The 144,179-nt window shown below is 34.0% G+C and overlaps 6 protein-coding genes across 6 annotated transcripts in view; 4 read left to right on the top strand and 2 right to left on the bottom strand.

The window, feature by feature from the left end:
- Positions 1 to 14,204: 14,204 nt before the first annotated feature.
- On the bottom strand, positions 14,205 to 14,732 carry LOC107073526 (uncharacterized). Its single transcript, XM_015334214.2, has one exon. The coding sequence runs from the start codon at positions 14,730 to 14,732 to the stop codon at positions 14,205 to 14,207; it is 528 nt and encodes a 175-aa protein (XP_015189700.2).
- Positions 14,733 to 56,732: 42,000 nt separating this feature from the next.
- LOC149030523 (uncharacterized) lies at positions 56,733 to 58,640 on the top strand. The gene is made up of 2 exons (XM_089178770.1): positions 56,733 to 57,017; positions 57,174 to 58,640. Exon 2 carries the CDS (start codon positions 57,370 to 57,372, stop codon positions 58,618 to 58,620), a length of 1,251 nt encoding a protein of 416 aa, XP_089034896.1. The 5' UTR covers positions 56,733 to 57,017; positions 57,174 to 57,369; the 3' UTR covers positions 58,621 to 58,640.
- A 4,852-nt stretch (positions 58,641 to 63,492) lies between these two features.
- LOC149030522 (uncharacterized) lies at positions 63,493 to 64,773 on the bottom strand. The gene is made up of 2 exons (XM_089178969.1): positions 64,688 to 64,773; positions 63,493 to 64,290 (listed from the first exon to the last, which is right to left on the bottom strand). Exons 1-2 carry the CDS (start codon positions 64,697 to 64,699, stop codon positions 63,493 to 63,495), a joined length of 810 nt encoding a protein of 269 aa, XP_089035095.1. The 5' UTR covers positions 64,700 to 64,773.
- Positions 64,774 to 72,027: 7,254 nt separating this feature from the next.
- On the top strand, positions 72,028 to 74,939 carry LOC149030521 (protein ZBED11-like). Its single transcript, XM_089178968.1, has 3 exons — positions 72,028 to 72,073; positions 72,115 to 72,150; positions 72,862 to 74,939. The coding sequence occupies exons 1-3, from the start codon at positions 72,028 to 72,030 to the stop codon at positions 74,937 to 74,939; spliced, it is 2,160 nt and encodes a 719-aa protein (XP_089035094.1).
- Positions 74,940 to 94,707: 19,768 nt separating this feature from the next.
- Positions 94,708 to 97,340, top strand: LOC149030520 (uncharacterized). The gene is made up of 2 exons (XM_089178782.1): positions 94,708 to 96,426; positions 96,492 to 97,340. Exons 1-2 carry the CDS (start codon positions 95,634 to 95,636, stop codon positions 96,680 to 96,682), a joined length of 984 nt encoding a protein of 327 aa, XP_089034908.1. The 5' UTR covers positions 94,708 to 95,633; the 3' UTR covers positions 96,683 to 97,340.
- Positions 97,341 to 142,134: 44,794 nt separating this feature from the next.
- LOC107071314 (odorant receptor 13a-like) overlaps positions 142,135 to 144,179 on the top strand; it is a 42,953-nt gene continuing 40,908 nt past the window's right edge. The window contains exons 1-2 of the mRNA XM_089178967.1: positions 142,135 to 142,351; positions 143,126 to 143,411. Coding sequence (XP_089035093.1) covers positions 142,135 to 142,351; positions 143,126 to 143,411 — 503 coding nt within the window. The remainder of the gene's footprint in view (positions 142,352 to 143,125; positions 143,412 to 144,179) is intronic.

The following is a 144,179-nucleotide window of genomic DNA, read 5'->3' as shown; positions in this document are numbered from 1 at the left end:
TTGATTGTTGTAGCTCCGTACAGAATTGTTTTATTTATTTCTTCGTCTTGAATGCCGTCGATAATATATTGTATCGTAGATGTTTTATCGACACCTGCTTGAGCGGCAATTTCACACATCTCATAAATGTACTCTTGATAGGTTTCATCTGCTTTTTTTTGTCGTCTTCTAAGTGTCTCATGTACCTTATATGTGTTTGTTACTTCCATGAATTCCTTTACTAATGCCCTCTTCAGTTGTTTCCACGACTTACAACACTTTTCATACCGCACGAAAGATTTCGCCGGTCCTCGTAATAATCGCTTACAATAGATAATCTTTTGTAAATTACCCCACTGGCATATTTCAGCCATCTCTTCAAATTCTCTTAACCAGCATTTAATGCTAGTTGTTCCGTCTCCACTGAATGTGTTGACCGACTCTTCAACGTCTTTAAAAGACAACATCTGCATTGCCCTTGCAGAAGTTTCTTTTTCGTCGATGATAGATTCTTCGTCTTCGGTATCATCATCCTCTGAATCCTCTTCATCATCATCGTCATCTTGTTTTTTATTGTTAGCTGCTCGTAAGCGTTCCGCTAACTCCTTCTTTCTACCCTTTGAGCTTAAGCCCATTCTCTTCAAGCTGGCTTTCAGCTCCAGGTACTTCATCTGATCGACGTCTGGCTCTGCTGCCACAACAGTCGTGTTAGATACATCTTCTTGTGATGTCCCCCTTGATTCCATGATGCACTAGACACTTTAACACTTCCAACTAATAATTACTTACACGCTCGTGAAATCGATTCTATCCCGGCTGAGCCCCCAAAAATGTAAGATTTATTTAAATTTAAAAAATACAAGTATTTATTATAATAGAATAAATGTTTAATATAATAATAAAGAGATAGAAAAGATAAGAAAAGCAAGTAATAATAGTTGACACACTCGAATTACACTTCTTTCACTCACAGATAGTAGCACCGAATCAAGAAGGCGAAGACCGCATTCTTCGCCGCGCTTATATACACATTCACCCCACCAATGGTCCCAATCACTTCCGTCAATCATTCTCGAAATCTCCAGACTATTCCCGACCGATTAAACAAAAGACCTTTTCCCGATTTCCGGTTCGGGAATATTCGAGAGACTTCGGGGTGCACGCTCGCTTTTCTTTCTTACTGGACACACTCATATTCATACTGCTGCATGCACTCACACTTATACCCATATCGCTGCGCGCACTCACACTCATATCCATATCGCTGCGCGCACACACACTCATACCGATATCGCTGCATACTCTCACACATCTTTCACATTCATCAATTGTTTTCACGCATACCATACACTCGCACTCTTCGTCTTTCTCTCACTCTCACATAATTAATGTAGAAAAATCGATTTTGTATATTAGGATATATGTGTATACCTAAAAAAACGAAAATTCTTCGATATTCTTACATCGTATTTTTGTAGACTGAGTAATTTTTCTATAATGCAGTTAATATGCAAATATCATTAGATTGCTGAATAATGTACAATGTAATTCCAACATTTTTCTTGTAATTTTATCGAGTTTAAATGACAAAATTTCTTTTAATTAAAGATATAGGAATCATCTAATGTATAAACATATCATTTTTGTAATCCTTTAGTTTTTCTCTAACGCAGTAAAGAAACATACTAACGCTAACTTTATGCGAAAATTACATAAATTTTTCAATATAATAAATGTAGAAAAATCGATTTTGTATATTAGGATATATGTGTATACTTAAAAAAACGAAAATTCTTCGATATTCTTACATCGTATTTTTGTAGACTGAGTAATTTTTCTATAATGCAGTTAATATGCAAATATCATTAGATTGCTGAATAATGTACAATGTAATTCCAACATTTTTCTTGTAATTTTATCAAGTTTAAATGATAAAATTTTTTACATTAAAAGATATTAGAATCATATAATGTATATACATATCATTTTTGTAATCCTTTAGTTTTTCTCTAACGCAGTAAAGAAACTTACAAACGCTAATTGTATGCGAAAATTACATACATTCTTCAACATAATAACAGTTATATAATCGATTTTGTATCATAGGAAAAATATGTATATTTTTTAGTGGGGGGTCGAGTGGGGAACGCAAATTTAAGTTTTCACGATAAATGTCCGGTATTATTGCCCTCACATCACCACGTCACCGATCTCTTCCGAAAGCTCCATGAACAAAACTTTCACGCCGGTATACAGACTACCCTCTATGCCCTTCGACAACGTTTTTGACTCCTCGACGGTAAGAATCAAGTGTGAAGAATCGTGCGTCATTGCGTACATGGCATTCGATTCCGTGCATCCGGCATCCAGTATAAAATGGGGAATTCATCAAGCTCGCGAGTGCAGGAAGCCACTGCATTCTCCCACGTCCGAGTATATTTCTTCGGTCCAATCTACGCGAAAGAAAAGTAGTACCATAATAAAGGTCGCGTTAAAACATACTGGTGCATCTTCCTCTGCATGACTATCAAGACTGTACACATCGAATTAGTCAGCGATCTGACTACAGATGCCTTTTTGGCCGCTTTCCGGCGGTTTGTAAGTTGAAAACTATTCCCACTCACGTTTATTCTGATAATGGAGCCACGATTTCTCTGTAGAATGTAAAATCTCATGATCTTTCAATCATCCCCTGTTACCTTATTTTAGAGGTCTGGGGGGAAATTGCAGTCAAATCTTTCAAACATCATTTTAAACGAAACAAATTCCCTCCTTTTTTTACATATTTAAAAATATCTCCAAAAGTGAGCGAGATAGAGCTATTTTACATATATAATGTTTTGTAGACAATTTTGTTTTCTTAAAAAATGTTTATATACAAAGATATTGTATTTCCCCTACATTTCGAGACATATTAAAAAAATGAGAAACAATTCCCACCTTCTTTTACATTTTTTTTAAATATTTTAAGAAGAAAGCAAGATAGAGCAATTTTCTATATTTTATATTTTGTAGACAATTTTATCTCCTAAAAAAAAAGGATATTTACAAAGATATTGTATTTCCCTTGCTTTTCGAGATATATTAAAAAAAAAAAAAAAAAATTCCCACCTTCTTTAACATTTTTTTAAATATCTCAAAAACTAAGCTATATGGAGTGATTTTACAAAAATTATGTTTTGTAGACAATTTTATTTATTACAAAACAGGTTTTTTACAAAGATATTGAATTTCCCTTACTTTTCGAGATATATTAACAAAATAAATATAAATTCCCTCCTTTTTTTCGTTTTTTTAAATATCTCAAAAAGTAAGCAGTATAGAGCAATTTTTTATATATTATGTACTCTAGACAATTTTATTTCCTACGAAAAAGGTTATTTACAAAGATATTGAATTTCCCTTACTTTTCGAGATATATTAAAATAATAAAAAACAAATTCCTAACTTTTTTTACATTTTTTAAAATATCTCAAAAAGTAAGCGAGATAGAGCTATATTTCATATATTATGTTTTGTAGACAATTTTATTTCCTACAAAAAATTTTATATACAAAGATATTGTATTTCTCTAACTTTTCGAGATATATTAAAAAAATAAAAGACATATTTCCACCTTTTTTTACATATTTTTTATTTTTACAAAAAGTTAGCAAGATAGAGCAATTTTTTATATATTATGTTTTGTAGACAGTTTTAATTCCTACAAAACAGGTTTTTTACAAAGATATTGAATTTCCCTTACTTTTCGAGATATATTAAAAAAATAAAAAACAAATTCCCACCATTTTTTACATTTTTTAAACTACCTCAAAAACTAAGCAAGATAGAGCAATTTTACAAATATTATGTTTTGTAGACAATTTTATCTCCTAAAAAAAGGGTATTTTCAAAGATATTGTATTTTCCTTACTTTTCAAGATATATTAAAAAATAAAAAACAAATTTCCATCTTTTTTTACATTTTTTAAAATATCTCAAAAACTAAGCAAAATAGAACAATTTTTGAAATTATGTTTTTTTTTAGACAATTTTATTTTCTACAAAAAATATTATTTACAAAGATATTGTATTTCCCCTACTTTTCGAGATATACGAAAAAAATTAAAAAAAAATTCAAATCTTTTTGTACATATTTTAAAATATCTCAAAAAGTAGGCAAGATAGAGCTATTTTACATATATTATGTTTTGTAGACAATTATATTTCCTACAAAAAAGGTTGTTTTAAAAATATTGTATTTCTCTTACTTTTCAAAATATATTAAAATAATAAAAACCAAATTCCCACCATATATTACATTTTTTAAAATATCTCAAAACTAAGCAAGATAGAGCAATTTCACAAATACTATGTTTTGTAGACAGTTTTGTTTTCTAAAAAAAAAGGGTATTTACAAAGATATTGTATTTCTCTTACTTTTCGAGATATTTTAATAAAATAAAAAACAAATTCCTACATTCTTTTACATTTTTTTAAATATCTCAAAAAGTAAGAAAGATAGAGCGATTTTACATATTTTATTTTTTGTAGACAATTTTATTTGCTACATAAAAGGTTTTTACAAAAATATTGTTTTTTCCTTAAATTTCGAGATATTTTTAAAAAGTTAAGAAACCATTCTAACCTTTTCATACATTTTTAAAATATCTCCAAAAGTAAGCAAGATAAAGCGATTTTACAAATATTATGTATTGTAGACAATTTTATTTACTACAAAAAAGGTTATATACAAAGATATTGTATTTCCCTTACTTTTCGAGATGTATTAAAAAAATTAAAAAACAATTCCCACTTTTTTTAAATTTTTGAAAATATCAAAAAATGAGCAAGATAAAGCAATTTTTTTTAATTATGTTTTGTAGACAATTTTATTTTCTACAAAAAAGGTTTTGTACAATGATTTTGTATTACCATTACTTTTCGAGATATATTAAAAAAATTAAAAAACAATTCCCACCTTTTCTTATATTTTTGAATATATCTTAAAAAGTCAGCAAGATAAAGCAATTCCTTTATTTCAATGTTTTGTAGACAATTTAATTTGCTACAAAAAAGGTTTTGTACTAAGATATTTTAACTCCCTTACTTTTCGAGATATATTAAAAATAATATGATTACTCTCATACCTGATACTTTTTATTAATCTTCACCACTGAGACTTTTTTTTACTTTTTTGATGACTTTTTAAGGTTTGAAGCTTGTAACTTAAAGAGGGCTGAGTTGAATATAGACAGGAATGAAAAGAAATTTTCAAAATACATTGTTTTTGACATTTTTTGTTTATTTTTAATAATTACATAAGTAACTGTACAATTTCCACCGAGATATTTGTTAAATTAATAATAGGGGAAATCCATATCTTTTTTTCGTAATAGTCATTAAAGCCGACTTCTTCTCCGTCATCGTCTGGAATGTCATTTGCTTTTTCAGGTTTAAGTTGGTGATAAATACGATTGATTTTCTACATTCATTTCTTGAGTTTCGGTCCGAATCATCTCTTTAGCAATGTTAATAATAATGAATTTCTGTTGTTCTTTGACAACATTTTTTTCACAGAACCAATCACTACATATCTTGGGGATTTCAAATTGCTTGTAATATACTTTTGTTTCTCTTCCACGATGTCGATCAATGTATATATCATCGCCATACTTCTCTCCTTCAATCTTTTAAAAAACATTTCTTCCGTCATGTAATCACCTCCCATTTTTTCTCGCAAATCTTTAATGCCAAAGCGATAAGTGTGTGAAGTTTCAACGAAATTTGTTACATTATTGAATGCTTCTTCTAATCGCTGCTTTGTAGCAGATATTTTAGGTGCTGTTTGAACTGACGAAACAAATCGAGCATGGCATAATTTGTGATAGGAGGCTTTACTCTCGACAAGACAATTAATGCTCATTAATCATTGCATCATTTCTCTCCCACAATCATCATTCCGCTTTTCAGCAATATCTAGCAGTTTGCACCTAAGGTAAGCGTTTCTAGCCTGGATTAATTTGCTGTTGCTTTGAATCTGGAGGCTTGTTACAAAAAAAAGCATTTATTTTTGAAGTCGAACTCACTATTAGTCGGCAATCGTGTATACCAAACATTGAGAAGATGATGGTACCAGAGATTCCATCGTTTCTTCTTCATTTAGCTTTCTTTTTTTCACTGGTGTCTGAACAAGTCTGGCAGATTATCGCTCTCTGCAAGCGCTGTATGTAGTAACCTCATTAAGTTACACAGTAGTGTAGTAACCACACAAAAATTGACGATAAAGAACAATCAAAGTGTCAATATTGTAGACTATTAGATTAATATGTAGTTCTTATTGTATTTTATTTCTTGTTAACCTAAAAAACATCAATATAATACTAATCTTTAAATAAAAATTTGATATTGTGATAAAATACTAACATATAAAATTTTAATTCTTTACCTGCTTTTCATGTCTCTTGCTCTTTAACAAACTCGTATATATCTATATATTTAATCGGAAATTTTTTTCCTTGCTCAGATGATGATGAAGTTTTAATCCTTATCACATCACTCGAAATGGCGATAGCGGCATGACAACTTCGGATTCCTTACACAGACAGAGCATTTTTGAGTCTTTTGTTCAGTTTTTTTTAGTATACTGAATCTGCTCATTTGAAATGTAGTGAAAATAGTTTCCGGAAGCATTCTTTTTTGCCTCTGCGGGCATATCTCTGCGGGTTTTTGAATTTGGTCTTCAACTGTTGATAGAAGATTCGCACGATAAACCATTTGCTTCAAAATTCTGCCTAAACCATTACTTGGACCTTTCCCATGGCTTCGTTTATACGTTCATATGTTGATCCACAGATGTCACTACTTTTAATTACTACTTTTAACATCTGATGATAATACAGGTGTCACAGTCATCTTCTTTAAAAGTTTAATTTTGAAATTTTCCCCAAATAATGTCATCAATGATCTTATTGTTTTTATCATTATGTAACCAAATAAAATTTTAATTGTTCAAAATAAGAAAATAACACGGTTTCTTAAACACAATTAAGATAGAAATAAAAAAAAAAAGATTTTTTTGAAAAGAAACTTTTTTAATAAAATTCAAAAGTTTATATTTTGAAAAAACAAAAAACACAGAGATTTTCATAAATTTTAGGAGTATTTTAGATTAGTACAATGTAATGTAGAAGAAAATTTGAGCCAAAAATTTGTTGTCTATCGTTAGTTTTGAAAACTTAAAAAATTCAAAAATCCGAAATTTCTCAAAATTTTTTTTCAAAAATTTTTATTTTATAGCCCCAAGTATCCTCTAAAACAAGCTGTAAGTTTTTTTTTTTTAATTACAATAGTCCTTGAGATATTTAGAACATAAGTTTAAAAAACAAGAAAAAAGTAAAATGTTGAATTCTGCATAATTTTTAGAAAAATTTTATTTTTTTTTTATCCTTTGGCAGAACTTCGTTATAAGATGAAAGAAAACTTCGTTCGACCAAATTTCGTCCAAATGAAATAAGTCAATTCCAACTATTGGTAGATTTGATGTGAAATGACCGATATAAATATAATACTCGGGTCGCATTGTTGATATTTCTACTAATCGCTTCTTAACGTTACGGAGCGCCAACGGTCTAATTTTGGGCCTGGCGAGAAACTCAAACGAACGAGCAAGGCGACGAATGTGTAAAAATTAGAGTAAAAAATCAATTTCATCAAGAACAAAATGATAATAAAAAAATTTTCTACTACAAACAAACAATTTTTGTATTTTACAAATTTTTATATTTTAATCATAGAAACCTTTAATCACTTAATGTATTAAAACATTGTTTTTCGCGATAAAAAATAATTTATTTCTGTAAATTAGCATATTTCGATATGCGAAAGCAGTCATAAGACGGACTTAACACGTAATAAACAATATAAATTAACAACAATAGAAGTCATAATGCATTATACACATTTTCAATAATAAATTTATTATTAAAAATTTTTTAAAATCACAAGTCTTAAGTCTTTTAATTTATAAAAGTTTTTTCTTTTTTTACTGTATGATTAATGAGAGACAATTGCTAGTTGACAGTAATTTATCAGCGACTGCGTGGAAATAAAGTAGAATTGTACATTTCTTAACTTAGGTTAGATAGAAAAATATATAAAATCGGAATTCTCGATACAATTAACTTATAACAATTATTTAAATTGTAACATACTTATACGGCTCAGAAAAACTGCAGTAGTAATATTAAATAATATAAGATATTCTGTGAGAACGGCATAGCTCAGTCGGCAGAGCGCTCGACTGATTCGATGAGTGAACATCGCGAACATCGCGTACCGCTAATAACGATAGAAAGTGAAATTCATCCCAGGCAATCGCTACTGTGTAGTAATTAATTAAGTAGGTGCTTAAGTGACATGGCCATTTTTACTTCACATTTCTTTTATATATATTCATATATATATATATATATATGTGGGGTGCGAGAATGTGAGTGAGAACACTTAAGCATGAGTGGGCCAGAGAGTACTTATCGGATATAGTTAGGCAAAGGATAAGCTATGTAATATAAACAGCCGAATAACGATAGAAAGAGCGTCACCCAAGGAAGTAAATTAAAGAAAAGAAACCAAGAGGCAGTCATCGTTTAGTAGCCGAGCAAAGAAGGCATTTTACCATCACTGTATTTTTACTTCTTTATATTAAATATATTGCATATCCGTGAAGAGAGGTTTTTCTTTCTACATAAACCTATTAATAACACCGCGAAATTCTTTCCTTTTTACTCGTTAGATATCCTTTAGGAAAACTAACAGAAGAAGGGGAATCCCACATATATATAAGACAAATTCCTTTGTCTTACGAAAATTGGAAACAACGTCACACATAAATTGTACTGCGGTTGATGCTAGTAATAACTGAAATATATTTAAACTATATACATATTCAAAAAGCGATTAGAATAATTATAGTACAAGATCGTACGCAGGGTTACCTGAATCAACAACAAGTACAGCTTTACTTGATTATAATTATTAATACATAATTATTAACTAATTATTAAATTTACAATTACTATAAATAAAAATTGATAATATTGCTTGGCGACAGACACCATGAATCTCCCACGTATCTCAACGTGGTTACTGCTGTTATCACGCAGTTACGACTGACGAGTGCGAACGGCCGCGTATCTCGCTTGGCATGAGTGTCGAGCAGGAACGACCTCTGACGTGTCGCGCTATAGTTTGGACTAGCCCAAACTTACATATATATTCATCTATAGTCGGAGAATAAAAACCTTGTTGGCAGACCGGCATCCTAATAGCGTCGGCCGACAACAATGGCGTGAACGCGCCAATGAAAAAATATAATAAGCCACGTGCTCAGTATAAACATACTAGTGGAACCCGAGACTCACTACAGCTAGCTAAAATTTTTAAAGAAATAATGGCAAAGATGGAGCTAAAGCGCGAAGAAATTAAACCAAATTTTGTAACGCGAAAAAGAATGGGATCAGATGCGTCCACGCCGTCCATAGAAATAGAAAATGGTTGATCTGGAGATTTATGCGATAGTCGTCAATTTAAGTAGCAAAAATATATAAATTTATTAACAAGATACAACTAAACTCTTGGACGCCATATACATATAGGACTAACTTACATTTCGACCGATACGTTCAACTTGGGTTTAGTTAGTCTAGTACCCGCATAGGGAGGAAGGGCGCCAGTGTACCGTATCGATACACTAGGCACGTATCGCCACAACCACTCCCTCCCTAACATTTAACCTATCTTATACTTAACAATATGTACAGTCTTTGAGGTTAATAATCTTTGGTACCTAATAAGTTTTAAATTGCACAGTTTTCTTTTCTTGTAGGTTTTCAAAAAATGCTGGTTTTAAACGTTCTGTAGACATATTTGTTGCTATTCCTTTGTTATATATTTTAAAAACATGATCTGTCAGTCTTTCTATTATTGGAAATGGTCCTTCGTATAGCGCGTCTGACTTTTTCATTGCGTCTACTCTTAAAAAAACATGGGTGCAGCTGTACAAGGTTTTATGTACGAAAGGTTTGCCTTTTATATGATGTGCTGTTGGTACAGGACGTATTCTTCTCATATGTTCTCTGAATTTTTCTATATACATCTGTGGATTATCTGGTAGCTCTTCGTTTAGAAAAAATTCTCCGGGAAGTCTTAGCGTTACTCCATATAGCATTTCTGCTGCGCTTGCTTTTAAATCTTCCTTATAGCTAGTACGTTAACCTAATAAAACTGTTGGTAAAATATCAACCCATTCTGTTGAACCGCTACAAGTTATAGCTGTTTTGAGAGATCGATGCCATCGCTCTATTATTCTATTTGAAGCTGGGTGATAAGCTGTTGTGCGAGTTCTCGTGCAACCTAAAAGTTTAGTCAGTGCATTAAATAACTGAGATTCGAATTGTGTACCTTGGTCTGTAGTAATTGTAACCGAAGCTCAAAATCTAGCGATCCATGTGCTATATAATGCGGTTGCCACTGTGTCAGCTGTTATATCTTTTATTGGAGTGGCTTCAGGCCATCTTGTAAAACGATCTATCATTATAAGACAATATGTATATCCTTTTGATGGTTGTAATGGTCCTACGATATCTATATGTATGTGTTCGAATCGTCCCTTGGGTACCTCTATTTTTTTCGGAGTGATTTTATTATGGCGTTGTATTTTGCTTTTCTGGCACTTAATGCATGTTCTACTCCATTCTCTGATGTCTGCGTTCATTTTTGGCCATACGAAACTTTTCGCGATGATTCTCTTGGTGTTTCTACCACTGGGTTGCGATAAGTTATGGGTGGCATTGAAAATTCTTTTACGTAGACTGTTCGGTATGTATGGACGTATATCATCTTTCTCTATGTCACAATACAGGTGGGAATTTGAATCGTTTAATCTAATTTTGTACAGCTTTCACATGGGCATGCTTCCCTTTAAAATCTGTTGAAGTTCTTCATCTGTAGTTTGTTCTCTGATGAGTTCTTCAGTGGAAATTATGGTTCGCATGACAATTTGTTCGATTCTTGATAGCGTGTCTGCTATTTGGTTATTTTGGCCTGTTATATGTACTATTTTTGTTGTAAATTGGCCGATATAATCTAGGTGTCTTAATTGTCTTGGAGTGGCTTTGTCGGATTTCTGGTGAAAAGCTTGAGTCAATGGTTTATGATCGGTTCGTATAGTTATGTCTTGGCCTTCTAGGAGATGTTTGAAAAATTTTATACTTTTGTAGATGGCTAAAAGTTCTCAATCATAAGTGCTATATTTGAGTTGAGCTTTTTCGAGTTTTCTAGAGAAAAATCCGAGAGGTTTCCATTCGTCATTTTCCAATTGTTCCAAGACAGCTCCAATCGCTTTGTCTGAAGCGTCAGTTGATAATCGTAGTTTTGCGTTTTCCTTAGGATAGTGATGTATCTGATATTTGTTTTTTACATAACTCAAATGCTTCTTCTGCGAGTGGAGTCCATTTTATCGGACGTTTGTCTCTTTTTTTTGTTCCAGTTAGTAAGGAGTTTAGCAATATATGAGTTTCTGCTGCTTTAGGTATAAACCTCCTATAGAAATTTAGTATACCTAGAAAACGTCTTAGGTCTGCTATCGTTTTAGGTTTGGGGTAATCCTGGATTGCCTGAACTCGTTCTGTCAACGGTGCAATACCAGCAGAGCTTATTTCAAAACCTAAATACCTGACTTTTTCTTTTGCCAATATGCATTTGTCTATATTTATAGATAAACCGTACTCCTCTAATCTTTTAAATACTGTTTGTAGATGTTGATAATGTTCTTCTACTGATTTAGAAGCTATTAATATGTCATCTATATAGCAATAACAGTATTGGAGGTCACGTAATACCGTGTCTATAAATCTCTGGAAAGATTGTGCTGCATTGCATAACCCAAAAGGCATTACCAGATATTCAAATAAACCAAATGGTGTAATTAATGCTGTTTTTTCTCTGTCTTCAGGAGCTATGGGAATTTGATGATAAGCACGAGCGAGATCTAAAACTGAGTATATTTTTGAGCCTTCTAACTGATGTGTAAAGTCGTGTATATGAGGAAGAGGATACCTATCTGGTTGAGTTATACTATTGAGCCTACGGTAGTCACCGCATGGTCTCCATTCTCCAGTTTTCTTCTTTACCATATGTAAAGGACTAGCCCATTGACTTTTTGACGGTTGACAGATACCTTGTTTTAGCATTAATTCGAATTCTGTTTTTGCAGCTTTAAGGTTTTCGGGTGGAAGACGTCTCGCTTTTTCTGTAATTGGAGGGCCTTTAGTTATTATGTAATGTTGAACTCGATGCTTTGTACTATTGGTGAAGTTTGGCTTGGTGATCGCCACGAATTTCCTTAGCAGCTCGTGACATCCATTATTGCTATTGATCGTAGTAATTGTCGGGTGACTGGAATTGCTAATTTCACCTCTGCTAGAAAGTTGCGTTTTGCCATCAATCAATTTTTTATTTTTTATGTCCACCAGTAAATTATAATATCCTAGGAAATCTACTCCCAAAATTGCTCTTGTTGTTTTTGCAACTGTGAACTTCCATATAAATTGTCTACGTAAGCCTAGGTTTATGGAAAGTACTTTTTTACCATATGTATGAATGGTTGAACCGTTTGCAGCATATAGGTTATATTCGCTGTCTAATGTTCTCCTGTCACCAGATGTTTTTGGGATAACAGATATATCAGCGCCTGTGTCTATCAAAAATCTTATTCCGGATATTCTGTCTGGAATTATGAGGCGGCTTTGTCTCTGTGCACCATCTCCAATCGCCTCAATATTAGATGGTGTATCTAGTTTCCCTGTTTTCGCTGATCTGGACCGGTCCAGTTACAAGGTCTACGACATCCCCATGACTTTTCGCCAAATTTTGCAGGGAAATAGCATGGTCTATTCCTATCACGACTCCTAGATCTTGATTTATTCCTGGAATGATAAACTGGTCGATTATATCGTCTACCATGATATTTACCTCTTACTAAGGTTTCCAGGTGGGCCATTTTTTCTGTGAGCTGTGCCATTTCGTCGTGTAGTTTTCTATTTTGTGTTTCGTCTCCCGAGCTTTTGTCAACTATGGTTGCTACCTCATAATGCCCTGTTCTTTCTATTGTTTTATCGGCTAGGGTTGCTAGACGTTCGAGACCAACGTCTTCTACGACTGCTAGTACTTCCTGTATTCTCGTTGGCAATCTCTGTAACCATAGGGTTTGTAGGACTTGGGTACTTACATTGTCTCCTGCTAATAATTTCATTTCTCTTAGCAGAACTGAAGGTTTTTTGTTCTGTAGCTCCAAGCCTGTAAGGAGTTGTCGAAATTTTGATTCTTCCGACGCTGTTAAGCATGTGATCAGTGCCTCCTTTATTTCAGTATATGAATCGTTAGACGTGGTAGCAATTATGTCCGCCACAATTTTCAAGGTCGCAACGTCCAAATATCGGACAACTGCTGCGCTTTTTACGGCATCAGAGCGTACATTATAAGCTGCGAATTCACGCTCTAGCATCATGAACCATAGCATTGGTTCGTCTCTCATGAAAGGATCTAATTTAACGCTACGAAATTCGCTTGCCTGTATCTCGGGTCCTATGTTCTCTGTTCGACTATCTGCGCCATTTCGTCCTTGAGAAAATTAGAGAGACCTTGGCGCCAGTGGACGGCGAGTTGACAACGAGATACACAACAGCTGCGATTGCGAATTGCGATGCATCAGAGAAGCCATGCAGTTCAACAGCTGAATCAGAGAGCGTGTTGAACCAACGTGGGATGGAGAGTCTGGCCAGACTGATGAGATCTTGTCTGATGCTGAGCCATTGTGAAATGAGCTGTTCTGAGAGGTTCGTCCCAGTCGAGATTATGCAACCAGAGAGCCTGAAGAAAGATCTTAGCTTTAATTATGACTGGAGATGCGAAGCCTAATGGATCAAATATTTGTGCTACTTCTGAGAGGACGAGACGTTTTGAGAATCGTTTGGAGGGAGAAGACGAGATTGTTGAGAAGTCGAACATATCCTGTTGAGGTGACCATCGAATACCAAGAATTTTGGTATCACAGTCATCGAATGAGATGCCTGAGGTCTCGCCAAGTTCAGACGAGACCTCTCTCAACAGTTGCTGAGAAGTAGAGTGCCACTTGGCCAACGGGAATCCGCCCGCATGGCAGAGCCGTATGAGATGTTGAGCAGTCTTCACGAGCTGTTCCACTGTATCGGATCCTCCGAAGACGTCGTCAACATAACGCCCGTGAGTTTCACAGCAAGAGGATGCTGAGAGCCTTCATCTTCAGCGAGCTGAAGCAACGTTCTTACAGCTAGGAACGGTGCGGACTTAGTTCCATACGTGACTGTGGTGAGCTGAAAATGAGATTCAACCTGCTGCTCATTTACCCACACGATGCGTTGAAGATCCTGTTCATCTGGGTGTATCTTGATTTGCCGGTACATCTTGGTGATGTCAGTCGCAAAGAGATACTTGAGTTGACGTATCCAAATGAGCAAGTCGAAGATGTTGAGCATCAGATTAGGACCAGCTTGCATGATGTCGTTGAGCGAGTGACCAGTGGAGCTGGCACTTGAACCGTTGAAAACAACCCTGAGCTTCGTGGTGGAGCTGTCTGGCTTGAGTACCCCATGATGAGGCAGATAGTAATGTGGCCTTCTACCAACTGAGCTGTCATCGAGCTTGAGCATGTGCTGAGCTTGTTCATACTCTCGCATGAACTGAGTGTACAATCGGTCGTACTGAGTGTCTCTGCCAAGTCGCCTGAGAATTCGTTAGAGCGATCGATGAGCTGCCTGATAAGAATCTCCCAGGACTGTTGGGGGCGACTTGAGCGGCATCCTGACGATGTAGCGCCCTGTTGAGTCCCTTGAATGAGTGGTCTTAAAGTGGAGCTCACACTCCTGCTCCTCAGGAGTGAGCGATGAGTTGTCCGATGATGGAGGTTCTTCTTGGACCCAAAACCGTGTCAACAACTCTTGCAAGGATGAGTTTGATGCCTGAGAGCTGCCATGATGAGTTGTCCTTGCAAGTGTGACCGGTGCCTGAATTGGGCCTATGACCAGCCACCCAAAGATTGACAATTGAGCAATGGGAGTTCTTTCTGAGTGCCTAATGATATTAGGTCTGATGAGTTGGCCGTAGAGGTCTGCTCCAACTATAACCTCTACGGCCCTTGGAACGAGAAACTCTGGATCAGCGAGATTTAAACCCTTTAGGGGTGGCCATTCGGGTTCCTGTTGAGTCTTTATGGCCGGCAGGATGGTGGTAACTGTCTTTAACACGTGAGCTGAAATTGTCACTGTGGGTGGTCTATACCTTGATTGAAGGTTGAGCGTGACAACTCCTCTTGTTTGATAAGTCCGTTTTCCGCCGACACCATAAACGTCCAGCCTTGAGTGCCTTCGTTGTAACTTGAGCTGCTGGGTAAGCTTTTCTGAGACGAATGAGATTTCTGATCCAGGGTCGATGAGCAGACGAACTTGAGTTGATGTAGCTGCTGAGACGACTATCGCTGTCGCTGTGGCCAGCAATGTGAGATGACTGAGATGGGCTAAGCTAGACAAAAGATAATCGCAACTCTCAACGAGCTGCCCTGAGCTTCATGCTTGAGAGGACATAGTTGAGGGAGAGGGTGTGTCCGACACCTCCTGAGCGGTCTAAGCCCCATCTCGTGGTGGTTCGAAGATGGTTGAGAGGTCGGCACCATGCAACAAGGTGTGATGAAAATCGTTGCATGACTTGCAATGCCGTCGGCTGTTGCACCTCCTCAGGTTATGCCTGCCTAGGCAATTGCAGCACAAGCTTCTGTCCTTGATCAACCTCACCCTTTGGTTGACCGAGTAGCCTCGCATTTTTGGGCAGATCGCGATATAATGATCTAGCCCACAACAGTCACACGGATATGTCGTTCGTGACTGAGCTGGACGAGAAGTCTGATGAGTGACCGACCTTGATGAGCTGGCTGGAGGCTGTTGAGATGCCTGATGTCAGCTTGTCCGAGTAGTCGTCGCCCATTTTTGCACATTGGGTTGAGCAGGCGTGGACGAGGCTTCCATAGTCTCCAATGTGCGAGCACGAGCGACCAGAAATTCCGTGAGCTGGCTGAGAGTTGGAAATTCATCGGTGGAGGCAAGAGATGTCTCCCATCTCTCACGAGTGTCACGATCGAGTAGGCCAGTAAGAAGGGTTACCATGAGGCAATCATTGTTGCTCTCCACCGTGAGCGTTCTGAGTGCCTGAGTAGTCTCGTTAATAATATTGACCATTTTAGTCAGCGATGTGGCTTGGCGCCTTTGCATCGGTTTGAGATTGAGAAGCCTTTCTAGATGAGATTTGATTATCAAACGTTTGCTCTCAAACCTTGATATGAGCTATGTCCAAGCCGAGTCATATGATGAGTTGTCTGGAGTTATGTTGGCCATGATCTCATAAGCCTCTCCCTGCATCGCTGACTTGAGGTACTAGAACTTCTCCAGGTCACTAAGGTCAAAGCGGTCTCCTATTACTGAGCTGAACATGGCCTTGAAATCAGGCCATTTCCGGCAATCTCCACTGAACGTCGGCACTGTCAGTTCAGGAAGCCGGGAGCGGGCACGAGCACCAGCCTCAGGTGGAGGAGCTGGTTGAGTTGTCTGTGTGAGCTGTTCCTTGAGTCGACCAAGCAATCTTTTTGTCTTCAGCATCAACTTCGACTCGTTGATGCTGACCATCTCAGTAAGATATGAATGTCCCATTTGGCTGGGAGTCCAATTGCAGACGAGCTGAGCGTGCTCTAGGCGAAATGTCTTATGCAGCTCCTCCAGCTGCTCGAGCATCATATTCACCTCTGTCAGGGTGATCGCTTCGGAGGGCTTACCAACCTGACTGAGTATATCTTCCATTGTAACAATGATCTTATTTTGAGCTTGCACACGCAATGTTAGTTCAGTACTGAGTGGCACTGGCGATTGGCTCCTGGTCCGGGGACCTTGGCCATGAGTAGACGTTGATGGTACCGCCAGGCTGGTCGGTTGAGCTGTCTGAGGGGTTGCTTGGTCATCACCACTGCTTGTGGTCTTGGCTTTTTGGTCTTGATCACGCACAAGCACCATCGTGATGATTAATCGAGAAATCTATATTGAAAGTCACTGCTTAATGAGATCACACTGAGAGTCACTGATAATAAGAAGTGCCAATGAGAAGACAATGTCGCGATAGATAACGGCACTATTTAGTAAACACCGGGAACGAGATGACGATACCCCGCTACTCGGGAGTGAGAGTGGGGGAAGTGTTCGCGGGTCGCGCGAAGCGAGGGAGACGACACGTACTCGCAAGAGAGATGGCTAAATCCCACCCTACTCGAGAGTGAGAGAAGGGGGGCGGCTCACGCGTCACACTAACGCGAGCGATATGGTACTATTTCTCGCGACGCAAGAGCGGGCGTGAGACGGCACTACGTCACGCGTAGTCGCACGACTTGAGATGGCACTATTTCGCGCGAACAAAGCGACTGAGATGGCACTACTTTTCGAGCAACAAGAGAAGGCGTGACACGGCACTACGTCACGCGTAAGAGCACTACTTGAGTTGGCACTACTTTCCCGAACAAAGAAATTGAGATGACGAAATACACCGCACACAATGAACTTTACCAATTTTTACAAATCGGAACTGCAAATGCTCGATCCGGCTCGAAGGACCAAATGTTGAGGAATTGAGTGGTCTAAATGAGGAGAACGCCGAGCATTTGCTGTAAGTGGTCAGATTTATTAAAATTCGTACGAGTACACCGCGTGTCGGTTGAGATTCAAAATGAGTAGCCGTTGAGCGGACCACGTTCCGAACTTTACACAGAGAATATCACAATGAGTGGACTAGAGACGGCCTGATTATATTAATCAGTTATGAACCGGACGATGAGGATTATATTAATCCCATCGAACTTGTACTTTGTGAGAAGACGTATAACAAAGTTGAGAAGACGCGTGCGGTTGGAACGAGTTGTTGAGAACAATGATGAGAAGACACGTGTGGTATATGCGATGACAAAGAGATGACTGACTGACAAGCCGGCGTCAAGATGATTCTTCAACCGCCGTGATGAGTTATGACGAGTCTGCATTGAGCGACAACTGTTGCGAGTTCTCATTGGGCAGATTAAATCCCAAACACACACTATATCTAATTTGCGCTTTTTCTAGTTTTCTTGAGAAATATCCTAGTGGCTCCCATTTGTTATCGCAGAATTGTTCTAACACTGCTCCAATTGCGTTATCGGAAGCATCAGTCTTCAACTTTAATACTGCTTTTTCTTTTGGATATGCCAATAACGTTGCTGTGGCAATTGCTTCTTTGGCTTTTTTGAAAGCTTCTTCCGCTGCTTGATTCCATTCTATCAGTCTTTTGTCGTGCTTCTTGGCACCTATCATATATTTGTTAAGTGGGTCAAGCCATTCTGCAGCCTTTGGTAAGAACCTCCTATAAAAATTCACTACCCCAAGGAAACGTCGCATATCTGAAACAGTCTTTGGTTTGGTATAGTTTTGTATAGCGTGGACTCGCTCATCCAACAGCGCTATACCCTTATTATCTATCTTATAACCTAAGTAGTTTACGCTATTTTGAAAAAAATTGCACTTTAAATATTTATTGTTAGTCCATATTGCCTAAGTCTATCAAATATTGCAGGCAGATGTTTTTCATGGGATTCCTTATTTTTAGACGCTATAATTATATCATCTATGTAACAGGCACAGAAATCTAATTTGCTTAATACTATATTCATAAACCTTTGGTATGTTTGCGCCGCGTTACATAAACCGAAAGGCATTACTGTGTATTTGAACAAACCAAAAGGTGTAATTACCGCTGTTTTTTCTATATCTTCCTCAGCCAACGGAATTTGGTGATATGCTCTAGACAAATCTATTGTGGAAAATATATTACAGTCACGGAATTGTTGCGTGACGTCGTGTACATGTGGAATGGGGTACCTGTCTGGTACCGTAACGCTATTAAATCGCCTATAATCTCCACAGGGCCTCCATTTTTCTTTGGTACCATATGCAGAGGGCTCACCCATTGACTCTTGGACGGGCGACAGATTCCTTCGTTGTCTAGTTGCTGAAATGCGGCTTGTGCAATTCGCAGTTTTTCCGGATTTAGTCTTCTTGCTCTCTCTGCTATTGGAGGACCTTTTGTGATAATATAATGTTTCACCGTGTGTCTGATGGGTTTCCTTGAAGTTGGTTTAGTTAAATCTGCGTACTTCCTAAAAAAGTCTAAATACGGACTATTACAATTAATGGTCAAAATGGTTGGAACGTCAATATTTACTAATTCTGCTTTCCTAGAAAGCAATGTATTGCCGTCCAACAATTTTTTGTTTCTTAAATCTGGTAGTAAATTATAAAAATGTAAGAAATCGGCGCCTATTATTGCTTTAGAAACATTCGCTATAATAAATCTTCATGAAAAATCTCGGCGAAATCCAAGATTTAAGTTTAAAAGTTTTTTTCCGAATGTGTCTATTTCTGGACCGTTTGCCGCATATAACTTACACGTATTGTCTTTGGTTTCATTTAACGAAGTACGTGGAATCACTGAGACGTCTGCACCAGTGTCTATTAGAAAACATGCTCCTGTTTTCCTATCGTTTACCATGAGGCGCAGGTTTTTCGTCGCGTCGTCAACCGCCTCTATTTGAGACGCTTGCACTAGTTTTCCGAAGGCTTTCTTTTATCCGGGCCTGTCCACTTGCACGGGGATCTGCACTTCCACGATCGTTCCGTGAATTTCCAGTGGTAATAACATAGGCCGTCATTGTTTCGGTGAGTGCTTGACGATCGGCTTCGACTTCGGGATCTTCCGCGGAAACTTCGGTATTTTCTTCTGGCGCGCATCAATTTTTTTATCTCCTCTGTTAGTTGCGCGATTTCCCGCCTGAATTCTGCTACCTCGCGATTGGTTGTTGCTTGAGCGGCACTTCCTACTGGCGCTTCTTCCGAAATCGCGGCCGTTTCCGGCAGACGCTCTCTCTCTAGGATCTTGTCACCCATTTCCGCTAACTTTGCGGGTGACGTATTTTCGTCTGCAATGGCCAGGATCTCTTTTGCCCTGGTTGGCATCCTTTGCATTCATAAAGTTACGAGCATTTTTTTCACTCACACTATCACCTGCTAAGCGTTTCATTTCTCTCCAGAGTTCGGATGGTTTTTTGTCTCCTAATTCAATTCCCATTAATAATCGCCTTAGCCGCTGTTCGTCGGATTTAGTTAGTCTGTGTAATTATTCATCTTTTAAATGTGTGTACGTACATTGCTGGGGGGGGGGGTGCTAAGATGTCGTATACCTCTCCTATCAGCGTGGTATCCAAATTCCTTACCACCGCTGAAACCTTTACGGCATCCGATTTAACGTTGTACGCCGCGAATTCCTTTTCCAACTTTACGAACCATAAATTTGGTTCCTCTTTCCAAAAAGCTGGAAGCGTTATATTTCTAAACTCACTGGCGTTGATTTCCGTTTTGTTTAAATCGGCACGGGCCACGTCGGCTTCGCTGATTGGTTGCGCCATTGTTTTTCTTTTTATTATTTTTTCTATTTTAGTTGTTGTATTATATTTTTATTTTTTTTTACGCGGATGTTCCCGGGTTTCGGCACCAATTTACTGTAGAGGGTTTCTCTAGAGTAAAGGTAATATTAGACAGAATTTTATTTTATGATTTTTATTTAAAGGATGCGACATGCTTTTCTTTCTTGTACACTTCTCAACAGCTACGTACAGACTGTTCTAGTCTAGTGACCACTACTTGTTAGCGTGGTTCCCTAGCCTTCTAGTAACTTCAGAGGGCGCGACCTTCGGTCGTACCGCTAAGTTTGTAGCTTCTGAGCATTTTTCTTATTACATAAGATGTAATACTACCAACAGTAATAGTACCAACAGTGCTTCTTGGTCTACGTACAAGCCTAAAGGAAGATATAAAAGCTTCAGCTGCGGAATTGGTATATGGTGAAAACATCAGACTACCAGGAGAATTTTTCCTCAGCGAAGAACTATTACAAGATCCACACATATTCTTAGAAAAATTAAGACAACATATAAGGCAAATCAGACCGATACCCACAGCACACTATACCAAAAAGAAACATTTTATTCAGGATAGGTTGTATACATGTACGCACATATTTTTAAGGGTCGACGCTGTAAAAAAACCATTAGAAGCGCCTTACGAAGGTCCATACAAAATTATACAAAGAATTACAGATAATACTTTCAAAATTAACTATAAAGGAAAACATATAAATGTATCTATAGAAAGACTAAAACCAGCGTTCGTCGAAAAAGATTGCAATACCGATTCGTATGTACCAATTAAAACTTATTAAGTAGGATAGAGATAGTTCAATATTTTTATATATCTTTATATATTTTTATATACTTGTAAACATCTATAATTTTAAGTTTCGCATTTTATGTAATAAGAAAAATGCTCCGAAGCTACAAACTTAGCGGTACGACCGAAGGTCGCGCCCTCTGAAGTTACTAGAAGGCTAGGGAACCACGCTAACAAGTAGTGGTCACTAAACTAGAACAGTCTGTACGTAGCCGTTGAGAAGTGTACAAGAAAGAAAAGCATGTCGCATCCTTTAAATAAAAATCATAAAATAAAATTCAGTCTAATATTACCTTTACTCTAGAGAAACCCTCTACAAACTAGTAACTCGCAGCGCCGACTGGCGACGGAGCGCGAAACCACAAAGGAAGATGAAGCGAACGAGTCGTGTAATGCGACTATCAGAGAGCAGCACAGACGCTCAAAGCCTCAGCCCATCTTCATAATGGGTGATGACGTCAAAGTAACCACTGACGCACTAACAGAGAAAGGGATAAACTCTCAAAATTTTACAATCAGACAAAACAACGGTAGCCACCTAATAAGAGCGAAGGACAACGAAACCTACAACCTAATAAAAGAAAAGCTAAAAGAAAGCAACGCACAATATTACACATACACCCCAAAAGAGCTAAAACCACAACCAACAGTATTAAAAAACTTCTACGGCGGCTATAGCAGCGAAGACATAAAAAGAGCACTAGAAGACCTCAAACTCCGCAATGTCGAAATAACGAAGGTAATTGCAATGCCATGCAAAAGAAGCAACTACATGAAACAACATTTCATCATTCAAATTAAACCTGACAGCAACAAAAAGGATTTGCTTAAGGTGGGTCAATTGCTCAGCCAAAACACGCGGTGGGAACAGCTGATCAAAAAAGGCATCACACAATACAAAAACTGCCAAATAGTGGGGCACACTTCCTCACAGTGCCAAATGAAGTACCGATGTGTAAAATGCGGGGGAAGTCACGAAAGGGGCAAGTGCAGAATCACGGCAAACGACACCAAAGAAATGCTACTATGCGTGAACTGTGGGAGACACGGACACCCAGCATCTTACGAGGGTTGCCCGTAAATAAAGTTCGCAACAGAACAATCGAAGATATACAAAAAAGAAGCAATAGAGAGGATAGAAAGAAGAGCCATAATCAACGAAAGTCTTCAACGGAGGGCAACCGAAAAAATAATAAACGACGTTAACGCCTGGCCACTGTTACCAAAAACAAGGCCTACCTATCAAACCGAACCAACACAAAACGCATGGTTTAAACCAGGACCAAAACCAAAACTGATTAATCAACAAGACATAAATAACAATAATAATGAAGTGCCAAACTGGGCAAACGAACTAATGAGAGGAATGCAAAAAATTGATAGAACAGTTGAAAAACTCAACAGTCAAATTAACAGAATCGAAGATATAGAAAATAAAGTCAATTTTCTATTCGATCAGCTAGGATATAAAAATGACTAATACAGCGCGCAGAAATGAAAACATGAGATTAAGACACACGTCTAACAACCAAATAATAAAAATAATAGCAATCAATGTGAACTCAATACAACACAACGTCAGAAGATTAGAACTACTAGCTCTACTGGAAGACGCCTCTCCGGATATCGCCCTAATATCAGGGAGACAAAACTCAATGCTAATCACAGAATTAAATATAAAAACTATGAAATAGTAAGAACCGACCGCCCGAATTCCAAACAGGGAGGAGGAACGGCAATCTTAATAAAAAAGGAAATTAACTATGAGGTCGTAAACTACCTAACTTCAGCAGGTAACGAAATAATAGAATATACAATAATAAAAATCAAAACGAACAATAATCTGCCTAAAAATTTATTTGTAGTGAGCCTATACGCAACAAACTCCAACAAATCTATATTCATCAATGAGCTCAACCATTTAATGACAAAAATTCAAGCCGAATATTGGGACTGCGCCTTTGTAATAGCTGGAGACTGTAATGCGAGAAGAACTGAATGGGGCGACCACGCCGACAATGAAAGAGGCAAGTACATGAGAAAGTGGGAATATTCCGATGCCAGTAAATTCGGAGTAAAAATATACACAACCACCACCCCAACCCGCTTGGACAGTTCAACGTACCTAGATATCTGCCTAACAAACCTCCAAATAATAGACCTGGTAAATGGTAAAATCAAAACCCGCTCTTATGATAGCGACCACCAAGCGCTACAGTTTTCAGTGAAATTACCTAATCATACAGAATATGACAATAGTAGAAACGAAAATCACAGGTACAACTACAAAGCAACAAAATGGCCCGAATTCAAAAAAAAAAAAACTGCAAAAGAACTATACCAAAAAAATCCCAGACAACAGAAACCTAGATCTTGACGAAATAGATAATAGCATTACTGACTTAAACGACGCAATACTGACAACCATTGAACAAACAGTACCAAAATTCAAGCCTCATAACAATATACACAAATACCTCAATATCAAAATAAAAAAACTGAAGAAGAACAAAACAAAGTACATCCAAACACTTCACAAAATGCAAAGGAACAACCCAAACAGATGGAGAAGCGAAATAATAATAACCAAAGTAATCATGAAATGCATTAAAAATGCAATTAAGACATTAATTTGCTAGGGCGACGGCCAGCTATTACGAAGGGCAGCTAAAACAGATAAACCATTGAGATGCGTCTACCTTCTTCCCTAAGATTAACAAACTGTTAAGAAGCAAAGAATGGGTTAAGATTGGCGATCAGGTGGTTGATCCCAACGATCCAATAATTGGTAAACTAAACATTAACACCGATAACATAAACACAGAAGGCAAAATAATTATCACTGATCCAACAACTAAACTAAATGTGATTGGAAACTACCTAGAATCCATCAATTCCACAAGACACCTTAACAACGGCACAAGGCTAAAAGAAATTGTAAAAACTAAGGCAGAAAAAATCAGACAAGAACTTGAACAAAACAGAAGAATAAAATGCAAACACCTAAACTTCAACGATACCAACAGAGCAACTCGTCCGAATTATGAAGCAGCCAACGCCTACTACTGCAACTATAACAGCTTAGACAAAATACTAAAGCACCTACCTAACAAAACCTCCAGCGGTCTAGACGAGATACCCACCATAGTGCTAAAACATCTGCTAACAAATGTAGTGAGCAACCTTGTAATCATTTTCAATAACGCACTAAACAACTCTTACTATCCAAAAATATGGAAAAAAGCCGAAGTATTACCAATACTAAAAAAAGATAAGAACCCAGGAGAACCATCGAGCTACAGACCGATAATCTTAACGCCAGCACTCAGCAAGGTCTATGAGTCGATCATTACAGCACAGATAAACAAATTCTGATACAATAATTCTCTAATCCCAAACAATTCATGCTATCCACTACCTACTGGACTTCCTTACAGAAGAACTTCATTATAACCGAATGATAGGGGTTGTACTGATCGATCTGGAAAAGGCCTTTGATTTGGTGTGGCTAGATGGACTAATATACAAACTAATAAGACTGGGGTTCCCGTCGTGGCTAACTCTTATCACATTGGATATGGTGTATAACAAAAAATTTATAACCTGGGACGGTAACAATACCTCGAGCAGAATTTTTAACATCGAGGAGGGGCTGCAACAGGGCACGGTTTCATCCCCAATACTTTTTGTCATCTTCACAGTATCACTACTAAAAATGTTCAGCCTTAACAAAGAGAACAAGCGAGCTATTGCATTCGCTAATGATGTGATTGCTTGTGTGTCTGAAAAAACACCAGACAAGATTAAGGAACAGCTTCAAGACCTACTTGATAAAATCAATTGGTTCTACAGAATGTGGAATCTGAGGGTAAACCACCAAAAATTCGAGACTATCCTGTTCAGAAGAACTTGTGAACACATGGGCAGACACCAAAAAAGAAACAAAAATGAATTCGGAATAAGGGCGACGGATCCAAATACAGGAGAACTAGTACAAATACCAAGAAAAACTACAGTGAAATATCTCGGGATGCACATTGAACATCTCGCTAAGCTCAACGGACATCTTGAGACGCCACTGAATAAAGCACGAATGGCTTTCAAGGCAAACAACAGACTATTCCACGCAAGAGAGCTAAATGGAAAGGCCAAATTTATATGCTACCAACTGCTAATAAGACCGATTCTGACCTACGCGGCGCCCATATGGTGGAACGCCAGCGCATCTCAAATGGAAAAACTCAGAATCTTCGAAAGGAAATGTTTAAAGGTATGCCTTGGAGTATACCGATCATGAGAGTCGAATTATAAAAAAATCATCAGTAATAGGATACTCTACAAGCTGGCGGGGATCCCACGAATAGACAACTTCATCATAAAACTAACGAGAGATTACTTAAACAAAATGCCAGCCAGTACTAATAATGAAATAAAAAAGACTGGCGTTAATCGACGACGCAAAGGCTAAGACAAGGAACCAAAACTCGGCGTGTATCCCACCGCAGGCGTTCACGTATTTTGATAAAATTGGAGTGATCCAAGACGCCAATAGCAGGCCGATCATATACCATTTGCGCCGCCACCAAGCAAACAAGAAAATTGAACTAAGGCCAGAAGACGTCTTGTCGCCGAACACGGACTGGGTCTACTCAATGACAATCCCAGATTGCGACAAAATGGACTTCAGAAGGCTAAGTAACAGGTACTGGTGGCTAATTGGAGAATTATCACATAGAAAGGAACTCATAGACAGAAGAAAGAGGGGCTGGTCTGAAATAAAAGACTGAAGAGACTATACAACGAAACATAGCAGTATTACATAGGCTAATATGGAGAAGATACGACATAACACATAATATACTTTTATACGACATAATACATAATATACTTTATTGAATCTGTAATTATACTTGCATACGTATGAAAGGTGAAATATTTTTTAATAATTAAAAAAGAAATAAATTATGATGGTAATTTATTTCAGTCAAAAATGATGAATGTATCTTGAAGTTTTGTTAGTACATTAAGCTATCTTTTATTTCTCAATAATAATTTGCTAAATATTTGCAAAGCAAATAAATTTAATAAACACATAATGTACATGAAAACTTAATTAAAGTGTACCTTATCGAATATTATACTTGCTGCTTTAATTTTTCATTAGTAATCAGAGGGATGATGTACGATCCGAAATGATCGTAGGGTAATTAAATGTAGGTAGATCGCGCGCGCCCAATTCTATTGATTAGAACTATAGATCGATACTCATTGCGAGCATCGATACTAGTAACTATCGAAGCATTCTTATAGTTACCCCAATCTCTCGCACCTCTAGCGCATACGCCCTGCTGGGCCAGTACAAAAGGACCTTCTTTCATTCCATCACTGGACACCTGTGAATACATATCGAAATCAAAGGAGTTAAATTAAATTAGTTAAAAACAATTTTTAAATATTTAATATAAGTTCATCTTGTCATCTAAAAACGCATTATATACAATTTATGTAGGTTCCTCTTTGATATTCACCTTCAAAATGGCCATTGTCCATTATGCATGTTTCATTTATTCAATGTTGTAGTTATGACTGGTTTTTTTATAGCATCTGTGTAATAAAAACATCCAACTTTACATTTTGCTTGAATAATATAAGAGTGTAGTGAAATGTAAAGATAATTGTAAATATTTATTATAGGTTTATATTGTTTTCTAAAAACTAATTACATACAACCTATGTAGCTTCCTCTTCTAGATTCACTTTTAGAACTGCCGTTGTACATTACGCTTGTAGCTTTTATTCAATGTTGTATTTATAACTTTTTAGATTGGATGGATGTAGAAGATGGAATATTATTCCTCAAATGAAGATAATTTTTAATTAAAGCTCTGCACTGTATCAATTTTTTATTCTATTTGCAATAATTTCATAGCCCCTGTATAATTATGAAATTTAGTTTTACATTTAGCTAGAATAAAAGAATACTGTAGTAGAATGTTAAGATAAATTGTAAATATTTATTATAAGCTCAAATTGTATTCTAAAAACTAGGTAAATACAACCTATGTAGCTTCTTCTTTGAGATTCGCCTACAGAATAAACGCTGACTATTACGCTTCTTGCTTTTGTTCAATGTTGTGTTTAAAACTGCTTGGATGGTATTGATGTTGGGAATATAGTAATATTCCTGAAATAATGATAACTTTTAATCAAAGTTATGCAACTGTATCAACTTTTTCTTCTATTTGCAATTATTTCATGGCCCCTGTATAATTATGACATTGAGTTTTACGTTAAGCTAGAATAAAGGAATAGTGTAGTAGAATGTTAAGATAAATAGTAAATACTTAATATAAGTTCATATTGTTTAAAAAACTAATTAAATTAAAACTATGTAGCTTTTTCTTCGAGATTCGCCTTCAGAATAAGCGTTGTCCATTACGCTTGTTGCTATTATTTAATGGTGTAATTATAACTTATTAGATTATATAGATGTAAGGGATGCAATATTATTCCTTAAATGAAGATAACTTTCAATTAAAGCTTTGCAATAGTATCAATTTCTTTAGTCCATTATTATTTCATGGCCCTTGAATAATAATGACATCTTGTTTTACATTTAGCAAGAATAAAGGAAGAGCGTAGTAAATTGTTAAAATATTTCTTTAATTTTAATAAAAGTTTATATTGTTTTCTAATAACTCATAATATACAACCTATGTAACTTCCTCTTTACGATTCACCTTTAAAATTGCTATTGCTCATTACGATTGCTTCGGTATAAAATGTTTTATTTATTACTGTTTATTTTATAGCTTCTGTGCAATAATAACATGCAGTTTTACATTTAGCTAGAATAAAAGAAATTGAAGTAGAATATTAGGATAATTAGTAAATATTTAATATAAGCTCATATTTTTTTCTAAAAACTTATTAAATACAACCTATGTAGCTTCTTCTTCGAGATTAACCTTTAGAATAGCCGCTGTCCACTACGCTTGTTGCATTTATTCAATGTTGTGTTTAAGACTGTTTAGATAGTTTTGATGTTGGAAATGGAATAATATTTCTTAAATAAAGATAACTTTTAATTAAAGCATTGCAACAGAATTAAGGTTTCCTTTTATTGTAATTATTCATGGCCCTTGTGTAATCATGGCATCCAGTTTTAGATTTATCTAGAATAAAAGAAATTGAAGTAGAATGTTAATATCTTTTTAATATTTAATAAAATTTCATATTGTTTTCTAAAAACTCATTACACACAATCTATGTAGCTTCTTCTTCGAGATTTACCTTTAGAATAGCCGCTGACCACTACGCTTGTTGCATTTATGCAATGTTGTGTTTAAGACTGTTTAGATAGTTTTGATGTTGGAAATGGAATAATATTCCTCAAATGAAGATAACTTTCATCTAAAGAATTGCAATAGTATTAATTTTTTTCTTCGTTTGCAATTATTTCATGGCCCCTGAGTAACCATGAAATCTAGTTTTATATTTAGTTAGAGTAAAAGAAGAATTTAGTTAAATGTTAATATTTTTTAAATATTTAATAAAAATTTCATGTTGTTTACTAAAAACTCATTACACACAATCTATGAAGCTTCTTCTTCGAGATTTACCTTTAGAATAGCCGCTGTACACGACGCTTGTTGCATTTATGCAATGTTATGTTTAAGACTGTTTAGATAGTTTTGATGTTGGAAATGGAATAATATTCCTTAAATGAAGATAACTTTTAATTAAAGCATTGCAACAGAATTAGAGTTTCCTTTTATTGTAATTATTCATGGCCCTTGTGTAATCATGGCATCCAGTTTTACATTTATCTAAAATAAAAGAAATTGAAGTAGAATGTTAGAATAATTTATAAATGATTAATAAAACTTTATATTGTTTTCTAAAAACTCATTAAATAAAAACTATGTAAGCTTCGTTTCCGAGATTCACCTTCATAATGGCGGTTTTTATTACGCTTCTTGCTTGTATTCAATGTTGTATTTATGACTGTTTAGATGATATGAATTTAGGAGATAAAATAATAATCCTCAAATAAACATACCTTTCAATTAAAGCTTTGCAATAGTATCAATTTTTTTCTCCATTGCAATTATTTCATGGCCCTTGAGTAATCATGACATTTTGTTTTACATTTAGTTAGAATAAAAGAAGAGTGTAGTAAAATGGTAAAATAAATTTTTAATTTTAATAAAATTCATATTGTTTTCTATTAACTCATTATATACAACCTATGTAGCTTCCTCTTAAAGATTCACCTTTAAAATTGCTATTGGTTATTACGGTTGCTTCTGTATTAAATGTTTTATTTATTACTGTTTATTTTATAGCTTCTGTGCAATAATAACATGCAGTTTTACATTTAGCTAGAATAAAAGAAATTGAAGTAGAATATTAGGATAATTAGTAAATATTTAATATAAGCTCATATTTTTTTCTAAAAACTTATTAAATACAACCTATGTAGCTTCTCCTTCGAGATTAACCTTTAGAATAGCCGCTGTCCACTACGCTTGTTGCATTTATTCAATGTTGTGTTTAAGACTGTTTAGATAGTTTTGATGTTGGAAATGGAATAATATTTCTTAAATAAAGATAACTTTTAATTAAAGCATTGCAACAGAATTAAGGTTTCCTTTTATTGTAATTATTCATGGCCCTTGTGTAATCATGGCATCCAGTTTTAGATTTATCTAGAATAAAAGAAATTGAAGTAGAATGTTAATATCTTTTTAATATTTAATAAAATTTCATATTGTTTTCTAAAAACTCATTACACACAATCTATGTAGCTTCTTCTTCGAGATTTACCTTTAGAATAGCCGCTGACCACTACGCTTGTTGCATTTATGCAATGTTGTGTTTAAGACTGTTTAGATAGTTTTGATGTTGGAAATGGAATAATATTCCTCAAATGAAGATAACTTTCATCTAAAGAATTGCAATAGTATTAATTTTTTTCTTCGTTTGCAATTATTTCATGGCCCCTGAGTAACCATGAAATCTAGTTTTATATTTAGTTAGAGTAAAAGAAGAATTTAGTTAAATGTTAATATTTTTTAAATATTTAATAAAAATTTCATGTTGTTTTCTAAAAACTCATTACACACAATCTATGAAGCTTCTTCTTCGAGATTTACCTTTAGAATAGCCGCTGTCCACGACGCTTGTTGCATTTATGCAATGTTATGTTTAAGACTGTTTGGATAGTTTTGATGTTGGAAATGGAATAATATTTCTTAAATAAAGATAACTTTTAATTAAAGCATTGCAACAGAATTAAGGTTTCCTTTTATTGCAATTATTCATGGCCCTTGTGTAATCATGGCATCCAGTTTTACATTTATCTAGAATAAAAGAAATTGAAGTAGAATGTTAATATCTTTTTATTATTTAATAAAATTTCATATTGTTTTCTAAAAACTCATTACACACAACCTATGTAGCTTCTTCTTCGAGATTTACCTTTAGAATAGCCGCTGTCCATGACGCTTGTTGCATTTATGCAATGTTGTGTTTAAGACTGTTTAGATAGTTTTTTTGTTGGAAATGGAATAATATTCCTCAAATGAAGATAACTTTCATCTAAAGAATTGCAATAGTATTAATTTTTTTCTTCGTTTGCAATTATTTCATGGCCCCTGAGTAACCATGAAATCTAGTTTTATATTTAGTTAGAGTAAAAGAAGAATTTAGTAAAGTGTTAATATTTTTTAAATATATAATGAAATTTCATATTGTTTTCTAAGAACTCATTACACACAATCTATGTAGCTTCTTCTTCGAAATTTACCTTTAGCATAGCCGCTGTCCGCGACGCTTGTTGCATTTATGCAATGTTGTGTTTAAGACTGTTTAGATAGTTTTTTTGTTGGAAATGGAATAATATTCCTCAAATGAAGATAACTTTCATCTAAAGAATTGCAATAGTATTAATTTTTTTCTTCGTTTGCAATTATTTCATGGCCCCTGAGTAACCATGAAATCTAGTTTTATATTTAGTTAGAGTAAAAGAAGAATTTAGTTAAATGTTAATATTTTTTAAATATTTAATAAAAATTTCATGTTGTTTACTAAAAACTCATTACACACAATCTATGAAGCTTCTTCTTCGAGATTTACCTTTAGAATAGCCGCTGTCCACGACGCTTGTTGCATTTATGCAATGTTATGTTTAAGACTGTTTAGATAATTTTGATGTTGGAAATGGAATAATATTTCTTAAATAAAGATAACTTTTAATTAAAGCATTGCAACAGAATTAAGGTTTCCTTTTATTGTAATTATTCATGGCCCTTGTGTAATCATGGCATCCAGTTTTACATTTATCTAGAATAAAAGAAATTGAAGTAGAATGTTAATATCTTTTTAATATTTAATAAAATTTCATATTGTTTTCTAAAAACTCATTACACACAACCTATGTAGCTTCTTCTTCGAGATTTACCTTTAGAATAGCCGCTGTCCATGACGCTTGTTGCATTTATGCAATGTTGTGTTTAAGACTGTTTAGATAGTTTTTTTGTTGGAAATGGAATAATATTCCTCAAATGAAGATAACTTTCATCTAAAGAATTGCAATAGTATTAATTTTTTACTTCGTTTGCAATTATTTCATGGCCCCTGAGTAACCATGAAATCTAGTTTTATATTTAGTTAGAGTAAAAGAAGAATTTAGTTAAATGTTAATATTTTTTAAATATTTAATAAAAATTTCATGTTGTTTTCTAAAAACTCATTACACACAATCTATGAAGCTTCTTCTTCGAGATTTACCTTTAGAATAGCCGCTGTCCACGACGCTTGTTGCATTTATGCAATGTTATGTTTAAGACTGTTTAGATAGTTTTGATGTTGGAAATGGAATAATATTCCTCAAATGAAGATAACTTTCATCTAAAGAATTGCAATAGTATTAATTTTTTTCTTCGTTTGCAATTATTTCATGGCCCCTGAGTAACCATGAAATCTAGTTTTATATTTAGTTAGAGTAAAAGAAGAATTTAGTTAAATGTTAATATTTTTTAAATATTTAATAAAAATTTCATGTTGTTTTCTAAAAACTCATTACACACAATCTATGAAGCTTCTTCTTCGAGATTTACCTTTAGAATAGCCGCTGTCCACGACGCTTGTTGCATTTATGCAATGTTATGTTTAAGACTGTTTGGATAGTTTTGATGTTGGAAATGTAATAATATTTCTTAAATAAAGATAACTTTTAATTAAAGCATTGCAACAGAATTAAGGTTTCCTTTTATTGCAATTATTCATGGCCCTTGTGTAATCATGGCATCCAGTTTTACATTTATCTAGAATAAAAGAAATTAAAGTAGAATGTTAATATCTTTTTATTATTTAATAAAATTTCATATTGTTTTCTAAAAACTCATTACACACAATCTATGTAGCTTCTTCTTCGAAATTTACCTTTAGCATAGCCGCTGTCCGCGACGCTTGTTGCATTTATGCAATGTTGTGTTTAAGACTGTTTAGATAGTTTTGATGTTGGAAATGGAATAATATTCCTTAAATGAAGATAACTTTCATCTAAAGAATTGCAATAGTATTAATTTTTTTCTTCGTTTGCAATTATTTCATGGCCCCTGAGTAACCATGAAATCTAGTTTTATATTTAGTTGGAGTAAAAGAAGAATTTAGTTAAATGTTAATATTTTTTAAATATTTAATAAAAATTTCATGTTGTTTTCTAAAAACTCATTACACACAATCTATGAAGCTTCTTCTTCGAGATTTACCTTTAGAATAGCCGCTGTCCACGACGCTTGTTGCATTTATGCAATGTTATGTTTAAGACTGTTTAGATAGTTTTGATGTTGGAAATGGAATAATATTTCTTTAATAAAGATAACTTTTAATTAAAGCATTGCAACAGAATTAAGGTTTCCTTTTATTGTAATTATTCATGGCCCTTGTGTAATCATGGCATCCAGTTTTACATTTATCTAGAATAAAAGAAATTGAAGTAGAATGTTAATATCTTTCTAATATTTAATAAAATTTCATATTGTTTTCTAAAAACTCATTACACACAACCTATGTAGCTTCTTCTTCGAGATTTACCTTTAGAATAGCCGCTGTCCATGACGCTTGTTGCATTTATGCAATGTTGTGTTTAAGACTGTTTAGATAGTTTTTTTGTTGGAAATGGAATAATATTCCTCAAATGAAGATAACTTTCATCTAAAGAATTGCAATAGTATTAATTTTTTTCTTCGTTTGCAATTATTTCATGGCCCCTGAGTAACCATGAAATCTAGTTTTATATTTAGTTAGAGTAAAAGAAGAATTTAGTTAAATGTTAATATTTTTTAAATATTTAATAAAAATTTCATGTTGTTTTCTAAAAACTCATTACACACAATCTATGAAGCTTCTTCTTCGAGATTTACCTTTAGAATAGCCGCTGTCCACGACGCTTGTTGCATTTATGCAATGTTATGTTTAAGACTGTTTGGATAGTTTTGATGTTGGAAATGGAATAATATTTCTTAAATAAAGATAACTTTTAATTAAAGCATTGCAACAGAATTAAGGTTTCCTTTTATTGCAATTATTCATGGCCCTTGTGTAATCATGGCATCCAGTTTTACATTTATCTAGAATAAAAGAAATTGAAGTAGAATGTTAATATCTTTTTATTATTTAATAAAATTTCATATTGTTTTCTAAAAACTCATTACACACAACCTATGTAGCTTCTTCTTCGAGATTTACCTTTAGAATAGCCGCTGTCCATGACGCTTGTTGCATTTATGCAATGTTGTGTTTAAGACTGTTTAGATAGTTTTTTTGTTGGAAATGGAATAATATTCCTCAAATGAAGATAACTTTCATCTAAAGAATTGCAATAGTATTAATTTTTTTCTTCGTTTGCAATTATTTCATGGCCCCTGAGTAACCATGAAATCTAGTTTTATATTTAGTTAGAGTAAAAGAAGAATTTAGTAAAGTGTTAATATTTTTTAAATATATAATGAAATTTCATATTGTTTTCTAAGAACTCATTACACACAATCTATGTAGCTTCTTCTTCGAAATTTACCTTTAGCATAGCCGCTGTCCGCGACGCTTGTTGCATTTATGCAATGTTGTGTTTAAGACTGTTTAGATAGTTTTTTTGTTGGAAATGGAATAATATTCCTCAAATGAAGATAACTTTCATCTAAAGAATTGCAATAGTATTAATTTTTTTCTTCGTTTGCAATTATTTCATGGCCCCTGAGTAACCATGAAATCTAGTTTTATATTTAGTTAGAGTAAAAGAAGAATTTAGTTAAATGTTAATATTTTTTAAATATTTAATAAAAATTTCATGTTGTTTACTAAAAACTCATTACACACAATCTATGAAGCTTCTTCTTCGAGATTTACCTTTAGAATAGCCGCTGTCCACGACGCTTGTTGCATTTATGCAATGTTATGTTTAAGACTGTTTAGATAATTTTGATGTTGGAAATGGAATAATATTTCTTAAATAAAGATAACTTTTAATTAAAGCATTGCAACAGAATTAAGGTTTCCTTTTATTGTAATTATTCATGGCCCTTGTGTAATCATGGCATCCAGTTTTACATTTATCTAGAATAAAAGAAATTGAAGTAGAATGTTAATATCTTTTTAATATTTAATAAAATTTCATATTGTTTTCTAAAAACTCATTACACACAACCTATGTAGCTTCTTCTTCGAGATTTACCTTTAGAATAGCCGCTGTCCATGACGCTTGTTGCATTTATGCAATGTTGTGTTTAAGACTGTTTAGATAGTTTTTTTGTTGGAAATGGAATAATATTCCTCAAATGAAGATAACTTTCATCTAAAGAATTGCAATAGTATTAATTTTTTACTTCGTTTGCAATTATTTCATGGCCCCTGAGTAACCATGAAATCTAGTTTTATATTTAGTTAGAGTAAAAGAAGAATTTAGTTAAATGTTAATATTTTTTAAATATTTAATAAAAATTTCATGTTGTTTTCTAAAAACTCATTACACACAATCTATGAAGCTTCTTCTTCGAGATTTACCTTTAGAATAGCCGCTGTCCACGACGCTTGTTGCATTTATGCAATGTTATGTTTAAGACTGTTTGGATAGTTTTGATGTTGGAAATGGAATAATATTTCTTAAATAAAGATAACTTTTAATTAAAGCATTGCAACAGAATTAAGGTTTCCTTTTATTGCAATTATTCATGGCCCTTGTGTAATCATGGCATCCAGTTTTACATTTATCTAGAATAAAAGAAATTGAAGTAGAATGTTAATATCTTTTTATTATTTAATAAAATTTCATATTGTTTTCTAAAAACTCATTACACACAACCTATGTAGCTTCTTCTTCGAGATTTACCTTTAGAATAGCCGCTGTCCATGACGCTTGTTGCATTTATGCAATGTTGTGTTTAAGACTGTTTAGATAGTTTTTTTGTTGGAAATGGAATAATATTCCTCAAATGAAGATAACTTTCATCTAAAGAATTGCAATAGTATTAATTTTTTTCTTCGTTTGCAATTATTTCATGGCCCCTGAGTAACCATGAAATCTAGTTTTATATTTAGTTGGAGTAAAAGAAGAATTTAGTTAAATGTTAATATTTTTTAAATATTTAATAAAAATTTCATGTTGTTTTCTAAAAACTCATTACACACAATCTATGAAGCTTCTTCTTCGAGATTTACCTTTAGAATAGCCGCTGTCCACGACGCTTGTTGCATTTATGCAATGTTATGTTTAAGACTGTTTAGATAGTTTTGATGTTGGAAATGGAATAATATTCCTCAAATGAAGATAACTTTCATCTAAAGAATTGCAATAGTATTAATTTTTTTCTTCGTTTGCAATTATTTCTTGGCCCCTGAGTAACCATGAAATCTAGTTTTATATTTAGTTAGAGTAAAAGAAGAATTTAGTTAAATGTTAATATTTTTTAAATATTTAATAAAAATTTCATGTTGTTTACTAAAAACTCATTACACACAATCTATGAAGCTTCTTCTTCGAGATTTACCTTTAGAATAGCCGCTGTCCACGACGCTTGTTGCATTTATGCAATGTTATGTTTAAGACTGTTTAGATAATTTTGATGTTGGAAATGGAATAATATTTCTTAAATAAAGATAACTTTTAATTAAAGCATTGCAACAGAATTAAGGTTTCCTTTTATTGTAATTATTCATGGCCCTTGTGTAATCATGGCATCCAGTTTTACATTTATCTAGAATAAAAGAAATTGAAGTTGAATGCTAATATCTTTTTAATATTTAATAAAATTTCATATTGTTTTCTAAAAACTCATTACACACAACCTATGTAGCTTCTTCTTCGAGATTTACCTTTAGAATAGCCGCTGTCCATGACGCTTGTTGCATTTATGCAATGTTGTGTTTAAGACTGTTTAGATAGTTTTTTTGTTGGAAATGGAATAATATTCCTCAAATGAAGATAACTTTCATCTAAAGAATTGCAATAGTATTAATTTTTTTCTTCGTTTGCAATTATTTCATGGCCCCTGAGTAACCATGAAATCTAGTTTTATATTTAGTTAGAGTAAAAGAAGAATTTAGTAAAATGTTAATATTTTTTAAATATTTAATAAAAATTTCATGTTGTTTTCTAAAAACTCATTACACACAATCTATGAAGCTTCTTCTTCGAGATTTACCTTTAGAATAGCCGCTGTCCACGACGCTTGTTGCATTTATGCAATGTTATGTTTAAGACTGTTTAGATAGTTTTGATGTTGGAAATGGAATAATATTTCTTAAATAAAGATAACTTTTAATTAAAGCATTGCAACAGAATTAAGGTTTCCTTTTATTGTAATTATTCATGGCCCTTGTGTAATCATGGCATTCAGTTTTACATTTATCTAGAATAAAAGAAATTGAAGTAGAATGTTAATATCTTTTTAATATTTAATAAAATTTCATATTGTTTTCTAAAAACTCATTACACACAACCTATGTAGCTTCTTCTTCGAGATTTACCTTTAGAATAGCCGCTGTCCACGACGCTTGTTGCATTTATGCAATGTTGTGTTTAAGACTGTTTAGATAGTTTTGATGTTGGAAATGGAATAATATTCCTTAAATGAAGATAACTTTCATCTAAAGAATTGCAATAGTATTAATTTTTTTCTTCGTTTGCAATTATTTCATGGCCCCTGAGTAACCATGAAATCTAGTTTTATATTTAGTTGGAGTAAAAGAAGAATTTAGTTAAATGTTAATAATTTTAAATATTTAATAAAAATTTCATGTTGTTTTCTAAAAACTCATTACACACAATCTATGAAGCTTCTTCTTCGAGATTTACCTTTAGAATAGCCGCTGTCCACGACGCTTGTTGCATTTATGCAATGTTATGTTTAAGACTGTTTAGATAGTTTTGATGTTGGAAATGGAATAATATTTCTTAAATAAAGATAACTTTTAATTAAAGCATTGCAACAGAATTAAGGTTTCCTTTTATTGTAATTATTCATGGCCCTTGTGTAATCATGGCATTCAGTTTTACATTTATCTAGAATAAAAGAAATTGAAGTAGAATGTTAATATCTTTTTAATATTTAATAAAATTTCATATTGTTTTCTAAAAACTCATTACACACAACCTATGTAGCTTCTTCTTCGAGATTTACCTTTAGAATAGCCGCTGTCCACGACGCTTGTTGCATTTATGCAATGTTGTGTTTAAGACTGTTTAGATAGTTTTTTTGTTGGAAATGGAATAATATTCCTCAAATGAAGATAACTTTCATCTAAAGAATTGCAATAGTATTAATTTTTTTCTTCGTTTGCAATTATTTCATGGCCCCTGAGTAACCATGAAATCTAGTTTTATATTTAGTTAGAGTAAAAGAAGAATTTAGTTAAATGTTAATATTTTTTAAATATATAATGAAATTTCATATTGTTTTCTAAAAACTCATTACACACAATCTATTAAGCTTCTTCTTCGAGATTTACCTTTAGAATAGCCGCTGTCCACGACGCTTGTTGCATTTATGCAATGTTATGTTTAAGACTGTTTAGATAGTTTTGATGTTGGAAATGGAATAATATTTCTTAAATAAAGATAACTTTTAATTAAAGCATTGCAACAGAATTAAGGTTTCCTTTTATTGTAATTATTCATGGCCCTTGTGTAATCATGGCATTCAGTTTTACATTTATCTAGAATAAAAGAAATTGAAGTAGAATGTTAATATCTTTTTAATATTTAATAAAATTTCATATTGTTTTCTAAAAACTCATTACACACAACCTATGTAGCTTCTTCTTCGAGATTTACCTTTAGAATAGCCGCTGTCCACGACGCTTGTTGCATTTATGCAATGTTGTGTTTAAGACTGTTTAGATAGTTTTGATGTTGGAAATGGAATAATATTCCTTAAATGAAGATAACTTTCATCTAAAGAATTGCAATAGTATTAATTTTTTTCTTCGTTTGCAATTATTTCATGGCCCCTGAGTAACCATGAAATCTAGTTTTATATTTAGTTGGAGTAAAAGAAGAATTTAGTTAAATGTTAATATTTTTTAAATATTTAATAAAAATTTCATGTTGTTTTCTAAAAACTCATTACACACAATCTATGAAGCTTCTTCTTCGAGATTTACCTTTAGAATAGCCGCTGTCCACGACGCTTGTTGCATTTATGCAATGTTATGTTTAAGACTGTTTAGATAGTTTTGATGTTGGAAATGGAATAATATTTCTTAAATAAAGATAACTTTTAATTAAAGCATTGAAACAGAATTAAGGTTTCCTTTTATTGTAATTATTCATGGCCCTTGTGTAATCATGGCATCCAGTTTTACATTTATCTAGAATAAAAGAAATTGAAGTAGAATGTTAATATCTTTTTAATATTTAATAAAATTTCATATTGTTTTCTAAAAACTCATTACACACAACCTATGTAGCTTCTTCTTCGAGATTTACCTTTAGAAAAGCCGCTGTCCACGACGCTTGTTGCATTTATGCAATGTTGTGTTTAAGACTGTTTAGATAGTTTTGATGTTGGAAATGGAATAATATTCCTTAAATGAAGATAACTTTCATCTAAAGAATTGCAATAGTATTAATTTTTTTCTTCGTTTGCAATTATTTCATGGCCCCTGAGTAACCATGAAATCTAGTTTTATATTTAGTTAGAGTAAAAGAAGAATTTAGTTAAATGTTAATATTTTTTAAATATATAATGAAATTTCATATTGTTTTCTAAAAACTCATTACACACAATCTATTAAGCTTCTTCTTCGAGATTTACCTTTAGAATAGCCGCTGTCCACGACGCTTGTTGCATTTATGCAATGTTATGTTTAAGACTGTTTAGATAGTTTTGATGTTGGAAATGGAATAATATTTCTTAAATAAAGATAACTTTTAATTAAAGCATTGCAACAGAATTAAGGTTTCCTTTTATTGTAATTATTCATGGCCCTTGTGTAATCATGGCATTCAGTTTTACATTTATCTAGAATAAAAGAAATTGAAGTAGAATGTTAATATCTTTTTAATATTTAATAAAATTTCATATTGTTTTCTAAAAACTCATTACACACAACCTATGTAGCTTCTTCTTCGAGATTTACCTTTAGAATAGCCGCTGTCCACGACGCTTGTTGCATTTATGCAATGTTGTGTTTAAGACTGTTTAGATAGTTTTGATGTTGGAAATGGAATAATATTCCTTAAATGAAGATAACTTTCATCTAAAGAATTGCAATAGTATTAATTTTTTTCTTCGTTTGCAATTATTTCATGGCCCCTGAGTAACCATGAAATCTAGTTTTATATTTAGTTGGAGTAAAAGAAGAATTTAGTTAAATGTTAATATTTTTTAAATATTTAATAAAAATTTCATGTTGTTTTCTAAAAACTCATTACACACAATCTATGAAGCTTCTTCTTCGAGATTTACCTTTAGAATAGCCGCTGTCCACGACGCTTGTTGCATTTATGCAATGTTATGTTTAAGACTGTTTAGATAGTTTTGATGTTGGAAATGGAATAATATTTCTTAAATAAAGATAACTTTTAATTAAAGCATTGCAACAGAATTAAGGTTTCCTTTTATTGTAATTATTCATGGCCCTTGTGTAATCATGGCATCCAGTTTTACATTTATCTAGAATAAAAGAAATTGAAGTAGAATGTTAATATCTTTTTAATATTTAATAAAATTTCATATTGTTTTCTAAAAACTCATTACACACAACCTATGTAGCTTCTTCTTCGAGATTTACCTTTAGAATAGCCGCTGTCCATGACGCTTGTTGCATTTATGCAATGTTGTGTTTAAGACTGTTTAGATAGTTTTTTTGTTGGAAATGGAATAATATTCCTCAAATGAAGATAACTTTCATCTAAAGAATTGCAATAGTATTAATTTTTTTCTTCGTTTGCAATTATTTCATGGCCCCTGAGTAACCATGAAATCTAGTTTTATATTTAGTTAGAGTAAAAGAAGAATTTAGTTAAATGTTAATATTTTTTAAATATATAATGAAATTTCATATTGTTTTCTAAAAACTCATTACACACAATCTATTAAGCTTCTTCTTCGAGATTTACCTTTAGAATAGCCGCTGTCCACGACGCTTGTTGCATTTATGCAATGTTATGTTTAAGACTGTTTAGATAGTTTTGATGTTGGAAATGGAATAATATTTCTTAAATAAAGATAACTTTTAATTAAAGCATTGCAACAGAATTAAGGTTTCCTTTTATTGTAATTATTCATGGCCCTTGTGTAATCATGGCATTCAGTTTTACATTTATCTAGAATAAAAGAAATTGAAGTAGAATGTTAATATCTTTTTAATATTTAATAAAATTTCATATTGTTTTCTAAAAACTCATTACACACAACCTATGTAGCTTCTTCTTCGAGATTTACCTTTAGAATAGCCGCTGTCCACGACGCTTGTTGCATTTATGCAATGTTGTGTTTAAGACTGTTTAGATAGTTTTGATGTTGGAAATGGAATAATATTCCTTAAATGAAGATAACTTTCATCTAAAGAATTGCAATAGTATTAATTTTTTTCTTCGTTTGCAATTATTTCATGGCCCCTGAGTAACCATGAAATCTAGTTTTATATTTAGTTGGAGTAAAAGAAGAATTTAGTTAAATGTTAATATTTTTTAAATATTTAATAAAAATTTCATGTTGTTTTCTAAAAACTCATTACACACAATCTATGAAGCTTCTTCTTCGAGATTTACCTTTAGAATAGCCGCTGTCCACGACGCTTGTTGCATTTATGCAATGTTATGTTTAAGACTGTTTAGATAGTTTTGATGTTGGAAATGGAATAATATTTCTTAAATAAAGATAACTTTTAATTAAAGCATTGCAACAGAATTAAGGTTTCCTTTTATTGTAATTATTCATGGCCCTTGTGTAATCATGGCATCCAGTTTTACATTTATCTAGAATAAAAGAAATTGAAGTAGAATGTTAATATCTTTTTAATATTTAATAAAATTTCATATTGTTTTCTAAAAACTCATTACACACAACCTATGTAGCTTCTTCTTCGAGATTTACCTTTAGAATAGCCGCTGTCCACGACGCTTGTTGCATTTATGCAATGTTGTGTTTAAGACTGTTTAGATAGTTTTGATGTTGGAAATGGAATAATATTCCTTAAATGAAGATAACTTTCATCTAAAGAATTGCAATAGTATTAATTTTTTTCTTCGTTTGCAATTATTTCATGGCCCCTGAGTAACCATGAAATCTAGTTTTATATTTAGTTGGAGTAAAAGAAGAATTTAGTTAAATGTTAATATTTTTTAAATATTTAATAAAAATTTCATGTTGTTTTCTAAAAACTCATTACACACAATCTATGAAGCTTCTTCTTCGAGATTTACCTTTAGAATAGCCGCTGTCCACGACGCTTGTTGCATTTATGCAATGTTATGTTTAAGACTGTTTAGATAGTTTTGATGTTGGAAATGGAATAATATTTCTTTAATAAAGATAACTTTTAATTAAAGCATTGCAACAGAATTAAGGTTTCCTTTTATTGTAATTATTCATGGCCCTTGTGTAATCATGGCATCCAGTTTTACATTTATCTAGAATAAAAGAAATTGAAGTAGAATGTTAATATCTTTTTAATATTTAATAAAATTTCATATTGTTTTCTAAAAACTCATTACACACAACCTATGTAGCTTCTTCTTCGAGATTTACCTTTAGAATAGCCGCTGTCCATGACGCTTGTTGCATTTATGCAATGTTGTGTTTAAGACTGTTTAGATAGTTTTTTTGTTGGAAATGGAATAATATTCCTCAAATGAAGATAACTTTCATCTAAAGAATTGCAATAGTATTAATTTTTTTCTTCGTTTGCAATTATTTCATGGCCCCTGAGTAACCATGAAATCTAGTTTTATATTTAGTTAGAGTAAAAGAAGAATTTAGTTAAATGTTAATATTTTTTAAATATATAATGAAATTTCATATTGTTTTCTAAAAACTCATTACACACAATCTATTAAGCTTCTTCTTCGAGATTTACCTTTAGAATAGCCGCTGTCCACGACGCTTGTTGCATTTATGCAATGTTATGTTTAAGACTGTTTAGATAGTTTTGATGTTGGAAATGGAATAATATTTCTTAAATAAAGATAACTTTTAATTAAAGCATTGCAACAGAATTAAGGTTTCCTTTTATTGTAATTATTCATGGCCCTTGTGTAATCATGGCATTCAGTTTTACATTTATCTAGAATAAAAGAAATTGAAGTAGAATGTTAATATCTTTTTAATATTTAATAAAATTTCATATTGTTTTCTAAAAACTCATTACACACAACCTATGTAGCTTCTTCTTCGAGATTTACCTTTAGAATAGCCGCTGTCCACGACGCTTGTTGCATTTATGCAATGTTGTGTTTAAGACTGTTTAGATAGTTTTGATGTTGGAAATGGAATAATATTCCTTAAATGAAGATAACTTTCATCTAAAGAATTGCAATAGTATTAATTTTTTTCTTCGTTTGCAATTATTTCATGGCCCCTGAGTAACCATGAAATCTAGTTTTATATTTAGTTGGAGTAAAAGAAGAATTTAGTTAAATGTTAATATTTTTTAAATATTTAATAAAAATTTCATGTTGTTTTCTAAAAACTCATTACACACAATCTATGAAGCTTCTTCTTCGAGATTTACCTTTAGAATAGCCGCTGTCCACGACGCTTGTTGCATTTATGCAATGTTATGTTTAAGACTGTTTAGATAGTTTTGATGTTGGAAATGGAATAATATTTCTTAAATAAAGATAACTTTTAATTAAAGCATTGCAACAGAATTAAGGTTTCCTTTTATTGTAATTATTCATGGCCCTTGTGTAATCATGGCATTCAGTTTTACATTTATCTAGAATAAAAGAAATTGAAGTAGAATGTTAATATCTTTTTAATATTTAATAAAATTTCATATTGTTTTCTAAAAACTCATTACACACAACCTATGTAGCTTCTTCTTCGAGATTTACCTTTAGAATAGCCGCTGTCCACGACGCTTGTTGCATTTATGCAATGTTGTGTTTAAGACTGTTTAGATAGTTTTGATGTTGGAAATGGAATAATATTCCTTAAATGAAGATAACTTTCATCTAAAGAATTGCAATAGTATTAATTTTTTTCTTCGTTTGCAATTATTTCATGGCCCCTGAGTAACCATGAAATCTAGTTTTATATTTAGTTGGAGTAAAAGAAGAATTTAGTTAAATGTTAATATTTTTTAAATATTTAATAAAAATTTCATGTTGTTTTCTAAAAACTCATTACACACAATCTATGAAGCTTCTTCTTCGAGATTTACCTTTAGAATAGCCGCTGTCCACGACGCTTGTTGCATTTATGCAATGTTATGTTTAAGACTGTTTAGATAGTTTTGATGTTGGAAATGGAATAATATTTCTTAAATAAAGATAACTTTTAATTAAAGCATTGCAACAGAATTAAGGTTTCCTTTTATTGTAATTATTCATGGCCCTTGTGTAATCATGGCATCCAGTTTTACATTTATCTAGAATAAAAGAAATTGAAGTAGAATGTTAATATCTTTTTAATATTTAATAAAATTTCATATTGTTTTCTAAAAACTCATTACACACAACCTATGTAGCTTCTTCTTCGAGATTTACCTTTAGAATAGCCGCTGTCCACGACGCTTGTTGCATTTATGCAATGTTGTGTTTAAGACTGTTTAGATAGTTTTGATGTTGGAAATGGAATAATATTCCTTAAATGAAGATAACTTTCATCTAAAGAATTGCAATAGTATTAATTTTTTTCTTCGTTTGCAATTATTTCATGGCCCCTGAGTAACCATGAAATCTAGTTTTATATTTAGTTGGAGTAAAAGAAGAATTTAGTTAAATGTTAATATTTTTTAAATATTTAATAAAAATTTCATGTTGTTTTCTAAAAACTCATTACACACAATCTATGAAGCTTCTTCTTCGAGATTTACCTTTAGAATAGCCGCTGTCCACGACGCTTGTTGCATTTATGCAATGTTATGTTTAAGACTGTTTAGATAGTTTTGATGTTGGAAATGGAATAATATTTCTTAAATAAAGATAACTTTTAATTAAAGCATTGCAACAGAATTAAGGTTTCCTTTTATTGTAATTATTCATGGCCCTTGTGTAATCATGGCATCCAGTTTTACATTTATCTAGAATAAAAGAAATTGAAGTAGAATGTTAATATCTTTTTAATATTTAATAAAATTTCATATTGTTTTCTAAAAACTCATTACACACAACCTATGTAGCTTCTTCTTCGAGATTTACCTTTAGAATAGCCGCTGTCCATGACGCTTGTTGCATTTATGCAATGTTGTGTTTAAGACTGTTTAGATAGTTTTTTTGTTGGAAATGGAATAATATTCCTCAAATGAAGATAACTTTCATCTAAAGAATTGCAATAGTATTAATTTTTTTCTTCGTTTGCAATTATTTCATGGCCCCTGAGTAACCATGAAATCTAGTTTTATATTTAGTTAGAGTAAAAGAAGAATTTAGTTAAATGTTAATATTTTTTAAATATATAATGAAATTTCATATTGTTTTCTAAAAACTCATTACACACAATCTATTAAGCTTCTTCTTCGAGATTTACCTTTAGAATAGCCGCTGTCCACGACGCTTGTTGCATTTATGCAATGTTATGTTTAAGACTGTTTAGATAGTTTTGATGTTGGAAATGGAATAATATTTCTTAAATAAAGATAACTTTTAATTAAAGCATTGCAACAGAATTAAGGTTTCCTTTTATTGTAATTATTCATGGCCCTTGTGTAATCATGGCATTCAGTTTTACATTTATCTAGAATAAAAGAAATTGAAGTAGAATGTTAATATCTTTTTAATATTTAATAAAATTTCATATTGTTTTCTAAAAACTCATTACACACAACCTATGTAGCTTCTTCTTCGAGATTTACCTTTAGAATAGCCGCTGTCCACGACGCTTGTTGCATTTATGCAATGTTGTGTTTAAGACTGTTTAGATAGTTTTGATGTTGGAAATGGAATAATATTCCTTAAATGAAGATAACTTTCATCTAAAGAATTGCAATAGTATTAATTTTTTTCTTCGTTTGCAATTATTTCATGGCCCCTGAGTAACCATGAAATCTAGTTTTATATTTAGTTGGAGTAAAAGAAGAATTTAGTTAAATGTTAATATTTTTTAAATATTTAATAAAAATTTCATGTTGTTTTCTAAAAACTCATTACACACAATCTATGAAGCTTCTTCTTCGAGATTTACCTTTAGAATAGCCGCTGTCCACGACGCTTGTTGCATTTATGCAATGTTATGTTTAAGACTGTTTAGATAGTTTTGATGTTGGAAATGGAATAATATTTCTTAAATAAAGATAACTTTTAATTAAAGCATTGCAACAGAATTAAGGTTTCCTTTTATTGTAATTATTCATGGCCCTTGTGTAATCATGGCATTCAGTTTTACATTTATCTAGAATAAAAGAAATTGAAGTAGAATGTTAATATCTTTTTAATATTTAATAAAATTTCATATTGTTTTCTAAAAACTCATTACACACAACCTATGTAGCTTCTTCTTCGAGATTTACCTTTAGAATAGCCGCTGTCCACGACGCTTGTTGCATTTATGCAATGTTGTGTTTAAGACTGTTTAGATAGTTTTGATGTTGGAAATGGAATAATATTCCTTAAATGAAGATAACTTTCATCTAAAGAATTGCAATAGTATTAATTTTTTTCTTCGTTTGCAATTATTTCATGGCCCCTGAGTAACCATGAAATCTAGTTTTATATTTAGTTGGAGTAAAAGAAGAATTTAGTTAAATGTTAATATTTTTTAAATATTTAATAAAAATTTCATGTTGTTTTCTAAAAACTCATTACACACAATCTATGAAGCTTCTTCTTCGAGATTTACCTTTAGAATAGCCGCTGTCCACGACGCTTGTTGCATTTATGCAATGTTATGTTTAAGACTGTTTAGATAGTTTTGATGTTGGAAATGGAATAATATTTCTTAAATAAAGATAACTTTTAATTAAAGCATTGCAACAGAATTAAGGTTTCCTTTTATTGTAATTATTCATGGCCCTTGTGTAATCATGGCATCCAGTTTTACATTTATCTAGAATAAAAGAAATTGAAGTAGAATGTTAATATCTTTTTAATATTTAATAAAATTTCATATTGTTTTCTAAAAACTCATTACACACAACCTATGTAGCTTCTTCTTCGAGATTTACCTTTAGAATAGCCGCTGTCCACGACGCTTGTTGCATTTATGCAATGTTGTGTTTAAGACTGTTTAGATAGTTTTGATGTTGGAAATGGAATAATATTCCTTAAATGAAGATAACTTTCATCTAAAGAATTGCAATAGTATTAATTTTTTTCTTCGTTTGCAATTATTTCATGGCCCCTGAGTAACCATGAAATCTAGTTTTATATTTAGTTGGAGTAAAAGAAGAATTTAGTTAAATGTTAATATTTTTTAAATATTTAATAAAAATTTCATGTTGTTTTCTAAAAACTCATTACACACAATCTATGAAGCTTCTTCTTCGAGATTTACCTTTAGAATAGCCGCTGTCCACGACGCTTGTTGCATTTATGCAATGTTATGTTTAAGACTGTTTAGATAGTTTTGATGTTGGAAATGGAATAATATTTCTTTAATAAAGATAACTTTTAATTAAAGCATTGCAACAGAATTAAGGTTTCCTTTTATTGTAATTATTCATGGCCCTTGTGTAATCATGGCATCCAGTTTTACATTTATCTAGAATAAAAGAAATTGAAGTAGAATGTTAATATCTTTTTAATATTTAATAAAATTTCATATTGTTTTCTAAAAACTCATTACACACAACCTATGTAGCTTCTTCTTCGAGATTTACCTTTAGAATAGCCGCTGTCCATGACGCTTGTTGCATTTATGCAATGTTGTGTTTAAGACTGTTTAGATAGTTTTTTTGTTGGAAATGGAATAATATTCCTCAAATGAAGATAACTTTCATCTAAAGAATTGCAATAGTATTAATTTTTTTCTTCGTTTGCAATTATTTCATGGCCCCTGAGTAACCATGAAATCTAGTTTTATATTTAGTTAGAGTAAAAGAAGAATTTAGTTAAATGTTAATATTTTTTAAATATATAATGAAATTTCATATTGTTTTCTAAAAACTCATTACACACAATCTATTAAGCTTCTTCTTCGAGATTTACCTTTAGAATAGCCGCTGTCCACGACGCTTGTTGCATTTATGCAATGTTATGTTTAAGACTGTTTAGATAGTTTTGATGTTGGAAATGGAATAATATTTCTTAAATAAAGATAACTTTTAATTAAAGCATTGCAACAGAATTAAGGTTTCCTTTTATTGTAATTATTCATGGCCCTTGTGTAATCATGGCATCCAGTTTTACATTTATCTAGAATAAAAGAAATTGAAGTAGAATGTTAATATCTTTTTAATATTTAATAAAATTTCATATTGTTTTCTAAAAACTCATTACACACAACCTATGTAGCTTCTTCTTCGAGATTTACCTTTAGAATAGCCGCTATCCACGACGCTTGTTGCATTTATGCAATGTTGTGTTTAAGACTGTTTAGATAGTTTTTTTGTTGGAAATGGAATAATATTCCTTAAATGAAGATAACTTTCATCTAAAGAATTGCAATAGTATTAATTTTTTTCTTCGTTTGCAATTATTTCATGGCCCCTGAGTAACCATGAAATCTAGTTTTATATTTAGTTAGAATAAAAGAAGAATTTAGTAAAATGTTAATATTTTTTAAATATATAATGAAATTTCATATTGTTTTCTAAGAACTCATTACACACAATCTATGTAGCTTCTTCTTCGAAATTTACCTTTAGCATAGCCGCTGTCCGCGACGCTTGTTGCATTTATGCAATGTTGTGTTTAAGACTGTTTAGATAGTTTTTTTGTTGGAAATGGAATAATATTCCTCAAATGAAGATAACTTTTAATTAAAGCATTGCAACAGAATTAAGGTTTCCTTTTATTGCAATTATTCATGGCCCTTGTGCAATCATGGCATCCAGTTTTACATTTATCTAGAATAAAAGAAATTGAAGTAGAATGTTAGAAAAATTTGTAAATGATTAATAGAACTTTATATTGTTTTCTAAAAACTCATTAAATAAAACCTATGTAGCTTTTTCTTTGAGATTAACCATCAGAATAGCCGTAGTCTACTACGCTTGTTGCTTTTATTTAATGTTCTATTTATGACTTTTTGGATGGTATGGGTGTAGAAAACTTCTCTCAGAGATTGGAAGGAAACGAGATTCCGTTGTTTAGAAAAAACAAAGTTTCTTTATGCATGATTTCAACTACGATCTTTACTAAACACAAAAGCTCTACCCATCGATTGATGAAACTCTTTGAAAAGGAATGAAATTATAAATCTTATCGATTAATAGCAGAAGGATCCACCCCCTATAGTCCACAGATGGGTACACAGCTTATGTTTTTGGTAAAGAACGTAGTGGAAATCCTGCATAAAAAAACTTTGTTTTAAAATAAAGGAATATCGTTTCTTTTTATAGGGTGTTGCCTGTGTTTTTACATTGAAATCCGAAACCACTTGAAGATCCAGACACAGCATACAATGGTTTTTGTCGCACCAATATGTCCCGATAATTCTTAAGTTTGTTTGGAAATTTATTGTCCTCCAGAATATTCCTCCTCTTGATCTCTGAGTGGAGTTTTCTTTCACTAAGAGATCGATAGTGTATTTAAAACAGAATTCTATTTCCCTCGACGATAAACATCCTACGATTTTGATTCTATCTGTGACTATTTGACAAATTATAAAATAAAAGAACGTTTTCTCGTTATTTCAAATGTTGAAAAAAGGATGATTATATTGAATGTTTTATTACATTAATTACACAGGAGTTCTAATAATTAATTGTTGAGACGTAATATATATTTTTCTGTTTTTAACAAAAAATACTATATGAAAAAAGAAGAAAATCGAAAAAAAAAATAAATAAACGCTTTTTATGTTAATTTTTAAATTGAATAAAATTGGACGAATATGTTAACAACTAAATAATTAAATAATATAATGTCTGTGATTAAAATAATTTAATAGTAGAACAGTAGAGTATTATATAATAAAATACTACTGTAAGAAAATAAGGAACGACTCACGCGTATTCCTGTAAATTCTTTTTTTTATAAACAATCTATAAAGTGCAATTTATTCTTATCTTTGAATAACTAAATACTGAAACTATCAACAATAAAACATTTCAATTTCTACTTCTAGTAAATCAGCTAATATGTGGATATTGATAAAATTTCTCCCACAAGAAAAATAAATATTTATTAAAAATTACAACAACAAAATATGTAATATTAAAGATTTTAACATTATAAAAATAAAAAATATATAATTGATAAATTATTAAATTTGTTATTAAATTTAAACATATAAATGTACTATCAATAATAAAATATATTTCTACTTCTACTTCTGTCTAATCAGCTAAAATGTATGAAATATTGACCGACAAAAGAAATAAATATTTAATCAATATTTTAAAAAAATACATAATTATAATACTATTTAAATTATAAAAATAAATTAATAATTATTATTCGATTCATTAAAAGCAGTATTTTCGACTGATAGCCACTTATTAATGAAGATATGAAAGTCTTGACCAAAAAATAATATAAAGAATTGTAACAATAAAATAAATTCAGGAATAAAACAGCAGAAGCAGTGTTTTGTGCCGTATATGAATTATGTATATATAAAAACAGAAGAAATGTAAGGACGTAGAATAACAAACGCTATTGGAATTGAGAATATAGATATTTTTATAAGATAAATTTCTTAGAAATAAAGCTACAAAAAATGTTATACTTTCTTTTGTCCGCGTGTGTAGTATATGAGACAAGTATATGTATGGATGGATGGATGGATGTATGTGATCCGCGCGTGCGCGCTGGGGTGTGTTTTGTGTGCACGCGCGTACTTATGGCGTTGCCAAAAACAAAACACGGTCATAAAATCGTTTATCTGCTATGGAGAGAAGAAGTAGGGATTTCAAAGAAAGAAAAAGTTAAGGAAAAAGATGAGAATAAATGACAATAGGACAATGGAAAGAATAAAGAAGAGGTGTAGGTAGTAGAGTTAAAATAAGAAGTTAAAATGTTATCATAAAATGTTAACATAATGTGTGAGTATATCGTTTTCAAATTTTTTTGAACTGAAAAGATTGAATAAAGGAATTAAAAATAAATTTTCTTGTTACGTTACCAAGGTAATAAAATCATATATTATATTCTCCTAACAAATGATTAACGAAAAACAAAATGAATGTCTACAGTCCGAGAGCGTAAAAATCAGACGGACATTGTTAGTTACCGTATACACATAAAAACATATACATATAGTTACATATTATATATATATATTACACATCTTACCTTAAAAAGTAGTTTATTGTTCGGCATTCTGTTATTTCAAGAATCGTGTATTATGATAATTTGTAAGAAAAAAGCTTTTTAAAAATCCATTATTTTTTCAATCATTAAATGATGATTTATAATAACTTTTTAATGAAAGAAACACTAATTCTAAAATAGTATTAAATGAAAATAAAAATTTAAGCCAATTTTTGTTGTTTGATGAAATATCAGATGTACTAAATATAATACTTTAAACGAAAATTAACTTGGTGAGATAAAAGCGACATTTTTTAATATAAATAATAAATTAGTATACATAAACAGCACCTAAAAATATGTGGGCTCTGAAATAACAGAACGCTGCATGCAATATGTTAAGAACTAAAGTAAGCTTCTTTTACCTTTTCTGTAGTAGCTAGCTCATGGATTGAGACCTCCGCCGGCACGCACATTTTCAATAACCAAGAATAAAATAATACTAGTTGCAGTTAATATCAATAACATTTTTTCTCAAATTTGATTATGTTTAATCAAAATTATTCTTTTTTGTTAACGATCAATCCGTATAAAAGATACGCTGATTTTACGTAAAACAGATCAATCTTACCAACAAACAAACAAAAAAAAGAACATAAGACTCAACAGGTCGAACAGAAATGGCTCGCTTCGCGTCTCGATCCTATTTATAAACCTATGTCTGCCCCCACTTCTCTGACCGTTCCTTCTTTTCTACAGCGAATCAGCTTTTAGGATATGCGTACTTTATTCCTATTGGATACTCATACTGACACCCACGAAGCTCATTGGCTTAGAAAACTAACATGATCTAACAATTGTCTTCGATGACGATAATTTCAAGAGTAAAAGATAAAAAGAAAAAGCATGTGTGCAGATATCACACGTGTAAGAAGTGAAACCTTTAAAAATCTAAGTTTGGAGAGAATGAGACGAATGCACAGTTTCAAGAGTAAGATAATTGTAGAATTTATTTATTATAATATTATTACCATATATTATAAAGGTCACCGGTATGATTTAGTGAGTGGAATATGGCCGATAAAAAGTACACTTTTCCAAATTTATGGAATAAAAATAGAATGCTGAATGCGATAGTTATAAATAGACACTAAAATCATAGGATGTTTATCAAAGGAAATATAATTCGTCGTAAATTAAGTAAATATAAAATATCCTTTTCGTGAAACTCAGGCATTAAATTTTATTGGTTACAATGGTTTTCGATTTCTCATTTTCATTTAAATTTTTACGCTGTCTAACAAAGCTTTTGGAATGACGAAATAAAGACGTTAGGAAAAACATATGGAAAATACTGCTGGACTGGACAAAGGTTCTGGTACAAATGCAATGAGAAATCTAATAGAGATCTTTTCGAGAAATACTTTTTCAACTTCATAGCCTACCACACTTCGAGACCCTTATTATTTATAACATATCTCGTCTTTAATCTTTGAACCACAAACTTAAATTCTCTAAATACTATCGTCTAAATAAATATCTGAACAACGAAAAATCTAAAAAACGCATTGAATCGTATCGCTCTTTCAGTTTATCGAACTGTGTACACAACAAGTCTTAAATTTCAGCCTCGTGGTAAGATCCACCGATTAACGCTGGGCGTTTAGCATGTTAAAAATGTTTTTATTCTATTAAAGAATTAACATAAATTTCTTTATTACGTAAATATTATAATTAATTATATTATTTTTTGGCATTCCTGGGTTAGTACATGTCTTTGGATATTTCGTATAAAAACATATAAAAATTAAATTAATAAACACATTTTGTCTTTATGTATCAAATATATTTTATAATGAAGCAAAATATAAATGTGACAGTAATTTACTTGCTTTTGAATGGAATTTGTAAGCTGCTGCTAGTGTATTCTACAATTTTTTCTAATTCTTTTTTTCTGATGTATCTTGTAAACATTCTTTTTTGTAAAATATATTTCAAACAATACAATAATTATATATTCTATGTATTTCATAATTATTAATTACATTATTTTCGGAATAAAGAATTTAATATCAATTTTTAAATAAAATAGAAACATTTTTTAATAGAAAAGATATGACACGTTGGGTACAAAAAAACTATAGACAGGAATATTATCGCATCGATAATAAAGATTATAAATATATATCGATTTTCTACAGACCTTCCCTGTTTTTTAGAACTCTGTTTTCATGAAAGGAAATCGACCTTAGGGTGTAGATGACTAACAAGAACTAATATTTTCAAAACTCTATCCATCAAGAAGGAATGCCGAATTCGATAGCTATAAATGGAAAAAAAAAATTTTTTTAGAATATTTGTCGACAGAAAGATTCGCCGTCCTAACATAAGTAAATAAGTACATATAATATATATTTTTTTGAAACTCAGGTAGATGAATTTTTTCTTTCACACTTTTCCATTTTCTCTGAAATTGAGATATCTTTATTATGGGTTTACACACATAAGTAGTTTTTTTTGTTGCAACCAATATCTTAAGATACTGTAAAAAGAAAGGAAAAATTGTTGTCGTATTTTTTTCGGTTCATCTAGTTTTGAAATACAACGAAATTAAAATCTATTATTTATTAGTTTTCATTGTTTTATTTTTTATAATTTATTTAATTAAAAAAAAAATTTTTGGTTTATTTTTGTTTTTTAATATTTTTTATTTATAAAATGGTTTCTATATTTTAGAAATAATTTACATTATTGTATTTTTACTGAAAATAAAATTAAAAAATATGGTTTATTTTTTGGTTTTACGTGTCCAGTCTCTATTTATATCTATTCTATTTAAAAATCTTTCTGTTTTATTGAAAATTTAGTGTACATATCCTAAATACGCAAACATTAAAATTAAAAAACACGTCTTTAGATATTTATAAGAATATAAGAAAAATATTCTACAGTGTTGTCTAATTCTTTTTCTCTGATGAATCTTGTAATCATTTTTTTTTTTGGTAAAATATTGCTGACAATGCAATTATTATATTCTATATATTTCATAATTATTAATTATAATATTTGCGAAATAAAGAATTTAATATTAATTTTTTAATAAAAAAATAGAAATATTTTTAAATAGAAAAAAATGACACGTTTGGTAAAATAAAAACAGACCACGCACCTTCTTTCTTTATTTCGACCGTCGGCTCGTTTGTACCCTATTAGTCCAGTCCAAATAGCCGTGAAATCGGGTTTTTTACCTATACGGCTGAAAAAATATGGAAATAATCAAAAAAGTGCGTACAAAAGTATGGGCAAAGCAAAGAAGTTCTCAACCACCGGGAAAGAGGTTTTTTTTTTTTTTCATGGCCCGTGTGTAATCATGACATCTATTTATACATTTTGTTAAAATAAAAGAAGAGTGTAGTAGAATGTTAAAATAATTTTTAAATATTTAATGAATTTTATATTGTTTTCTAAAAACTTATTACATTCAACCTATGTAGCTTCCTTTTCGAGATTCACCTTCAGAATAGCTGTTGTCCACTACGCTTGTTGGTTTTATTCATTGTTGTATTTATCAATGTTTGGAAAGTATGAATGTTGTAAATGGAAATAAAATTCTATAAATAAAGATAATTTTAAATTAAAGCTGTATCGTTTTTTTTTCTTTCTATTGTAATTATTTTATTGCTACTGTGTAATCATGACATTCAGTCTTATTCTGTCCTGTAATAAAAGAGGAGTGTATTAGAATGGTAATATAATTAGTAAATATTTAATAAAAATACATATAGTAGACTAATCTATCATTTTGTATCGGGCTAAGAATATCAGTTTTTCCGGTACCACTCAAGACATAAAAGATATTCTTTTATTCGACAAGTAGCTTTTTATACAATTAGTTTATAATATCAATCTACAATATCTTACACTCAATCTGACCTCCTAAGTAGGTAGTCGTGTCTAGAACGCTAAATTTTAAGTATTTTTCGAGCTAATATTAGCATAAAGGGAAAACATTTTTACTTTACATTTTTTTTAATGATGTTTTTTAACATTTGATGAATACAACAAAAAAGTCATGATAAAACAAAAATAAAAAATTCGTAGAAAAGGGGGCCGGTGAAGTGTGGGCTACAAAAAGAACGGTGCACTCTGGTAAACATAATTACAGCCATTGTAGTGATCTGAGACATACAAATTTGGAGAATTCCTAATCAGTAAAGATGTCGCTATAGGGTTACCCTTAGCCAAAAAAAAGAAAAAAAATTCACATAATCTTCTCGAATTTTTTTAAAATACTAAAAATTAAAATTTTTCAAAATCCAAGGGTCACCTGATAGAGAGATGTATAAAGAACATTCCCACTAAATTTCAAAGGAAACGGTTGACTAGAGCTTGAGATATCATTTCAACCACCTCGAAAAAAGTAGTTTTGAGAAAAACGCGTTCAAAGTTTTGCGTATTTAGGGTAGAATGATACAGGATACCGCGTTACTAAAACTTCTGTATCTCCAAAAATGATTTAAATTTTGAAAAATCTGTTTAAGGACATATTCTTAAGGGTCTAAACTTTGAAAATATGAAAAAAAAATCGATTTTTTCAAATGTCTAGGCCAGAATACCTTCTTATACGCATGAAACCTGCTAAGTAATGGTAATTTAATTTATATTATAGTTATCTGAGACTGTATTGGTAAATTAGATTAATGTTAAAGACTAAAGATATAATTGTTTATTTAGGCCTATTAGAATGGTATTATTCTTATTCAGTGATTTTCTTTTTGTTTTAAATAAAGTTTAAAACCCTGTTTTATTTCGCTATTCTTTTTTTATTGTTCTTCTACGATTTTACGATGTAACAAGTGTGTTCATCTTAAATATAATCATGTTAAACTATATCCTAAATTAATAAAGTAGACCTTTCTATATTATCCTATATAAACACATAAACAAAACCCGTAATCTTACGGAAACTTGCTAATCATTCGTTATTCACTTCCTCGATAAATCACTATCTAAATCGCTCGATCACTCTCTAAATGGCTTGTATCGTATCATTCTATCACTCTCTACCCCACGCGTCCTTGCGCTCTCTTTATATGAGGAGCTTTCCCTTGATTTCGCTGCTTGCAATGCTCTGACGTAGCAATATCACGCCACGCGCAGTGCTTGCCTTTGTACTTTGTTACACACACATACAACACACACAAACACACACACATACACACTCTCTCTCTCTCTCTCTCTCTCTCTCACTTAAAATAAAACACAATATCGTCTTGTTTAGAGACCCTATAAGGGATTGAGAAAGATGACTTTGACGGCACCTGCTGGGAAAAATGTAAAGCAAAGTGATGGCAAGTGCTATACAAAATAATAGCAAATTTATTAAATTAATTATTTTTTTAATCTGATTGAAGTAAATTTTTGTAATGTCTTCTTGAAAAGTATCTTGTTGTATCCGTGGATGTTCCAATATACCATATAAAAACAAAAACCAAAATTCAAGAGTTAAATTTTATCGTTTCCCTGCAAGTACTCTGAATTCAGAGTGGATAACCCCATAAACGTGAACAATGGATAAATGCAGTGAAAAACTATGTGTAAGTAAATTATTTTAATAAAAAAATTAAATTAATCACGATCAAATTTAAAAAGCTAAGTAGTATAAAATAAAATATTAAACTATATAATGATTATTTTATAAAATAAATGAAATAGTACTAGGGAATAGTAAAATTAAAAAAATTTTTTTTTAGGAAATATCCAACTGATTGGGAGCCAACTAAAAACACTCGAATTTGTAGTGCTCATTTTATAAATAATCAGAAGTCTGAACATCCTCGGCATCCTTCATACACACCAACAATTTTTCCTAGTAAAGTAAATACAAAAAACTCAACTCAATCAGTTAAACGTTTCGAACGATTACGACAAAGGAATTTACGGAGTGAAATGAATATCTTTAATAATAAAAATAATAATAACAATAATAGTAATAATAATATAAGTGAAATTGAAATTGAAGATGATAATAATTGGGTAGATGTTGAAACACAGAGTGTAGAAGATCATTGTGCATTTGATGATACTCCAAAAAAAACAACTCGTAGTATTACATGTCAAACTGATGAAATTGTTGATGAAAGTGTTTTAGATGAACATAATTATTTTTTTTGTAATATAAATTCCTGTGATGGTGTAAGTACTGTTGAAGTACAAGTAAACATTCCAATGAAAAGGACAGCTGAAAAAATTTGTTATGTTAATTTGCCGCCTTTACACAAGAACGTTGAAGATGTTGGGTGTGATCCAATTGCTCCAGATTCTATTAAATCTGATTGTCCAGGTTTCCATGGAATTACTTCTGTTCATGATGACCAATCCTTAAGCAGTTTAACCGGTGTTAATTTTTCAATATTTGCACTTTTATTAAATATGCTTCCTGACATAAAATCTACCAAAATAGATAAAAAAACAAAATTACTTATCACTTTGACAAAATTGAAGACTGGTCTGACATTTACAGCACTAGGAATACTATTCAGCATTCACAGAACTTCAGCACAAAAAATATTTATCAGGAACTTACAACAACTCAATATTTTATTGAAAAATTTTATAGTTTGGCCTTCGAGAGCTACTATACAAGCAACTCTACCAGAAGCTTTCAAAAAAAATTACCCTGCAACACGCGTGATTATCGATTGCACTGAAGTGTATACAGAACAACCGCCGGAAGTAAGACAGAAGGTTTTGATGTACTCGGACTATAAACATCATCAAACAGTGAAATTCTTGGTTGGGTGTGCTCCAAACGGAGTGATAACTTTTGTATCTAAGTGCTACGGTGGTCGTTCTAGTGACTGTTACATTACGAACGATTGTGGAATATTAGATTTAATAGAACCTGGTGACGTTGTTCTTACTGATAAAGGTTTCCCTCAAATTCAAACCGAAGTTGAAAAAAAAAATGCTATCTTCATTATGCCTCCTTTTGCACATGATGGACAATTTACAGCTGAAGAAGTTAACAAAACCCATAATATTGCTTTAGTCAGAATTCATATTGAAAGAGTGAACCAAAGAATCAAAGATTTCAATATTTTTACAAAAATACCAATATCTTTACTTCCTCATGTAGATGAAATTGTTTTTGTAATCTGCAGTTTAATAAATATTTCCTACCCTATAATAAAACAATAATTTAAAAATAATAATATAAATACAAGTGTATAAAATTAAAACTTTATTTTAAAAATTTATATGATTTATGTAATTATTTTTTATCACATTTTTGTTCATACTTTTTGTGTAACAATTAAATTACAATAAATATAAGAATTTTTAACATTTATAAAAATTTGCAAAAGTCTCATAGAGTTTTGTTTTTTTCTTTATAAAACTAATAAGTTAAATTGTTAAGTAAAAGGTAAGTTAAATAAATATTGTAAATTAAATAATAATAATAATAATAATAATAATAATAAAAATAATAATAATAATAATAATAATAATCTTAAATATTGTAGATAGAAAATGCATCTAGTTTTTTTTTTCAGAATACATAGAAAATAATCTTTGGAGATAATGATGAAAATAAAATTTTTGCAGTGCAGTTATGACTTTGTTAAGAAATGCCTCATCTCGTTCAATAGTTATTAAAACACTACCCTTAGGTGAATAGATGAATAAATCACAAAAAGCAATGTTTGTGACGTACATTTGAAGCTGGATTTGAGTCTAAATCGAGTGAGTTGTACTTAAGTGCAATCCATTTTCATCAAATTTTAAATATTGAACGTTGATTTCAAGTGATTCTTCATCGAAAATCGGTTGATTACGGCATGAATATGGGCATTTCACTTCAATCACTCTTTTCTGCCAAATATTTGGCCCATAAACTAGAATACTATCTGGACTACACGATATCCATGGCTGAGGAATATTAACAATGAGACCAGCACTGATACTCCAGTCAAAATAGCCCTGAAATCGGGTTTTTGAGCTATACGGCTGAAAAAATATGGAAATTATCAGAAAAATGCGTACAATACTGTGGGCAAAGTAAAAAAGTTCTCAACCACTGGGAAAGGGGTGAAAAAAATTAAAAACTACCCCAAAATACGATTTTTGGATTATATGTTGAAAATATCAAAAAAAGTTTTAAATAAAAGTTGTAGAGCATAAAATTTTAGGCCTATCTACATCAGACCATTTTTCCCCTAAGATGCACCCTTTTACCCCTACGACGGTTCAAAGTACTGAAAAAATGATAATTCAATAAAAAATATAAAAATTGGACTTCTTAAATTTTTTTTTTTTAATTATCTTTAAAAAACTACAAAGAACAATCGTAGGGAAACAAAAAATTTTTTTATCCCTTCTATTAAAAATCAAGGGGTGAAAACGGTTTTTGCTCGATATTTCGCTTAAAACGGGTTATTTAAAAAAATTTTCTTTTTCATATGAATTTTAAATTTATTTTTTAAATTTTGGTGATGAATTTATATTTATAAATATTTACCTGTAGGAAATATCCCAATTTAAAGACAGGTAATTACTCCCTTAGTCCTACGCCTTTGTAGAAAGAAACAGAAAATGAAGCTATCCTGCTCTTACTCATTGTGACGTAGGTCGCCATGGCACGCATGCGCAAACTCTAAGCTTGCATGCGTGCAAGAGAGATAGTCAACCTATGTTAGTTTCGTCCAAATGTAAACAGTATAACGCGTTAAAATACTTTTTCTTAAATGTATTCTCTTTTTCTTCTATATTCTCTATAGCTCGAGAGTCTCGCGCGCATCTGTGACAGCACGATAGATTTTTGAAAATATCTCAAAAAGTAAGCGTTATAAAGCGATTTGGTATTAATTATGTTTGGTAGACAATTTTATTTGCTACAAAAAAGGTCCAGTACTAAAATATTTTATGTCCCTTACTTTTCGAGATATATTTAAAAAATAAAAATACTATTCCCACCTTTTCTTACATTTTTGAAAATATCTCAAAAAAGTAAGCGAGATAAAGCGATTTTGTATTAATTATGTTTTGTAGACAATTTTATTTGCTACAAAAAAGGTCTAGTACTAAAATATTTTATCTCCCTTACTTTTCGAGATATATTTAAAAAAATTACTCTCTTACCTGATACTTTTTATTAAGTTTCACCACTGACAAAGACAGCGCAAGGTCTTGCTCTCTCGGATTTTGTTCAAATTTTGCAAGATGATAGATTTTGCTTACCTTTTTACGAATATATATGGTTATAGGAGCCACTACTCAATAATTTTTGAGATATTTGCAATTAAAAATGCTTATGATGCTATCTAGTGTTTAAATTTACTTCTGAAGTAAGCAATGGTATGTAATAGGTTTAGGATAATAACAACGATTCGGCGTTTCTTTCCAATAGTGGCCGAGTCTTTTTAGGGTTCGAATCTTGGGAGGTAAATTTTTTTTTCTATTTTTATATGTAAAGATACATAATAGAGTTTAAATAAGTTGAAAATGAAATGACTTAAATGACTAGAAACCTTATAAGAGTTTTTTTTTTTATTAGCATTTGTATATGTTCTCAATTCTCACTATTTTCAAAATAAATATCAATGATTTTGAAAAAATACTAAAATATCGAGACAAATTAATTTTTTTTCGGAATCAGAAGTATGTGTTCTTCGGCATCGATATGTTTATTGCAGGGTACATTCAGATTCTCGCGTAGGGCTGAATCACTGTTTACTCTCTATTCTCACTTGCGAAATGCTTTTATTGTTTTGTAATAAATATTATTCTGTACATATGGGGCATTCCACGCCAAATCGGACGGTTTTAAAAATTTTTATTTTTGATTTGCGCCATTTTTTGGTATCTTTTAGTACCCACTGAAAAACCCTTCCTCCTAAATTGTGGCATTTTTTTTTGATCATCCGTTCCAAAGATATCGAATTTTCATAAGCAGCTCTTTCTGTGGTTTTTAGCCCGTACCTTTTTTAAAACTCATCCAATGAAAATTACCATTCTACATAAAAGTTTTGTTTTTCAATGTACTTTCCGAAAAAAAATTCAAAAAAATTATTTGAAGTGTCTTAATACGTAATTTTCGATTTTTAAACTTTAAATTGCATTTTTTAAAGTGAGTGCATATTTAGATTTTCTTCAAAATTTTTAAAGCAAACCTTCTAATTTTACGTTTTAGGCCGGTCTGGCCGTGGGCCTTTAATAACTACTATTTTTTTTCGAGTTTCAAATATTAAAAAAAAATTTTTTTATTACCTTTTAATAAATTTTATCCTTTATTTCTCTCTATTAATGTATTTCAAAACACTTTACATATTTTTTTTATTATAACAAGCGTAGGAAAGTCTTAATTACTGATTAAGATTAATAATTAACAAAAATAAGATAAGTCTTGATATATTTTCATGATTTTTTGAGAAATTTTAGCAGTCTAATCATTGATATTTATTTTGAAAATAGTGAGAATTGAGAACATATACAAATGCTAATAAAAAAAAAACTCTTATAAGGTTTCTAGTCATTTAAGTCATTTCATTTTCAACTTATTTAAACTCTATTATGTATCTTTACATATAAAAATAGAAAAAAAAATTTACCTCCCAAGATTCGAACCCTAAAAAGACTCGGCCACTATTGGAAAGAAACGCCGAATCGTTGTTATTATCCTAAACCTATTACATACCATTGCTTACTTCAGAAGTAAATTTAAACACTAGATAGCATCATAAGCATTTTTAATTGCAAATATCTCAAAAATTATTGAGTAGTGGCTCCTATAACCATATATATTCGTAAAAAGGTAAGCAAAATCTATCATCTTGCAAAATTTGAACAAAATCCGAGAGAGCAAGACCTTGCGCTGTCTTTGTCAGTGGTGAAACTTAATAAAAAGTATCAGGTAAGAGAGTAATTTTTTTAAATATATCTCGAAAAGTAAGGGAGATAAAATATTTTAGTACTAGACCTTTTTTGTAGCAAATAAAATTGTCTACAAAACATAATTAATACAAAATCGCTTTATCTCGCTTACTTTTTGAGATATTTTCAAAAATGTAAGAAAAGGTGGGAATAGTATTTTTATTTTTTAAATATATCTCGAAAAGTAAGGGACATAAAATATTTTAGTACTGGACCTTTTTTGTAGCAAATAAAATTGTCTACCAAACATAATTAATACCAAATCGCTTTATAACGCTTACTTTTTGAGATATTTTCAAAAATCTATCGTGCTGTCACAGATGCGCGCGAGACTCTCGAGCTATAGAGAATATAGAAGAAAAAGAGAATACATTTAAGAAAAAGTATTTTAACGCGTTATACTGTTTACATTTGGACGAAACTAACATAGGTTGACTATCTCTCTTGCACGCATGCAAGCTTAGAGTTTGCGCATGCGTGCCATGGCGACCTACGTCACAATGAGTAAGAGCAGGATAGCTTCATTTTCTGTTTCTTTCTACAAAGGCGTAGGACTAAGGGAGTAATTACCTGTCTTTAAATTGGGATATTTCCTACAGGTAAATATTTATAAATATAAATTCATCACCAAAATTTAAAAAATAAATTTAAAATTCATATGAAAAAGAAAATTTTTTTAAATAACCCGTTTTAAGCGAAATATCGAGCAAAAACCGTTTTCACCCCTTGATTTTTAATAGAAGGGATAAAAAAAATTTTTTTGTTTCCCTACGATTGTTCTTTGTAGTTTTTTAAAGATAATTAAAAAAAAAAATTTAAGAAGTCCAATTTTTATATTTTTTATTGAATTATCATTTTTTCAGTACTTTGAACCGTCGTAGGGGTAAAAGGGTGCATCTTAGGGGAAAAATGGTCTGATGTAGATAGGCCTAAAATTTTATGCTCTACAACTTTTATTTAAAACTTTTTTTGATATTTTCAACATATAATCCAAAAATCGTATTTTGGGGTAGTTTTTAATTTTTTTCACCCCTTTCCCAGTGGTTGAGAACTTTTTTACTTTGCCCACAGTATTGTACGCATTTTTCTGATAATTTCCATATTTTTTCAGCCGTATAGCTCAAAAACCCGATTTCAGGGCTATTTTGACTGGACTATGACTACTTCCCAATTTGGTGTTAGTAATTTTTCATATTCTTTGAGAGCAACTTCTTCAGTTTTCTTTCCATAACTCATGGCAGAGGTTTTAACTTTACTAGGATTCACAAGCTCATCAATAATTTTTTCAACGTCAAAACGATTTCCTTTGACTTTGTGCTCATTGCTAGCAGTGATACGCAACTTTCTTTCCTCAAACCACTCAGATTTTTGAGAATGATCGATCGTTCTAATACTTATTGATAATGCTTTATCTACATCACAGCAGACTTTATATTGGTAAAAATCATGCCATTCTTTAAGCGTTTCACACTCAACACCATGCAAATTATTAACTAGTTGAAGAGTGAAAATGTCTAAAGTAACTTTTTTTGCTTTTTCTAATAAGTTATGTTTTCCTATCATCCGCTTAATTTCAACCAAGGTTTCAGCAGCAATAATTTCAACCTGATTTCTTTCTTCAAATTGAAGAATTTGAAATAAAGGTGAAAAAGGCACAAACTCCTTCAAGTTTTCAGTAGTAACATCAAAGGGAGTTAATTTTTCAGCTTCACTACATAAAGGAGGAGGTGAAAATAAAGTTGACATTCGAGCCCCTTTGTCATAACCCAACAGCTGACGATGCGAGGGTTTACCCCATCCTTGCGATTGACTAGTTTTAGTAGCTGCAGAATTCGGTGAGTTAACGAAGTGTATTGCGGCACATATATGCTTGCATTGCTGCGCCACTCCAGCTTTACAGGTGCAATTAGCACTGATAATATTTCGATTATTATCAAGCTGAAAATAATTTTTAAGTTACTGAAAGTTATTTAAACAATGTAATTAATATTAAAAATATAAATAATCTGTCGTTTTTTTATTCTATTAAAAATTGAAATAAAATTTACTTCTACACTTCGAAACTTTTAACCAGGTTTATATTTAGTTATAAATTTTGTGAATTTATGAACATTAAAAATAATTTTAAGAAAGCTTCAACGTAACCAGATTTATCATATTTTTAATATTGTATAAAATAATTGTAAAAATAATTAGTAACTAACATAAATTTTTATTTTCTACACATCGGAAATTTTGGTTTGAGCTACAACTGAGCAGGTTATTATTGAATGTTTATTGGAATCTTCTGTTTCTACAACATTTAAAACGTGTCCTGACTCAAATAATTTTTTACCTTTAATGTCATTTTGACCCCTAATAAGGGTATTTTTGACGGGCAAGAACCCGAATTTAATTATTTTTTGCATTCTTAATGTCAACTAATACTAATTATTACAATGTTTTCATCACTAAGCTTTATATTTATTACACTAGATGGCTCCACTTTCAGCAATAGTGCTGCCTCTACAGTTCTTTCTCAATCCTTATAGGAGGGACACGCCATACATATTGCTGGGGTGCCATTGGCTGAAAATTTTGGATGACCGCTTCCGATGCAACGCGAAGCCAAATACTTATAGTTTTTATTGTGATATTTATATTTAATAGTATTGTTGATAACAAAGTGCATAAATAAAGTGAAAATAGAAACTGTAAAATTATCGAGAGAACTTAGTAGTTTTCTATAAGTGTAAGTTTAATTTACTCATTTAATAATTACAAGTATAAATGTACAAACCTAACCTATAACTTATCGTTTGTTTACATACCTATTGTTTATAATGAATAATCATGGTTCGACAGTGTATTCTTAATTACTGCAAAAGTTCCACAAAAACTAAGCAAGACCGTCAAGACCAAAATTTTAAGCAAGCAAATTTCAGCTCGAGTAAAACTATGACCATGTACCTCATTAAGAAATAAAAATATGGTAATATAAATCTATTTTTTAATTTTTTTATATTTGTCTTATTATTATTATTAAAATTATTATTATATGGCACTTGGAACTCGAGAGCTCATAGCCTCATCAACAGTCTTAATCATACTGATTATTACAAAATTATATTGAATTAGTAAAATATTTTAAAACTAACGAAAATACTAACTATCTAAAACAATAGTAACCAAATATTAAAATAATAAATAACAAATACTAAAATATTATACAATTTTTTAATTTTTCTAGGAATATATTTCCAGAAAGTAGCTTTTATTACAATTATCGAAAATTGGGAATTGATGTTGATGCCATCTTATGAAGATATAATACCCAGGAATCCTAGCTAATTTATTAATATAGGAAATTAAAAACAAATTGTACGAATGATAAAAATAATTTTAAATATAATATATATAGTAGATAATTGCATTTATCAAAATTGTATAAATTCCTACAAGTTGTTTTGAAAGTTCAAAATACTGTAATGCCTTTTGGGAATTTCTTTCCCTAGGTTACTAGGCGCGTTAAGGTGCGTTCTCCTTAACGCGAAGAACGGGCCGCGGAGAAAGGAATGGGCCAATGAGACTCCGTGTGGAGGAAAGAAATTTCCGATTATATTTTTGATCCCGTGGGACGATATTTTATTTATCGGCGTGGTGTGCCACGTGGTCACGTACAGAAGATGCACAGAAAATACTTTTACACAGTGAGCGCGATGAGAGGAGTGCGACCGGACGGTTCGACGGATGAAGTAGAAGTGATGATATTTTTCTTGCGTATGCACCGCCACGGCGATCTAGGCATCCGGAAGTAGAGAGAGCAACGGTCGCAGTGGTCACTCTTCCGCTCTGACCAATCAAAGGCGTGGTCAGGCCAATCAGATGCCCCTGCGGAACCGCGTCACGAGGTGCTTGCGTATGTTAATGCTGGCGGCCGAGAGGTGTCAGCACTTTTCCTGCGCGCTGTGGGGAACAAGGCCAACGGAAAAGGTTGATCTGGAGATTTACGCGATAGTCGTCAATTTAAGTAACAAAAATATATAAATTTATTAACAAGATACAACTAAACTCTTGGACGCCATATATAGGACTAACTTACATTTCGACCGTTACGTTCAACTTGGGTTTAGTTAGTCTAGTACCCGCATAGGGAGGAAGGGCGCCAGTGTGCCGCGTCGATACACTAGGCACGTATCGCCACAACCACTCCCTCCCTAACATTTAACCTATCTTATTCTTAACAATATGTACAGTCTTGGAGGTTGATAATCTTTGGTACCTAATAAGTTTTAAATTGCACAGTTTTCTTTTCTTGTAGGTTTTCAAAAAATGCTGGTTTTAAACGTTCTGTAGACATATTTGTTGCTATTCCTTTGTAATCTATTTTAAAAACATGATCTGTCAGTCTTTCTATTATTGGAAATGATCCTTCGTATGGTGCGTCTAATGACTTTTTCATTGCGTCTACTCTTACAAAAACATGGGTACAGCTGTACAAGGTTTTGTGTACGAACGGTTTGCCTTTTATATGATGTGCTGTTGGTACAGGACGTATTCTTCTCATATGTTCTCTGAATTTTTCTATATACATCTGTGGATTATCTGGTAGCTCTTCATTTAGAAAAAATTCTCCGGGAAGTCTTAGCGTTACTCCATATAGCATTTCTGCTGCGCTTGCTTTTAAGTCTTCCTTATAGCTAGTACGTAAACCTAATAAAACTGTTGATAAAATATCAACCCATTCTGTTGAACCGCTACAAATTATAGCTGTTTTAAGAGATCGATGCCATCGCTCTATTATTCCATTTGAAGCTGGATGATAAGCTGTTGTGCGAGTTCTCGTGCAACCTAAAAGTTTAGTCAGTGCATTAAGTAATTGAGATTCGAATTGTGTACCTTGGTCTGTAGTAATTGTAACCGGAGCTCCAAATCTAGCGATCCATGTGCTATATAATGCGGTTGCTACTGTGTCAGCTGTTATATCTTTTATTGGAGTGGCTTCAGGCCATCTTGTAAAACGATCTATCATTGTAAGACAATATGTATATCCTTTTGATGGTGGTAATGGTCCTACGATATCTATATGTATGTGTTCGAATCGTCCCCTGGGTACCTCTATTTTTTTCCGGAGTGATTTTATTATGGCGTTGTATTTTGCTTTTCTGGCACTTAATGCATGTTCTACTCCATTCTCTGATGTCTGCGTTCATTTTTGGCCATACGAAACTTTTCGCGATGATTCTCTTGGTGTTTCTACCACTGGGATGCGATAAGTTATGGGTGGCATTGAAAATTCTTTTACGTAGACTGTTCGGTACGTATGGACGTATATCATCTTTCTCTATGTCACAATACAGGTAGGAGTTTGAATCGTTTATTCTAATTTTGTACAGCTTCCACATAGGCATGCTTCCCTTTAAAATCTGTTGAAGTTCTTCATCTGTAGTTTGTTCTCTGATGAGTTCTTCAGTGGAGATTATGGTTGGCATGTCAATTTGCTCGATTCTTGATAGCGTGTCTGCTATTTGGTTATTTTGGCCTGTTATATGTACTATTTTTGTTGTAAATTGGCCGATATAATCTAGGTGTCTTAATTGTCTTGGAGTGGCTTTGTCGGATTTCTGGTGAAAAGCTTGAGTCAATGGTTTATGGTCGGTTTGTATAGTTATGTCTTGGCCTTCTAGAAGATGTTTGAAAAATTTTATACTTTTGTAGATGGCTAAAAGTTCTCGATCATAAGTGCTATATTTGAGTTGAGCTTTTTCGAGTTTTCTAGAGAAAAATCCGAGAGGTTTCCATTCGTAATCTTCCAATTGTTCCAAGACAGCTCCAATCGCTTTGTCTGAAGCATCAGTTGATAATCGTAGTTTTGCGTTTTCCTTAGGATAGTGTAGCAGTGATGTATCTGATATTTGTTTTTTACATAACTCAAATGCTGTTTCTGTGAGTGGAGTCCATTTTATCGGACGTTTGTCTCTTTTTTTGTTCCAGTTAGTAAGGAGTTTAGCAATATATGAGTTTCTGCTGCTTTTGGTATAAACCTCCTATAGAAATTTAGTATACCTAGAAAACGTCTTAGGTCTGTTATCGTTTTAGGTTTGGGGTAATCCTGAATTGCCTGAACTCGTTCTGTCAACGGTGCAATACCAGCAGAGCTTATTTCAAAACCTAAATACCTGACTTTTTCTTTTGCCAATATGCATTTGTCTATATTTATAGATAAACCGTACTCCTCTAATCTTTTAAATACTGTTTGTAGATGTTGATAATGTTCTTCTACTGATTTAGAAGCTATTAATATGTCATCTATATAGCAATAACAGTATTGGAGGTCACGTAATACCGTGTCTATAAATCTCTGGAAAGATTGTGCTGCATTGCATAAACCAAAAGGCATTACCAGATATTCGAATAAACCGAATGGTGTAATTAATGCTGTTTTTTCTCTGTCTTCAGGAGCTATGGGAATTTGATGATAAGCACGAGCGAGATCTAAAACTGAGTATATTTTTGAGCCTTCTAACTGATGTGTAAAGTCGTGTATATGAGGAAGAGGATACCTATCTGGTTGAGTTATACTATTGAGCCTACGGTAGTCACCGCATGGTCTCCATTCTCCAGTTTTCTTCTTTACCATATGTAAAGGACTAGCCCATTGACTTTTTGACGGTTGACAGATACCTTGTTTTAGCATTAATTCGAATTCTGTTTTTGTAGCTTTAAGGTTTTCGGGTGGAAGACGTCTCGCTTTTTCTGTAATTGGAGGGCCTTTAGTTATTATATAATGTTGAACTCGATGCTTTGTACTATTGGTGAAGTTTGGCTTGGTGATCGCCACGAATTTCCTTAGCAGCTCGTGACATCTACTACTGCTATTGATCGTAGTAATTGTCGGGTAACTGGAATTGCTAATTTCACCTCTGCTAGAAAGTTGCGTTTTGCCATCAATCAATTTTTTATTTTTTATGTCCACCAGTAAATTATAATATCCTAGGAAATCTACTCCCAAAATTGCTCTTGTTGTTTTTGCAACTGTGAACTTCCATATAAATTGTCTACGTAAGCCTAGGTTTATGGAAAGTACTTTTTTACCATACGTATGAATGGTTGAACCGTTTGCAGCATATAGGTTATATTCGCTGTCTAATGTTCTCCTGTCACCAGATGTTTTTGGGATAACAGATATATCAGCGCCTGTGTCTATCAAAAATCTTATTCCGGATATTCTGTCTGGAATTATGAGGCGGCTTTGTCTCTGTGCACCATCTCCAATCGCCTCAATATTAGATGGTGTATCTAGTTTCCCTGTTTTCGCTGATCTGGACCGGTCCAGTTACAAGGTCTACGACATCCCCATGACTTTTCGCCAAATTTTGCAGGGAAATAGCATGGTCTATTCCTATCACGACTCCTAGATCTTGATTTATTCCTGGAATGATAAACTGGTCGATTATATCGTCTACCATGATATTTACCTCTTACTAAGGTTTCCAGGTGGGCCATTTTTTCTGTGAGCTGTGCCATTTCGTCGTGTAGTTTTCTATTTTGTGTTTCGTCTCCCGAGCTTTTGTCAACTATGGTTGCTACCTCATAATGCCCTGTTCTTTCTATTGTTTTATCGGCTAGGGTTGCTAGACGTTCGAGACCAACGTCTTCTACGACTGCTAGTACTTCCTGTATTCTCGTTGGCAATCTCTGTAACCATAGGGTTTGTAGGACTTGGGTACTTACATTGTCTCCTGCTAATAATTTCATTTCTCTTAGCAGAACTGAAGGTTTTTTGTTCTGTAGCTCCAAGCCTGTAAGGAGTTGTCGAAATTTTGATTCTTCCGACGCTGTTAAGCATGTGATCAGTGCCTCCTTTATTTCAGTATATGAATCGTTAGACGTGGTAGCAATTATGTCCGCCACAATTTTCAAGGTCGCAACGTCCAAATATCGGACAACTGCTGCGCTTTTTACGGCATCAGAGCGTACATTATAAGCTGCGAATTCACGCTCTAGCATCATGAACCATAGCGTTGGTTCGTCTCTCATGAAAGGAGCTAATTTAACGCTACGTAATTCGCTTGCCTGTATCTCTGGTCCTATGTTCTCTGTTCGACTATCTGCGCCATTTTTTGCTGTACAGGTCTTTGTTCCCTGAATTTCCATTTTTTTGATATTCCCGGGTTTCGGCACCAATTATTTATGTGGGGAACAAGGTCAACGGAAAAGGTTGATCTGGAGATTTACGCGATAGTTGTCAATTTAAGTAACAAAAATATATAAATTTATTAACAAGATACAACTAAACTCTTGGACGCCATATATAGCAGTGCTGTCAGATCGTGGGTAAATCTTACCCTCTCCCTGTGCCACTGGGATTGCACACAATGAAAGTTTTCCATGTCCGTGTGTTTGGGATGTCGAAAGAAGTCGAGTGTAACCGAAGTTGGCGGGCACGCCGGAGTGGCACACTATGAAAGCGACTCGTGTCGTCCGAACACATGGACACGAGTCGCTTTCATAGTGTGCCACTTCGTGGCCAACCGCCAACTTCGGTTACACTCGGCTTTTCTCGACATCCCAAACACACGGACATGGAAAACTTTCATTGTGTGCAATCCCAGTGGCACAGGGAGAGGGTAAGATTTACCCACGATCTGACAGCACTGATATATAGGACTAACTTACATTTCAACCGTTACGTTCAACTTGGGTTTAGTTAGTCTAGTACCCGCATAGGGAGGAAGGGCGCCAGTGTGCCGCGTCGATACACTAGGCACGTATCGCCACACGCGCGCTGCTACAGCTGCGCGCTGTTGGCCGAGAGGTGTCGGCACTGCGCTGGTGCGAGACGCCACAGCCTTTTATCAAATCAAACTTAATTGAATCTTTCTTTTTGAATTTATAATAATATTTTTGTGTAACCTATTATATTTTAATATAAATTTTTATTATCATTAAATATGGCTCATTTTTTTCTGTATTTGATGCAATTCATTATTTCATAATTTTTTCAAACCAATTCACCACTCTACTTCCTACACTATTCACTACTACTATATACAACTTTTATACTATTTAAAATGTTTGATTCATTCGCGCGCAACACGTGACTACATAAGTTCCGGTCCCCAAAAATTCTTTGTGCGCGTCCCTCCTACAAGGTCCCTAGTAGTCAAATTCAGGCCACGGCTGTAGTGTCTGTTTCCGCCGGCGACGGTACTGCTCAGCGCGGGCAGCTAAATATATTGACTTTTTATTTTTAAAATGGTGTAAATCTATTAAAAAAAAAAGAGATATCACATAATTCGTGATTAATTTAGTGTAAACTTTTTATTTACGTGATATCTTTTTTTCTAACTAAAATTGCAGAACTTTCAAAATAAATGATCCAATATAAATTCTGTACTTGATGACGTGAGTGTATTGTTGTTCAAAACCATCAGTGCGAAGTGTTGCCAGAGGTATATGTTAGTGAACGATTATTTTGACGGAACATCAAAACCAAGTGCATTTAGTAAACTATGAAGTAAATTTTTTCGACCGCCACCAGGCTCCTGTTTCATAATTTTTTTCGCTGTTACAAAGTTATACAAATCTCGTGCAGTTTGTCCATCTTGATCATACATTTTTACGGTAAGTGTAACTAGAAAGGTTATAGGCATTTTTTCTTTTTAATTTTTGTCCAAATAATCAATCGGTATCATGGATCTGAAAATAAATGATTCGTCTGACGAATCTGTAGATAGAGGCAAAAGGAATAAAAGACAAGAATATTTTTAACATCTTTAGACGAGGATTTTGACGAGGACCTTACGCAGAATGAAGGTTAATTATTAGGTAATAAAGAGAACGAATCTACCACGGGGAAAGAAGATTCTGAATCCGATTCATTGTCAGAAGAGGATGATGATGCGGAATGGCAACAAATAAGAATAAAAAATTCAACATATAATGAATATTCAGAAAAAGAGAAATTTTTAATTGAAAACGTTGACTGCGATGATCTTTTTTTACTTTTTAAATTAATGTTCTCTGATTACATATCAAAAATAATAGTTAAAGAAACAAATAACTATGCTGAACAATACATAAATTTTTTACCAAACAACAGAAGGCACCAACAGTGCAGCCAGATCGTGGGTAAATCGTACCCTCTCCCTGTGCAACTGTGGAATTGCACACAATGAAAGTTACCCATGTCCGTGTGTTCGGGATGTCGAAAGAAGTCGAGTGTAACCGAAGTTGGCGGGCCCGCCGGAGTGGCACACTATGAAAGCGACTCGTGTCCATGTATTCGGGATAGCGAGGAAAGCCGAGAATAAACGAAATCGCACGTCAGAATAGGGGAAAAAGTACTCCCACCATGTAGCACGCTGGAGTAGCGCTACAAAAGCAATCCGTGTACGTGTGTCGGGATATCGGAGAAAGCCGAGAATAGCCGAAGCGTCTACCGAATCGCGGGAAAACAATGCTGGCCTACGAAACTATAAATTATGAATGTTTATCACCCTATTTAATGGTACAATGTTTTTCCAGAGTGGAAGGGATGGGTTAAAGAATGTCCAACGAATCCCAATAAATTTTATTGTTTTGCGTGCAAAGCAACATTGTCTTGTGGACGTTCGGAGATTATTAGGCATTCTAAGTCAGGGCCTCATTTAATAAATAGGGACTTTTTAAAAGATTTTGAGATTTCTTCTAATAAAGCACCTTTGGCAACTACTTATTTGCCAGGCTGCTCGCGAGAGTCAAATTCAGCTTCATCTTCGGCTGAGTTTGACTTCAATGAACGAGTGCAAGCTGCTGAAATTCGATTCGCGACATTTTTTTCCGAGCACAATATCCCCTTGTTGATTGCTCCAGAAATGTTAAACTTAATTAAGTTTATCGGTAAGGAGCCTGCTGTTTTGCAGGCGATGACGATGGGCAAGACCAAAGTCACTAATATTATAAATAAGGTCGTTAGTGTTAGAGAAACGCAGCGAATAAAAAATATTTTAATAAAATGTAAATTTTCGGTTCACGTTGACGAGACGTTCGACATTACAAACGACAAATGGATGTCGCTGATGGTTCGTTATGTGGAGTCAATTACTTTGATGATTAGGACGGAGTTGTTGACGATGATTCATGTAAATACCACTGACTGTTCTACCAAGGAACTTTTCAAAGCATTTGAAGATGAATTAACAAAGCAACAGATTCCCTTAAATCAAATAATTGGCCTCGCATGTGATAATGCATCTGTAATGGTCGGTAATCGGTGCTCGTTTAAAACTAATTTAAAGCAACAATGTCCCAATCTCGTAACGCTGCCATGTATCTGTCATTCCCTCCCGTTAATTGCTAATGCTGCTTTTTCCGCGATACCTGATGAAATCGATTATTTTATCAAAGGTGTCCCTACGTTTATTAACGGTAGTCCCAAACGGGCAGCTATTTTCCACGATTTTCAGTCTAGTTTTGAAGCCTGCCCTTCCAAAATTACACGGTTTGCCGAAACAAGGTGGCTGTCGCGTCAAAAAGTTATAACTAAAACTTTAGACAATTGGAAGTCGATAAATGCATTTTTGATCGATCAAGCTTCAATGAACGCTGTAAGTGCAGATAGTTGGCTTGTTATCATGAATAAACCCATGACAAAAGCTTACCTTCTATTTTTGCAATTCGCACTAAATTTTTTTAACGAGATTAATGCTTATTTTCAAGGAGATAAGACATTAATCCACGAATTACAGCTTTCCTTGAAAAATTTTTTGGTGAAAGTTCTCAACAGATTTTGGAAACCTGCTTTGATGAAACCAGAAATATTTGATGTTTACGTTAAAAACATCAACTTTGAAGATTGCAAGAATCAACTTGTTTTGTCTAAAGTTGATGTTGGATTCAATTGCAAAAAATATTTGCTAGATCAACAACAGCTAGGAACTTTATCAGAATCCGAGATAAATGATATTTGCAACAACTGTTTAAAATTTTATGTAATAACTTCAATTCAGATTTGCGAAAAACTACACTTTGACGACATATTTTTGTCAAATCTATCCGTCTTTAACAGAGAAACAGCGTTATTTGATTCTAATAGAGAATCTTCGATTACCCGGGTAAAAAACGTCTGTAATTATTTTAATGTTTCAGCAGAGAAACAATTATTAGTCGAAAAAGAATGGTATTCCTTGTACCAGGTCGATTCCCATTTGAAAGAGCAGTGGTGTAAATTACCATTTGACGAGATGTGGATGAAAATTTGTACCCTTACTGATTCTGATGGGAATATCCAGTATTTAACTTTGCGCTTGTTGTTGGGTATAGTGAGAACACTTCCTCACTCTAATGCTGCGGCTGAAAGGGCGTTTTCTTTCTTACCTGACACAAAAACAAAGAAAAGGAATTGCCTTGGTGCGGAAACAGTTAATTCTATTTGCGTAATTAGATCTAGCTTCAAATCTAAAAAGGCGAGCGCGGTAAACATGTCTATCGATAGGGAACATTTAGAATTAATGTCATCGAAAAATTTATATGGTACGATCGAGCGAGATGATCCGGAAAAATTACATCTGTGTGCGTATGAAAGTGGCGAAGAATGGGTGACGAATGAAAACGATGACAAATAGTTAGTCCTCTAGTAGTTAGTTAGTTGCAGATTAGGTTGCTTCAGGTTTAGCCCACTCTGGATAGGTTGCTTTCATTCATATTTGTATTTCATTCCTTTGATGTATTAAATTATTTTTCATTCTTAGTTAAAAAGAAGTTTTAGTTTCAGGCTCAACGTTTTACTAATTTATATATTTTTTTTTAATTTTTTTAATTTTTTGGTTTATAATGATCTTCTCTATTTCATGTGGAAACGAGTAACCGCAATGGGGCTGTGGTATATGCTCTGGTTTGATGCAACTGGGGTACTGAGATCGAAACTTCTGAGATGTAATTTTTTTTTTTTAATTTGATTTTATCTTCTATCTGTTTTAATTTTTAATCAAAACTAATTTTTTTATATAGCACAAATTTTTTTTTTATTTTAACAAAATAAAAATTATAACTCTGGACTCGTCTTCACATTAAACGTTTTTTTTATCTCATAATTATTTTGATTTTTGAATTTTAAAATTATTTTTATTTTGTAATTAAATTTTTTTTTAATTTTAAATTAACTTAATTTTAATTAAAAAATAAAGCTCAAACTCTGAACTTTATTTTTTCCAAATAAATTTAAGCATAATTACATTTTTTTTATTTAAAATTAAATATTTGAAAAAAGAGTTTCTGAACTGCTTTTTAGAAAATTATTTTTTTTTTTTTTTTTTTAAGAAAAATAAAAAAAAATAACCGTAACGGAGCATCGAACCGTGGACCATTCTTGCGTCAGTCCCGCATACGACCAGCAGGCCATAAAAGAATTATTAAAATTTAAAACTTACATTATATAAAAACTGCAATTGAGACTTTAATTTCAAATTAAATAATGAAATAATTATTTCATGTAACCTTGGTTACCTAATTAATTATTGTTTTACCTAAAAAAAAAAAAAAAAATTTGGTGATAAACATTCATAATTTATAGTTTCGTAGGCCAGCATTGTTTTCCCGCGATTCGGTAGACGCTTCGGCTATTCTCGGCTTTCTCCGATATCCCGACACACGTACACGGATTGCTTTTGTAGCGCTACTCCAGCGTGCTACATGGTGGGAGTACTTTTTCCCCTATTCTGACGTGCGATTTCGTTTATTCTCGGCTTTCCTCGCTATCCCGAATACATGGACACGAGTCGCTTTCATAGTGTGCCACTCCGGCGGGCCCGCCAACTTCGGTTACACTCGACTTCTTTCGACATCCCGAACACACGGACATGGGTAACTTTCATTGTGTGCAATTCCACAGTTGCACAGGGAGAGGGTACGATTTACCCACGATCTGGCTGCACTGCTGACCACGCCTTTGATTGGTCAGAGCGGCAACGTGATCACTGCGACCGTTGCCCTCTCTATTTCCGGATGCCTGGATCGCTGTGGGGGTACATTCACACAAAACACTTTTGCTTTATCCGTCGTACCGGCTGGTCGCACTCCTCTCATTGTGTCTTTATATAAAACTGTCTTTCTTTGTATTCTTTTCTTTAACACGTGGCGCATCGCGCTCGGTGAATAAATCTCGTCCCAAGGGATCAAAGTAAAAATCGGAAGTTTCTTTTCCCCACACGGAGTCTCATTGGCCTATTCCTTTCTCCACGGCCCGTTCCTCGCGTTAAGAAGAATGCACCTTAACGTATTTAGTAACCAGGGAAGGAAGTTCCAAAGCCCCATATGCACCAGGCATAGCAGAATAATAAAAGTATAATTTTTTTTAAAAATCTGTTCTCAAAACTGTAAACGTGTTTTTCTCGAAACTACGTTTTTGAAATTTTGCGGAAGCACTCACTAAGCACTAACTGATTAGGCTAAAATTTTTGCCAGATATTCTTTACACATATTCTGATGACTGGAACCTCAAAAATCTTTAACTTTTTAATAATAAATATATAATTTTAAACAATTAAAGGAAAGAAACAGCACCGATTTGAAAATTTTTTTTCACACGTCCGTCATTTTGTTTTTATTTGAGAAAAATATAAATATTGTTGGTATCATGTCTACAATTAAGCCTAAAGAATAATAAGTATTTTTAGTTTTTTTGTTTCAGACGTCTACAAAGGCTCTGTGCTTCCGCAAATTGAATTGTGGAACTCCAATTTGACGTTAAAAAATGGGACAAATCTTGTCCAAATTAGGTTAAAAAAAATTTTTTTTGTATATTTTAGGATACTGATAGAAACATATTAAAATTTCAAAACGATTGCATTTTGTTTTCCTATTCAAAAAAATTCATGAAAAAGCATTTAAATTTCGGTCTTCACAGGGGAGTACTACCTTAAATGGTGGAGAAAATTATTTTTTTGGGGCATGGAGGTGTGCGTCATCAATTCATACATAATGTATAAAATAACAAAACAACGGAACAACGAAAAGCCACTAACGCACTTAATCGGCCGATGATCAACTACCATTAATCGGCCGATGATCAATTACTATTAATCGGCCGATGATAAACTACCATTAATCGGCCGATGATCAACTACCATTAATCGGCCGATGATCAATTACCATTAATCGGCCGATGATCAACTACCATTAATCGGCCGATGATAAACTACCATTAATCGGCCGATGATCAACTACCATTAATCGGCCGATGATCAACTACCATTAATCGGCCGATTATCAACTACTATTAATCGGCCGATGATCAACTAATATTAATCGGCCGATGATCAACTACCATTAATCGGCCGATGATCTACTACCATTAATCGGCCGATTATCAACTACCATTAATCGGCCGATGATCAACTACCATTAATCGGCCGATGATCAACTACTATTAATCGGCCGATGATCAACTACCATTAATCGGCCGATGATCAATTACCATTAATCGGCCGATGATCAACTACCATTAATCGGCCGATGATCAACTACCTTTAATCAACAGATGATCAACTACCATTAATCGGCCGATGATCAACTACCATTAATCGGCCCATGATCAATTACCATTAATCGGCCGATGATCAACTACCATTAATCGGCCAATGATCAACTACCATTAATCGGCCAATGATCAACTACCATTAATCGGCCAATGATCAACTACCATTAATCGGCCAAAGATCAACTACCATTAATGGGCCGGGGTTATCATTTGGATATTGAGCCCTCTATGGGCTATTAGAAAACGTCAATGATCGGCCGTTAGTTGTCATCCTTTGCCCGGCGATTGGTTATCCAATGGCCTGTTTTCAAACTTTGTATGGGGAATTATTATTATCACTCGACTTGAAAAAAAAATAAATAAATAAAAGAATAACCCCACCTTAACTTTTCACCTTCACCAACCCCTACCCCAACTTCTTCTTGATATTCTTCTTCTGCCTCTTCCTTTTCCGCGTTGTGTTTACACTTCCCTTATTATTTTCATTTCAATTCTCATTCTAATATCTTCGACAAAGAAACATTTTTATTTCATAAAAAGAAAAAGAAATGAGAAATGTTTAATTGATCATTGAAGTTGAATTTTATAAAATAACAGATTCCCATGTTCTCAACCCTTTTCAAAGTTTGTTTGCATTTTAATTTATTTTCATTTCAACTTGTTCGTACACTTTCGACGGAGACTGTATCTTTCCTTACAAATAGAAAGGGATCATAATATCTCACGATTCATAAAAAAAAAAAAAGATAATAATAATTACCATACGTGTTCCATCGACTGGTGTAAGTACCTCAAAACTAAGGCACTGAAGCAAAAATACAAGCATCCTCCGGCACTTTCTAAAGATGTACAGAAAGTGCTAAAGCCTATTTATGAGGATCTGACTAAGACAGAACTGCTGGAAAGATGTTTAGGTGGACATACGCAGAATAATAATGAAAGCTTTAATAACTGCGTATGGAACATGGCACCTAAACACCTGTTTAACGGCAAAAAAGTTGTTAAAATTGCGTGCAAAGTTTCAGCATGTATCTTTAACGAAGGATTTCAAACAGTGATGAAGATAATGGAAACGATGGGCATGAAACTTGGGCCAGGAGCGATCGACTTTGCTAAAAGACGCGACGACCGACGTATCGAATCTGCGAACCGTCGAAGCTCTGAGTGCTCAAAAGATGCCAGATCAAAGTGGAAGAAGGCAAGACTGGAAGAAATCGAAGAATATGAACAAGAAGAAGGTCTATTGTACGGTCCAGGCATCGCAGATTAAGTTTAGGTAAGAATTTTTCACGATTTTGAGTAGAAAAAAACTTTAAACGCGTTTATCTCGAAACTATGTTTTGAAATACTAGCTCCATCGTATCTCACGAACCAGTAAACCGATTCTTATAAAATTTAATCCACATATTCTACACATGAGCTGTAACAAAGTGACGGAGAGTTTTTTTCTTATATTTTAATTTTTACTGTAAGATTTATTTAAATTTAAAATATAAGTATTTATTATAATAGAACAAATGTTTAATATAATAATAAAGAGATAGAAAAGATAAGAAAAGTAAGTAACAATAGTTAGAAATCGTACACTCGTATTACACTCTTTCACTCACAATTAGTCGCACCGAATCAAGAAGGCGAAGACCGCATTCTTCGCCGCGCTTATATACACATTCACCCCACCAATGGTCCCAATCACTTCCGTCAATCATTCTCGAAATCTCCAGACTATTCCCGACCGATTAAACAAAAGACCTTTTCCTGATTTCCGGTTCGGGAATATTCGAGAGACTTCGGGGTGCACGCCCGCTTTTTTTTCTTACTGGACACACTCATATTCATACTGCTGCATGCACTCACACTTATACCCATATCGCTGCGCGCACTCACACTCATGTCCATATCGCTGCGCGCACTCACACTTATACCGATATCGCTGCGTGCACTCACACTTATACCGATATCGCTGCATACTCTTACACACATCTTTCACATTCATCAATTGTTTTCACACACACCATACACTCGCACTCTTCGTCTTTCTCTCACTCTCACATTACTATTTATTTTTTAGTCAAAAACAATAAAAAAAAAGGTCAAATTTACGTTTTTTTTGTAATTTGTCCACCATTTTTTTATTTATTGATAAAATTTTTATATAAAACTGTCACTTTGTAGCTGAAGTCATACAGAATATAAAACCATTTTACTTTTATGTTTCAGGTAAGCCATTCTCAAGTTCTGATGGAGCTACTAAAGCACTAAAGTTTTAAGGTGTTTTCTTATACTACTGTTTTTGCAATCAAAAATTAATTAAAATGAAAAAATAAAAATTCATTTATATAGTTTAAGACTCAATTTAACAAACCCAACAACTGTTAGATCGATATCATTTATAGTTTTCTTGGAAAAAATTCGCGAAAATAGCCTTTTTTTTAGGTGCTCAGAGTAGAAGGTCCCCTTAAATTTTTTGAAATATTTAGTCGAACAGTTATTAGGAAATTTCAAGCACCTAACACCATCTACAGCGCAACTTTCAACGTTATTCGTAGACAATAGATTAAATAATCAGGTACATATAATTCGTTCTGGAGGCAAGAAAGACTGTGCAGTATGTTCCGACAGGAAAACTCCAGGAAAAAGACGACAAACACACACGTTCTGTGATACTTGTACACGAAAGCCGGGATTTCATATCGGTGATTGTTTCGCAAAATACCATTCTTTAGAACATTACAGAGATTAAAAGTTTTGTATTCTTACATATTATAAGTAGTATTAAACACAAAAAATCAGTTTCAACATATTCTGTGTGTTTTAATATCCATATATTGACTTCAAATCCTGTACGGAAAAGTAACTGCGAAACGCTAGATTTGCTCCGACTTGCTGGTACTCCCAAAAGCGAAATCTGCCGACCGCAAAGGGTTAATATCCAATATTTGTTTACGAAGTCATTTATAAAACCGCAGAAACTTTATTTATTTAATAAACATTGAAACTATACTAATTTTGCGAGATTCGTAAAAAAATTGGACCGCTGGACTGACTAGACCAGGATTCAAACCACGGATCTTTCGCTTTCCGGGTGACTGCTCTCTAACCAATTCAGCTATCCTACCAACCAATCTCTCTCACGAATGCCCGATAAGTTTGGCATCGAGGCGCGCTCGTCCCACAATTTTATTTTAATGAAATTCCAATTTTTTAAATTTATTTCAGATTGCTTATTCTCCGTAATTTTTAGATATCGATATGGGAAAAGAAGTTCGATATCTTTTAAGACGAAGGAAATACCAACTAGCGAGAGAAATGTTTAAAAAAGTGATTAACTCTCATGATGATTATATAACAGAAAATCAAAAGGGGAGGGAACTATTCAAAGCAGCAAATAACAATAATAATAATAATAATAATAATATTATTATTATTATTATTATTATTATTATTATTATTATTATTATTATTATGACCCGACTCTCCAAGAAAAAAACGTTAATTTCTAAGAAGATTTCTGTGGTAATCAATCAAATGAAAGAGATCTATATCAAATTTTGTCATTAGATGATTTTATTTATTGTTATTATTTTTTGTTGACGTGACTGATGAAATTTATTTACGTGAATCCGGCAATCAAATTGATAAAATTGATGACGTTAATACTTCAAATGATTTAAAAGCAGACTTGCGTATTTGGTTTACTCAAAATAATATTTCACAGCGGGCTGCAAATAGTTTAATTAAAATTTTAAGGAAACATGGACACAATGAAGAACTGAAAAAGGATGTACGAAGCTTAATGAAAACACCTCGACATGCTACTGGAGAAATTATTCATGTCAATGGGGATGCATATATCCATTTTGGGATCACTTCTGGATTAAAGCGCTCGATTGAAAAATATTTTCTTAAAATTCCTAATACTATTTCTATTCAAATAAATTGTGACGGGAAGTCATTTTCCAAATCATCAAAAAGTCAATTTTGGCCAATACTAGTGGCTATTAAAGCTAATTTCTATACGGAGCCGTTTATAGTCGGTCTTTATCACGGATTTTCTAAGCCTGAAGATGCTAATTTTTATATCTCTCCGTTCGTCGAAGATATAAAAGAGATTTTTAAAAATGGTATTATATTAATGAAAATAAAATTAATATTGTCATTAGTTCTTTTGTATGCGATGTTCCTGCAAGAGCTTTCTTAACACTCACAAAGTATCATAGTGGATACTTCAGCTGCTCCAAATGTTGTAGGAGGGAGAGTGTGACGGTTGTGTTTACTTTCCTGAGCTCGATAGCCCTTTGCGAACAAACGAATCATTTAAAAATATGAGTCAAGAAGAACATCATCGAAGAAAATCTATTCTGCCTAACCTAAATATTGGCATGGTAACACAATTCCCTTCAGATTACATGCATTTAGTTTGTTTAGGTGTACTAAAACGTTTAGTACAATTTTGGTTTCGAAGTCCATGCAATGTTAACATATCTCAAGACCAATTAAAATTAATCAAAAAATCATTTACGGCTTTGAAAGGCTTTATTCCATCCGAATTTTCGCGAGAACCAAGATTTTTCGATATGATTGATAAGTGGAAAGCTACGAAGTGTCGACAATTTTTTCTATATACTGGTCCTGTCATATTAAAAAATTGTATGCCTAGTCGACAGTATAACCACTTCATTGCTTTGAATGTAGCAATCCGCATTTTATGTGATCCCATTCCATGTTTCAGTCTCAACAATTATGCGACTGAATTATTACGATGGTTCGTAGATGAATATAAAAAATTATATGGGAGAAAAAACTTATCATATAATGTGCATAATTTAATTCATCTTCCTGAAGAAGTTAAGAATCATGGACACTTAGATAACTTCAGTGCATTCAATTTTGAAAACTATTTACGAAAAATTAAATATAAACTTAGTGACGCACCAAAACCTCTTGACCAAACTTGTTATCGAATTCATGAGGAAAACAGTTTACCTGTTCTAAAAAAAAAAAAAAAAAAAACTTACCGGATCGTACACTTTGAAAGAAATTCTTCAAAAATCACATCTCTGCAGTTTGATGGATTTACTTTGAACAACAACAAAAAATGGCTTCTGTTGTTTATTAAAAAATGATACCGTCATTTTAATTGAAAATTTCAAAATGATTGATAATGTTGTTCGTATAGTAGGAAAACATTATACAAAATTAAATTCGTTCTATAGGGATCCATGCGATTCAAAAAGGTTAAATATTTATTTGATAGATATTAAGATGAGTCAATCTATTTCTATTGAGCCTTCATTTTTAAAATGTAAATGTGTATATTTGTTATAACCATCCTGCAATGATTATGCAGTTGTTACACCGTTATTTCAACATAACAATTAATAATTTGTAATAAATCTGTTTTTTCAATTACCATCACCGTTTTTCTAATAATTAAATATATATGTAAGTTTGGGCTAGTCCAAACTATAGCGCGACACGTCAGAGGTCGTTCCTGCTCGACACTCATGCCAAGCGAGATACGCGGCCGTTCGCACTCGTCAGTCGTAACTGCGTGATAACAGCAGAAACCACGTTAAAATACGTGGGAAATTCATCGTGTCTATCACCAAGCAATATTATAATTTTTAATTGTAAATTTAATAATTAGTTAATATTTATATATTAATAATTATAATCAAGTAAAGCTGTACTTGTTGTTGATTCAGGTAATCCTGCGTTAAATCTTGTATTATAATTATTTCTAATCGCTTTTTGTATATGTATATAGTGTAAATATATTTCAGTTATTACTTAATAAAAAAATTGTCTTATATATATATATGTAAAGAGAATATACTCTTTTCGGAATTTAGCGCGCTTGATATGCTCTGCGCGCGCTTTTAGGTCACCTGATGGGGGTCTCGTCGAGTAATCGGGGATATATCATAGTAATACGTTAGAAACAGATAGATAGAACAAAAGAAAGAACACGTGTCAATAAAAGTTATTGAGAATAAATTATTATAATTCAATTATAAGTTAGAGTTTAAAGAGAGACGAATAATTGACTTTAATTGTCGTTTCTCTTATTTTACAGGTAATTGGTGAGCTTTGTATGTGTATATATTGTAAATAATAACATCAGGTAAAATATAACCTCTTATTTTACAGAGAAACAAATTTGGTTACTTATTCTAACAACTCCATAATATAAAATAATAATAATAATAATATATATATATATTTATACGCATTAATAATAATCAACGAAAAGTTTCTATGATATTAAATATTATTTTTTATATAAATAAAATTTGAAAACATTATTATAAAAAATAAGAACCTTTGTTACATAACTTTTCTATCACAACGCATTATATAATTTCGAAGTTACTTTTTTAACATAATTTTGACATAAAATTCCAAAGTAAAAAAAATATTGTGACGTCCCAGAAGGGGATGTCAACGAACAAGAACAATTTCAAAGATAATTTCTTTTGACTCGGTCACGCCACCAGCGTTTACTCGGTCAAAGGAAGATGTGCCCTGTTTTGGGTCAATCTGTAAAGCCAGACTTTACCCGGGATCTGGGCTAAGAGAGAGAGTAACCCACCAAACGAGTAAATGATAGTGTTTTACCCGATGTTACTATTGCTTTAAGATGTTTAAGATTTCCTGGAAGATGGCCCTTCCTTGGTCGTTTGATCGTCAGACCCCTGAAGCTGCTCGAGTTCCGTAGTGCTAGCGCCGTGTAGTCAGGCAACAGGATTGGTGTATGATGAGGAAATTAATTCAACTTTGCACAAACACTTCCAATTTTACGAAAATAACAGTATATTACTAAATAAAGTTAAAATTACACAAGATCTTTATTAACAGTAAAGCAAAATAAAGTACTAATATGGCTAAGTTAGAAGTTAAGTTTAGTCGCGAAGAGTAAGTAAACGATAGATGCTGTAAATCGCTAACAAAGTAAAGGCTAATTTTAATGCGAACTCTACTGCGGAATATGGTAGACTGCCGGCAGGGAAGAACACAGTTTTTCCCGTCGGGCCCAATCCGAAAGGGTGGGAACACCTCCCACTTGCGCAAAATACCTCCCTCACTACCCACTTTCATTCGGTAAACTGCAAATTTTGAGATATTACATGCTGCTGACTACGATTCCTCGAAATGGAAAAATATCAGTTTCTATCGACTGTGGATTCTGCTAATTTAGAAAAATATCGTTTTTCGTCTAAACAGATATCAGTTACGGTTACCCGTAGATTTTACAAAAAGTCACGCGCGTTCTATCTTTGAAGCGTGATCTCAACTATAGTCAGCAAGAAAGTGGATACTGTAGGACTGCAAAAGTCTACCCTTTACTTACTTTTTCACGATCATGAACGACAATGGATCCTTGCCATCACATTTACGTGTGATCAACTAATGCCAATATCGATGGTCGTTCATGAAAGTGGTTATAAGACAAAATTAGGAGTACAATTTTACAAGGTACGAATATAGCTAAATAGTAATCGACTAACGACTTACAAATAGGACACTCGCATAATTGGCGCAGCAAAGTTCGAAATTAGTCGTCACTGGGACGTGACAATATAACTATTTTATATAGGTGTTCTGTAACAATATGTGTACGATCCGAAAGGATCGTACGGTAATTAGCGGTATTCGAAATTCGCGCGCGTCCGCTTCCATCGATTAGGATTCTAGATCGATACTCATTGCGAGCATCGATAAACTACCAGTAACTATCGAAGCGCTTCTCTAGCTACCCCTACCTCTCGCATCCACTCTTCTCACTCCTAGTGCGTACGCCCTGCTGGCAGTGCTGTCAGATCGTGGGTAAATCTTACCCTCTCCCAGTGCCACTGGGATTGCACACAATGAAAGTTTTCCATGTCCGTGTGTTTGGGATGTCGAGGAAAGCCGAGTGTAACTGAAGTTGGCGGTTGGCCACGAAGTGGCACATTATGAAAGCGACTCGTGTCCATGTGTTCGGACGACACGAGTCGCTTTCATAGTGTGCCACTCCGGCGTGCCCGCCAACTTCGGTTACACTCGACTTCTTTCGACATCACAAACACACGGACATGGAAAACTTTCATTGTGTGCAATCCCAGTGGCACAGGGAGTGGGTAAGATTTACCCACGATCTGATAGCACTGCCTGCTGGGCCAGTACAAAAGGACATTCTTTCATTCCATTACTGGACGCTTGTGAATATATATCTAAATCAAAGAAGTTAAGTTAAATTAGTTAAGGAACGTAAGCGAAGCTAGCGAAAGGTGAGATCTTTCCATTATATACATTTCACATCGACGGTATTTTCCCGCGTGGTAACACCACGTGGAGGACCATCATTGTTATAATTAAATATCATCCAGGGTTTTTATGCCGCAAGGCTTTTCCCTGACGAGCCAATAAAGCTTTGCATCATTTATTGGCTCAATCATGTGTTTGATTAATTTTATTCTAATCCCTTCTTCCTCATCCCCAGCAACTAATTACCAGGGGACTCTTAATTGAGGAATTTGGTCATAACAATATAAACAGAATTGAAATATTACATTGTGATGTAAATGTGATGATAAAACAGAGTCACACCGGTTATGTTATTCATAAGTTAACTTAGGTATGGAATAGTGACGTTATATCTAGAATGTAAAGCTAACGTAGCTATGTTATATAAATATAACATCACTCTAAGGTTACTAATGTGATATCACTCGGTATGTAACATGTATGTAATTTTAATAGCATATTTACGTCACAAATCTGATGTCCCATTTACATAACAATTTGTATCACAAGAATGTAAAATTTACATTACATTTGTTATTTTACATGTTCTTTAGGTTTGATATCACTGTTACGTTGGTGTGTTCACTGGGAATCTATGTTAAAATAGATAATTTTAAATAAGGACAAAGGAAGCTTAACACGTTAAGCGCCACGTCGGTCCCTAGGGACCGACGCTAGACTTTCCGTTCAGGCCACGTCGGTCCCTAGGGACCGACGGCAGACTTTTCGTTCTTCTATCGCGGCGCGTGTGTCCGTCTTTGCATACTTGTGAGACTGAACATTTAAATTATGCGATATCGGTTTTAGTTTGGTCAATGCTTCAAGGAAAAGAATATAATACTTAAAAACATTAATGTAATTTATTGAAACAAGATAAGCAAAGGTGAGGTTGCTGTGTACATTCATTACAAAAGGTTGTTACTTTTGGCGTTACATTTCTAGCTGTCTTTGTTCCTAACATTCGTGCATTATATTGACTGAACTAAACTGGGTTACGATATCTATGCAACTGAGGATTTCTTACGCGTTTGTGCGTTATTAGGCCTCGCTTTTCGGGTTTTTCTCTACTACGACGGAGAAGGGACTATACGGATATAAACAAAGTATATATACAAAGTATTTATTGCGATTTGAAAATGTCAGGCTCTCGAGTGCATCTTATCTACAAGTGGAGAGGTAAACATACGAAGGCAAGCCCCGGCCGGATTACGTTACCCGACATTTGTTTATACTCTGGCTCGCCTATCGGCGAGCGGCCCGGCAGAGCCCGCCTGACGGCTAACTGTGGCCTGAACGGAAAGGCACGCAAATTCGGCGTGGCGCTTAACGTGTTAAATCGTGCGTTTACAACTATGGACGTGAAGAGTACGGACGACGAAAGTAATAAGCCCACTAGCGGAGTGAAGCTAAAAATACTAACTAACGTTGCAATTGCTGAAAATTTACGTAGTATATTACCTTTGCAAATGAATCAGAATCAATGCTCTACTTCCCGTAAAGAAAAACACAGTTCACAAAAGGAGAAACTCAATAACGGTACGATATTTTTCGTATTCAGATACCAAATCTGAGATATAAAAAATTATCAATCAAACAAACTCTGATTTCTTACATAAAAAAAATAAATATAATTAAATTATTAGATAAAAAAATTGATCAAAATATGAATAATTTTGTTCATTATTTAAAAAATTGTATTTTAAATGAAAATTATTTAAATTATCAATTTAATTTAATCTGACTAGTTTTTTGAAAGCTCGACAATTTATTTAAATATTGAAAATTTTCTAATTCTACCGGTATTAAATTACTGATTGAGATATTTTTAAAGATTTACTAAGTATGATTGATAATGATTATATGAAATTAATTAAACGAATTAGATACTTTAAATTCAAAAAGTTGCAGCTTTTTAAAAAATTCCTATAATTTACGTGTAATACTATGAAAACTTGATAAATTTATTTTACAGATGAATCACAGAATAATACATTGAGGTCCATTGAAAAAAGTGATGAAATGTTTGACTTGCGTAAGATTGAATTTTAATCAAAATTATATTGGATTTGATAGAAAGTATCCGCGAAATTTGCTAATAAATAGTTGCTAATAAATTAATCGGCCGATGATCAATTACGATTAATGGGCCGGGGTTATTTGTATATTCAGCCGTCCATGGGCCATTAGAAGATGCCAATGACCGGCCGTTAGATGTCACCATTCGCCCGGCGATGGGCCGGTTTTCAAACTTTGTATGGGTTGCCAAGCAAGTAGATAACTACGAATCATTGTATGAAAAGTATGTTAATACCAATGCCGGAAAAGTAGGAGTCGACGATTTAGATCAGCTTATAAAGAGGTACCACGTGATCGGAGATAAAATTCATTCGAGCGATACAGCCGCGGTTAACAAGAGCAACTCTAACGGAGATAACGATACTACGAAGATTCGCGATCAACAAATACAACTACGGCATCTCGAGATCCCGCGATTCGACGGAAATATAGGGACATGGATCCCATTTAAATCTAGCTTCTTAACCCTCGTAGACGCGCTCAGTGACCTGTCGGACTTAGAAAAGCACGTATACCTTTGTGACTCCCTTCGCGGCGAGGCCCTTCAAACGATCCAACACTATCAATTAACCGGGGAAAAATATAAAGACGCGTGGGGAGCCTTACTAAAAGCATTCGACGTACCACGTATACTACTATTAGCTCGGGCAATCGATGCGTTAGTCGACATACCTCGACCGAAAACCAGATCAGCAAAGGACATAACAGCGTTGGTGAACGAGCTGCGTTCTCACATCTCCACGCTTGAGACATTTGATGAAAGTTCAGTGGCCTAGCGAGTACGCCTCGCTGAACGCGCGTTACCCCCCGACATGTTACAAGAATGGAACAAACAGATAGATTCCGACGAATATCCCACTATCGAGCAATTATTTAGTTTTTTAACCAGATATGCGCGTGCGTGTGCTCCGTTGTAAACTTAACTAACGCCCGCGACCTACGAGCCCCGCGCAAAACGTGAATATCCCGAGACGATGACTTTACGACCGCGAAAGCGACAGGATACCTATACAACGCGTACGTTTCTTACTCGGACCCCGACTTATTGTGTTCTTTGCAAAACAGATGCACATTTTGTATACCGTTGCCCCCGATATTACGACATGCCGATACAAGACAGACTGGCAACGATTTAACAGTACGAATTATGTAAGAATTGCTTACGGAAGCACCAGGAACCATGTAGAGCCTTGCGTTGTCGGATATGTCATCAGGCCCATCACACGTCATTACATATAGATAATGACGAGCATGAGATCACGTAAAAGGACAGCAACACCCCCGCGAAGACGGAGACCGCGTCGACATCGCAAATGAACCCACCCTCACGCAACTAACACCGATTCTCATGTCAATTCACACGGTGTACCGAATCAATTCTTTCTGAGCATCATGTATCGTGTAAGAAAGGGAGACAGAACTCTCAGACAATGTCGGGCGTTATTAGATACGTGTGCCGCCGCACACTTCACTGCCGAGAATTTCGCGAAAGAGTCACACTTACCAATTAAACCACATTCGATTTCCATGCACGCGATTAACTATACCAGAACTCGATCGACAGGCGTTATCGAGATAACCATTCGATCACTAGACAATAAATATAGGCGGAACTTTTCGCTAATTACCGTTCCTAAGATAACGCGATCGAATTCAGTAAACAAAATAGAAGGCAAAATCATTATGTCTAAAATGCAAAACGCTATGAATCAGGGAGATATACTGTGCGACTACCCTTCCGCGAAGAAGGACACGATTATAGGCAACTACGCGGTATAGCCCTACGCCAATTTCATAATCTTTGGAAGAAGTTAAACGCGAATATTGAGCTCCGGAAGGAATACGAACGAATCATACGGGAATACATCGAGTTTGGACACATGTCGATCATCGAAGACGAATCTATAGGAGGTGACTGTCTTTTCCACCACGCGGTCATTAAATCAGCCAGCATGACAACAAAGGTACGGGTCGTATTCGACGCCTCCGCGAAAAATGATAAGAGACTTTCTCTTAACGACACCTTATTAGTCGGACCGACAATATAAGACATTTTAGTAGAACACTTGTTACGATTCCGGACGTATCGGCACGTATTGACGGCGGATATCGAGAAAATGTATCGACAAATATAAATTCATCCAGACGATCGCCAGTATTAACGGATATTTTGGTTGCATAACGAATAGATTCGCACGTTCGAGCTCAATACGGTGACATTCGGAATAGCCTCAGCACCGTTTCTTGCCATACAAACCATAAAACAACTCGCGAAAGACGAAGGCACTAAATATCCACTCGGAGCCACAATATCGAACCGCGATCTATACATAGAACTCTGCTCCGGAGAAACTCCTATTTTAAGGATTCACACCAGCGGGGGGATTCAGTAACACAAAACTCGCCGCGTTAAACCCGATCCTTGTCAAAGAAGGCTTATACCGAGTAGGAGGTGGATTTCAAACGCGAATTTAAACATTCCCGGAGAAATATACAAAATTATTACTCTCACACCACCACATGACTGATCTCCTTATCCGAAAATTCCACGAACGAAACTTACACGCCGGTATACAGACTACCCTCTATGCCCTTAAACAACGATTTTGGCACCTCGACGGCAAGAATCAAGTGCGAAGAATCGTACGTCATTGCGTACGTTGCATTCGATTCCGTGCATCCGGTATCCGATATAAAATAGGGGATTTACCAAGCTCTCGAGTGCCGGAAGCCACTGCATTCTCCCATGTCGGAGTAGGTTCTTCGGGCCGATCTACGCGAAGGAAAAGAAGTATCGTAATAAGGGTCGCGGTAAAATATACTGGCGCATCTTCGTCTGTATGACTATAAAGGCTGTAGACATCGAATTAGTCATTGACCTTACTATGGATGCTTTTTTGGCTGCTTTTCGGCGATTTGTGAGTCGAAGAGCTTTTCCAACTCACGCTTATTCAAATAACGGAACCAATTTCGTAGGGGCTAATAACCAGTTAAGGGAGTTATATGCCCTGATTGAGTCGGACGAATATAAGACAAAGGTCCATGATTTTGCGGTAGATCATAGAATATCATGGCATTTCAATCAACCTCTCTCACCTCATTTCGGAGGTTTGTGGGAGGCAGCAGTCAAATCTTTCAAATATCATTTTAGGCGAAACGTGGGCGAACTTCTCTTCGCATACGACGAGTAGACCACATTCGCGATCAAAAACGAAGCTATTTTCAAAATTACACTCCAGCATAAAATCAAAGGAATACTACCGTCAATCTCATTGACAAAATTCAACTATACATGAGATGGCTGTTAGGCCGGATCGTGAGCATACATCCAAGAGAAGATGATGTAGTACGAGAGGTCACCGTAAAAACGGTCAACGAAGTTGTCAAGAACAATGCGACAATTATTTGTCCATTGATAAACCATCCTTAATTTTTCATATTGTCTTTAAGACCCAATTATTCCCTTATACGTACAAGAGGATCGCCTAGTCAGCGATTTTCCGGATATGCTGAGCAAGTCAGCGGAGATATGCTGAGCGATTCAGCGAATATGTCGCGCGTCTTATGCTATAAGCTATGAAATGAACATGTTCAATAACCTATACAGCTAGCGGTATATTTAACTGATTAAGTGACCTAGGTCGAAAGTATTGTAAAATTGATTGTAACAAGCGCACAACACCAACACATGTATTATGAATATTATTGATCGTTACGCTCTCAACGGGGGGAGTATGTACCATCCGAAATGATCGTACGGTAATTAGATGTAGTTAAATCGCGCGCGTCTAATTCTATGGATTAGAACTATAGATCGATACTCATTGCGAGCATCGATACTAGTAACTATCGAATCGTTCTTATAATTACCCCCATCTCTCGCACCCCTAGCGCATACGCCCTGTTGGGCCAGTATAAAAGGACCTTCTTTCATTCCATCACTGGACGCCTGTGAATATATATCTAAATCAAAGAAGTTAAGTTAAATTAGTTAAGGAACGTAAGCGAAGCTAGCGAAAGGTGAGATCTTTCCATTATATACATTTCACATTGACGGTATTTTCCCGCGTGGTAACACCACGTGGAGGACCATCATTGTTATAATTAAATATCATCCAGGGTTTTTATGCCGCAAGGCTTTTCCCTGACGAGCCAATAAAGCTTCGTATCATTTATTGGTTCAATCATGTGTTTTATTTTATACCTTAACCTCTTTATTCTCCACTTCATAGCATATACCAAATTGCCAGAGGACTCTTAGTTGAGGAATTTAGGCCATAACACCTACATTTCATACAAAAAAAATAAAGAAGGAAATGTTATCACTCGATTGGAATTCATAACCAATATCATCCGATCGATAACAATAGAATAGTTGGAGAAAAAGAGGATAAATCCAGAAACTGCATTGAGTGAAACATCGAGGGATGTAGTAGTCCCAGGTATTCGTAAACTTTCTGGAAGGAGGGACTAAGATTGCGTTGTTTGTAGAAGGAAGGATAGTGGGCCTGTGAGATGATCACGCATTTTTGCAACAGAGGGTTACACGGTATATGCATCAGTAAGCATCAATGCTATGGTTAGCATTGATTATAAAAATTTATAAAAGCGTGTTTAAGTAAAAAATAATAAAAAGAAAAATAAACAATTGAAGTAACAAATCAACTAATTATAAATATCTATAAAAATACATAACTTTTTTTTCAATCACGTTATACAAGCTACAGTCTGACGCTTGCCGTGCATCATGTTGTTATCCTTTTGTTCTAAGGACTAATATTAGTTATTTTATTAAAAATTAATGAAAATGAAATACTTATAATTTATACTGCGTGACCTGAATGAAATTGATCAACCGAAGATTATAGTGCAATTATTGTTTGAAGAAGAAAAACTTGTTTCTTCACTTTTTATCCCATCTTAAATTATTGTTATTATTATGATTTTAAATGAATATTAAAAAACAATTAACATTATCTTACTGTACCTTTCTCTCGCAATACTCTGCATTTTGAGTTTTGTAAATATCATTCTTTGTTTAGTTCTTATTAGCTTTTTCCAAACCTCTACAAATTCGTCATTTTCATGTGATTATTTTCGCCCAATTCGCCGCGGCACTAAAAGAGTTAAGCTTACATTGATATAGAAAGCGTATGTATAAGGTTGATGCAGAACGTATGTGTACGAGCGTGTGTGTGAACAATGCTGTATGGAGCATGTGTACTCTATAAACTAAATTGTCGTTGTTCACCGTCAAGAGCACAAGTATGTAATTCAGATATTAACACAGTATAATAAACTTTCAGTTTAATAAACAATTTGTTTATTATCCCACGGATTTCAACATACATATCTATAATCTATATCTATATCTATCTATAATATCTATAAAATTCCCCTGTCACAGTGTTTGTGATTCATATTCTCCGAAACGACTTGACCGATTTATATGAAGTTTTTTGTGTATATTCGGTAGGTATGAGAATAGTGTTTCTTATATTTCTTATACCCCTAGATGATAAGGGTGACCCACCATAACTATTTTTCCTTTAAAAGGTAAAATTATTCGATGTGAAGTAAGTGGTGATCTTATGTATGATCTTAACGCACGCGCAGTTGGCTCGTGATTTCTACAATACATTCAGCAGACATGGTCGAATGTGCAAGTAAAAGAACCAAAAAGAAGTACATTAAACCAATTTGCATACGAGAGTATAACAAATTTATGAAAGGTGTTGATCACGCCGATCAATACCTATCGTGTTATTCCATACATCGCAAAACAAAAAAATGGACAAAAAAACGGTTTTATATCTCATAAACTGTGCATTACTCAACGCGTTCTAGATATATATAAAAAATTTTGAAAATCCTATTAGATTTAAACAATTTTTACTAAACCTTGCACTAGCATAGATTAATGGGAATGAAGAGGAGCAACAATCAAGATCGGCTGCTCAATGTAATAAAAGATCGTCGAGGTTTGATCCACCAGGCAGACTTACTACGGACATGAAAAAACATAGAATAACATGTATTAGTGGTAATGGGAGAATTAAAAACCCGCGAAGGGCTTGTAAAGTTTGCAGTGCCGCCAAGAAAAAAAGTTCCACTACATACATATGTTCTTCCTGCAACGTTCCTCTGCATGTTGGAAAATGTTTTCAAAATTATCATACTAAAAAGAACTATGGATCCTAGGAGTTAAATTTTTTATATAAAACGTTTTAGTACTAATTAAAAAATATAATTAGAATAAAATGGAATAAAAATAGTGTAACAGTTATTTTAGTGCCTTCTTTAATAATAATTATGTACCAACTTGTTTGGGATTTCTAATGCCCAATCAGAACTCGCGACAGTTGTCGCTCTGTGCGGACTCACCATAACTCATCACGGCGGTTGAAGAATCATCGTGACGCCGGCTTCTCAGTCAGTCATCTCTTTGCTGTTACATACGTAACATGTGTCTTCTCATTACATTACAAAAGTTATCTCTTTAGTACTCTCGATCTCATTCAAACAACACGTGATTCCTCAGTTCAATCATAAGTCTTCTCATTAATTACAAGTTCGGTGTGATTAATACAATCATCATCGTTCGGCTCTTGACTGATTAATATAATCAGGCCTGCTCTAGTCTTCTCATTGTAATAACTTCAGTGTAAAGATACGACACGTCATTTGCTCAACGGCTTCTCATAAATAATCAATAAGCCTGCTCATTTCCTCAACACAACTACTTATGTATCGAAAAATTGCGTAAATATCACCGTTGGCGAGCAGTAGAACCAGCGTGAATCTCGCCGGCGGAAGCGTTACGGCACATCGATAAATGCGCGGCTTGCAAAGTGTTAATTTAAGCATATTTATCCAATCATAACTAATCACTAACCCCAAAAGTCTTTATAGTTGATATATCTGATTAAGTGTTCAATTTTCAATTTTTACATGTTCAATTTTCTTTAATAATTTTAGCATATTTATCCAAAAGTCTTTATAGTTGATATATCTGCTCAGGTATAGTAATAAAAAAACAAATATATTATCAGTATGCCACCAAAACGCAGAAGGTCAAATTTGAACTGTCTAACGATTCATGCTAAAACCATGCGAAATAGAAGAGCCCGTAGAACAGACGAACAAATCCAGCTAGACAATTTATATATTAGATCAGTGCGTGAGAACGGCGCAATTGTGGGAATCAGAGTCGCAAGAAGCACGTGCTGAACGGTGTCAGCAAAGATGATTGGAACAAACACAAGCACGCTGGTTCACAATTAACACAATAAGATCAAATGACCTACAACGCCAACAAGTACATCGAGAATTTATATCCGATTCATTCCTTCGTCTAGCATTCCATTATGAGCCCGATATTGAATATTACTCTCATTTGAAAGTAAGTATTGGTGTTATGGACAAAGAATGTCGGCATTGTAATGCGTTGAAGTTTAAAAATGAGCCACCCGGGATGTGTTGCGCGTCAGGAAAGGTGCAACTACCGGCTATTGAAACACTACCAGAATCATTGAACGGTTTAGTTATCGGTACGCATCCAGATTCTAACCAGTTCCTAAACTCAATTCGAACATTCAATTCATGTTTCCAAATGACATCGTTTGGAGCTACTGAAATAGTTCAAAATTATGGTGAGAATGATCAACTATTTAATTCAACATTTAAAATCAAAGGCCAAGTTTATCACAAAATAGGCTCATTGCTACCAATGCTAAACGAACCACATAAATTTTTGCAAATATACTTTATGGGCGGTGAGGACTCCAAAAGCGCAGTCAATAATCGCGTGGATGCACGTTGCGGCTACAATAACCTCAATTCACCTCAGGCCAAACGCATCGTTGGCGAGCTAGACGCTCTTTTGAATGAGCACAATGAGTTGTTGAAAATATTCAAATCACACATGCACAAATTAGAAACTGACAATCACGCTATTATCATCAATCCTGATAAAAGACCAGCTGGAGAGCACATTGGTAGATTCAATGCACGTATTTTTAACGACGTTGCTGGAATCATGATTGGCGACCATACAGCTTCGCGAGAAATCGTGATTCGAAGAAGAAATAGTAATCTTCAGTTCATCGCTGATACACACCGTTCATACGACGCTCTTCAATATCCGCTGATGTTCTATAAGGGACAAGACGGATATTGCATAAATATTAAACAACGACATCCCGTAACAAGTACTTTATTCATTATAAGCATCATTACCTAATTTAATTTGATATTTATGAATATATTATTAAAGGAGCTGAAACAAACAAGAACGTTAGCTCGAAGGATTACTATGCGTATCGGTTGATGAATAGACGCGGACAGGATAACATCATCCTACGATTTCGTGAACTTTGCCAACAATTCATAGTAGACATGTACGTGAAGATAGAGAGCGAGCAACTACGATACTTACGATTTAATCAACAGAAACTGCGTGCGTAAGAATACATTCACTTGCGTGACGCTATTGTAAACGACGCCGACACCGTAGAAATTGGTAATTCAGTCATTCTACCATCATCGTACATAGGCAGTCCACGTTACATGCAAGAATATATAAAGGAAGCTATGACTTTCGTGCAAAAATACGAACGGAAAAACATTGTACACTCCATAGCACTTACAGATTGATAATGCTTCTATTTGTGTTATTATGATTAGTGATTATGATATTATTGCAATATGTAAATATAAAATAGATTAATTGATGTTATTAAGTACAATGAATTAAAGAAATGAATGTTTGGTGTTTTGAAATTATGCTAGGTGCAAGGTTGGAAAAAAACGCATGTAATAAAATTAATTTCATTAAGATAAGATAAGCAGTTTCAGAATTATTAGTAGACAAACATAATGTGACACTGACTTTTTATATATAGACTTTTATTTATTAATTAATATATAGAATAAAAGATTATATATTGAATTTTATTAATTAATAAATTATCTTTTCTCATTCGACATTTTATCTTCATTAATACAATTTAAAAAGTGACTAACCCCTATTCCAAGATCATACCGGTGCCCTCTGATGTATATAGTAACAAAATTATAATATTGTATATAAATCCTACAATATTCTTACTATTGATATTGTACATTCGTCTCATTCTCTGGAAACTTAGTATTTTAAAGGTTTCATATTATTTGAGTGCTTACAATTTTATATTACAATAAATAATTATACATAATAATATTTATTTATCATCATTTTAAGCGAATTAGAATCAGATTCTCAAAAAAATGTATGAAGATAAAAATTATAATTTATAATAAAAATTGTTCTTATAAACAAACTATGTGTTTTTTTTACATAGCATTGTAATAAGAAATATCAACAATAAAAAACATTTATCTTTTTCTAAAATAACTAAGCTTTTAAAGTTAGATATGATTAATAAAAAAATGAAATTTATAATGATTTTCATTAGTATTTGGCGCTTAAAAATCTACAGCTGAGACATTTATTTTACAACACAATTATTTTCATTTTTTTTTTCAAAAAAAAGAAAAAAAAGACCGAAGCAAATTAATATTTACATGTTTCTACTTTACAGTGTGGTATTAGAAATTTATAACATTTTGTTTAAAACACGGAAAAAATTGTATAGTTTTTATGCGATAATTATTTTAAGAAAACGATAATTCTACGACTTTGAGTACATAATGCTATTTTTCAAGAATATAAACAGTGACGATAAGCTAGAGATCCATCTGAAGAAGTTTTTATGTATTACATAATATAAGGATGCAAAAATATATAGGATATTTTATATTTATTCTTATTTATTGATAAATCTAATCATAAGTTAATTAATAAAACAGCTATAAATTATAAAATCATTTCATTTAAATTATAAACTATTTTCTAATTAAATTACCACCATTTTTCTATTTTATCGAATTATGTCTCTTGTTTCGTAGTTCAATATAAAATTAATACTCCTTAAGGTCAATAATCTGTTGTAAAAAAAAGTCATTAAGAATTAATCACTTTGTATTACACAATAATTATTCCAATTATAAAATAGTTATTACCATATGTATCATTTCCTAGTATGAACGGTCAAAAATATAAACTCTTTTAAAATAAACAAAAAAACCAAGAAGTACTTCTTTTGTCCGAAAAAAAAGTATACATGTTTTCTTTTCTTTTTTTTCTTTTTTAATTTAAGTCGCTTACCTATGGTATACATTTACAAAATTTAAAATACAAAGTAATTTTAATTAGGATAGAAATTGATCTTCTCTAAGGCTAGTATATTAATTTCCTTGCTAATTAATCTTGATAATAAACTTTTTGTCCTTATAATACGAGAAATTTTTTAGAAATGTCTCCACTTTTCATCAAACTAACTAGTTCATTGGAAACTTGTAATATTACAAAAAATTTATCAAATTTCTATTTGAATAAATTTAATGCGAAATGTTACTATATTCAATAAACTGCATAGAATTGAAAACCTCAAACAGTTGAAGCGCTTTATTTGTAAAGTAGGTTTTTTAATTTATTGACTACCAGCTATGAGATATCCTGTATTGTGTGCAGCAATTTTAAACTAATAACAAATGGCTCTTTCAGTTAAGAATTAAAACAATGAATTAAATATTTATACGGTGTAAAAAACATTAATTATCAATTCTTATTATAGAAACTATAACTTATATGATTAGATAATAAATAATATAACCTTAGCACCCAAGGCAAGACGCTCTAAATAAGAATAGCAATCAATGGGTAAACTGTAAAAGATGTAAACTGTAGAGGATATGTGCGTTTAACCCTTTGACTGCTAAGTACTTTAAGTTGAAGGGATCGCTGAGAACTGAATACTATTTTTTTTCCTTTGTATTTCCGAGCATACATATAAGACAGCAGTATACAGCCTAAACTTCGCCGAGCGCGCATTTGCGTCAAGAGTCTATATCGATGGCTTACTTCGGACGCATATATGCGCCCATAGCAGTCAAAGGGTTAATGTCTTTTTTTTACTTACAATTCTAGTTATAAAAATTCGTAGCTTTTTGTTTTTCTTTGTGTTTTTTTTCTTTTTTTCTCTTTTAATTTTTCTATTTTCTTTTTATTTTGTTGTTGTTGTTGTAAATACTATCTCAACACGTTAAACGCCAACTGAAGTTGAACGTCATTAACCCCTGACCGACACTAAAAGAAAAGTTAAGGCAGCGTCAGTCGCCAGTAACTGAACCCGTTTAGCTGTTTTTATATACTAAGTAACGCTAATAGCATGACGGAAATTTCCTCAAATATTAGCATGGGGCTTAACATGTTAAGGGTTATTGTGTTCTTTTAAAAATCTTATGTACGTAAGTCAGCTGAATGTTTCCTTTTCAGTCTTTTCCTATTGCGAGTAGTTTACGTTTTGATGACTACATTCTTCAAGTATATTGCAGTTGTAATAAATCTTTATTTTTTGTTTTGTTTATTATTGTCGTGAATATTATGTCCTTTCGCGTATATCTTCATTTAATGTAAAACATGGTGCGTCGACTACAGTTCTTAATATTTTTGATTGCATTGATTACAGCTTTGTTATATGATTCATAGCTGCCGATACACCATAGTGATATCTCATATAGGCTTCATAATGACGTTAAAAAACCTTAATTTTATTTTCAAGGCTGAGTTTGAAATTTTTGGCTACTTTGTGGATCAACTATGTTGTTATTTTGGTAAATATCCGAAAAATTTTTTATACGCAATGTAAAAGTGATGGTATATTGCATTTGCTTAGCTTTCGTTTTAATCCTTTTTACTTTAGCTCATTTGTCTATTTTTGTTGTGTGCTCTTGTAACAAAGTCAAAATCACTGCTACATCTGGGTCTAGAATGATTAGCTAGTACAAGCGGAAAACTGCTTGAAGTACGTCAGCTTTCATTTCTTTAATTACGTTATTGATTTTCATAATAACTGTCCTGTACCTTAGATATGGTGCAAGTAGATTATGAATTTGTATTGATTAGTGGGTTCTAGTTCTGTGTAGGTCTTTATATCAAACATTATGAAATGCTTTTTTTAATGTTTAATTAATTGTAATAATTTTCGAATCCTAAGTAATACGTTTGGTATTACTACCTTCTGTTGAGATGGATTTGTGACTTTCTATTGAAAGTAATCTAGATATTTCTGTAAGGTCATTTTTTATCCTTGCAGTACATATCCAGCCGAAATGGGAAATTTATTGGTATCAAATTGTTCTCTACAATTGCAGTTGCTTTAAGGCGTTCTTGGATAATTCGACTATGTAGATGGTGTTTGATGAGCCTTTCGCCTTCCCTGATGAATGTCTTGTGTCCTATATATTATAATATAGACTTTTTATATACTTGTAGTTTCTTGTAGTGAAGTATATTTTCAAAAGAAGAAGTATATTATCAGTATTGTTATTGTGTAAGAATGTTTTTGTTTTTATGACCCTTTGTTGCAATCTGTTAACGTTTTAGAATGCTATTTTAAGGGTAGCAGTTGTAGCATAATTGTTGTGTTTGTTTTTTTAGTATTGCGTTTCGTTTGATTATTATTTTTGTTAGTGTTTTTTCTTCTTCTTCTTCTCTTCCAGGTAGGCACAATGCCCGTTCTTCATCGCGATGCGCTTTATATAGTTAGACTGTCGCTCCCGCGCTTTCGAGGTCTTTCAACGCTTCGTCTCCCCGATGGTGACTTATCTCGGGATATTTTGACTACACGGTCATCAGCCATGCGAGTGATGTTCTCATTCCACTCAAATTTTTTGCTTAATACTCAGCCGTTGATATTCTCGATCTGGCATGCGTTCCTAAAGGTCTTTGCTTTTTACTCTGTCACATAGTGATTTCCTAGCTATTCTGCGAACGATCTTTATTTCAGTTGCTTTCATGATTTTGCGTGTTTTAGATGTTTCAAGTTTTGTTTCTGCCGCATATGCTAGTATAGGCTTTATAGCGATTTTGTATATACGCGCTTTTGCATCTATTCCTAGGTGTTTATTTCAGAGTATGGTGTCGTTTAATAGTGAGGCTGTTCTTGCTACCTTGATGGCTTGTCCTCTTACTTCTGACTCTATGTCATCGAATCTCGAAATTTTTATACCTAAGTAGTTGAATTCCATCACTTGTTGTATAATTTTGTCGTCGAAAACCAATTTACATCTTAGGGGTGTTTTAGATGTAGTCATGCACTTAGTCTTGGATGTTGATATAGACATCCCGAGTGTCTTAGCAACTGTGTTAAAAGTATGTAGGAGCCTTTGCATGTAATCCTCATTTTCCGCTTTAAGGACTGCATCATCGGCGTAAAACGAGATTTTTATCTCACAGTTCCCCATTCGATATCCTCTTTATTCGCACACCTTTTTTTATGATTTCATCCATTATAATATTAAAAAGTAGGCGACTCAGTGAGTCACCCTGTCGAATACTTCTTTCCACTATTATGGGTTCTGTGAGTTCGTTTTTTTTATCTTTGCCTGTTTTCGATTATTTCAGTAGATGTCTTCAATGGTTTTAACACTAGATTGCCCGAGATTTCTTGTATAGCTATATTGCCCAAAAACAGTCAAAATGACTGCATTGTGAAAAAATAACTAATGTGTAAACAAATTTGTTTAAAATTAATTTTTAATATTTCTTATATTATTTACAGTTATACAACAAGTTATTAGTAAATATTAACAATAAAAACCAAATTCTAAGAAATTGTGTCATTATATACATAATTGTTTTTCTAATTGAAAATAAAAAACAGTCAAAATGACTGCCTTGGGCAATCTAGTGTTAATGATGTTACTTGGTATTTGTCTGTAATAGAGAAGGTGCACTATATTCTCTAACCATATCCGGTCGAACGCCTTTTCTAGATCTATAAAACAGAAAAATGCTGGATAATTGTATTCTATGGACTTTTCTGGTGTTTGCCTGATTACAAACGCTGCATCTGTGCATGATCGTCGAGTTCAGAAACCTTGTTGATCATCAGCTAGTGTGATTCGCTCGTTTATCAGGTTCGTTATGACTCACTCTTGTCAACACCACTATATATTACCACGTATTCCCCGTACGCTTTTTGACCTTAGCCTTTTTTCTTTGTTTCCTGTAATGCAGCAACGTCTACTGTCAGATTTTTTAACTCTTCTGTTATTTCTTGCTCTTTACTGTTGAATTTTTTTGACATTCCAGGAAGCTATTCTCAGGATAATTTTCCGTTTCAATTTCGCTGTCCTTTTTCGTGCCTGAGTCGTTTTCCGTGTATCAGTCCTATTCCGAGGCGATTCTGTGGGTCTGTAAACGTGTTATATGTTTTACGTCTTGCAGGGAGCTAACCTAACCTTACAACCCTCATCGTTTATCCGGGCTTGGGACCGGCAACATAACCACTGAGCTACTCAATCCACTCACTGATCATGCAGGTGGACTTTCAGTGCTTAGTTCTCTAATATTTCTGTATTTTTAAATAATAGTTTGAGGAGTTTCTTGATTTATGTAGCATCAATTGTTTTCTTTTCGTTTAATAATGTTGAATTGAAGGCGACTGTGAACAACATCTCAAATCAATAAATTTTAGAATTTTCCATATAGTATCTGAAAGAGAGTATGTGTAATCTTCTAAGTCAGTTACTTCTATTTTTTGTTATGTATTTTTCTGAGTATGAGCTCCGCTTCGAAAAAATGGCAAAAGTTTTCTTTAGAGCTGCTTTCAAATCTCCTCACAAGCTTTATAACTATTTAAATGATTTCCTTTGCAATTCAAAATAGAGCATTTTGACGCTGAGTTTGTGCATATTTTACGCACGCAGTTGTTTTATTACAATAATTCCTTGGTATGTCTGCATTGCTGGTATCTCGTGCACTGTGGTACTTTTCTTCATGTCGTGGTGGTTCAATGTTTATTATAGCGTCTAGCATTTAGTTTATACAGAAAACATCTTTTTTATTGCTTCTACATTTTAGTTCTTCCAAGGGCAACGGCAATACCTCTTTCATAGTATCATAGTAAGTATACAGCTTTGCTTCTACAGTTTTTTTTTTAATTCAAAGCTCTATTATAAAAAATTGATGATACATTTATGTTTCAAAGTATTGTCCATTATTTCTCACTATCTTCTTCTACCATTCTCCCAGCAATCGCATCCCGCGTTGAAAGAACTGGTCATCTTTTGCAACGATCTACGAGTTGATCCAATTTTGGACTTGTTGATAAAACCGAAAGTACCGGTCCGCAAGGTCGTATGCAATCGATCGAAAAAGGTGATAGTCAGAGGGAGCAACGTCTGAAAAATACAGCGGGTGGGGTGAGACTTCCAATTTTAAACGTTTCCAAGTACGTTTTGACAATTTTTGCAATATGAAGCAAAGTATTGTCGTGTTGCAATATAACTTTATTGTGTCTTTCGAGGTATTGAGGCCGTTTTTCTTTTAATGTTCGGTTCAAACGCATTAATTGCCTTCGATAAAGATCTCCTGTGATTGTATCAGACAGTTTTACCAGCTCATAATATACTACACCAAGCTGGCACCACCAAATACAGAGCATTACCTTGGATCCGTGAATATTCGGTTTAACCATCAGTGCACAGGCGTGACAGGGATTAACCCAATGATTTTCGGTGCATGGGATTATTATAAAAAATCTATTTTTCGTAACTAGTTACAATGCGATGCTAAAATCCTTTCAGTTTTTTTCTTTTAAGCAGTTCACAAATACATAAACACCGTTCAACATCTCTCCGTTTTAACTCGTATGGCATCCAATATACTTTCTTCTAATCGGTAAAAGATGATTTTCAAAGGGATATTTTAAATTTTAACAAAATTTTCCAAAAAAAAACCTTACGTTTGCTCCGGCATATTTTTTTCTATTAAAACATCTGCTAAGATTTTACCCTTTAACCATACTGCTTGTAAAAAACGTGTTAAACACTTGACCTATAATGATGTAGACCAAATATCATGATGCTTCTGTATCAAAACTGAAAGCGACGTATACTGTACGTGGAGGCGCTTCTATCCCAAAACTGAAAGCGACGTATATTATACGTCCTACCAACACGCTGAGGCGCTGCTTGAGGGGTAACACTACTCTAAAATTTTCAAAAAATCGATTTTTTTTAGCTTAAAGTGTACTTTAGATGTCTAAAAACAATATACATTTGGTCCCGAAGCAAAAAAAGATTTTAAACATGTCAAAATATCTTGGTTTTACCGAAGCGTTTCGAAGCGAAGCGAAGTGTGAGGAATGGGACACTGTAGTGCTGGTTAAATCGTCGCGCAAGGCACCACCACCGTGAAGTTATATCATAGGCTAAGTGGTTAAATACTAGCCACAATGAAACATTTTATTTTGCAACCAACTTAAATATTTTCAATAGCAATGTGTGCTTTAACTTTAGGCTTTTCTTCAGTTACAACAGTTTTTTCAATAGACTATATTTTTTTATTAGCTATATGCTTCGAAGTAGTATACTACTTTCTAAAAACAGCGAATTTTATATTATTTAAAATAAATACAAAGTATTTTTCTTATTAAAAACTTTTCACTTTATCAAAAACAAATGTCTGCCTATAACTATCTGTTATTTCATAATAATTACTAAATACAAAAGTAAGGTTAATTGATTACTCACTTGTTTATTTATCCTAATGTTTTAAAAAATGTATACCTTTTTTCGGACAATTAAACGTAAACAATAATTAATATTCTTTTAAAACTAAAAATTTATGCCTATGAGCATTATATTTAGCAAAACTAAATGTATACCTATCATACCTAGTTTTATTAGAATTGTGTAAAAATGATTAACTTAAAAAAAAATTATATTTTTGTATAATTATTGTTGGTAATAGATAGATCAATAATATATAATACGTGTATTATATTTTAATAAAATTATATAATACACTGTTCTGACCAAAAGATTCTTCAATGAAAATTCCTCTGATCATTACTTATATGCTATGAAGTGGAGAATAAAGGATTAGATTAAGGTGTAAAATAAAACACGTGGTTGAGCCAAACAAAGAAACAATGCCTTTTTTATTGGCTCGTCAGGGAAAAGCCTTGCGGCATAAAAACCCTGGATGTTGTTTAATTATAAAAATGAGAGTCCACCACGTGGTATTACCACGCGGGAAAATACCGTTGATATAAAATGTATATAATGGAAAGATCTCACCTCTCGTTCGCTTCGCTTACGTTCCTTAACTAACTTAACTTAACTCCTTTGATTTCGATATGTATTCACAGACTTTCTATAATGGACTGGAAGAATGTCCTTTTGTACTGGCCCCGCAGGGTGTACGGACTGGGTGTAAGAAGTGGGGATGCGAGAGGTGGGGGTGACTAGAGGGGCGCTTCGGTAGTTACTAGTAGTTGATCGATGCTCACCATGAGTATCGATCGAGACCTTTAATCGATGGAGGTGGCTGCGCGCGAATTTTGAATACTGCTAATTACCGTATGATCCTTTTGGATCGTACATACTCCCCCCGTTGAGAGTGTAACGATCAATGATATTCTTAATACATGTGTTGTGTTGTGCGCTTATTATCATCGATTTACAATACTTTCGACCTAGGTCATTGAATCAGTTAAGTATATCGCTAGTTGTATAAGTTATTGAACATGTTCATTCGATTGCTTATGATATAACGCTAGACGTATTCGCTGAATCGCTCAGCGTATTTTTGCTGACTTAGTCAGCATTCTCGAATTATCGCTGGCCAGGCGCCTTACTTGTACGTACAAGGGAACCGTTGGGTCTTAAAGACAATGATTTAACAATGAACAAATAGTTGTTACATTGTGCTTGACAATTCCGTGGACCGTCTTCACGGTCATCTCGTGTGTAGTTGAATTTTGTCAATGAGCATGACGGAGATATTCCTCTGATTTTGTGCTGGATTGGGATCCATTCTTGATGTTTCCTTGAAGACAATCGATTGGCGGGAATCTTAATGTAATAATTTTTCTCCGTCAATGTCGTAAACGTTCCTTTAATCTAAAAGAAATGTGCAGGCGTTAGTATGGTTGCGTCATTTAAATCTGACGAAATGAGGCTTAACGGGCGTAAATTTAAAATAACTTCGATTTCGATAACGAATGTGGTCTACTTCTTCGTATGCGAAGAGCAGTTCGCCCACGTTTCGTCTAAAATGATGTTTGAACGATTTGACTGCAATTTCCCCCCAGACCTCTAAAATAAGGTAACAGGGGATGATTGAAAGGTCATGAGATTTTACAATCTACAGCGAAATCATGGCTCTTCGCCTTATACTCGTCCGACTCGAGCAAGGCATACAGTTTCTTTAACTGGGTATTAGCCCCGACGAAGTTGGTTCCATTATCAGAATAAACGTGAGTGGGAATAGGTTTCAACTTACAAACCGCCGGAAAGCGGCCAAAAAGGCATCTGTAGTCAGATCGCTGACTAATTCGATGTGTACAGTCTGGATAGTCATGCAGAGGAAGATGCACCCGTATATTTTAACGCGACCTTTATTACGGTACTTCTTTTCTTTCGCGTAGATTGGACCGAAGAAATCTACTCGGACGTGGCAGAATGCAGTGGCTTCCGGCACTCGCGAGCTTGATGAATTCCCCATTTTATACTGGATGCCGGATGCACGGAATCGAATGCCATGTACGCAATGACGCACGATTCTTCGCACTTGATTCTTACCGTCGAGGAGTCAAAAACGTTGTCGAAGGGCATAGAGGGTAGTCTGTATACCGGCGTGAAAGTTTTGTTCATGGAGCTTTCGGATGAGATCGGTGAGGTGGTGATGTGAGGGCAATAATACCGGACATTTTTCGTGGAAACTTAAATTTGCGTTCTGCACTTGACCCCCCACTAAAATTAAACCTTCTTCGTCAAGAATCGGATTTAACGCGGCTAGTCTTGTGCTCTTGACTCCCCCGCTGTTTCTACTCTTTCCCTTTCGGCGTGAAATTGTTCGCCTTGCACGATTTTAAAAAACGCGTTGTTCCGTTTCTGTTATTTCTGCGGTAGACAATTCTCCCTTATATGAGTTAGTTTTAAGCCATCGTCAGCATCGAGTTACAATTTTTAATAATCGCGTGTAACTAGAGAATCGCTGAAATATGCTTCTTGATTCAATTCACGTCGTTAATATCGATAATCTCTTTACGTCCGGCAATTAGAAAAATTCCCTTTCCATGCATCGTTCTTTTAGGAAATCGCGCGGAAGCATTCTCCTCGATAAAGCGTCCGCTGGGTTGTCTCCGGATCGCACATGTTGTCATGTGATACCTACACAGATTTCTTGTATTTCGCGTACGCGATTTGCCGAGTATATTTTTAACGTACTGGAGTATCTTTTTCAGCTAACCTAGTACAATCATTGAATCGGACCAAAAGGTTATCTTGTCGGGTTTCAATCCGCCGGCAGTTCGGACTTCTCTATATAATCGCGCGAATGTTAATGCTCCGCATAACTCTAAACGTGGTATAGTGGTATCCTTCAGGGGAGTCACACGACCTTTTGCGCAAAGTAGACGTACATATGTGTTACTGAATTTATCTCGCGATCTTACATATAAGTAGCGAAAGTTCTTCCTATATTTATCGTCTAATGATCGAATGGTTATCTCGATAACGTCTGTCGATCGAGTTCTGGTATAGTTGATAGCGTGCATGGAACTCGAATATGATTTGATCAATAAGTGTGACTCTTTCGCGAAATTCTCAATAATGAAGTGTGCGGCGGCACGCGTATCTAATACCGCCCGACGTTGTCTGAGAGTTCCGTCTCCCTTTCTTACACGATACATGATACTCAGGAGAAATTGATTCGGTGCACCGTGCGAATTGACATGAGACTCGGTGTTAGCCGCGTGAGGGTGGGTTCATTGCGATGTCGACGCGGTCTCCTTCTTCGCGAGAGTGTGGCTCTCCTGTTTCGTGATCTCATGCTCGTCATTATCTATATGTAATGACGTGTGATGGGCCTGGTGACATATCCGACAACGCGAGGCTCTACATGGTTCCCGGTGCTTCCGTAAGCAATTCTGACATAATTCGTACTGTTGAATCGTTGTCAGTCTGTCCTGTATCGTCATGTCATAATATCGGGGGCACCGGTATACAAAATGTTCATCTCTTTTGCAAAGAACACAATTAGCCAGAGTCTGAGTATGGAAAGTACGCGTTTTATAGGTATCCTGTCGCTTTCGCGGTCGTAAAGTCATCGTTTCGGGATATCCACGTTTTGCGCGGGGCTCGAGGTTCGCGGACGTTGATGACGTTTTCAACGGAGCACACGCACGCGCATATCGGGTTAAAAAATTAAAGAATTGCTCGATAGTCGGATATTCGTCGGAATCTATCTGTTTATTCCATTCTTGTAGCATTTCGGGGGGTAACGCGCGTTCAGCGAGGCGTACTGGCCAGACCACCGAACTTACATTATATGTCTCGAGTGTGGAGATGTGAGAACGCAGTTCGTTCAAGAATGCCGTTACGTCCTTTGCTGATCCGGCCTTCGGTCGGGATATGTCGATCAACGCGTCGACTACCCGAGCTAATAGTATCCGTGGCACATCGAACGCCTTCAATAAAGCTCCCCACGCGTCCTTATATTTTTCCCCAGTTAATTGATAATGCTCGATCGTTTGAAGGGCTTCGCCGCGAAGAGAGTCGCGAAGGTATACGTGTTTTTCTAAATCCGATATATCACTACGCGTGTCTACGAGGGTTAAAAAGCTAGATTTAAATGGGATCCATTTCCCTATATTCCCGTCGAATTGTGGGATCTCAATGCGCCGTAATGGTATTTGTTGATCGCGGGTTTTCGTGATATCGTTGCTTTCGTCAGCGTTATTCGGGTTGTTAACTGTGGCGGTATCGTTTGAATGAAGTTTGTCTCCGATCGCGCAATATCTCTCTATGATTGGAGTTAAACTATCGACTCCTCCTGCTTCGTTGATAGCAGTAACGCACTTTTCATAAAAGGTTTCGTATTTCTCTACTAGTGGTGCAAGTCGTTCGTAGCGCCTTCTTAATTCCTGCTTATTTAGATTTCCTTCATTGATTAGATTTTCGACGTGCGTTAAACCCAATTCTAAAACTAGCCGTTTTTGTTCGAGCTGTCCGAGCTGTTTTTGCGCTGCCATCACGAACCGTTATTAACTATTCTACTCTTCGAAATCTACTCAAATGAATTTATGATATTATAAAAATTTCTTTTGCACGAGTATATGACCGCGCGTTGGGTTCTTGATCACGCGAGTACGGTCCTGCTGCCGTAAATCGTTGGAGGGGGTGTCCGTTTATTGTCAGTGGTAGCCCGATGGAGGGGGTATGCGATCGTCGCTAGCTGTATGCCGATAGATGGGATGTCCGGCGATGACGTCACGGCGTCTTCGTTCTAGTCGACCGTTCAAACAAAGGAAGGTGGCGTGGCGGTGAAGCCGCCGAAAATCTTATCGTTCTTTGTACGAGAATAAAGCGATTTCCGCGTGATTAAGAAATGACTATTTCGTGAATCTATACGTTTCTATCGTTGATATTAATAATTAAATTATTCATATATCGATTCAAAGCTTAATGTGAAATTTCTTACAAATGATGAATAAATGAATAATGATATTAGAAATTGCAAACTTCTACTGGATTCGAAGGTGCAGTTTCACTTGAAATATATTTTAATGAACAAAGGTGTGTACGTATAAGCGCACACACGGATAATTGAAACTACTTATCTCGTTTCTAGATCTTTCGTGATGCTGCCTCCGCTGAACGGTGTAGATGTTCACAAGATGGCGGACTCCCTCGACTTCGTTGTTCTCTAATCGGTTTGCCCGGTGTGGTGATAGTCTATTCACTGCTTCGTAAATCAGAAGTCGGGAACTCGCACCTCACAGGAGGCACCAAAATGTTCTGACCAAAAGATTCTTCAATGAAAATTCCTCTGATCATTACTTATATGCTATGAAGTGGAGAATAAAGGATTAGATTAAGGTGTAAAATAAAACACGTGGTTGAGCCAAACAAAGAAACAATGCCTTTTTTATTGGCTCGTCAGGGAAAAGCCTTGCGGCATAAAAACCCTGGATGTTGTTTAATTATAAAAATGAGAGTCCACCACGTGGTATTACCACGCGGGAAAATACCGTTGATATAAAATGTATATAATGGAAAGATCTCACCTCTCGTTCGCTTCGCTTACGTTCCTTAACTAACTTAACTTAACTCCTTTGATTTCGATATGTATTCACAGACTTTCTATAATGGACTGGAAGAATGTCCTTTTGTACTGGCCCCGCAGGGTGTACGGACTGGGTGTAAGAAGTGGGGATGCGAGAGGTGGGGGTGACTAGAGGGGCGCTTCGGTAGTTACTAGTAGTTGATCGATGCTCACCATGAGTATCGATCGAGACCTTTAATCGATGGAGGTGGCTGCGCGCGAATTTTGAATACTGCTAATTACCGTATGATCCTTTTGGATCGTACATACACTGTATAAATAAAACGGAGATAATGTAATTTAATAATGTAGTAATAAATTAACACGCGCGCGCGCGCGTTCACAATTATCTGAATCAAAAGTTGCAAGCATAATATGTTGACAATAAGTATCAGAATGTTACATACTTTAATTTCCTTTCATTTCTAAGCGATAAGCCTTAAATTTGATTTCCTGTCTATTTATATTATTTCTTTTGCTTTTATATTCATTTTCTTTCCTTCTATATTTATTTACCCTTTTAAGGGCCAAATTTGTTTAATCCCAAAAAATTGGGGTTACAAAAAATCAGCAATTATAAACATAAATATGCAAATAAACGAAAAATTGTTTGTTTAAACAATTGTATTACAGTATATTCAATATGTGACTTTCAGGTAACAACGGCCTATAATATTCACACTTTTATGAATAAAACTAAACATGAAACTCTACGAAACAGTTTTCACTTAATGTTACAAATAAATATATATAAATATACTTCATATTTTCGCACATTTTTTGATGGAAGTATAGTACTTGGTCTTTTTTATTCTTCTCGATTATTTATCTATATTAGTGGAAAAAAGACGTCCTCTTTTTTACGAATTTATTTGTACTCCTGACATAGACAGGATACAATTTTCATTTTAAATGTTAATAAGTTAAATTAATTCCTTGGTCTTACAGAATGCAATAAACAGTTTTGCTTATATAACAGCTAAGCACTGACCACCGGTCTAATATATTTATTTTTTTCGTAAAAATTTATCCTTCTAGAATCTTCGAATATTTTCCTCAAATAAAACTGATAAAAATGGTCAAGAACTATTTGCTGCAACGAAATTTTCAACTATTTCCAATATTCGATGGAACGCATAAGTGTGATCCTAAATATACAGAAGCTTTCTTTATTGACCAATGTTACTTTAAAATAACAGAACTTTATCATAAAAAAAATTAAATAAACATTTTAAATGCAAAAAAATTAGTTTTTATGAATTTTCATATTTAGAACTACTATATACATAATTATTTATTCGGTAAACAGCGACAGAAGCAAAAATAGTATCAATGGAAAAAAAAATCATGTGTGCAGATTACACGTGTGTGAAACCTTCAAAAAACTAAGTTTCGAGAGAATCAGACGAATGCACAGTTTCAAGAGTAAGATAATTGTAGAATTTATTTATTATAATATTACTACTACATATAATAAAGATCACCGGTATGATTAGTGAATGGAATAACCGATAAAAAGTACACTTTTCCAAATTTAAGGAATAAAAATAGAATGCTGAATGCGATAGTTATAAATAGACACCACAATGGTAGGATGTTTATCAAAGGAAATATAATTCGTCGTAAACTAAGTAAATATAAAATATCCTTTTTTTGAACTCAGGCATTAAATTTTATTGGTTACAATGGTTTTCGATTTCTCATTTTCATCTACATTCTTGCGCTGTTAACAAACATTTTAGGATAGACAAAATAAAGACATTACAAAAAACATATGCAAAATACTGCTGGACTGAACGAAGGTTCTGGTAAAATGCAATGAGAAATCTTATAGAGATATTATCTAGAAATGATTTTCCAACTCTGTAGCCTGCGCCACACTGCGAAATCCTTATTATTTATAACATATTTCGTCTTTATTCTTTAGACCACAAACTTATCTTTCTAAATACTCCTGACTAAATAAAGATCTGAAAAACGAAAAATTTAAAGAACGCATTGAATCGTATCGCTCTCTCAGTTTATCGAACTGTGTTGACAACAAGTCTCGAGTTTGGGACCCGTGGTAAACTCCACCAATTAACGCTAGGCATTCAGCCTGTCAAAAATGTTTTTATTTGATTACAAAATTAACATAAATTTCTTTATTACGTAAATATTATAATTATTAATATAAATTTTTTGTATTCCTGGGTCAATACAAGTCTTTGTATATTTTTTATAAAAACATATAAATATGAAATTCAAAAGACTTATTTAAATCTTAATGAATCGAATATATTCTATGAAGAAGGAAAAGAAAAATGTAACAGTAATTTACTTGCTTCCGAATGGAGTTTGTCATCTGCTTCTAATGTTTTCTACAGTGTTGTCTAATTTTTTTCTCTGATGTATTTTGTAATTTTTTAATATACAGAGTAAGATATCTTTAACAAAAGGATTTGAGAAGTGAGTAGGAATGATGACAACACGCCCATATTCTTTGCAAAACTATAGGCATGAATATTATCGAACCGATAACAGAGATTAGAAATATAGATCAAATTTCAACGGACTTTCTTTGTTTTTTTATAATTCTGTTCTCATGGAAACGATCTAACTTTGGGAATAGGTAGCTGACAAAAACTAACATTTCAAAATTGTACCCATGAAGATAGAACATCGAGGATAATATTATAAAGGAATCTGAAAGAAATAAGATATGAAGACCGCGAATGAAAAGATTGTGCTCAGGGACGGGAACAATGGCGGGATTTGGTATTTGCGGCAATGAACATTCGAGTTCCTAACGCCAAATAATTATAATAATAATAAAGATAGAATATATCGAATGCGCTAGTCATAAATACAAACCCAAAAATGTAGAATGTTTGTCCGTGGAAAGATACCCTGTCTTAACCTAAGTAAATATATTATATTTTTTTTTGAAACTCAGGTAGATGAATTTTTTCTTTCACATTTTTCACACTTTCTGTGTATGTGAAATATCTTTATCATGGGTTAGCATACACAAGTATTTCTTTTTGAGTTGAAACTTATACCTGTAGATGCTGTAAAAAAGGGGACACTTCTTGTCGTATTTTTTTCGTTTCATCGGGTTTTGAATTACAACGATTTTAATATCTATTTATCATTTCCGTTGTTTTATTTAATAATATTAAAAATTTAAAAAAATTTTTTTTCTATATTTTTTTTTCTTTATTTGTAAAATAAGTTATATTATTTTATTCTTATTGGAAATATGAAGTAAATAAGGTTTTATGTTTTTGTCACGTGTCATGTTTCTTCTATTTAAAAACTTTTCTATTTTATTGAAAAATTAGTATAAATTTCCTAAATACGCAAACATTATAATTAAAAAACATGTCTTTGGATATTTATAAGAAAAATATTCTACAATGTTTTCTAATTCTTTTTTTCTCATGTATCTGATATTCATTTCATTTTTTTTTTGTGTAAAGTATAACAGACAATACAATTACTATATTCTATATATTTCGTAATAGCTAATTACAATATTTGCGAAATAAATAATTTAATATTAATTTTTACATAAAATAGAAACATTTTTAACTCTTAGCCGACACACTGGGGTCGTTCGCGACCGGGCCTTATACTTTTCAAATTTCCCCCCACTTAATGTTCGGAAACCGGGCCCGTAGTGCCATCTAGTTGTAGTTGGAGAGTAGCTCTTTCACTTAGTATAGTTTCCAGTGAGTCAAGTGCGTCAGTCTGTCTGTGACACCTGAGTGAATTGGAGCGGGGTCATCAACGACCCCAGAGTGTCGGCTACGACTGAAATTGATTTTTTTTTCCAATTTTTGTTTCGATTGGATTTGTGCTACAAATTGTCAAAGAAGGTGAGTAAACTATGTTTTGAAAGTGTGATTTTTTTTCTTCATAAAGTAATAGTATTTTGAATATTGTAAGATGGCCTACAACCTTCGACGTCGCACGATTCGGCAAGAGCTCCTCGATGAGACGCAAGAAGTTCCTTCCGAGGACGAAGAGACTCAAGAGAGCGAAGGAAGTGAAAGTGGAGAAGTTTCTGAGCATGAATCGGAATATTCCGACGCTACGGATGCGTCCTCAGAATTGAACGTAGACATGGAAGACGCCACTTTGGACAAGCGTCTTTTGGAGTGAAGGGCTGACAATTCCAATGACAAGTGTACAGCAATCAGTTGCCTTGAGAAACTTTCATTGCACCTGATGAGACCTTATTTACTGAAAAAGTACAACGACACGGTCACTTTGCGCCGTGACTTGAAACTCAGCATTGCCGGGATTCTGGGCTTAGACGTTCACAAAGGAGGAGGATACGAACGAGTGAAATTTCCGAAGAGACTGAGATGTGCAGACTGTTCCCGAAAATCAGATAAAAAAACGAATGAGGGTTGCGTAAGTTGTCAGCGCCCAATCTGCGAAGTTCACCGTTTGATGTTTTGCCAAACATGTTCGGGCATGTAATTAATAATATTTTCATCATCTGAGTTGCAATAAAGTATGTTTTCCAATTAACTTGACTATTTTCATTCATTCCTCGATTTATTTCTGTGAATTTTTAGTATGAAATAAGGTTTGTAATAAAAAAATGCACTTTTCAAAAATGACTGAAATTCTGATATTCATTCTTCAAAATAAATACCTTTTTTTCAGCGGGCAATATCACACTATTTTTTTATATAAAGCAATATGTTTCGAGAGAATGGTGCTGAAATTTGAGCGTCCAATTCGCAAAATTGAAAAAGTTATGAATTTTTAAGTAAAAAAGGTCATTTTTCTGAGTTTTTTGCAAACTATATTTTATTTAACAAATTTAATTGAAAATTTTTTGCATCGCACTCATATGGTCTTGAAAAGGGGTAGTTAATGTACAACTGTGAATTTTTTTATAATGAAAAAAATCTTAGTTTACTTAGAATAGACGATTATGTGGCTGGGGTCAAAAACGCCCCAGTGTGTCAGCTATGATTGGCGCCAGAAGTGTGTCGGCTAAGGGTTAATTCTAAAACTAATGTTATCAAACTTTGTTATTTGTGACATCATTCCGATACGCGCTGGAACTTTAACGTCTTCTAAAATAATTAATTTAATCGATGCATCAATAAAGTTTATTTATATTTAAAATTACTTCCGGCAACCAACTACATTCATTTATTCTCATTAAATGTTCATCTCGTGTTATCTGATGAAACGCAACCTTTTCCATTCATTAGATTATCTAATAAATCACTTATATTATCACTTTTAGGAAATCTATCTGATATTCCAGAAATGACCATTGAAATATCTCCCAATACTAGATTCCATATTTGTTAATGTATCTATACGAGCGAAGCTATAACCTACAACTTTGTTTGTAAAGTAAAGATTTCTATTTTAGTATGCTTTATTTACAGACAAACAGATATTTCTAATTAAAATAACTAAATACGCAATTTGTTTTTGCAATTTATATGAGTTTAGTAAGCATTAAGCTGCATTGTCAACGAACTAATACAAGAAACATATCACTCCTAATGCTTCTGATGACCTGTAACTTCCTTTCTTTTTTATCATGTAATTTTTTCAAGCTGACGTAAATAGCAATACACTGTTATGTAGGATAAATCATTTAGAAATACTTATCGAAAATTTCTAATGAGAAATCAATGTTTTTAAATATAACGATAGATTAAGATATTAAAATATTAAGGATCATAAAGTAGCAAGTAATATATCAATAAAAATTTTACAAATTATTTATGAAGTGAAAACTCTTTAGAATAAGGAGTGATTTGAAAAAATGAAACACGGTCCGTCAGAAAACGGAGCGGTAGGCGGCTAGGCAACAGCTACGATATTTAGTAAAAAAAGAAATAGAGACAAATATAAAGGATTGAACTTGCTGAGAATGAGACATTCTATAGCTATACAGTATTTTTCCTATTCTCGGTCTTGGTCTAAGAGCTGGCTACATAAAAATGCATTTATCTGGTTTAAGATTCATTTCTATTGAAAAAGGTACCTTTGGTATAGCTGAACGTAAATCTGCAAGTCTGCCATCGCAAAACTGGGGCCTAAAGCGGGGGGGGGTTACGATTGAAAACGTGAAATTTAGGTTTGAAAAAAATCATAAGGTTCACGGATTCTAATTATGGAAAAAGCTTGTATTTATATTAAGGAATCGCGAAAAAATATTAGCAGACAGTTTGCTCGGGGTTAAAGTGCCGGCAGAGAGCGCCAAAGGGGTGTAAAAATTAATTTAAAAAAAGTCACAAGGTTCATGAACAAAAACTGTTTTATTTTATTATTTAAACATTAAGAAAACAATTTACTAAACGGCAGGCAAAAATTTTGGGGCTATAGCCTTGGCAGACGACTTGAAAAAGCGCGCTATAATAGCCTACATAACATAAAAACTTTCTAAAAACTTTCTAAAACATTTCTTGAAAGGCTTTAAACCTTTCAAAAAGGTTTCTAAAAAATCTTTCCACAAGGTGAAAATGTCCGCGTTAAGAGACTTGCAAAAGATTACTCTATCAGTAAAATATTTTCGAAAATACCTTGTATTAATACAATTATTATATTCTATATATTTCATAATTGTTAATTATAATATTTGCGAAATAAGTAAATAATTTAATAACATTATTTTTCAATAAAATAGAAACATTTTTAAATAGAAAAGAAATACCACGTTTGGTAAAATAATAACAGACCACGCACCTTCTTTCTTTATTTCGACCGTCGGTTGGTTTAGACCTTATACTTTTGTCGCATACCTACGTGCTTATTTCTGTTTGTTCTTCTACTCTTCTATCGCTCGTACCTACAAACATTTCGAGTATTGAAAGAATACGTGTCCACGCTTTGTATTATGCAGTCGCACACAAACACACACATATACAACCAGGAGCGATAACTACGAAACATAGCATAAAGAGGAGACCGAGAATAGGAGAGACTGTATAGATATACAGTCTCAGATATATTCCGTCTCATTCTCTCGCAGGCTCAATCCTATATGTTTGTCTCTTTTTTTCTCATTATTTAGTTTAGCAGCCGTTTCATAGCTTCTTTACATAGCTCCGCTTCCGTTTATTTACTTTTCAGATCACTTCCATTCTAAAGAAGTTTTCACTTCAAAAAATATATTATATTTACTTGGGTGAGAACGGCGTATCTTTCTGTCGTTAAATATTCTACAATTTTTGTTTCTCTCTATGGCTATCACATTCAGCATTCCATCTTGATTGATAGAATTTTGAAAATAACGGCTAGTGCACTTTCATCCATCTGATTATCCATCTGATTTCCCATCCATTTTCCATCCGTTTATTTTCATCTGATCCGAATAAGTTAAACTTACTTTCATCAGAAAATATAGCATTTGTCAAAATTCTATGTCTTTATTTTCGTACACTTTTGTAAATACAAGTCGTTTTTGTCTACTTACTTCATTGATGAACGGCTTCTTTCTCGCGGTTCTGCCGTATATGTGAGCTGAATGTATAACTTTTTGAATTGTTTTTGGATTCCCTGTCTTTCCCCTGTGTGTTGCGACATCAACAGACAGTCTATGAGCACTTACAAATGGATTTTTTCCTACTTGTTTAATGATATCGCACCGCTCCCTCATTGTTAGAATTTTCGGTCGGCCTGACCGTGGTCTATTTACAGTAAAGCCAAACCTCTCACATTTTTAAATAATATTTCTTACACTCGAAAAACTAATTTTTAAAGTTTTTCTAATTTGGCGATAACTGTCGCCCCTTTTACGAAGAAAAATAATTTCATTTCGCACCACAGCCGACAGCTCTTTTGTCTTTCCAACCATGTTTCCTTTGTGGAATATATATTTAAACTAAATACTTGTATCAAACGCAGAAGCTAAGATAATATGTAAACTTACATTTGTGTTCTTAGAAATGGTATAAGAAATGTCTGAAAAAGAGAAACTTAAAATCTATGATTTGAGAGGTTACTATGCCAATACTTTTTTGACTATAAAATTTTTGTTATTTCTTTATAATTTTTGCTAATATTATTATTAGGTAATATACTTTAGTATACAACTAGTGTACATTAAAAGACATAAAATGACATACATGGTGTCAGCAATATTCCTTAATAATTAAAGATATTTACAAAACTTGTGGTGTGCCAATACTTATTTGATCCTCTGTATGCTGACACGCTGATTTCCGCGAAATTCAACAACATTAAAACTGCTCGTTATAATACGAATTTAATAAACTAGTATATCATGACCTTTGGGAAACCCTGTAAATCAGTGCTACCTTAGCTGGGCGAAAAAATTCGATGTAACGGAAGGACGGCAAAGTGGTAATAGTTATTTTTTCTTTGTTATAAATTGTCGACACTTCATAGCTAACTGTATAGTAATAAAATATTAATCAAGACTACTAAGGTAAATGTAATTTTGAGTCTTTTAATAATAATTACAAGTAATTATCTCTTATTTCTATTCATTTCTTTTTTTTTCAATGTCATTCGAACGTCATAGTATACTGGTTCGTTGAATCTTCATTAATACAGGCTTTAATACTGTAAGGTTAAAATAGTAGATTATTATGTTTAAATATAAAAGTAGCCTTGAAAACATTACAAATAAGTTTTCGTGAAACTTTTTTTTTGTTAAGTTTTTGTTAAGTACTTAAAAATTCGTGAAAATGTTATATAGGAAGCCCTGTATATAAAATTTTTACTAAAAAACTTTTTTTATTAGAATATTACTAGGTTCTTGTAAAAAATTTTTGTTCAAGTTTCTATTTTATGATTTTTACACGTCAGGTATATGTCAACATCAGTCGATATATAGCTTTTTCCTCTAGTAGCAATGTTAAAACATTTGAAGCTAAAGAAACACTAGAAAATACTAGTTTAGGTCTTAAGCTCATGAAAAGTTATAATAATTTTCTACAAAGAATTTAAAAAAAAAATAAAAAAAATTTATTTGAAACTATTATAAAAATTTCTTGTACCGTAAAACTAGCAAATTTTAACAAGACGAATCGATGGACGAAGTAAATAAAGAATTTACGGACTCGTTACAAACATGCGATCAAACTCATTAAATATTACTAGAAGAAAAACTTGTTTTCTAGAGTTAAGGGAGAATATTTGAACGTTTTGCAAGAAAAATAAAAACGAACTTTTAATTTTCTATAGTTTTAAAAAGTTTGAAGAATTGTTTATAACATAGAGCAATAAAAGATAGTTTATTTTAAATAATTTATTTGAAGTACCTGAAGTAAATTGGTAATAATTACAGAGAAACCGAAAATAAACTTCAATTATATTTGTCCAAGAATATCTAGAATGCCTTGAACATCTCTTACCCGTTTTATTATTTTTCTCTTTTTTTTTTATTATTAACAATGAAAATATAGTTTACTTGGAAAGTAGGAAAAGAAATTTCTTGTCAGTCTGTTAGAAGCTCTCGAAATAAGCTTACTTAACTCAGCAAAATGAAAGTAAGAAATTAATAACTGGCATTAAATAGTTTTATATTTATTTATATTAAGGGTATTATTTTATTTGTTATTAATAGAGTGAAATAACTAACTGGTTATTTTTGGATATTTAAAAATTTTTAACCACGATAAACACATGATAAATTGTTAAATGATGTATTATTAGATTAAACATATTATTTTATTTTACACTTTTCTATTTAATCTTTTTAAATAATGAACTGGTTAATTACCTTATTTCTGTATTAAATTTATATTACTTAAAGTTCAAGAAAATAATTTTAACTAATTTGTATCACACTGCGGAATATTCCGCGAGCTGCGACTGTCTATTATCTCCGAACGCGGAATAATCCACATGAAAAGCATTGGTTTTTCTATCTGTGAACATTTGAACGGTGATACCTTTTTAGTCGTAAGTAGAATGTCGCGGATGTTTGAACAAGAAAGACTAATTCTAGTCGTAGTGTGAGTGGGTAAACTAAGTATTAAAATCTTTAAAAACTTCTAATTCCTCCTTTTTTAGAAGGATTATCAAAGTTAATAATTTTTTATCTAGTAATTTTTATTGAAATGATTTTTAATAATATTTTTTGTTTAACTCATTTATTGTATACATTTTGCTCGTAATGTAGCTATATAAAATTTGTTAACAGCGCAAGATGCTTAATAAATGTTAGACGAACGCTTCCATGCCTAGCTTATTAAACATCAGTGGAGAAGGATTGGTCAGCGTGATTTTACAACATTAAAAAAATCCGGTTTAAGTACAGTCGATGTACTTTTCCGTTTTAAAATTTTCTGGATACGCCAGTCTCCTCATTGCGCTTGGTTCCGAAGATTTAAAGAGAAAATTTATTTTCGAAAACCATAAATTTCTTTTCATTCCGTAATGTAATAGATCACGTTTCGCTACCATAAAGGATTTCTGGTAAGATGATTGTCCTGTATATCCTGATTTTTAAGCGTCTGGACTTCAACTGCGATCTGAGTAATTTATTGACTGAGTAAAAGCAGGCATTGCCTAAATTGTTTCTTTTCCTAATTTCTTCGATAATTTCGTTTGTCTGATTTATTTATCGATCATAAATACCTAAAATTGCTGACCTGTTCAAAAATTTTATCCTGGATACCAAAGTTCCAGTAATAGGCACATTCTAAAATCTCTCGTTGACCTTATATTTGGTTTTTCACGCTTATTCGTACTCAAAGATCTTTTGTACTATCTATTAGGTTGGGGAAAAAGTTATCCATTATTTTTACGTTAACTTCAAACCTTTATTTAACATACTTCTGGTTGTCTGATTTTGATCAAATATGCACAGTTTTGTTCGTTAATTTATTAACGTTTTAAAGGTAGCTTCACAATGGCTGTCTCATAAAAGTCTTGGTCCCTATTTGCGAAAAACTCTTGTGATCGATTTTTACAATCTTCTTTTAATGTCAATTTCTTATCAATAAGAAAGTTTTGCAGTGCAACAAAAATATGATAATCGCTTAGTGTAAGGTCTGGTCTATATGATGGATGCATCAAAATTTCCAAACCAATCTCCTGGAGGTTCTGGGAAGTCACTATAGTCATGTAAGACCTGGCGTTGTTCTGATCAAACACAACACCTCTCCTTTTGGCCAATTCTGGCCGTTTCTGGTCAATCGCTTGCTTTAAATGATCCAGTTGTTGACAGTAATGATCCCAATTTAGTGTTTGGCCATATTTAAGCAACTCATAATAAATGATTCCTTTCCAGTCCCACCAAATGTACAGTAGAACCTTCCTGGCCGTTAGTCCTGGTTTGGCTACCGTTTGAGCTGCTTCATCGCGCTTTGAATACGATCGTTTTCGCACAATATTGTCGTATGTGACCCATTTCTCATCCCCAGTCACCATCCGTTTAAGAAATGGGTCGATTTCATTCCGTTTGGCCAAGGCTTCGCAGATGGAAATTCGATGCATCATGTTTTTTGGTGTTAATTGGTGTGACACCCAAACATCGAGCTTCTTTTTGAATCCAGCTTTGCGCAAATGGTTTAAAACTGTTTTATGGTCGATCTTAAGCTCCTGGGCGATGCTACAACTACTAAGAAGCTGATCAACTTCGATTATTTCTGTGATTTTATCGACATTTTCGACGATAGGCTAGCCTGTGCGAGGTGCATCTTTAACATCAAAAATACCTGAACGGAATCGACGAAACCAAAATTGCACGTAATTATCTGCTACAGTATTGAGAGTGTAAGCACCATTTAAAATTTCACCCGCCTAGCTTGAATTTTCGTCTTTAGAAAAGAAAAAGTGTGAAATGTACGGAATTTTCTCTTTGTTGACTTTCATTTTGAACACCCTGTAAATCACAATTGAATAGACCAAACAAAAAATGGTAAAGGAATTTTTTTAGCTCTAAATGTCACCTTTCTAGCAAGGATAAATTTAAAATTGTTTGATTGATATTTTGCGAGAAATCGATAATTAAAGTCATCTAACGAAAAAATAATGGATTACTTTTTCCCCAACCTAATATTAATATTTTCGCGTTACATGAATTTTTCTTTTTCTCTGGCAAAGCAATACTGTCCAATTTTGTCAATAGTTTTGTAGTCCCGTTCAACTACATACTGCCTTTACTTTTTCGCAGTTCCTTGACATCTAATTTTAGTACTAAATTTAACAAAAGAAGTGACAATTTGTCCATCTGTTTTCCCCCGCTATGCATACTGAAGTCTTCTGACATTTCATTATCTATTTTCACTTTACCCCTAGATTCCTTTAAAAAAGAATGGAAAAAAGTTTATTAGTTTTTTTGTATCTACTGTCGTATTACAATTTTAATCATTTATACCGTTTTACTAAATAAGACGCTTTTTGAAAATTTAAAAAAGTTGGCTTACTGCCTAATTTATTTCCCATTTTTCTCTAAGATCTGCCGACTAGTAAACATCTGGTCTGTACTCGATCTATTTCTCTTAAAGTCGCACTAGTTATCCACTATTATTTAAATAATCAACTAATTAAAATATGCGCCAAGTTCCTAATATTGCAAAATTAGTCCTGGATTACATACATGTGTTTGGTTAGCAACGTGATATGCGCTTTGTTTCGAATTTTTACGGCTATCTCGCATTCTTCATCAAATCACGGATTTATTTTGTGTTTTTTACAACAGCAAACGGTTGTTTCTGTCAAAGTTACTATCGCGATTTTCTTTGCAAACGTAAGTCTATCTTTTTTGGGCAACGTACTTTGTTCTGTTTTCTTCCTCGTTAAGCCTATTCATGTTTATCTTCCTATTTTCTATCAACTGCCTATTAGTCTTATTTTCGAATTTACGCTTCCTCATTCTCACTATATCCAGAAAGTGATCCGAGTAATATTCCACCATCCTGTAAGACCTAATATCTAGTATGTTCCTTTGACACCGTTTATCCGACAGAACGTGATCTATTTAATTACCCGTATTTCCCTTCACTGAATTATAAGTTTGTTTACCAATTTATTTTTGTTAGAAATACGTGCTCTTAACGATAAGATTTTTTCTGGTCGCAAAGTTTATAAGCCTTACTTTGTTATTGTTTCTTTTCACGTGTAGATTTTTGGGCCTGAACGTTGATCTAAAAATATCCTCTTTACCGATTTTCGCGGGAATTTCCTTTTTTAGATAATGTCCGACTTGTTTAGAGATTAATAAGACAATTTAGTGTGCTCTTCAATGGAGAGTTCGAAACGAATAAGTGTAAAAGAACGTTGTAACTTTAATTGCCGAAAAGAAATGTGTCAGACTTACGCCTTGGACTGCACATTCTAGGAAAAACTTGTAAGTTCTGAAATTATCATAGCATTGTTATTTGTAAAGCAATTTTTGTGAAAATTACAGAAATTGTATATTAGAATTTAATTTTGATATTATTCAAAAAAAGTCTTTTTTCATAATTTTAATAATTTTTACTTAAAATATTAATTTGTGTTAGTAAGTTAACGCAATAGTTGAGAGAGAGTTCGCACTTCTACGTGTTACTCGAACGACGTACCGATAAGAAAAAGGGAAGAACGAAGGGAAGACACAAGGGGCCTAAGCCCTAATACAAAAGAATGTCTAATCAAGCAAGAAGGGCGCGCATACATCATTACCCTGTCGATAAGTTATAGACGGACTGCATATCGCTGTGTGCACCGACACACTAATTATCGACACTTGAACAAAAAATTTAGAAATTGTTAAATATGATGCCAGTCAGGTATTATTAAAAATATACATATTTATTAACTTTTTCTATAAAAAGTTATTTTTCAATCAATAAACATCGACGAAAAGAGAAATGATATACATTGAAAAAAAGGTTTCGCCTGCATTTACTGCAGACAGTCTGCAAAACATTTAGTTTATCATTTTTTGTTGATTTTAATAGCAATTACCATAAATTTGGTATTAATATCTTTGAAAAAATTATAAAATAAAATGTATACGTCGTTTCATTAAAAAAAAATCATATGCGCATATCATACGTGTTTAATACGTTGAGCGCCACGTCCGCCACTCGTGGTGGACACTAGACTTTCCGTTAGGCCGCGTCAGTCACTGCTGGCTGACAGCATATAACATGATATTTCTAAGCGGCGCGCATAGCCTCACGGGAATTTCTGAAAATTGAGCGTGGCCTAAATGGAACTTCCTTGAAAATGAGGATGGCGCTCAACGTGTTATAGTAAAACCTTCTAACACTTCATTGAGACAATGAGTCAAATGTAGAATATCATAAGTAATATATTGGGTTTACAAGTAAGGTTCCAGCGTATTTCATAAAATTTGATGGTTTATTCTGAAAAATTAGTTTACATATTTTTCAATCGAAATATTGTCCATCGAAAAATACAATTTTTTCCCATCTTTCTAGCAGTTTGTGAATTCTAGACCAAAAAAAGTCCTCGTCTTTTTAACCCAAAAACGTATTGAACCAATTTTTGATTCCCCTCTACTGAAGTGAAGCGCGTTCTGGTAAGAGCGTTCTGTATCGACCGAAACAAGTGGTAGTCGAAAGGCGCCTAATCCGGACTATAAGGCGGGTGAGGCAAAATTTCCCATCCACTATTATCCAAGTAGTTTTTGACCGAAGCAGCAATATGTGACTGAGCGTTGTCGTGGTGAAAAATTACGGACTCGTACCTGATCTGATATTCGGCAGTTTTTCCGCCAATGCCCGCTTCAAACGAGTTAGTTAGGTTCGATACAATGTCCTTTGATGGTTTGACCACTCAAAAGCAGTTCGTAGTATATGACACTCTTCTGATTTCACCATATGCAGAGCATGACCTAGTTCGTGTGAATATTTTTTGCTTCGGCGTCGATTTGGCTGGCTCACCAGGCTTTGCATATGTTTTTTTTGCGTTTAGGATTATCATAATAGATCTACTTTTCGTCACCAGTGACAATACGATGCAGAAATGATTTTTTTTATGCCGCTGCAGCAACATTTCTGACATGCAAAATCGCTGTTCGACATCTCTCGGCTTTTACCTTTTTGCTTCGAGCGCCAATTATAAGCGTCGTGCACAATATGACTTGTAGGTACGATGATAAAAGATCCGATTCACGATACGAGTATTGTTGCGTATTGCGCAATATGTGATGTGGACTGTGTGAGTTGTTGCCTGACGCGATCGAAGTTTGGAACGGGGCACAGAAGCGGGACCTACCGGCGCCGTTTCTTTCGGCGTATGCGCTAGCACAAGTGGACACAATGCCGCTTCTTTAAGACAAAGCTTTCCCGAGCAGCTTGATTTTCCTCGACAACCCTATGCTAGCTCGACGGACCATGGAGAGTGACCCGACGGTCATTGGCCAATCAATTTGGGGAAGGGTTCTAACTAACCACATTTCATCACGCAATCATCAGGCAGCTCAGCATCGGGGCGATAGTTTACATACAACAACGCAGCAGCGTATTATAAAGGAACAATTCGATTCACAGTCCTCCACGGAACAACTCTATTCACATTACTCCACCATCCCTTAAAACCGTTTCATTTTACGATAAATAAAGAACATTGTACTGATCAAGGCACCTGTACGCAACAAGTATAAAGAGTGCGATGTTGGCTTATGTATAGATCTGTGCTTCAAAATTTATCATACGTACTTATATTACTAATCACTTTACATTAATATATTAACTTGTTTTTGAATCATAAATAATTCATAATTAAAATATTACCTATAACTTTGTAAGTTATAAATGTTTTCATATCAAAAATGTAAATTATACTCATTATATTGTAGCAAAGATTGTTTTATTCGGCACAATAGTAATTTAAGAGTCAGGAAAACATATTTACAGCAACAACGCATACTGGACGTATTTGCGGCGCGCGCCTCCGTTCAGTGACAGTACTTCGGCGGACTTGACAGCAGAAGCGAAAGGGTTAACTCGTACGGCACCCAATTTCCAACTTTTTGGATGAATCTTTAAGCTTTCAGGCGCAGGGAAATAGCTTATTTTTTTGTGACGCCCAATGATACAGAATACTCTTCTTGAATTTGACACAGATCCTTATCCAGCAAAGCCTCCAATTCGTCGTTTTCAAAATTTTTGGGCTTTCCGGAGCGCTCATTGTCTTCAATGTTAAAATCACTATTATTGAACCGTTTGAACAACACACGACACGTCGATTCACCAATACATTCCGCACCGTAAGTTTCCAGAAGCAAACGAAAGGCCTCAGCTGCACTTTTCTTCATATTAAAGAATAGAAGCAGCGCTTCTCGCAAATGATGCTTATTTGGCACATAATTTGCCATATTTCTGCTTTTGAAAATATAAGACGCCTAAAGAAATGCGAAATATGATGATACAATGTTGTTAGCAGGTACACAAGCTTAGAAAATGACACATGAGATGTGACATTTCTGCCCGGAATCTACACGTAACACTATCTATTAAAAAACGCTGAAAACTTACTTATTGACTCAATATTTTCTTTACATAATAGATATAGATAGATATTTACTGCGTCCCCGAAGGGTTGTACTCCTTTAACAATTATCTCCTTAACCTAACTTAACACTACCCTCTCCCTCACTTCCTCTTCTTCCCCTCCCCCTTCACCCGTTCCAAACCTCCACTTCTTCCTCCCTTCTTCCCCTCCTTGCCTCTCCTTCTTCTCTCTCATGCTCCCAATCCTCTTCATCCACTCCTCCCCCATTCCACTCTCATCCAAAATTTCCTTGATCCTCTCTTCCACTCCTCTCCCGTCCTCCTCCCCGACGGCATAACTGCAGCCCTCCAACACATGCTCCCATGTCTCTCTCTCCCAACCACACACCCTACATTTTTTCTTCTCCTCCTCTTCCCAGTATCTCCCTTCCCTCATCTTATTCCCCAATCTAAATCTCGCCACTCTTCTTTTTCTCTCTTCACTCCACTTTCCTACCCAATATCCTGGCAAACCCTCCGCTACCACCGTCTTGTACCACATGTTGTATCTCGATTCCAATATCTTCTCCAATCTCTCAACCTCCTGTCGCCTTCTTTCCTCCCTCTCAATCTCCTCCCACCTTTCCACCACCTCCACCCCGTCCTGCGCTATCCTCTCTTTGAACTTTATCCTCTCTACTTCCCACTTTGATTTCCGTACTTCTATCTCCCTTTCTCTCTCCAGCGCCTCCTTCCAACACTCTCTCGCCAGCTCACTTCCCTCTCCTCTCCTTAACTTCTCCTCATACTTCCACGCTCTCTTCGCCGCCTTTATTTTCAATTTGTCTCTCTTCCCTTCCTCCCTTACCATATACCCTGGTGTTCTCCAGTCCACCCCCATAGTCCACCTCAAAAATCTTTCCTGCACCCCCTCGATCTCCATCCTCTCCTCCCACCCCCATATTTCCGCTCCATAACTCAAAACCGTCCACACTAGCTTGTCAAAAAGCCACAGCCTCCTCACCCAATCCTTGCCGAACATCCTCTTCCCCAATCCCCAAATCTGCCTCATAGCCACCCCTGCCTTCTTCACCCTCTCCTTCACATGCGCCTCTTGACCTCCATTCTTCCTGAACGCATAGCCCAGATATCTAAACTCCTTCACCTCCTCTATTCTCTTCCCCTTCCAGTTCCAATCAATCTCTCTATTTCTTCCCCCTCCTCTCCTAAATCTCACAATCTTTGTTTTCTCCACACTGACCTCCAATTTCTTCCTATCACAATATCCCTCCATTCGCCTCAGCATGCTCTCCATCTCTTCCTCCCTTTCCGTCAACAACACCACATCGTCTGCATACGCCAGTGAGCAAATCCTCCTCCCTCTCACCTTAACCCCTCCCCATCTTCCTTTCAACAGCTCCTCCTCCAAGTCTGCAGTCAGGAGGTTAAAGAGCATCGGGCTCATTGGATATCCCTGCCTGACCCCTTCTTGCCGTCCAGAATCTATCACCCTCCTCCCCCCCTGCCTTCACCCTACTCGCCGTTTCATTCAACACCTCCTTCACCCTATCTCTGAGCCCTTCTCTTATCCCTCTCTTCTCCATCCCACGCAGCAGCACCTCCCGATCCACCGAGTCAAAAGCCGCCTTGAAGTTCAGGAACGCCGCCACCAGCTTCCCCCTCTCTCTCCTTCCTTGTCTTCCCACCAGATAATTCAAGACATATATATTGTCTATCGTTCCTAGACCTCTCCTAAACCCTGTCTGGTTCTGCGGCACCAGCTCCTTCCTCTCCACCTCCTCCTCTATCCTGCCTGCTAGAACTGCTGCGTACACTTTGTACAAAGACGGCATGAGTGTTATGCCTCTGTAGTCAGTCACCTTCTCCCCTTCTCCTCTCTTCACTATCGGAATTATTAGCCCCTCCTTCTACTCCTCCGGCCAGCCCTCCCCTCTCCACACCCCATTGCAGACCGCCCTAATCATCTCCAGCACCTTTCTTCCTCCAAACTTCCAGGCCTCGTTAGGAATTGCATCTATTCCAGCCGCTTTTTCTTCCTTCAGCTTCCCTACTACCCTCTCCATCTCTTCCATACTTATCTCCTCTTCTCCATCTTCTCCCCTCCTCCTCCCTGTATCCAATACGACTCTTTCCTCCGTCCCACCCAGCAACCTCATGAAGTGCTCTCTCCACTCCTCTTTCCCTATGTTCTCGCTCACCTTCTTCCTCCTAATTCTTCCTCTGTTCACTATCTCCCAAACTTTTTGTTCCGTCCTCGCCTCCCCTATCTCTCTCATCACCCTGTCTCTCTCCTCCTCCTTTTTCCTTTCACACAGCTGCTTGTACTCTGCCTTCCTTCTCCCGTACTCTTCTCTTGATCCTCTCCCCCTCCTCCACTCCCTTAATACCCTCCTCGTTTCGCTTTTCATCCCCCTGCACTCATCGTCCCACCATCCCTCCTTCCTTCTCCCTCCCCTTCTTCCTCCTTTCTCCTCACTCCTCACCATTTCTCTTTTCACCTTCTCTGTCATCTCCTTCACTATCTCCTTCACTCCGACCTTCTCTAATCTTACTTCACTTATTCCCTTTTGATACTCCTTTTTCATCTCCTCCGACCATTTGCCTCGTTTCCCTCCCTTTCCTCTACTCTTCTTCATTCTACTGCCCCTCCTTCCTTTCTTCATGGTCACTATCAACGGATGATGATCCGAGTCTATCCTATCACCCACTACTACCCTCTCTATCCCACTCCTCGTACTCCCATCCCCTAACACGTAGTCAATCACCGTGCCCGTCCCCCCCCCGTATATGTAAACTCTCCCTCCTCATCACCCTCAATACCTCCATTCAAAATCTCCCAACCAACCTCTCCCATCATACTCGTTAACAACCGCCCCTCCCTATTCATAACCTTATCCTTGGACCTTCTACCTCTCCCCTCTTCCCCTTCCTCTCCTCCCTCTCTCCCTCCTGTCTCACCTGTCCTTGCATTGAAATCACCTCCTATAATTACTTTCCCCTCCTGCCCCTGCAACTCCATCCATCCCCTTATCTTCCCCAACTTCCTTTCCATATCTCCATTCACATATACAGCTACCACCGTCCAAACCTCTCCCCCAGCCTTCACCCTCCTCACCATGATTCCCTCCTCCTCTTCCTCCTTTTCACCCTCCCCCTCCCCCGCCATCTCCTTCCTCACCCCCACGACCATTCCCCCTATCCCTCTGCCCCTCTTATGTCTCCTCTTCGCCCCCTGCACCGTCCACACATATCCCCCCGGCAATCTTCTCCTTACCTTCTCCCAGCTTTTTTCCTCCATCCATGTCTCGATTAAAACAATTACTTCCCACTTTTCTATTACCCTCCAAAAATCCTTATCCTTATTCATTAATCCTGCTACATTCCAGAACCCTATCTTCCAATTTCCTCCCCCCGTCCCACTCCCCCCCCTTCCATTAGTTTTTTCCCATCTTTCGTTTCCCATCTTTCCCTTCCCCCTGATTTTCCTCCCTCTCTCCTTCTATTCCCTCATACCCCCCCCTCCCTACCATTTTTCAACTCCTCTTTTTCTTCGTCCCATACCCATATCTTTCCATCTATGAATATCTTCCCATACCCCACTCTTACCCTCCTCCCTTTCCTTGCCTCTCTGCTCCCCACCTCCCTAAGCATCCATTGCATCTTCCTCTCCTTCCACGTCCAATCATCCCCTAATAGCTCCCTCCTCCCTTGAAGCTTGCTCTTTTTCCACATCACTTCCCTTTTCTCCTCCACGTTCCTTAGCTTCACCTTCAGGACTGTCTCCTCCCCTTCCCTCCTCCTTCTTCCTATCTCCTCCACCTCCTCTACCTTCACTCCTGCCCCTATTCTATCCAGCAACCTCTCCGCCGTTTCTTTCGCAGAACCTCTCCTTATCACTCTCCTAATTATCAAATTTCTTCTCCTATCCTCCCTTTCTTTCATCTCCATCCTCTTCTCCATTTCTTTCACTTTCCACCTAATCCCTTCCCCCTCATCTTTCTTCGCCCCCATATCCACTGCTCCCCCTGCCACCCTCTTTTCCGCTTCTACCCCTACCTTGCTACCCTCTCCCCTATCCCCTTCCCCTGCTTCCCCTCCAAATCTTCAATCCTTCTCTCCAGTTTCTCTCTTTCTTCCCTCCATTTCGCTCCTTTCTCTTCCATCTCCTCCCTCCATTTCGCTTCTTTCTCTTCCATCTCCTCCCTCCATTTCGCTTCTTTCCCTTCCATCTCCTCCCTCCATTTCGTTTCCTTCTCCGCCATCTCCCCTCTCACTCTTTCTAGCTCCTTTTCCACCCCACTAATCTCTTTCTTTACTATATTCATCACCTCCTCCATCCACTCTTGGTCCAGCTCCACTCTAACTTCCCTTCTTTCCATCTCCCTTATCCGCTCCTCTTGCCCATCTTCCACCTCCCTTTTCTCTTGCACGCCACCTCTTCCTTCCTCACCCCTCCCCGGCGACCTAGATATCTTTTGACTTCTTCTAAACGCTCTCTCTTCCTCTTCATCCTCCATCTCTCTCTTTCTCATCCACATTTCCTTCACTCCCGCAGTTCTCCCCCGGCTCTCACTTCTCGTTCTAACCATCCTTTCCGCGTTTGTCTTCCTCCCTCTCTTCTTCTCACCTCCTATCCCCTTCTCTTCACTCATCCGCTTGCCTGTTTCCTGCCTTACCGTATCTTTCCTCCAACCTGATTCCACTCTCTTCCACCGATGTCGCTGTCGTCGCCACAAACTCCTAACCTCGCTTTCACCTGCTTCCCTTTCTCACCTTTTTCTTCTTCTCACTCACCAATTCCCCCTATCTCTCTCTGCCTCCTGCTCCCTTTGACTTTCCTTCTACCTGCTCTGACCTTCCCTATCTCCTCCACTGCTCTATTCACTCACTTCCACCCTATTTCACCTCCGCTCACTTTCACGCTCTTTCCCTCTACAAATCCCAACCGTAAGTCTTTCTTTACATAATATATATATATATATATATATATATATATATATATATATATATATATATATATATATTGTTTTTATCTATGGTTATAGCATTCGGCATTCTATATTAATTGATACAATTTGAAAAGTGATAGTTTTTGTCAGCTACCCTTATCCTAAGATCATACTAATGTTCTTTGATATATATGGTAAAAGTATCATGATAAATAAATCCTACAATAATCTTACTCTTGATATTCTGTATTCTTTTTATTCTCACAAAACTTAGTTATTTGAAAAGTTTAAAGGATTGTTAAACGTGGTGTGCACAATTTTTAAAATTTTTTTTTATTTGTTACCTTAAATTATATCTTTTTTAGTTAAAATATTAATTAGAAGTTATATTCTTTTTTTTAATTCTTAAAATTTTTTACAAAAATAAATAATTTTTTAAATAAATTAAAGAATTAATAAAGCGTATTTTATTTAAAAAAAAAAAATTTTTAAAATTGCTAACATTATAGAATGAATAAACAAGATTATCTTTAATTCTTATTTTTTTCGATCAATCAAGATAATATTTTTTTTGGTTTCAGGCAAAATAAAAAATTATTGCTTACAATAAAAATCAATCAAGATTTAGAAGCATTGACGATGGTCGTTGTTCATCTTTTCCCAATAATGTTAATCTTTTCTTATATAAGGAAAACCATTCAAAACATTTGCTATTAACATCTAATGCAAGATAAAAAAAAAACAGAATTTGATGCCAAATTTGTTGGGTTTATTAGGCATATACTGTGTAAATCTGCACCTGGCTTTTGAAGGAAATAATTGGTCGTCAACTGGTATAGTTTGCCCTGGTTGATAGCAAATTTAACTGTTTTCAATAAACTTATCCCATATTTTTGAAACCAAGGCAAATTTATTTGTTTTTAGGCGCATACTTTTTTCGGTTCTATTGTCAAAACGAAAAATCATAGAAATTACTTGAATTTTTATATAACCATAGTTCTTCTAAAAAATTCAGGGCCCGACTTTGCTGACCATAAATAACTCAATTTAATAATGAGAGTCACTTGATTATTTTTAATTTCCCAAATAGTCAAAATGACTGAGTGAACCAAAGTGAATGAGGAGGAGATGACTAAAATTATTATAAACGCATGTATATGTTGTATATAAAGTCAACAAAATTCTAAAAAATTTTATAATTATATACCTAATTTTTTTTCTAATTAAAATTAAAAACCAGTCAAATGACTTTCATGGGCAATCTAGCTTTAACAACAAAATTTTTTACCATTTACCAAATCAAACGTAATAATAGTCTCGTTTTTATACTTACTTTTGTCTTTTTCTGTCGTATAACTTTTTTCTTGTAAGTTTGTAAGCATAGAAAAAGTTAAGATTGTAGTATTAACACGTTGAGCACCACGCTTATTTTTAAGGAAGTCCCTGTCAAACCAAGCGCGCCGCCTAAAAATATCATGTTATACGCTGCCAGCCAGGAATAACTGACTCGGCTTAATCGGAAAGTCTACTGTCCGCTATCGAGGGCGGACATGGCGTTCAAAGTGTTAAACTGAGAATTCATGTATATATAAAAAATATACCACTTTTACTTTAGTCCATTCTTATAATACTATACTTTTATCTTTTCTTTTTCACTGCTACTCAAATCACAAAAACTGTTAATTCCTATACTAATGGAATATAAAATAAAAAATATCATAAAGTTTAAAAGTAGACAAACACTAATACACAAATGAAATTGCACAAAGAATTACAAGAATTTCTGGAGATTTCTTTAATTTAACTCTTTCCTTCTTTGACTTTTTTCACTTTTTCTTGTAATTCCTACAGCTACTTTGTTTGCTTTTTCTTTTTCTCATTTTCCTTTATATTCTAACTTACACTCTTATTCCTCTCCTGAATTTTCCTTATTAACAAGCTTGTCCCTTCTCGGTCTATAAACTTAAGTGGAGAATTCATTCCTTTCATGCAATTTCCGTACATTTTAAATAGATTAAACAATAAATATATCAATAAAATATATAAAATTTCACGCTATAAAAACTTTTCTTTTTTAAATTCTTATAATTACTAAAAAAAAATCATGTGTGCAGATCACACGTGTTAGAAGTGAAACCTTCAAAAATCTAAGTTTCGAGAGAATGAGACGAATGGACAGTTTTAAGAGTAAGATAATTGTAGGATTTATTTATTATAATATTATTACTAAATATAATAAAGGCCACCGGTATGGGTCTATGAGTGGAATAGCTGATAAAAAGTGCACTTTTCACAATTCTAGCAATAAAAACGGAATGCTGAATGCGATAGTTATAAATAGTCACCAAAATGGTAGGATGTTTATCAAAGGAAATATAATTCGTCAGAAATTAGGTAAAAATAAATAATCCTTTTTTTGAAACTCAGATATAAATTTTTTTTTGTTAGTATGGTTTTCTATTTCCTGTTTTCATCTACATTCTTGCGTTATATAACAAACATTTTAGGATAGATGAAATAAAGACGTTACGAAAAACATATGGAAAATACTGCTGGACTGAACGAAGGTTCTGGTAAAATGCAATGAAAGATCTAATAAAGATATTGTCTAGAAATGTTTTTTCAACTCTGTAGCCTACCACACTTCGAGACCCTTATTATTTATAACATATCTCGTCCTTATTCTTTGGACCACAAACTTATCTTTCTAAATACTCTCGTTTAAATAAAGATCTGAACAACGAAAAATCTAAAAAATGCATTGAATCGTATCGCTCTCTCAGCTTATCGAACTGTGTACACTACAAGTCTCAAATTTCAGCTCCGTGGTAAGCTTCACCGATTCACCCTAGGCGTTCAACATCTTAAAAATGTTTTTATTTTATTGAAAAATTAGTATAAGTTTCCTAAATACGCAAATATCACAATTTATAATATAATTTTCATATATGCATGGGTCAGTACATCTCTTTGGATATTTTTTATAAAAACATATAAAAATCAAATTTAATAGACATATTTTGTCTTTATGCATCAAATATATTTTATAAAGAAGCAAAATATAAAAATGTGACAGTAATTTACTTGCTTTTGAATGGAATTTGTCAGCTGCTCCTCATTTATTCCACAGTATTCTCTAATTTTTTTTCTCTGATGTATCTGGTAATCCTTTTTTTTTGAAGTGAAAACTAATACTAATTTTTCAATAAAATAGAAACATTTTTTAATAGATAAGATATGACATGTAAAAAAAAAAACTATAGGCATGAATATTATCGCATCGATAATAAAGATAATAAATGTAAATCGAATTTCAACAGACCTTCCCTGTTTTTTATAATTCTTTTCTCATGATAAGGAACCGACCTTGGGGTGTAGGTAGCTGACGAAAACTAATATTTTCAAAATATTTATCGACAGAAAAATATGTCGTCTTCTAACCAAAGGAAATATAATTTTTTTTTTTTTGAAACTCAAGTAAATGAATTTTTTTTTTCACACTTTGAATTTGAGATATCTTTATCATGGGTTACCATACACAAGTATTTCTTTTTGTGTTGCAACTAATAACTGTAGAGTCTGTTAAAGAAGGGAACAATTGTGGTAGTATTTTCTTCGTTTCATCAGATTTTGAATTACAACGATCTTAATATCTATTTATCATTTCCGTTATTTTATTTTATCATATTAAACATTTTTTATAAAAAATTTATTTTCTATAATTTTTTGCTATATTGGTAATACAAGTTATATTATTGTATTTTTATTGGAAATATAAAGTATATAAGGTTTTATGTTTTTGTCACGTGTCTAGTTTCTTCTATTTAAAAACTTTTCTATTTTATTGAAAAATTAGTATAAATTTCCTAAATACGCAAACATTATATTTAAAAAACATGTCTTTGGATATTTATAAGAAAAGTATTCTACAATGTTGTTTAATTTTTTTTCTCTGATATTTCTGATAATCATTTCATTTTTATATAAAATATTGCAGACAATACAATAATTATATTCTATATATTTCATAATTGTTAATTATAATAATATTTGCGAAATAAATAATTTAATATTAATTCTTCAATAAAATAGAAACATTTTTAAACAGAAAAGAAATGACACGTTTGGTAAAATAAAAAAAAAGAAACAGACCACTCACTTTCTTTCTTTATTTCGACCGTCGGTTCGTTTGGACCTTATACTTTTGTCACATACCTACGTGCTTATCTCTGTTTATTCTTCTACCCTTCTATCGCTCGTACCTACAAACATTTCGAGTATCGAAAGAATACGTGTCCACGCTTTGTAGTATGCAGTCGCACACAAACGCACACATATACAACCAGGAGTGATAACTACGAAGCATAGCATAAAGAGGAGACCGAGAATAGGAAAAACTGTATAGCCATATTCCGTCTCTCTCGCATGCTCTCGCATCCTATGTTTGTCTCTCTTTCTCTCGTTATTTAGTATAGCAGCCGTTACATAGCTGCGTTTCCGTTTATTCACTTTTCAGATCACTCCCATTCTAAAGAAGTTTTTACTTCAAAAAGTATGTAATTTTTGTTGTATTTACACTTAAAACTGTAGATACTGTGACGTTCCGCCACGACTCGTCTACCCAAATTTTTCGCAGTGATATAAATCCAGTTGCGCGAGACATCATTCCAGTAGTTCACATGAATAACAATAGAAACAATTATAAGTAGTACGCATAAGAGAATAATCATTACTCGCATTACTCGAATATTCATTCTCTATATTGAAATAAACTATTGGAAAGATTGTCCCGTGCCAGACACAAGCTTGAACCATAAATTATCTCCTGAAGAACCTTTTTCCTAGAACAAAGTCCACCATTCTTTCTCCTGTGACGCACGTGCCCGCTTTCACTCCAAAGTCATGCATAAGAATCTGACACTAAACTAAGATTTTCCGTTGCACCAATATCTATCACCACAGAAATATTTCCTGCTGAATAGAGTTCTTTCTTTTAACCAGCGAGGAAAGGCAATCAACGAATAAACAAATGTCGAGGAAAAAGAATTGAATATGAGACTCGTCATGTAAAGACTAAAAGTTTTCAACAGCCACCAACGTTCTTCAATTTCCTTACATGGACCCATTAGCTAACTCATAAATTTCACTGATGCATAGGCGTAAAAAAACCATCAACTAAAATAAAACCTCTCCAAATATTTCCTTCACATTCATGTAAGATTTATTTAAATTTAAAAAATATAAGTATTTATTATAATAGAATAAATGTTTAATATAATAATAAAGAGATAGAAAAGATAAGAAAAGCAAGTAATAATAGTTGAAACACTCGAATTACACTTCTTTCACTCACAGATAGTAGCACCGAATCAAGAAGGCGAAGACCGCATTCTTCGCCGCGCTTATATACACATTCACCCCACCAATGGTCCCAATCACTTCCGTCAATCATTCTCGAAATCTCCAGACTATTCCCGACCCATTAAACAAAAGACCTTTTCCCGATTTCCGGTTCGGGAATATTCGAGAGACTTCGGGGTGCACGCTCGCTTTTCTTTCTTACTGGACACACTCATATTCATACTGCTGCACGCACTCACACTCATATCCATATCGCTGCGCGCACTCACACTTATACCGATATCGCTGCGTGCACTCACACTTACCGATATCGCTGCACGCACTCACACTCATACCGATATCGCTGCATACTCTCACACATCTTTCACATTCATCAATTGTTTTCACGCATACCATACACTCGCACTCTTCGTCTTTCTCTCACTCTCACACTCGGCCGTTCTGACAAACATATCTGTCCTCAGATATACGATTAGCTTTAACCGTTTTCGTTACACATTTTTTCTGCCTCTTGAGTCCACGGTTTCATCGAATCGGCTACAGTCGATGCTATATATAGATCTTCATGTTCCCCCACTTTCCGCACCATATAACGATCGTTCCTTAACACCGTAATTACCTCATATAGTCCTAAATATTTCGGGTGTAATTTCAATCCCGGTCCAAATTGCGTTCGTCGTATCGCAACCAAATCTCGTTCTTTATATCGCATAGCGGCAGTTCTCTTTTTATTGATCAATCTATGGTTTACCATCTGTGCTTTTAGGACATCTTCTTTCGTACGTCTCCAACACCTCTCATGTTCTTCTTTCGTGGATTCAATCTTGACTGTTTTTTCAATTTCTTCTGGAAATACTATTGCAATTACTAAAGGTTCTTCAAGTTTACCTTCAGCTACATCCATCATTGACATCTCCTCCTTGATTTCTTCCCTTGTTATCTTTACCAAATCGACAATTTTCGTTTCTGGTTTGATTTCCATTTTCTCTTGAATTTTTCTAACAGGTTCCGATATCACTCCTTCTCTAATCACCATCCCTTCATGTACATCTTCTTTAGGTTCCTCTTTGACTACCTGTTCTATGATCTCATCCTTGACTGGGGACACAATTTCTTCTTTTTTACCGAACCCTTTACACTTTTCAACTTCAGCACTAGGTAATACACTTTCAGCACTCTCTTCCAAACATTGTGTTATCTGTTTCGCGTGTTTATGGTCTTTTACCAACGGTTTCGCTTCTTCCACACTTGCAATATGAGACAGATCCATTTCGCTACGGTCGTTAAACGCATTGATTTTAAAGATTTCGTGTACCTCGTTGTCTGTCTTCGCAACCGCGTTCGCGTCACTAATGGAAACTTTACCGGCGTCTATCGTTACATTCATCTTCCGCAAAAAATCATTGCCTATTAGTAAATTATGATCTAAAAGAGCATCGGAAACTATGTGAACTTTGATCGGATACATTTTCTTATCGATAATAATACTCGTTTCTACCACACCATATGTTTTAATTAGATCAGAGCCCACACCTTGAAAACGCAAAATCTCTTTACCTAATTTCGGTGTGCCTACCTTAAAATATTGTTCTGTCGTTATTAAACTTATGTCACTACCCGTGTCTATTAGCGCTGTAATTATATCGTTTCCCATTTGCACCTCTTTTACACACTTCCGTTTGGTTTCCATACTCACACCACACACTTTCTCCGACGCGTCCTGTTGCTTCTCGTTCTTCTGACAAGCTGTCGAAATATGGCCGAATTCATTGCACTTAAAACACTTTGTTCCTTTATCTTTAAGTGGACAACTCCGTCTCTGATGGTTCAACCCTCCGCAACTAAAGCAGCGTTCACCGTTGGTTTCCGACGGTGGTCCGCGTGACTGCTTCCCCTTCTCGTTGATAACATGTGTCCCTTGCGTCTTTGTCGTTTTCGTCTTCTCCTTCATTTTTTCTTTCATAACTTCATATAATGCAATTTTCTTCTTTAGTTCTTTGATCGTTGTAGCTCCGTACAGAATTGTTTTATTTATTTCTTCGTCTTGAATGCCGTCGATAATATATTGTATCGTAGATGTTTTATCGACACCTGCTTGAGCGGCAATTTCACACATCTCATAAATGTACTCTTGATAGGTTTCATCTGCTTTTTTTTGTCGTCTTCTAAGTGTCTCATGTACCTTATATGTGTTTGTTACTTCCATGAATTCCTCTACTAATGCCCTCTTCAGTTGTTTCCACGACTTACAACACTTTTCATACCGTACGAAAGATTTCGCCGGTCCTCGTAATAATCGCTTACAATAGATAATCTTTTGTAAATTACCCCACTGGCATATTTCAGCCATCTCTTCAAATTCTCTTAACCAGCATTTAATGCTAGTTGTTCCGTCTCCACTGAATGTGTTGACCGACTCTTCAACGTCTTTAAAAGACAACATCTGCATTGCCCTTGCAGAAGTTTCTTTTTCGTCGATGATAGATTCTTCGTCTTCGGTATCATCATCCTCTGAATCCTCTTCATCATCATCGTCATCTTGTTTTTTATTGTTAGCTGCTCGTAAGCGTTCCGCTAACTCCATCTTTCTACCCTTTGAGCTTAAGCCCATTCTCTTCAAGCTGGCTTTCAGCTCCAGGTACTTCATCTGATCGACGTCTGGCTCTGCTGCCACAACAGTCGTATTAGATACATCTTCTTGTGATGTCCCCCTTGATTCCATGATGCACTAGACACTTTAACACTTCCAACTAATAATTACTTACACGCTCGTGAAATCGATTCTATCCCGGCTGAGCCCCCAAAAATGTAAGATTTATTTAAATTTAAAAAATATAAGTATTTATTATAATAGAATAAATGTTTAATATAATAATAAAGAGATAGAAAAGATAAGAAAAGCAAGTAATAATAGTTGAAACACTCGAATTACACTTCTTTCACTCACAGATAGTAGCACCGAATCAAGAAGGCGAAGACCGCATTCTTCGCCGCGCTTATATACACATTCACCCCACCAATGGTCCCAATCACTTCCGTCAATCATTCTCGAAATCTCCAGACTATTCCCGACCGATTAAACAAAAGACCTTTTCCCGATTTCCGGTTCGGGAATATTCGAGAGACTTCGGGGTGCACGCTCGCTTTTCTTTCTTACTGGACACACTCATATTCATACTGCTGCACGCACTCACACTCATATCCATATCGCTGCGCGCACTCACACTTATACCGATATCGCTGCGTGCACTCACACTTACCGATATCGCTGCACGCACTCACACTCATACCGATATCGCTGCATACTCTCACACATCTTTCACATTCATCAATTGTTTTCACGCATACCATACACTCGCACTCTTCGTCTTTCTCTCACTCTCACATTCATAATAACGAGAACCCCCGCCTATGTTTCAAAACATGAAACCTAACATAAAAATGACAACTACAACACAGGGAAGCAACCCTTACCGAAATCCTTGAGAATGACCATACCTCCTTGCAACAAAATATTATAAACAATTCTCTCGAGCCATTCCTCGTCCTTTCTTTTCCCACGACTGAGTGTTGCCAAGTTAAGAGACACTGGCAAAAGTCACGTAGGCCTAACGGAAATATTACTTTTTAGAACATTCTGAAACCAAAGATAATCCTTCACAATTTTCGCCTCAAGACAATGTAACTTGCGAAGCTACGCGTATGATTGAATGCATGACTAATATGTGAACTTATGAATAAATCGTCTCAATGTAGAATTATGTTAAGTATATAGTTTATCAAAGATAATGAAACGTATTGTTTGAGAATAATAAGATGTTGCTGATTAAGAATTGATGATATATAGTCGAGTAATAAGAGACAAAGTATTATTGACCAAAGATTTATGATGAATATGATGAAGATAGAAATGCAGAAGCGTTAATCTATAAGAATATATACATGTATGTAAGAATGTTATAAATATGTAAGCATGTATTAGTAGTCTATGAGGACGTAAGAATCTTCTCGAATGGGGATGCACGCGAAGCTTGGGCCAGCTAAAGAGTAGGGGTACCAGAGCTACCCCTTCCCCGAAGGACTTTCGGGGGCTATAAAAGCCAGAAGGACATCGCCCCCGCACTCACTTACAGTTTTTCTTTCAACTTACGGTTTTTCACTCAACTTATAGTTTACACTTACGGTTTTAACTTCACTTCCAGTTTTACTCACTTTAAGTTTTCACTTTTGACTTATAGTCTTACTTCTCACATTTCAGTTTTTCTTTTCAACTTATAGTTTGACTTCAACTTATATTTTACCAGTCATTTTATAACTCGGTCGTCACTTATAGTTATTCAGTAATTTCCACGTTCACTACTAGCGTCCAGCTATCCAGTGTACGAGTGTTATTCGATTTTATTGATCGGTCTACAATAAATAATTTACTTTTCGAGTCATTGAGTTGTTCAAACTTCCATTAGAAAGAAGCAGCCCAAGCCTCCTGCGCAATCTCGAGAACGACCAGCCATTGTACCACATACTGTAAGTCACAAATCATCTTTATTTTCATTAAAGTTATTGATAAATCAGAGCTGCGGTTACCAAATCTTCTCCCTTGCATCAAACCTTCCTCAATCCACCCTCTTTATCGTACGCTTTTTGCCAGATCTTATCACTGTTTTAAACGAGAAACGATCCAACCTGGTCCCGGTTAAACTCGGTGAATGCAAAGTGAGCACAAACAGGCATTACATATACTACTTATTAAAACTCGTCCTCTAGAACGTAACAATACTGTTATTTCAAAGTTATTATCTTTTATCATACACTAGGCTCTTAAGGTCAGTTTTTTCAGGAATCAAAGTATTTTATATAAAAACGTTAGAAGGTATAAATACTATTAGGAATTTAAAAATCTCATTGTAAAATTGCCCACTTTGCATAATTTTATATATGATTATTATTCTCTAATTCATCAATGTGGTAGCTGTTCTCAAAATGAGCATTTGCAAAATCAAGAGAAAATCATTAACAGAATTTTTAGAAAATATTAAATCTGATTTCAATGAAAATTGTTATAACTTTTACGAAGAGAAAGTTGCCTTTATTAATTACAATGAATTCAGTCGGAAATTTGTCATCACACTTTTAATGGCTTCTTTTGTACCATCAACGATGTATTATTCCTTATCACTGGGTGTAAATGTAAAGACAGGTAAGCCTGTAAATGTCTCATATTTATACTTATAAAAAGTTTAATAAGATAATTATAAATTTTTATTTCCCATTTTTTAAATAATGTCAGAAAGAAACGTCATGTAATTATAATAAACACATAATCTTTCTTTTCTATGAACTTTTTTAGTATCTATTTTATATATATTTTTAGTATCTATTTTAATTTATTATTATTGTTGAGAAAAATACATTCCACTTTATCTGCAACAATGCACGCACGCAAACACACACACACACACACACACACACACACGCGCGCGCGCATACATAAGCGATTAGCAAATCAAGTGGACCGAACTAAAGAGCAATAATAGTAGCTCTCTCTATTTGTCAGATTTCCTTAAAGGCGATAAGAAAAAGTAGGAGGCGGACGGAAATATCAGTATCAGACCGATCACTTCGTAAAGAACTACCGACCAGTGGACATCGTTTTCTAACAATTATTTTTCTATTATTTTAAAATTTTTGTACAAAATTTGTTTTATAATCGAAATACTGCTGAAAGTGCTATTGTTATTTTAAAAATGAAATTGTACTTTTATTATTCTTCTTTTCTATAATTTTTTATAATTTTTTTATATTCATTATATTTGAAATTATATTACTATTATTTTTATTTAGTTATCATATATAGTAAATTAATTTTTTATTTCTTATTTGTAATGAGAATTATTTTTTTCGTCTAATCAAAAAATTCTTTGAGAAATAAATTACTTATTACCACATAATTTCTTATTTGTATTCATTATAGTTTTAGGTAACTCATCATATGGATACAGGTTACCATACAAAGTGTGGCTATTATTCGAGCCAACAAATGTGTTATCGTACATATGCCTTTGTTGTTATCAAGCTTTAATAATACCCTGTATCGTCTTAGGCTACGTTGGTACGGATTGTTTTTTCATTTGTTCAATACTACATGTTAGTGGCTTATTTTCTGCACTTTCTTCCAAGATCCAGTATGTATTAAACGATTCATCTGATCGTGAACGGAATTTGAGACAATTAATTATCAATCACGTTCGTTTAATAAGGTGAGAGAAAAATAAAATATTTTAATTTAATATATTGGTTAGATACTGTTACAAAATAAACATAAAATAAAATTAATTTCTTCAAAATGCACATATAAACATTTTTTGAAGTTGTACTTTTTTGGCTAATTTAGGAAAAAATCATGAAAGTTAATTGTTACGATGCGCGCTCACAGCAACACGACAGCTTAACAGGTTGATATAAGTCAATATTTTTGTTGAAGTTATACTTTTCGATATATTCGATAACTTCTCTTTTTGCCTATTTCTATATACAGAACAAGTGTTTCCTTAATTCCGTATTTCTGTAAAGAACACGTGCTTTTATGTGTCTTTTATTATTATATATAAAAATGATTAATAATAAATAACTGGTAATATATTTTATAATATTGATTGTTTACAAATATAAGTAGTAAAAGTTGTTTTTATAATCTTATTTAGTGTATTTTTTATCATTGATGATAATTGAAGTATGTATTATGTTATTCCATTATTTATAAATATTACTTTATTTTTTAATTAATAAAAAACTACAAATATCAATAAATCAAATATCAAATAAATAGTTTTTTATTATTAAATACAATAAGTAGTGATTATTATTAAATGACTGCTAATATCTATAAGGAAATGAGGAAGGGAAGGGGGATAACGGACATAACATCTTTCCGACCCCAATTGTCCTCACTTCCTCACAAACAAGCACTGATAGTTAACACGAGTTGCCAGCAGCGATAGTAAACCATCTATCGTGATCCCTCCTGC

The sequence above is a fragment of the Polistes dominula genome, unplaced genomic scaffold (genome assembly GCF_049000335.1).
Source record: "Polistes dominula isolate Pdom_NZ unplaced genomic scaffold, Pdom_raw_medaka contig_18, whole genome shotgun sequence".
NCBI classification, from domain to species: domain Eukaryota; kingdom Metazoa; phylum Arthropoda; class Insecta; order Hymenoptera; family Vespidae; genus Polistes; species Polistes dominula.
This window is presented reverse-complemented; position numbering and strand designations above follow the sequence as displayed.

Coding starts and splice junctions, on each gene's coding strand:
- LOC107073526 (XM_015334214.2), bottom strand. CDS start 14,732: ATGCGAGAGTATGAACAAGCTCAGCACATGCTCAAGCTCGATGACAGC.
- LOC149030523 (XM_089178770.1), top strand. CDS start 57,370: ATGAATATCTTTAATAATAAAAATAATAATAACAATAATAGTAATAAT.
- LOC149030521 (XM_089178968.1), top strand. CDS start 72,028: ATGGATCTGAAAATAAATGATTCGTCTGACGAATCTGTAGATAGAG. Junction 72,074..72,114: donor TGACGAATCTGTAGATAGAG/GCAAAAGGAATA, acceptor TAACATCTTTAG/ACGAGGATTTTGACGAGGAC. Junction 72,151..72,861: donor GGACCTTACGCAGAATGAAG/GTTAATTATTAG, acceptor ATGTTTTTCCAG/AGTGGAAGGGATGGGTTAAA.
- LOC149030520 (XM_089178782.1), top strand. CDS start 95,634: ATGGACAAAGAATGTCGGCATTGTAATGCGTTGAAGTTTAAAAATGAG. Junction 96,427..96,491: donor ACAACGACATCCCGTAACAA/GTACTTTATTCA, acceptor ATATTATTAAAG/GAGCTGAAACAAACAAGAAC.